Consider the following 144,179-nt stretch of genomic DNA (forward strand, 5'->3'; position numbering starts at 1 on the left):
TCATCTTTATCTGGCAACAACAGGCTGAGGAGAAAACCTCTACGAGTACCCCGTGCAAAGGTGAGACTCCTTAGGACGCAAGCTGTAACAATTTTAATAGCTGCGCCCTCGTCCCGTGGATGTCTATAATACAGCTCAAAGTGAAACAGATGGACCTGTCACTTGTTGCCCTCCCACGGATCAATAGTATAAGTGGGTGTAACGTGATTAAGTCCGTCAAAGTAAACAAGAGGCTACGTTGCTGGACGCGAAAGGCGTTCAATTCATCATCGAAGAAAAGGAGGGGAGGGGGAAAGAGAACGAGAAAAGAAAGAAAGGAAGGAAAGAAAGCTGCACTGTGTCTCACATTGCAAGCAGGCACGACCAAGCCTGGAAAGAACGTCACCTCCTGAAGACTTCCTGAAATTAATGTATGAAACGGGGACAACGGCCAACGTATGGAGCTGTATAAGAAGTGCCACGTGTCGAACGGAAAGCCCTGAGATATAAAGCGGATGGCATCAATTTTTCTCTCTTGTTGAAGTCCGAAAACAGAAAAAAAATTCAAAAATTGCGACGACGCCCGATTTATGCCGAACGGTTTTTCCATGACACTTTTATGTATAGTCCCGGGAGTGTTCCATTGTTCCGTTGCGTACGTTAGACCCGTGGGGGTCGACTCATGTTGAGGCCAGTCTGCTGGAAGCAGCGATTAATGCTCTCTTTTCACACACACACAATGATGCTTGACTTATGATGGTCAGTAGCATTAAAACTGTCAAATGCCACGTTTCTCTTTCTTTCTCAAACACACACACGATGCTTGCCTTTGTTAATACTATGCTTGAATCTTCTGTGTCAAATGAGGTCAATAACTGTAAGTGTCAAATGCCATGTTGCTCATGCGTGCGAGAGAGGGAGAGAAATCCAGCAAGCTCCTATATATATATTATTACGTGAAATTGCTCGGAGTAATTTATTAACAATTGTTCGGAGTAATTACCGCTTTACCGACAAATCATGTAAATTGTCACCCTGTTCTGGAATGTTAAAGACTCATAATACAAGCGTAGAACTATCAGTGTGTATATATATTGTGTGCGAAGCATAAAGATGGATTTAACGATGTTTATCTTTTCTCAACGCGTTTTCACTTCCTTGAGTATGGCGGTTTGAGTAAACAATGTCTACTGCTAAAAACCACACAGCTTCTTGAGTATGAAGTAAACAATGTCTACCAATGAAAATGACATACTTGCTTCACGAAAGTGAAAAAGGAAAACGTCGGATGAAGGTTTTATTACGGTTAAGTGATTTATGTCACGCCAGGTATTCCATAAAAGCCTTCTGTGCGGACTGGACGTCAGGACCCGCCGCCTCAACGATTCATTCGCATTTTTGTCCAATGACTGTCAAGCTGCACGGAGGCTAAGGAAAGGCACTCATCCTGAAAAAGATCAAGTACTTATGTGCCTTATATAAATCTCAACAAAACGTTTAAGAATTTTAGGCTTGATGAACAGTGGCCTCAGTCTGTGCGCTGTCTGATTTGCATGTCTGTGTGAGTAGGCTTGCATGCTGGGAAATTCTCCATTCCTTTCATCAGATTTCAATGTTTTGAAGTCAGTGACTTGGCCATTGACTGCCAATGTCGCATCCGCTCATCAAGCTCGCAATTTTTCTTCTTTACATTTATGAAAGAACTCCCTTACACCCTCTCCTCCTCCTGGTCTCGGTCCTGAGATCTTTGTATTCTGCGGCATTTTCAGATGTTTATTCGCTTATGTTTTGCACTTTTTGGTTTACTTGCTTTTCATTTCACATCGAGCTTAGTTAGGTAATGCAGGTGTGTCTAAATTATATGTTAATGTATGCATGTATATGAACATACCGCACATGCATCTATGTGCGCACGTTGGACCCACACAACCGCTCAACTGTCGTGTGTGTGTATATATATATATGAGTGCAAATACAAAGCAGAACATTAAGCCATTTTAATTATGTATCAATATGGCTTTCATATAAACACATAAGCCTGTAAAAAACTTGACTCAAATGTATTTTTTCTTTTTCTTTATTAAGAAGTACATCGTCTTTCACCATTGCCATGCTCACCAACAGTCAGAACAGTTACCGTCCTAGCGCACATTGACACCACCCACAAATACACCCTTGACCCGAGGACAAACCTGTCCCGTTGACTTTCACCTACTCACATGATCCATGTTTATGGCGACAGCATTTCAAAAGGCTGTGATGAGGCTTCACGCCCAACGGTCTGTACCTCCCCAATAAGTCACACTATAATGTATTCATGCACTAAACTGGTGTTTGCAATATTTCGTGTTTAAACCAAGACAAAATTTAGCATTTCACTTTTGGTAATTTTCCTGAAGTTTTTTTTAAGCACACTATGCAACATAATATATTATGCGTTTACCTAGATTCACACATCGCCCTGTTTTGACTGCACACTGCCATTATTATCATTATTACAATCATCGTCAATCAATAAAAGAATTCTAAACATAGTCATTGCCTCTGACTCACAATGGCAATAAAAACAATATCGCCATTTATAGGAGATAAAAAAATATTAAACACACACGAAAGCGTTTAGTAAAGATGTGAAGGTAAAAATATATTCGTGATGTTATCCCCGTTCTCACAGCAAGTTGCTGCGTCAGTGCCTCTGGCAAATTTTTTTCTAGCCACGCAAATCTGACAAGTTCAAAAGCAGGTAAAACCATAAGACAAAATCCAGTAGGCAAAGTTCTTAAATTATGCATTCTTTAATCGTTACACATAAAACACACGACAACGCTGTATACTGCAGCCCACAGAAACACTCTGATCATGGATGTCCCCAAAAATGCAACTCTTATAGTAGAAAACTTCAGATTTTCACTTTAAAAAAATATTAACCTAATTTAAGGATATTTGTATAGCCACACCAAAGCATGCTGGCTTTGCTAAGTTTTATTTTACTAATGGACATCACCAGCAAGAAGCCCAATGGGGAAAGAAGCTGACTGCGTGTAAAGTTGACCATGCTTTCTCCTAGATGTCATCGTTTCCGGAGTGTAGTTTTTTTTTTTTTTTTCCTTAACAAAACACTATTTTGGGATTGAAAGCAGATTTTTAAGCGATTACCATATCAACTTCGTTCATTATTTGCGACAAGCGTTGTGTGTGAATCATAAACCAGTCTGACCAGTTTGGAGTACACTCTAGGCTGTTTGATTAAGAGGTCGGGGAAAGTTCTTTCTGGGAGGATAAAGCGGGCAATGTTCTGTCGATTCTATCGCGTTCTCACCAATTTGAACACGCATCCATGAAACTCTGCGGCCATCATCAAGTGTCTGGCTTCTTGGAGCCCATGTGACCTCACTGTCGACAACGAGCAGCGTCGGCCGTCGTCAGAAAAGGAAGACCATAAGAACGTCTTTGACAATCGGAACCCGTGAAGCTGTTGGTCAGGTCAAAGGTCCTAGCAAGATGAAGACTGGTAGAGGGCAAAAACGAAAGGAATAAGGGAAAAGCCTACAGGATTCACTTCCGCACAGTTCACCACGGAAAGAGCCCGGCATTAACGAACCGAAACCTGTTGTTCAATTCAAAGGTCGTAGAAAGAAAACTAGAAGAGAAACGAAACATGGAGAAGAAAGTTTCCAAGAGATCTGTTACATCACGGAAGTAACATCATTATCAAAAATAACCAGGAAAAAACAACAAAAAACAAACCAGTGTAAAGCGTTTACACCAAATTACAAATCTGGAACGTTGGCGAGATATTCCATTTGACACTTCGCTGCATTTCATGCCCGAGCTCCTACATTCTTTAAGGTCTGACTGGTCGGACACTGTGTGTAACCTGAGGTGCTGTGTATCAGATCACATAAGTTATCTCTCGGGGATTTGCATACTATTTATTTATCAAAAGTTTTGGTGCATTTTAACAGCTGAGGGTAAACTAGGTTAACTATGGGAGATTTCCTGACGGTTTTAAAGCTTATGATCCTTCCCACAGGTTCTGGGCGAAACCGAACGCTTGGAGACTAGCAGTACCAAAGCCCTTGGCTTCAACCTAAATAAATAAAATACTAATCCTCATACTGTTTGCCGACATCATCCCTTTAACGGAGTGCATGCAAGCGCTTGCCCCATCGACATTCATCGGGAAACGCAAGCCACAGCCAACCAAACCACAAAGTTTCAATCAAATACAGTTAAGGCCGTTCTTAACCCTTACGAATGGACCAACGCTGGACACAGTGTGGCAACGTTTTCAAATAACCTCCAGAAGTTTGTTCATATTGATTCTATATTAAACGGCCTTTAAGGTTAGTTCACCTTCACATTTATTGTTTTTCATAATTTCATGTTTGGTGCTTACATCGTGATCTTGAAATACATATGTCGCCAGTAGCCAAGGAAACTCAATAAGCAAGTTATACAAATATGAACAGGAAAATGTGCTTTCACCCGCCACCTTACTTGCACAAGCTCAAGACCTGAGCCACTGCAAGCTACCAAATGTGATACTTTAATCAGAAATGTGTGACCTGAGTGGTTATGTAGCTGCTAGCAAAATTCTGTCACTCCAGACATTGAAGAGAAAAAATTGTAGTTTTAAAATATAATTATGCACTTTCCATAAATCTCCCACAAAAGAAAAACGGGGTCACATGCATGAATAAGAGTTCAGGGTGTATGCAGCAAAAACGGGTCGTCAGATCTTGTGTACGTAAACCAGGTGTCGCCAAGGACACAAACACTGGAGCAACAGGTCGGACATTAAAGTTTTCCTCCGCGTTCTCTCTGGGGTGTACGGCTGAGACCAGCAGCTCAGTCAGTCGTCCTTTCCTTCACGTCGCATTTACAGCCCCACCCCACCCTTTCACCAACTCTCTTTGTATCCAGCCACGGGCCTGCGGAAGATTTCCACTTGAGTTTTGTTCCGGCAAAGCACAACCGTCTTTCCGCACCCAACTGTCTAGTGAATACAGCTCCCTTACGACTGCTCTATACTGTTGAGAGAGAAAAAAAAAGTCAGGTCTCGGCTTTGTGGAGTCGCCCCTCGATTTATAGAATAACCACCCCAACACCATACCCCGTTCACATCAAAGCAATAGCTATGAGGTCAATGCAGAAACGATCCTGCTGAAAATTGGCACTGCATATAAGGCTAGGTCAACTGCTAAAGGTGTCGCCGAAGACGTCAACAGTCCCTCAAAGACACTCCTACTCCAACTCATGCACGTGCATGTTGTATGCGTGCATGAATGTGTGTCAGCAAGGATTTTTTCGAATAAAGACAACTCTCATACATTTCTGATCGCAGGCTTGTCTTGCCTAATTTGAAACGGTTACACCACATCTTACATCACGTTTATGCACTCAAATATCAACCGGTTCTGTATACATGTCCGTGACAAAACGCCCCAGCGTCAGTTTAACAACAGTGAAACGTAAATAAACTTATTTGTGACTCCAAACATTTCAAATCGTTTTTCAAGTGATCGCAATTCACCTAAGCCATATATTACCCCCGAGTTTGTAGTCTTCAACACAAAGGACGATATTTTCGCTGAGTGAAACTGCTGCTAGTCTGGTTCAACCAAACTTGACCCTCAGTCTTCTCATATCGCTGCTTTAAACCGTTAAAAAAGTCAAACTGGTCGCTAACAAACTGGCGGCACTCTTCGGCCAAGACATGAAAGGCAGGGACCAGCGGGACTCAGGAAACTCAATGCGACTATCGCCGTAAGAGGCTTTCTTGTCGCAGAAAGACTTAACGGCTTGCAACACCTGCTTGAAGTACACAACCTCGTGCACAAAGTCCGCTCCTTGCTGCCGGATTTTCTTCCAGAAACTTCTGTTGAAGTGCTCGTACAGACGTATGTCCACCTGGCACCAGTTCCGGTGGACGGACGCCTCCTCCGACGAGAGGGCCGCGACGGTGAAGTTCTTCTGGTACGAGCCGACGTTGACTGTGCGGTAGAGAATGTCTTTGGTGTCCCAGCACATCAGGCGGCGCAGGAGGACCAGCGATTCGTCGAAGTACTCCATAATCATGACGAGGGAGAACTCCGCGTCCAGGTCCTGGATGTACTGTCCAACTGCCTCGGGGTTGCCGGTGATGTTGGCCATGCCGAGAGGGAAGCCAGTGGGCATGCCCAGACAGTGCGACAGCAAGTTCTTGGTGATGGAGAAGTCGTCGGGGATGCAGTAGCGCTTGGGCGCGGCTTGCGCGCTTTTGTACACAGCATCATACTCCTCGATATGGCGGAGGTAGTCTCGAACGGCGGCAATGCCCTGTCGCACCCTGGTGTTGCTGAGGTTGAAGACGTTGAAGTAGTTGAGGACGGACACGAAGTGCTGGAAGGGCTCCCGAATCATGGTGATGAAGACCGTGTCCGGGGGCATGAGAGCGCGCATGCTACTGCTGTTGTAGATGGCGTGCTCGATAAGGGCGTTGTACCCGCGCCGCGACGGCCGGAAGTCGTCTGACGTCATGGTGTACGGCCAACCCAGGTATAGGCGTTTCCCCACCGGAAGTACAGCCGACAGGTTTCTCCGATAGGTGTAGCGCCTCAGCACGGATGCCATCGTCTCCGACGCGCATTTCATGCACTTGATGAAGACGAAGTTGGAGCGGGGTCGGCAGGTGCGGGCGCCCTGATGTGGTGGCCTACTCCAGAAGTCCGCAGGCAGATCCTCCGAGTACGATTGGCCCATGCCACTGCTCCTCGACGACCAGTGAGCTCGCAGGTAGTTGCTGTTGATGTACAAAATGCTGAGGAGGTACAGGAATGCTGCGAAGAACACGGTCCGCATCAAGCTCGGACGGCCACGACAAACAGTCCTGAAACGCGCCATCTGGTGGCAATAGTCCAACTTTCCCCCCTCTCTCCCAGACTGGCCACCATACACGCTTCACTTCTTATAGCATACTCTTAAGCTCTGCTAGTTCATTGTCACTTTTTGTGATCAAAAGGGGAGCACAAATGCCTGATGCGACGAAAGAGAACTTGGGTTAAATGAGTAGTCTTCATTTACACCCATGCAGCAATCTGTATTCGAGAAGAAAAAAAAAAGAAAGAAAAATCAAGAAAACCACAAAGACATTTATGAAGAAACAAATAATGGAGCGCTCGCACACATACACAGAAGAACACAAAAACAATTAAAAGCGAGCGAGCAAGAGAGAGAAAGAATCGGGAAATATAGAAGATTAAGGGCATGAAATCCGTGCCATCTGTTTCTTCTTGAAAAAAAAAGCGATCGAATGAAAAAAATCAAAAAAACCCACACAAACATACATATACATATATACACATATGCTGCACAGTAAGACGTGGTACCCGAGATTAACATTGTTCCGAAACCGTATCGCTGTCTTGGAAACAGAATCAACCGGAAAGAAAGCCGTGGGCGGTAAATCACATGGACCCACTGGTCCATGTACATGACCGACAGAAAACGGGCAGTAAAATGTCCCACACAATAAAATCCAGGTGCGAAAGTTGGATGGGGAGAGGGGAATGTGTGTGTGTGTGTGCGTCCTCTCGCGTGCGTGTAGAATCTGCGGTTTTGGAGACGGCTTGAACATCTTGCCGGACATAAAGAAATGGCGGCGAATGGATCCCATCACGACTTTAGGACGACACTTGCATCACACAGCTTGAGGCTACGTTAACGGAGGAGTAGCTTGGCCATTTGTTGCCATGGTTTGTAGAAGCATGCGGAAATCGACTTCCCGCCTAGCAGCTGTGGCGTCACCTGATGTCTGGTAACACAGCAGGCTGTCACGCGCAATTCCTTCATCTTAGTTGAAAGGTAAGGGAGGGGCGGGGAGATACTCGATAATCTAACCGCCCAGCCAGCGGGACTGAGCGTGCTACCGAAGCTGTTAACCTTCTGTTTTGACAACCGTAGGGACTCGCCATCCCCTCATCGGCGATGTTATATATTTATTATTTAATAATGTTATTTAATCACGATATTCTACACGATTCTCCTTAGTGCTAATATGTGTTGATGAGGTGCGTACAGCGTCATCGTCTCGTGATATAAACGAACGCAGCAAGGAAACACACACACACACACCTCTTACTACTATCACTGATGGCCTGGTTTACAAAGAATTCACACGACTGTCTTGTATCATCTTACGGGACAAGATATAATGACGGAAACTAATATACTGTAATCAGTTCAAAGCACTAAACGTCATCTTGGACTAGTGAAATGTTTATGAAGATAACAGTAACAACGATTGCTTCGTTAAGCTCACGCTTCGCTGAAAGAACAGGATGTAGCCTTGAGGCCCGAACAGACGAGTACACACAGGTAAACATATCACACTGAGTATTAGTCACTCATCTGACCTATAATTCTCTCTCCATACCTCGCGCGCGCACGCAAACACGTCTACACCCTCTGTACACAAAGCTGAATAGAGTACCTTACTCACACGCCAGCAGGCAAGTCAAGTGTGAACGCAACACGTGTCGTGTTATCAGCCTACTGCGCTCTGGGCATGCGCACGGGACGTTCAGAGGGTGCACGCAGTGTGTACACACCCTACCGATCCTGGCCTCCCATTGGGTGACCGTCATCTTAACCTTATATAACACGGGGTAAGTCCAAGTTCGTCACCCCTTCAGCTGATGACATAGAAACGCCGTTCGTATAACACGCGGGAGTGAAACGAAAGGAAAAAACAACAACAACAACAACAAAAAAAAAAAACAACAACAGCTGGCTGTGGAGAGGCAGGCCCGAGGCTGACTATCAAGTGGAAGATGATGCTGTCAAGTCTGCAGCAGTAGGTATCCGCTCCAGGTAGAAACCAACCGAGTGTGCAAATTATCACCGAGGGGGGTAATTCCTTAGTAATAACAAATCGATCTGGGGGACTGGCGCTCGACCAAAAGGACCGAGCCACGCGATACCACCGACAATCTCGCAAGACCAGTGCTGAAGTCCCTAGACGACAACTGCTGCCAGCCCAAAGCCGCCCCCCCTCCTCCACCACAACAACCACACACCAACCTTCTTTCGCCATCTTTGCAATACTCACTTGCAGCACTCTGAGCGTGGGCGCGACCAAACAAGCATGGCTGAACACTGCGCCCGTCACCGGCAACAACTGAAATATTGTCACGTGGCACCACTGCGCTCTCTCTCTCTCTGAGCGGGCGCATTATTGTGAAACATAGTGACAGAAGAGAAAGAACGATTTTTTAAAAGAACTGACAGGCCACGTGGCCTCAACATTAAGGTGACGAGCACAGCTCGAATAATAACATGGAGCCTAATGACGAAAGAATATCGCAATACAGTAATACACTGCACAGTACACGCTCATTACGACGTTTAATACAGTAATATCAAGATATCTAACAAAACAGTTAAGGTGCGAAAACGTCGTGAAACAAAACAAGGCCATGTTATGATCGGGTCTATAATGAATCGACCAAAAAAAAAAAAAAAATTCGAATCGCAGATCTTCTGGATGGTAGCACAGAAAAGATGTATTTCATCGTCTTGCGCTGAGTCCACTTCAAGTTCAACTCAAGCAGTCACATCATGTATCTGTACCTGAGGCTTTAGATCAAAGAGAAAGAGAGACGTTCTACTTTTTTAAAACGTAAAAGATGTCTTTCATCATCTCGCGCTAAACGGGCATTTCAAGTCCGACTTACATTATTTGAAGTAGTCGTCTGAGTGCGGAGGCAAATTTACAAAAAAAAAAAAAAAAAAAAAAAAGAGCAGAGCTTCCCTCTGTGAAAAAAGCAGCAAGACCTTACCTGTCACGTGAACGATCACGGCAGCAACCAATTTATAAAGAACCTAACAGCACGTGCGCGCACACACACATCGGCGCTCTGTCTCAGGCAGCGCCATGAATTCTCACCGCTACTTTCAACTTGTGACGACGGAAAGAAAATGTCAACCTAAAATGATTTTATAATAACTGTACAACGTGGAACTATCAGGCAAGCGATAAAAGCATTGATAAGATGCAAGAGGCTCTTTAGCACTGCGCATCAACATAATGCGCAAACAGACTGACCAGCGTTAAGACAAACCGCTTTACCACATCCTACTGCCCCTGCCTCCATTCTGACACAGCGGCCGCGGTCTTCCCAGGTGACAAAGCAACAGTCTCATGCTGAGATCTGACATCTACCTGTACACATCAGAGGAAGAGGACGGTCTAGTAGCACCACCGTCCAAAACCGAAGGCGCTCATTCTAACGGGTTTGATAACTGTGTGATGCAGTCTACTCTCCCACCCCCAATCGCCAAGTTCATCGAGCTGTAAAGAGGGTAACTGACCGTAGAAGCGTCTTCCACATCCCCAAGTTCACCCAGCTGTGAAGAGTGTCACTGACTGTAGAAGTTAGGGACTGTAAGGCAGCTAAGGTGAGGATATGCCCCTCCCCTCTCCCCCGAGATAAATCAGGGCTCTTCTGTCGAGAAAAGACTTGTTTTTACACGCACGCAGACTGCGTCCGAAGAGTAACCCCCTCCCTCCAAAAAAACAAACCCCTCTTGTATAAGACAGCCAGCAGTTAACCCACACCACCACCTCAGCGGTTCGAAGGAAGTTGTATCGATTACACTGCCATTTGACAGCTGTTTAAATCGAGGTGCTGACGTCGAACTAGTCTCTGCGACAGAGCCTGCGTCTTGTGTAATCGTGCATGTCCAGGGTGAGACACCCTCCCGCCATCATTAAGTGTCCCGCACGCAATGGCCGCCGTCTACTGCAGTGAATAAACTGTTTTCTTAGACATTGCACACTGCCGACTATGTGACGGCGTTTGGCAAACGTGTTGGCGAGACAGAGAAATTGATGGTTTTTTTTTTCCCCGGACACGAATGTGGAAATGTGGCGAGATGCGCTCTGTTGAGATAACCTGAATACCACGCTTGCAGACTCCAGTCAAACGACCACGCCTGCCATCAAGACTGTTTCGCAAGCCCCGCGTGTCTTCTCGACTTTGAACTGCGTGACACCAGGCGGGGAGAAACTGCTGAGAAATCGCTTAGTCATTAAGTTGTTCTGTTCCGATCCATGCCACGTTTTATATCAGCCTTTTTATTATTTACAATTGCCAATGGAAATACAAAACGTGTCTTACAGAACAAAGTGAACTTAAATGTGCCTACCATCCTTGGGTGTTCTCACGTGACATCCCACTGTCAGAGCGAGTTAAAGAGGCAGAAAAGAGTGAGAGAAGGGGGAGGGTGAGATGTGGTGGTGGTGGTGGTGGTGGAGGGGGACGAGCAGGCCCGTTCTTAGCCCCCGCGGGGCCCGAGGCAAAGGGCATGTGCGGGGCCCTCACGCCACGATCACACGGTTTTCCATATGCCTAGTTACCACATCAATCAAAAGCGCGGGGCCCTAGGCAGATGCCTCGTCCGCCTGCCCCTAAGCACGGCCCTGGGGACGAGTGTCTATTACTCACCGTAGGTGTTACTACCTATCCACGCTCTACTTATCATACACTGTGCTATCTTACTATAACGCGGGTAGGTGTGGAAGCGGGTTTAAGTATTGGCCATGCAGACATGTCTCGTTCGACTTCAATTAATTCTTAACAAATATCAGGGTACGTTTTTTTTCATGCTAATCTAAAATCGCCTAGTCTTCCAGAACACACAGCAGATTGCAATCTCATTCTCAATGCTCCAAAGCAGCACTTACTACATTACAAACACACGCACAACATGCTGTACAATCTAGGAGTGTTTCAGTGCAGACACTAGGAGTTGATAAATATTGTCGAAGACTTGTCTTATGAGGTTCCAGGAAAGCAATACTAAATTTCTGATCCACAGAGAACGTTCTAGTCAAAATAGTTCGGTGTTTGTGTCAAATGCTCTTACAAGGCAATAACACAGTGTAAGCGCCACCTGCTTTTTTTTAACGCCTGACACTTTGTTGAACTTACAGCTCAAATCTACTAAGCAGTGAAGAATGACAATAAAACCATAAGCCTGAACACCCCAGTATATGCTCAGCCAGAAAACCTAAAAACGCTGGCCGAATTATGTTGTATCCTGTTCGGGAAGCAAGCAGTATTTATTGCTGACCTCTGAAGCTATGCATAAGCCAGATCACTGAATATACCAGCCACAACTACATGGCATCTGCTGTGGTTACACAGCTCACTTAACATCAATCAAGTTCAGACGATGCCTTATGCAAAATGAGTAAGCATATCCTTTAGGGTGTGGCTTTTATAGCACTCTCACAGATTTGAATGGCATAATAGACAATAAATAGCGTATTGGTATGGGCCAGATTTTACATGTGAGTGTCAGATAATACAAAAGCAGAAGAGTTATGGTCACTCAGAGAGAATAACTGGATGGACAAATGAAAGTCAGATGTTGGTGTGGGTTTCTCCCTGATGCACATTTCTCAGTGAGAGACTAATGTAACTTAAAGATATAACCCACAACAGCAACTGATTTCTCCAATATTATCTAACATGATCATGCAGCAGTAGCAACACAGTGAGCAACACTCTCATGCACACTTCAGAAGTTTCCGGTGATGATAATATCAGGCTTAATATTACTGGCCACTCCAGCCAAATGATCTCAACTTAAATTCCACCAGGATTGTTCCTTGTTCCCTCTGAACAATAGGTCATTCTCTCGCTCCTTTTTTGTCACCTATCCCAGGATGACTTAAGAATAGGTCAAGCTGAATTGTGTCATATTCTACAGAATACATGTTTCATGATTCTTTTTCTTTTCAGGATTCTTCTTCTTTGAGTTAATAGCTCATGAATACTTTGACTTAGCAGCATCCAAATAATTAAAATTAACCCAGTCACAAGTATAGAGAGAGACTTAAACATCCAAGTAACAAAGAGATAATGAAACAGTAGAAAAAGAGAATGAAACTAATAACTGGATGAACATGTTGATGTGTCAAGTTTCTAACCTCTTGCTGTCAGTATAAACTACTAACGTTAAACCTCGTAAACAGTGTGTGCTCTAGTATCACCTGGATAGTGTTTCCACTATTTAATAAGGGTCATGAAAACGTAATCCTCAGTTCATAACTTGTTTGTAAATACTGTATATACTAGCTCTCCACATTCCAACACTTAACACTTACAGAAGTCAAAATGTACTGATTGAATTTTCTATGATGTATCATTACACTAGTAACTGAAATTTCACATTTTATATTTAAAAGCATATTACTACACCCAGATGCTAATTTGTTATTATAAAAAGTAGAAAGATAAATATTATTCTGTAAATGAAACTTTAGGTTTTAGATTTCATGAACTTATTAGAACAACAGTCACTCTGTATCTTAGCATCACACTAGTACATACACTGGCAGCAAACTTCCTCATTCTACTCTGTCTACAATTCTTTCTCAATTATGTACATTCTACCTTGCAAGACATCATTTGTTCAAAAAGAAAAGGAAAACTTTACTTGTTTAGGAAAACATATATAAATGAACCAAAATGAATGAAAAATAAAATAAATAAGCAACTAAATAAAACTAGAATACTGACTATACTTACCTCCAAAAGTGAGCGTTTTAAGGGAGATGAAGGTGAAAGCTGGCAATGATCTGATTGCTTGGCAACTGATAGAGCAAGGCCCAAATCACTGACTGTTAACCCCAATGGAAATTTCATGCAAGTGTCTTCCTCGTCTGATGAGCTGAGTGACTGGGAGACCTTTGCGAATCACCATGTTCTGAACTGAAGAAGTCTAAGAAGGAAAGACAAATCTTGACTGTTTTTTTCGGTTTGTCAAAGTCATGATATTTGAATTTAAAATATGAAAATATCTGTGTTGCCCATGTCCAAGATCTGTACATTTAAAACTGTTAAAGTTAGAATGCTGGTAAAAATTAACGAAAGCAATGAAATCTTTAATATTCTACACATACCCTAACTAAATAAAATGTTTGTCTAGCTCATCAACAAGACAAATAAGTCATGCAACAAAAGAGAAGCATTTTTTCACAAGAATGTTAAACTGTTCAGATACTGTTTCTACATGCATTTCCTTGGTAGCTTCCTGTTAGTGTATGCATAGCTTTTGTTTCTAATTCCCTCAGAATTTTCTCTACTTTATTCAAATGTAATAGTCCATTTTTCTGGTAACAGAATGATGCATGAAATATTATACACTTATCTTTTACTGTACTTTGTAGACAAATTTAGCTGCTTTCTAAACACTGTAAAATTGTTTCAATCGCTCTAATCATTAGAGGGACACTGTACCACTAATCTAAAGCAAAACTGCCATACATGCAACAATGTTATGGGTCACAAAGCAATGCTTTAAACACCTGCATTGAAGATAGCATGCTGATCTTGCTCTTGTTCTGTTGTTAATTTTTCAGGTCCAAACTCTTGCAAGAGGGACAACAAGGCCTCCTTGAAATCTTCAAAGTACACCTTTGATAAATAAAATACAGTGAAGGAACTTTGTTAACTGCCCAAGTATTGATATATTTTACAATGGCTTGCAACCAAATGTATCATTGATGATTTCTGATAAATCATGAATTATTAAGATGCCTGTGGTAGAGTATGTACAATCAGTACTATTTCTATAATAATCATTAGGATGTTAGCACAGTGCAGAACCCTAACATGTGGCGGATCACAAGGTACAGAGTGGAGTTATTTTACAGGTAATACTCTTCTAAATACTGAGTTGCAATGCACTCTCTGACATGGCAACACAACAAATGATAAATAATGCATGTAGTAATTTTTCCGCATTATTTTGAACATGATTACATGGATATTTGTAATTTGCACCCTGCTCCCAATTGTTCCCTCCCTTAGATATACAGCAATGAGTTTTGAGGACAAGTACAAAACTAGATCAGATGAAGCAAACAACTGCTACATTATCAGTCTGCAAGAAGAAGCTCTGCAGTCTTCAATGCACTGCACCTCAGATTACTGTCTAAGACTACTTATGCCATAGTGAGCATGGTTACATCATGTCCATCACACTGACCACCTAAGATAAAGGTAAAGGCTGTCCCAAGACTTTTTCAGCTCATTAGGGAGTGAAGTGTTAAAAAGATCTCACTTTTCTCAAGGCAAACTTAACATGAGGGCAGTGTCCATTTCCTCTCCTTAACAGCCTTACCTTCCCCAACACTCTTGGGAGTCAGGTAGCAAGCCCGCCAGCTGGGTCAACTATAGAAAGTGAGCTACACTATACAGGTATTGAACTGACATGCCTCAGATTGGATGCCAGCACTCTTAAAAAATCAGCTATCCTCTTCCATCAGGCCCTGAGAAAAGTGAGGTCTCTAACACCTCACTCCCTAATGACCTGAAAAAGTTCATGGGATGCCTAAGACTACAGTGCTAATAGCATACTGGTGCCGAGTGGGAAATATACTTGCACACTGACACACATTTGTCAATGCACATGCAGATGCATTTGCAAATTTCCAGGTATATTGCCCTTTCTATGGCTTCTTGCCTATTTACTCTGTCAACATTTATTTTATGAAATGACACCAGTTTGGTTTATCAGTAAACAATTTGCTGAAACAAATGTTTAAACACCAGAACAGACCATGTTTTCTTTTAATCTTAAACCCCTCTTAAAAATTGTTAACCCCACCAAAATGAAAATATTTGTAAAGACCTTTGCAGAGGAAGATTCAATGCTGCCACAAATTACACTGAAAAGATGTTCATTGTGATGTTGCAGATGCAGCTGAGAACAAAGATATTTGAATTCTGCTTGTATTAGGTAACCTTTGTTGCCATGGTCACAGGACTGGAAAATCCTCACAAGCTTTTTTTGATATTCCTCAACATCTCCTCTTTCATTCATAGTCTGCTGAATCAACTCAGCCTTGAAGAAAAAGAAAAAAAAAATGCTTAGATGGACAGAAAAGAAAAATCATAGGGTAAGTGCTGTAAACAGGTCAAGGCACATAAATGTATTTTTTATGAAAGAATTAAAGGTCTACACAGAGAAAAAAAGAAAGTGAGATTGTTTAATACCTCACATATTCATTTAAATCCAAAGTACAGAACTGATTTTAAAATCTGTGGACTCTATCTGTACCACACTAATATCAAAGTCATAATCTGTAACATGTCATTATTTATCTGGAGTGCTGGGGTCTTTTATGATATATAATGTCCCAAGCACTACAGAAAACAATTCTTTCACTTACTATGCAAAATTATGTATTCACGTACAACTACAAGTTACTGTAGTTCTAATTTAAATTTGAAACTGTACTTCTGTTTTTAGTTTTGCTGGTGCATCGATCATTTGTACATATATGACTAGAAAAGCATGGAAGAAAATTTGATTGAAAAATAAGTTCTTGTCATTTTTAATTTTATTAGATTGTAGTTTGTAACTTATAGAAATTATCGAAGCATTAATATTAGGCAAAAACTAGATTATACGCTTTGTCAATAATGGGTGAAAGTTATTAAGAATTACATGGTGATGAGTAATTTACAAATTAACCATTAAATGGCTGGATTTTTTTTTGTTTTGTTTTATTCTTTTATGAGAATTATTAAAACCAGGAAATTTTTAGCTTTTGATACAACAACAAACATAGTAAAATGGAAAAGAAATCAATTAAAGAATAACCAATGGACAGTTTAATAAGCTGATGTATAAGGGCCAACATAGTCGCCTGCTCTACGTGGTAGTATTCAAAGCCACATGTGAAGCAAAACTGTTGACAGGGTTCATAGACCTCCAATACTGCCTTACTGACACTAACTGCATTTAGTTGATCCCTCTTACTTTTTATTTTTATGACACAACCATAAATGATTCTCCATTAACTACTAATTAAATTAGGAATAGCCTTGTAGCCTTTAACCCGCACTGTATGTATAGGACTGAAATGTAGTGGACTGTGAAAAACGTGAACCACGGCAAGGTAACTGTAACATTTAATCAAACCTATGTCAACTGGCTTGTTTAAGAAATAAAAAAAAACCCCAAAAAAATTCACATTACCTTATTACAAGCGACACACATAACAGAAACACAGACTTCTCACAAATGACATGTCACAGTACCTGAGACCTGGGCTGGTGTCGACTGCTTACATCGATTTATGATCAGTGTGAGCGTACTGGGCCGATGCACCTGTCACCATGATTACAGAATACTTTACCATAAAAATCATTATCGTTCTGAACAATTTTATCGTGCCTGCATTCAATCCATCATCTAATCGTGAATTAAAAGGTGCGGTACAGACGACCATACGTCACGGCCGCTGCTTGTAGCTTTGTTTGTGTCGCCGACCTGCACCGGAAGTACAATCTCCGGGGGCAGGGGTTATGACCTGCGCACTTGTGTGATAGTTGGATCATCAACGATGACAGATGACACGATACTGGGATCCAGGTCCTTCTTGTCTGTTTATTTTTGTCGTTTTAAGATAATTGCCGTCGCAAAGAAGATTTTTAAACCGCTTGTGATGACATGTAGTTATAAATCGGCCACCATACGTGCAGCAGCAGACTATGACGTATAGTTTCAAACATCTTCACTTGTCACATTGTTTCGATTTGATTGATATTATTCGGTCCCACCTAAAAAGAATGTGCTTCAGAGCTTAAAAATAGACAAAGATCGACTACACAATAATGTATTTTCTTTTTGAGAAATGAAAATGAGCAAGTAGCACAATCTCGTGTCTGCTCTTGTTCACCGCTGTCAACGCCCATATAAAGGGAAGCAATCCTTATGTATACTTCACCAACGGCTTGTGTACAAATACCCCCCTTCTCCTGCTACCTGGGTTCAGGAATTGCCCCACGTTTTAGGCTACAATTTCTGCTTATCGAAAAATCTGTAGCTGTATGGTTGGAGCATTTGATGTGGAGAAGAAGGCATCGTTTTGAAAATAGCCAAGGCCATGCAGCGACTTGAAACCTTACCCAGCCCCACCCCAGCCACGATTTATTGGCGAAAGTGAGAAGAAAAAAATTTTCTAGCTAGGATTAGGACTCCGCCTTCCACGTGCTGTCCTTCGGGCAAGGTGAACCACTTTCCTTGATTCATTGCCACAGCGGCCTCAGTGCGACATTTGCTTTGAGGTTTGTTTAATGTGATGCGGTGCTGGAGAAACACACCACCCGTACTTTAAAATAATAATAAATCAGATTTAGTAATGCAGATAAGCTAAGGCTAGTGGTATAGGAACCAGGGGAACAAGGGAGGCAGCCACTCCTTCAGAAAAAGATATGGAGGGGGCAAGAATGCGAATGCCGATTACTGTCAGCATGGAATTCCCCTCCTCCCTTCAAAAAGCTGAGCATCTTCCTATGCCAATGAAAGCTCTTTTAAAACTTAGTATTGTCATTCTCTTTTACAGCAGACACACACGCACACGTGACATGACAGTATGTTGTGAGAATGGCCGCGCTGCTACTGCAAGAGCTTTATCCGGAACGATAAAGTTCTTAACGCCCCTTTGCTGCCCTAAATTTCTAGCTTTGTCCGTCTGTACGTCTATCCGTCCGTCTGTATATCCATGTCCTAACTCATCAATTTATCACATATATGTGAGTTTTCCTTTTTTTATAGACTTAATACTACAGTTTGTTTGCTCCGCTGAGTTTGCTCCACTGAGTTTAACTTAGCTTCTTGAAATTTTCATTTTGATATTCCAATTCTCAGCAGTAACGGGAGATGCAAACGAGGAACATGTATATAAATTAAGTGAATAACATTACTTACCAATGTCCTCCAATGAATATATATGTATGTATATAAGCTAACTTGTTGCAGCTACAAGCGTAACGAAATCACCTGCAGAAGCAAACAGGTGATCAGAAATCTAGGTGGGCTTTTATGGAAATATTTTCATCAAATAATCGTCGAAGCGTTTTATGCAGAAATGCTTACATGTTACTTGTGGGGGAAGCTCCCCTCAGAAAAAGGATGTGTGAGAAGGTTCTATGTATAAATGTTTTATAATGTAAAACTGACAGGTTTTAACTATAAGCTGTCAAAACATTTAAATAAGGTAAGCTCAAATTTTGCTAGTTTTTCTCCTGAGAATTATTTGCATATTTTACTATTATTCCAACTAAAAATATTTGTACTGTAAGAATTACTTGTTGCGAACTTTAAAATGAAATTTCAAAACCAAAAAATATGAAGTAGGATTTTATGTGAATAAGTATTTAAACCTGGGGTAAGTATCTATTTCAAGCTTTTTACAAACCTTTCTGTACATAGTGTTATAAATACGACTTTGTGGGGCTGCATCTTACGACGCGTTTAGAAATTCAAAGACTGCATTGGACGGTCCACTGACCATGGTTGAAGATGAAAAAGAAAAAGTCTACAGTTTACAGAGGACAAAAGCTAGTATATAAAATACTCAATAAGCTGCATTATGGCTATCGGTCACAAATTCTCCCCATGCATAAAACACAAAATGGAGAATTAATGAAAATCTCATACCCCTAACCCTCCCACCCATCACACACACACAGAGCGCGAGACAGAGAGAGGGGGAAGGAAAGGGTAAAGTCAGAGTAACTACTTTCAGAACACCCAAAGAAAACTTGCTCTTATATATGTAGCTGATGCAAATATACCACTCTAGAGTGGAGGAGGTGGTGACCTATCCACGTAGGTCTCTCAAGCTTTATGGCTATCAAGTGTCTGGCTTGTTGGAGCCCATGTGACCTCACTGTCCAGAACGAGAAGCGTCGGCCGTCGTCAGAAAAGGGAAGACCATAAGAACGTCTTTGACGATCGGAACCCGTGAAGCTGTTGGTCAGCTCAAAGGTCCTAGCAAGATGAAGACTGGTGGAGGACAAAAAGGAAAGGAATAAGAGAAAAGCCTACAGGATTCACTTCCGCACAGTTTACCACGGAAAGAGCCCGACATTAACGAACCGAAACCTGTTGTTCAAGTCAAAGGTCGTAGAAAGAAAGAAAACTGGAAGAGAAACGAAACACGGAGAAGAAAGTTTCCAAGAGATCTGTTACATCACGGAAATAACATCGTTATCAAAAATAACCAGAAAAAAAAACCAGTGTAAAGCGTTTACACCAAATTACAAATCTGGAACGTTGGCGAGATATTCCATTTGATACTTCGCTGCATTTTATGCCCGAGCTCCTACATTCTTGAAGGTCTGACTGGTCGGACACTGTGTGTAACCTGAGGTGCTGTGTATCAGATCACATAAGTTATATCGCGGGGACTTGCATACTATTTATTTATCAAAAGTTTTGGTGTGACACCACAGGCGTTTTAGACATTTCCTTCTCCCTTCAATAGCTGAGGGTAAACTAGGTTAACTATGGGAGATTTCCTGACGGTTTTAAAGCTTATGATCCTTCCCACAGGTTCTGGGCGAAACCGAACGCTGGGAGACTAGCAGTACCAAGGCCCTTGGCTTCAACCTAAAATAAATAAAGTACTAATCCTCATACTGTTTGCCGACATCATACCTTTAAAGGAGTTGTCGGGAAACGGGAAACGGGAAACGCAAGCCACAGCCAACCAAACCACAAAGTTTCAATCAAATACAGTTAAGGCCGTTCTTAACCCTTACGAATGGACCAACGCTGGACACAGTGTGGCAACGTTTTCAAATAACCTCCAGAAGTTCGTTCATATTGATCTTGTTATGAACGGCTTTAAGGTTAATTCACCGGCACATTCATCGTTTTTCATAATTCATGTTTGGTGCTTACATCGTGATCTTGAAAAACATATGTCGCAATGTAGCCAAGGAAACTCAATAAGCAAGTTATAAAAATATGAACAGGAAAATGTGCTTTCACCCGCCACCTTACTTGCACAAGCTCAAGACATGCGATCTGCAAGCTACCAAATGTGATACTTTAATCAGAAGTGTGTGACCTGAGTGGTTATGTAGCTGCTAGCAAAATTCTGGCAAGTTTTAATCCGGCAAGGTCGACAAACCATTTAAGTCCTTTTTCAAGTGATCGCGATTCACCTAAGCCAGACATTACCAACGAGTTTGCAGCCTTCAACACAAAGGAAAATATTTTCGCTGAGTGAAATGGCTGCTAGTCTGATTCAACCGAACTTGACCCTCAGTCTTCTCATATCGCCGCTTTAAACTGACCAATAAGTCATGCGGGTCGCAAAAAATCTGGCGGCACTCCTCGGCCGAGACATGAAAGGCAGGAGACCAGCGGGACTCAGGAAACTCAATGGGAGAGGCTTTCTTGTCGCAGAAAGACTTAACGGCTTGCAACACCTGCTTGAAGTACACAACCTCTTGCACAAAGTCCGCTCCTTGCTGCCGGATTTTCTTCCAGAAACTTCTGTTGAAGTGCTCGTACAGACGTATGTCCACCTGGCACCAGTTCCGGTGGACGGACGCCTCCTCCGACGAGAGGTCCGCGACGGTGAAGTTCTTCTGGTACGAGCCGACGTTGGCTGTGTGGTAGAGAATGTCTTTGGTGTCCCAGCACATCAGGCGGCGCAGGAGGACCAGCGACTCGTCAAAGTACTCCATAATCATGACGAGGGAGAACTCCGCGTCCAGGTCCTGGATGTACTGCTCAACTGCCTCGGAGTTGCCGGTGATGTTGGCCATGCCGAGAGGGAAGCCAGTGGGCATGCCCAGACAGTGCGACAGCAAGTTCTTGGTGATGGAGAAGTCGTCGGGGATGCAAATGCGGTCGGGCGCGGCTTGCGCGCTTTTGTACACAGCATCATACTCCTCGATATGGCGGAGGTAGTCTCGCACGGCGGCAATGCCCTGTTGCACCCTGGTGTTGCTGATGCTGAAGACGTCGAAGTAGTTGAGGACGGACACGAAATGCTTGAAGGGCTCCCGAATCATGGTGATGAAGACTGTGTCCGGGGGCATGAGGGCGCGCATGCTACTGCTGTTGTAGATGGCGTGGTCGATAAGGGTGTTGTACCCGCGCCGCGACGGCCGGAAGTCGTCTGACGTCATGGGGTACGGCCAACCCAAGTACAGGCGCCACTTCACCGGAAGTACAGCCGACAGGTTTCTCTGATAGGTGTAGCGCCTCAGCACGGATGCCATCGTCTCCGTCGCGCATTTCATGCACTTGATGAAGACGAAGTTGGAGCGGGGTCGGCAGGTGCGGGCGCCCTGATGTGGTGGCCTACTCCTGAAGTCCGCAGGCAGATCCTCCGAGTACGATTCTGGGCCCATGCCACTGCTCCTCGACGACCAGTGAGCTCGCAGGTAGTTGCTGTTGATGTACAAAATGCTGAGGAATGCTGCGAAGAACACGGTCCGCATCAAGCTCGAACGGCTACGACAAACAGATCCTGTCTTGAAGAGCGCCATCTGGTGGCAATAGTCCCCTCTCTCCCAGACTGGCCACTATACACGCTTCACTTCTTATAGCATACTCTTAAGCTCTGCTAGTTCATTGTCACTTTTTGTGATCAAAAGGGAAGCACAAATGCCTGATGCGACGAAAGAAAACTTGGGTTAAATGAGTAGTCTTCATTTACACCCATGCAGCAATCTGTATTCGAGAAAAAAAAAATGAGAGAGAAAATCAAGAAAACCACAAAGACATTTATGAAAAAACAAATAATGGAGCGCTCGCACACATACACAGAAGAACACAAAAACAATTAAAAGCGAGAGAGCAAGAGAGAGAAAGAATGGGGAAATATAGAAGATTAAGGGCATGAAGTCCGTGCCATCTGTTTCTTCTTGGAAAAGAAGCGATCGAATAAAAATAACACACAAACTTAGCTATACATAGTTCAACCTGTTTATAAAATTCCAGACAAATTTCCAAATCATCAATGATGTTTGCCAGTCCTTGGCAAATGACTAGTGCTTGACACCAGAGGACAGAGCATTTTTTAGTCATGGTTACAGTGAGTAGCAAACATGGATTCTTACATATATATATACATCTAAAATTATACACACATCCATAACATCGTAAGTCACCACTCTATATAGAGTGATAGCATTTACACCTACACACTTCTGGCGGATGCTGAAAAAAGAGGATCAGTCTATTCACATGATCAGCAAATTATGGTGACACACAAATGCAGGAATGGTGTCCACACTGGGTAATAGATAACACTGGATAAAGAAAGTTATACATTAAAGACAAATGCAAGAGACATGTACACCACTGCAATACATTTATATGAGGCAAAGCAAATTATATAAGATGGTGACACAAATTCTAGGAAATGTACTACTATGCAATATACACAAGCAAAACAAATTATATACGCTACTAACAAATGTAATCAATTAGGTACATTCTACCTTGCGAGCCAACATGAATTAAAAAAAAAAATTCAGTAACTAAATAAAACTAGAATACTGACTATACTTACCTCCAAAAGTGAGTGTTTTAAGAGAGATGAAGGTGAAAGCTGGCAATGATCTGATTGCTTGGCAACTGATAGAGCAAGGCCCAAATCACTGACTGTTCACCCCAATGGAAATTTCATGCAAGTGTCTTCCTCGTCTGATGAGCTATGACTGGGAGACCTTTGCAATCACCATGTTCCGAACTGAAGAAGTCTAAGAAGGAAAGACAAATCTTGACTTTTTTTGTTTTTGTTTTGGTTTGTCAAAGTCATGATATTTAAATTTAAAGGGATTCTAAAGGCTTGTGATAGGCTGTGGCGACGGTCAAACGTTTCAAAAATATATTTAGTTACAATTACTGAGCACGAGAGCAAAACAGGAGAAATAAATGATTCGTTTCTCACTTAATTACCCTTATTAGCACTATTTCGGTTGCCGATGTTTATAAAAATTGAAAAAAGTCCAGTGAAATCGACCCTTGTGTCCTTCCGCCGAGTAACCACGATAGCTTCCCGAGATGGTCAAGCAGACGAGTCTTAGTGTGATGTCAGAGTCTTATTGTGACGTCATTCTCTGACAGGAAGTGTCATTGCGAAGATTTGACGTCGTTGTTTATTCGTATGACGCACTCTGTGTGTAAGGCTTGTAAGGCTCTGTCTTTCGGAAACTGATGAAAAGAAAATTTTGAATCTTTTCCCATCTTTTCGTGGCAATCGGGTGCAGACATTCTCGAGGCATGGTTCTCACTATGGAAACCACACGTCATAGGGTCACGTGACGGAGAACGAGACTTCGTGGAAGCAAAAAAAGAGTCCCGTGTCATTTCTCTTATTAAACACAACATTCTGCTAAAAACCTTCAACGTTTTCCACATGAACACACATATAAATAGACGAGATTCAAATGTATCCTACTCTTTACGCGATTCTAAGCAGTTTTATTTTGCCTTTAGAATCCCTTTAAAATATGAAAATATCTGTGCTGCCCATGTCCAAGATCTGTACCTTAAAACCGTTCAGTTAAAATGCTGGTGAAAATTAATGAAAGCAATGAAATCGTCAAGATTCTACACATACGCTAAATAAATAAAATGTTTGTCTAGCTCAGCAACAAGACAAATAAGTCATGCAACAAAAGAGAAGCATTTTTTAAAAAAATATTAAACTGCTCACGATACTGTTTGTCGCGTGTGGCCTGCTCCTTGGGAGGACTGTCGTCACTGGTAGTGACGTAAAATATGGAGGCGGGGGGGATGACGTAAGAAGAGCGGGAAATCCAGGAAAGACTTGGACGATAATTGTGTTGAAGGTCTCGTCGACGCTGAAGCGAGGATATGCTCATGCGTAGAAACTATGGATCTTCTATTGTTGCTGAATGGACTAGCAGACATTATCGTGATATTTTTTTTAACCAAAAACAATAATAAAGCGTGAGTTGTATGTGTTTAGCTTTTTCATGTTATTTTTATTTAAATTTGACGTGAACTCGAGCAGCGATATCAAACGAAAATAGTCCACTATCCACATCTCTTTGCAAGCTGTACTAATTTGAAGCTAAAAGCTTCATTTGTTTCTCAACTGTTAAATTTAATTTTGTAGTTTTTTTTTTTCTTGTATGGTTCAGTAACGCATCACGAGCCGAATTGGATGAGTAAATAGAACTTTTCCTGTCGCCTTTTTGCAGGCCAATAGCTGATCAGTGCGCAGGTATGCTGGGTGCGTGAGCGACTGTAGCTGAGAGATCTCTGTATAGGTGTATGTGGAGCGGGGGGAGACTTATGTGTTGAGTTTATGTCATGGGCAATTTTTATTTGTGTAATAATGACATGTGTTTAGCGACCAAGATTGTATTCGGGGAATTTTCTCTGTGTAGATAGGGTTTCACGTCTGTCGTAGCAGACGACGCTGTTGATGAAATGTTACAGGAGACACGCTTGAGAGGCCAGCTTTGTGATTATGTATGTGTATGGGAGAAAAATGTGTTGTTCATGTGCATCGCTTTACACAGGCTCAGAAGGATCTGCTTGGATCATCGACCAGCGGCCCAAACTCAAGTCGCCAGCACCGGGTTTTAGGCTACAAATCCTATTTATCGAAAGATCTGTAACTGTATGGTTGGAGCATTTGATGTGGAGACGAAGGCATTGTTTTGAAAATAGCTCAGGCCATGCAGCGACTGGAAACCTTACCCAGCCCCACCCCAGCTGCGATTTTTTAGGGACAGTGAAAAGAAAAAAACTTTTGCTAAGGATTAGGACTCCGCCTTCCACGTGCTGTCCTCTGGGCAAGGTGAACCACTTACATAACTTACATAAATCACACTTCTTAACATATCTGACAAAAACTGGTGTCATGAAGTCACATTTTTTTTTACTTTGACTATTGTGGCAACAAACGCTGGAAATCTTCTCAATAAAATGTTACAGATGTTATTTAATGAAATGCTTGATTTGTACTAGATTTTGACCAAACTGTCTCAAAAAGTGAAAACTTCGATTGATATAGATGGTATAGCCTCAGATCGAGGCTTTGTGCATCCTACGTCTTTTAATTGCCTACCCAACTTATCTTTTAATTGACGTTTGTTCTCCTGAAGAGTGAAGCACACAGGCGCACAGTGACTACTTGTCTGGTTTGCAGTTTGCCTAAGCAAAATGTAGTGTTACATGCCTGACATCCACAAAACAAGGAGAGTATGTAGGCTTGAAAATTGTAAATCCATTGAGTGATAATTTCTAGGGTATTGTCTGGTGTACTCATATGTATGTATGTGTTTTCTGCTGAACTTACACGGCAGTTTGAGTAACAATCAAAAGGGAGAAGGGGAAGAAAGGTAGGTTATTTATTTCTGTCTCTTCGAACTTTGACCACCTCCCCCACCACCATCTTGTGCGTGTCACGTAGTACAGTTTTTACTAGACTGATGAATAGTAAACGTATCTATCTGAAAATGCACCGCTATACTCTCTGTATTTTTACTATTTTGTGCACATTCAGATGCCATATACACACACATTTTCGTGTAGACCTATTTACATAAGAAAGAGCTCAGTGGTTATTAAAGAACAAGTCACTATTTTATTCTCAAAACGATTCTTATCGCTAGCGTACAGTTGTGCCTTGGCTCAGTCGTGGGTAGAAGACTGAGAAGGAACCAGACTACAGAAAGACATCCATGAGAAGCATCACCCCGATGCCTAGATACAACAGACCGGCCACCACTGTCAGAGCGAAGGACCAGCCGAGGTCTGGATGCGGGAACAGTGGAATCGCCACTTCGTTCTTCTTGGCCGCGCAGATAATCACGCCGATCAACAGGAGGAATGCTGAAATAACATACAGTGCAATTTTGGCCTTTTTTAATACATCATGTAGTGAGACTTCTTTTATAATAAGCAGAGAGACAGAGAAAGCAAGAAACATTGTTGGACGCTGCAGACAAACAAGTCGAATAAAATTGTGCTGTGAAAATAATCATAGTGTTCTACATCGTGTTGCGCCTTCCAAGAGATACCGGCATTAAAGTTGTGCGCAGATTTACTACAAAGCTGATTTATGGCATCTAAATGTTTTTTGTCGCTGGATATTATGGATGTCGCTGTCACGTTTTGTGTCAGTAACAGCTAGTTTCAACTGGATTGGGTAAACTTATAAGGAAAGCTGTAATCAACATTTGTCCGATAGACGTTAAAGGTCTAGTAGAGCGCATTTTTTTTTTCAAAAAAAAAAAGGATTGGGTAACGGCTCAGCGCAATACACTGTTTCCACAAATCTAGGTAACTACTCATGTCTCAGACAGAGAATATAGAACTAACGAAACAAGATGGCCACACTCGTAGGACACCAGGAATCTTACTGTCAACACTATGGTATCATCTAATGGCAAAGCTGAGACCATACAGGTGGTAAATGTACAAACGGGACGTCACGAGTTTGACCTCTTCAGTGCATGGGGATGTCTGTATGTTTGAATCTCGAAGATAATAGCTGGGGGAGAGATTTTAAGAAGTAGGATCTTGCATTAAGCTTTACCTAACTATTAGGGGAAAAATTGCACCCACCATGCCTTTAAGAATTTAAGATGATTACACAGCTGGTAATGTAATTGTACGAGTACTAATTTGAAAACAAGTAGAAGTAGTCTGGATAGTTTCTATTCATACAAAGCGTTATGTGTGACAAGCACAACTTGTAGCATCCATTGACCTGCACACAATGACATTCATAAATGCCTCGCGTAAGAAGGAGTTTTAGCGTTGTCATGGAAATCTTGTTTGTTCCGAAAGCCTTCACAAACACAGCAACAATTAGAACAAATGTTCCTAGAGGAGACGCCAATGGGGACAAACAACGAACAGCACAGTTATAATTGCATTTGCGTCCTCAGTGCAGTAATTACCGTTGACATGGCTCTCAGACACCTGACAGGAGAAATCACTGGGTTAACAAATTAGCCACCGTGTGTAGAAATGTGTAGACAAATGCCGACAAAAAGTCATTAATGTGTTTGTTAATCTACCAAGGCAGCTAGAGATAACACTAAAAATTATTGATCTTTCGTCATTTTAAAATATCTTAAATGACATTTTATTTGATGTTTACATGGTTAAATTTACAGAGCACTGTTGCCATAAATTTCTAGCTTTGTCAGTCTGTACGTCCATCCGTCCGTCTGTATATCCATGTCCTAACTCATCAATTTATCACATATCTGTGAGTTTCCTTTTTTATGGACTTTATACTACAGTTTGTTTGCTCTACTGGACTGAGTTTAACTTAGCTGAAAGCAGCCAGGTTTCTGTGTAAAACCATACCTTGATCAGGCAATTATCATAAGAGGCAAACCTAATCTTTTAAAACTAAGCTGAAGACAAGCCTGATCAATACAAAGACTTAGTAGCAAAGCAATAATATAATTACAAATCAAAGGTTTAATTATTTTTCTCACCAGGTCGAGGTTCTGAAGTAACCTCGTGAGTCTGACATGAGGGGTATAACGATCAACTAGGATGGAGCAAAGTTCAGACAACACGCTTGTTAATCATTGCTATACATTTCTTATACAATAACCAACACAATTCAGCAAAAAATATACAAAATAAGGAAATAGCTGGTTAAAAGTTGAAGGAGGTGTAAATAAATAAAATAAAATACAGCAGCAGATGGCTTTATTACCAAAAAAATGCAAGACAAGTTTGATGTGTGCTTTGCTAACCTGCACCATAAGTCAGGCACAGAGTAACCATCCTGGTCCACTTTTTACCGGAAGTAGCAGCACAGAAGATGTACAAGGTGATGAAAATTAAGGATGCGGCGGCGAACAAGATTCCAAAGAGTTCCATGACCAGCATCGCCATATACCAGTCTGGAATTGCTGAGAAAAAAGCAACCAAAGCTTTGTCATTTTGAGACTTCTCTGTTGGACTTATTTCGCTACGTGTGCTCGTACACAGCGACAAGACCATAAAGGAGACACAAATAGGGGGCAGCCCTAAAAAATGGTGTCAGCCTTAAGTGGTGAGAGATAGGGATCACAGTGTTTTCACAGAAGGCTGGAGGTCATGTTCATCATACATAGAAATTAATATTAGCAACTGAGTTAATTGTTTTAAGACAGCTGGGTAGTAACAGCAAACATAACAAAAGTTATGAATAAGAAATTGAGTTAATAAAATGCAGCACAACAGCGCTTGCATTCTCTGCCTCATTCGTTCAGTCTTTCTTTCTGGGTCCAACAATAAACCCGTCGGTCAGAACATGTGGACTATGCACTATGGTCCACTGAAGAGGAAAAGACAGACTCACAAAACGAAATAAGATAAACAGACATAACGTACAAGCACAATACAGTAAATCTACTTGAGCACAATAGAAATGCTGTCAAAAACACAGGAAACATTTCAAGCTATTGAAGATTATTCCATCACCAAAATTAAAATATAAAACCAACTAAAGCTAAAATAGAAATTTAAAAAAAAACACTGACAATGAGACACGCGCTTACCCGATGTACTCCCACTGCCACCAGATGAACATCCGGTGGACGTGCACACATAGACGAGACCCATGCGATAGTCGATCTTGGAAATAACCATCCAGTTGGGCGTGAAGACGCCGACGGCAGTTATAACAAAGGCGAAGACGGAGATGAAGAATGCGATTTTCACCAGCGATGTTGACGATCGAAATGTCATTGCGAACCTTCTCCACAGGTCTGGACAGTTTCACAAGTGCCTTTTAAGAACTGAGCGGGTTGCAGCTACTAGTTTAGAAGGTATTGCACTTTAAAAAAAATCGGTCGTTTAGTGTAATGAAGAGACCGGGGACGAAAAAGGGAGGGGACCATTTTAATATTTTAATATTTTTCTTTTTTCCCGCCTTACGCTACTTTCTTTTGGCTTTTTGTTAAATACGTTGAGCTAATGAAAGCTTCTTAAAATTTTCATTTTGATATTCCAATTCTGAGCAGTAACGGGAGATGCAAACGAGGAACATGTATATAAATTAAGTGAGTAACATTACTTACCAATGTCCTCCAATGAATATATATGTATATAACCTAACTTGTTGCAGCTACAAGAAATCACCTGCAGACAGCAAACAGGTGATCAGAAGTCTAGGCGGGCTTTTACGGCAATGTTTTCATCAAATCATCAATACACGAGTGAACCTATGCTGTGAGGGCAACGACTGGTCTACGAATGGTCGAGAACTTCGCTTTTGAACTTGCGTCAAAGATGGCGTGGGATTTGTTTAGTTGTCATAGAAACGATCGTGCGCTTTACATTTACTCCTCTGGGCAAACAATGTAGACTTTCTGCTTTCCGGAATTGTCACCATCAAAAGGGGGAAAAAAAAGAAATACATAATGACATAACTAGCTCTATCTCTAATAACCATCTCTCAACGGTCAGATATTAATTAACGAGTACAGTATGATACTTCAAGGTTTTAAAGATTTATTGTGGCAGCTTGTTACACAAAAGTACCGGAAAGAAAGAGCTATTGGAATAAACGAGATTCGGAGGATACATGCGTTATTCGTGCTGAAGGCTGGCCTGACAGTAGAGCTAAGTGCTAGATAAGATAAAAGACATAAACACAAATTTCAAATTAGCATTGACATTCACAATTTCTTTTAGCTCAACAGCCCTTGGCGTGAATACAAATACATGTTTACTGCTTGAAGATAACGACAACTCTGATAATCTCTTAAAACATTTAAACAAGGAAAGCTCAAATTTTTCTAGTTTTTCTCCTGAGAATTATTTGCATCTTTTACTATTATTCCAACTAAAAATATTTATACTGTAAGAATTACTTGTTCCAGAGTTTCAAAGCTGATTATTGTCTTCTGAATTTTGATGACTATTAATGTTTGATACTGTAGGAAACAGAATTCTTTGATTCTAAAACCCTTTCATCACGGTAGGTCACATCCGACAATCAAGATAAAGAAAAGAAAATCTGCAGAAACGCGTGTATAATTCTTTTTGATGTTGATGTTTTCAAGTGACTGTTTCCATGGTAAATTTCATGTTGAAAGAAGAGCGTGGCCAGCAGCTCCGACAAGATCAATAAAATCGACAAACATTTATGAACAGGACAGCTACTTCAAGCAGCTATCAAAATTCTACAAAAGCACCGAGTACTTCCTTGTCCTCTGCAATGCGGATTGGCTAAAATGATGACTTTACACACTCATCACTGCAAAACAAACATAATGAGAATTAATAGTAGCTTCTGTCTAAATATCATTTAGAGCATTTCATACAAGTAGAAATCTGAGCACGGCATACAACGAAATTATTAGTTTCTTCTACGTAAATCAGTTTCTCAAACACCTTATGATTAGTTTATTTTTAACAAAATCTCTGTTGCCTCTGTTAGGATAAAGCGAGTCAATCGGGTAACTGGCAGTACAGTCCGTTTGATATAAACATCGGTGTGGTTCAGTGTACAGCAAAATCAGTTATGTATTTACATTTTCAGAAAACACGGAACAACACTCCTCAGCTGAGGTGACCTGGTTCAAAACGGTCTTGGTTAGACTAGTTTTGCGAGTTCTTTTGAACCATTTATATTTTCTTGAAGTGAAGCGCACACACCCAACAGATGACATTCCTGGAGCGTCCCAAGACAAAGGACCAGGTCGGCAGGGTTCAGCCTCCAAACCATCCGACACCAGTCATTTCAAGCATCGAGGTAAGAGTGGCTCGTTGATGAGCTGACAACTTTGCAAGCATGCTGGCATCCATCTTGCCAACTATCTACTCAGTTAACGATAACAGCTATCGTGCCACATTGTCTCTAAAAAAAAAAAAAACAAGCTTTGAGTAAGAAATTGAGAGAGCAGATGATGATTCCAGACTTTTGACTCACATTCATATCTTCAACAATATTAAGTAACACACACACACACGCGCACACGTGCACACACAGAGCTCAGTGAAAGTGATATAACATATAAATCTTTCTTCAGGATGCTATCAGTGAAATATCAAGAAAACATTCAAGACATGAGAAAATGATAAAGACAAGGTTGTTGTTGCTGTTGATGATGATGATTAACAGACATATAAATTCTTTCTTTCTTCTACTTAGACTGGAGAGATACAACAATATGGATATCGAGGGTGACAGCCAGTTACAATGGCTGGAGTTGGCTTTCTGTTTGTTTTTTCAGAGAGTGCAGAAAGTGTCACAGACACATTTCGCTGGTCACGATCCCTAACCAGTGGCGGAGGTCACGACGACGTGGCGTTTACGTGACGTAGTTTTGAGGTCACAGCGTCAATGCCCAGCACGAGAGGCAACACACAGAAACACGCCTCCGCCAACAGCAACCAAAATAAAGGACAAAGATAGACCGTAGAACTCTCGAGGATACTTCTCCTCACTGCAAACGTAGTAGAGAACTAGAGAAGTCACTATCGATGCTCCTGAAACAGAAAGTTGAAAAGTTGAAAGAGCAATGTCATCAAGCCATAACATTGACGATGTTGCTATTTATCACGTGGACAGAAGTAGGACAAATGACAAAACATTACTTACGAAGGTAACAGAAGACGTAAAGGTTATGAGATTTTTTTTAAACTTCTAGCCCTCGATCTAAGGAAAAACAAATTGAAAGCTTTACATAAGTATAATTCAAAAGGCACTACAATAGAACAAGTGGAAATAAAACCGAAGACGGGAACTAGTGAGGACAAGATCACAGAGATGGAAGGAATTCAGAAATTGCAAACCGCTCACATTTCAAATTTCTGTGAATCGCAGCTGAAGGACGATAAAAGAATTCTCTGATAAAAATCGAACGCAGCTGTACTTCTACAGACTTGAAGTTTTCTATGGTTTTACAATAAACAGAGGCAGAAACCAATCAAAGGCACGTTGGTGGTGGTGGTGGTGGTAGGGAGGGGGAGTAGTTCACCTGTAAACAGGCTGGTGGCAATGGTACCGTATCTGGCTGCGGACAGCGTATTCTCCCGTGATGCCCGCACCATGATGGCCGACACGCCCAGCGCCATCAGTGACGTCAGCAGTGCTGATATGGTCAAAGCCTGGCACGCTGACAGCCAGTCGCCTGCTGCAAAAACAGTTGTGGGAAATTGTAACAGTATAAGGAACAAGTTATTAGTAAAAAATTATCGGAAGTTTTTACAAACAATAGACGTTAATAAGATTTGCCAGCTTTAAATAGAAATTTTAAATACAAAAAAATGCCAAGTATGATTTTATGTGAATACATGTGTTTAAGCCCTGGGGTAAGTATCTATTTCAAGCTTTTTACGAACCTTAATTTAAATAGTGTTATAAGTACGACTTTGTGGGGTTGCGTCTTACGATGCGTTTAGAAATTCATAGACTGCATTGGATGGTCCACTGACCATGATTGAAGATGAAAAAGAAAAACTCTGCAATTACAGAGGGGACAGCTTGCATATAAAATACTCAATAAGTGGCATTATGGCTCGGTCAGAAATTCTCACCATAAGCAAAAAACAAATGGAGAATTATTGAAAATCTCATACCCCTGACCCTTCCGCCCATCACACACACAGAGCGCGAGCCAGAGAGAGGGAAGGAAAGGGTAAAGTCAGAGTAACTACTTTCAGAAGCGCTTCGTCTCTAGCCCAGAACACCCAAGGAAAACTTGCTCTTATATATGTAGCTGATGCAAATATACCACTCTAGAGTGGAGGAGGTGGTGACCTATCCACGTAGGTCTCTCAAGCTTTATGGCTATCACTGCCGCCTCGTCATTTCACTAAGAGATGGCAGAGAAAGGTCAAGAACATTTTCTGCCCTTGTACTCCCAGGGGTCGTGACAGAAAGGAACAAAGGTTTGGCTGTTGGTCAAACAGGCGTTCTGAGGAGACCTTCGAGGCCACAGCAGGGTAAACTTCTTTCTGTTCCCACAGGTTGTATGTTAGAGCTATGCTGACGGCCTCGTCCACAACACCCAGGTATAGGAATGTACTCCGTGCTTACGGAATAAGAATCATAAAACAAATCACCAAAAAGATGTTTTCTAAAATTAAATGAATCATCAGAGCAAAAAAGAGAAACAAATCATGGAACAAAGATTAGAGTAAGTTGTACATCAAGGTAAAGGATAAAAAAAAATCACACAATAATCCATGATAAAATAATTACAATGAAATTCGTGTTATTCTCCTGTAAAAGTAATCTTTTGGCTTAAATGCGACATCCAGAAACTGTCTACAGAGGACTAGTTCCCCAAGTGAAAATAAGAACATCCCCCCCCCCCAAACAAGAAACCAACAAATTATTTCTACTCTAATATTTGTTTTTAATTAGTGCACAGGTGGCTTGTTAAACTCGAATTCCTGGCGGCTAATGTAAAGATCGCACAAGTCTCTAAGATGCAAAATTGAAATGATCATGCAGAAATAGAACGTTTCAGTTGTTTAAAAGAAGTGCAGTCAACCTGCAAAAGCTGGTTAGGAAATACACAGTACCGATGTAAAACTTTAACAAATGTTTCTGACCGCTGTTTCCTGTCCTGTGGATCTAAGTAACCACCACCACCACCATACCTCCCATCTCCACAACCTAGAGCTGGGGAAGCACGCGAAAGGTGGTGTTCAGGTGAGAAAGAAAAAGCGTGATGCAAACAAGGCGCAGGTGTACCTGGCCAGACCGCACGACACCTACCTGTTACTCCCCCTCTCTCTCAGTCGTGGCTACCACAGCACGTGCGGCCTACTTCACTGGGCAAGCGCCGAGGTCACACACCCGTGTAGTTCAGGCATGAAGTCGACTAATTTCCACCAAGCTTTCTTTGATCGCAAGTTTTTAAAGTAACCGAAAGGAGTTTCTCCAGATACTTAACATAACACTATTATGAAGATGATCATCCTTAACTTTCTGATTAAGATGTTTTAAGAGACGATGAGTTCCTGATGAAAAATCCCATGAAACAGTTTATAATTGTACTTTTATTGTGTACGCTTATCTCCATAAATATATTAAAAAATTTGTAAATCGTTATCCACCCCACCTCACACAATCTATATTACTCTGCTCGTCTTTAGTCCTGTATCTATCATGAATTACGGATCTCTCTGAACAGGGGTCTCAAACACGCGCCCGGCCGAATGCGGCCCGCGAAACACACGCGCGGTGTATATGTATGTGATTAACTTGACAGAGACAACGTCAACTATTTTAATAAACTAAACTGCGCTGTGCAGTAAATGTAATTAATAATTATAAAAACTTTATTTTAGCATTTCTGCAGTGACAGTAGTGTTCGTAAAATTTAATGAAAAAACATTTTCTTTTCGTGGTGCGGCCCGCTGACTGGCTGTTACTTTCCACTGCGGCCCACAGGCTAATATGAGTTTGAGGCCCCTGTCTTTGAAGATCCCCTAATGATCTCTGCTGTCTGCACTCAGCGAAACGATAGATAACGGTGTTGCACGAGATAAAGGTGTTGCACGAGCGCAGCAGCCAGGTGTGAAGGGAGTGTGAGCGTTGCTGCCACTCAGCCCATGTTGTGCTCTAGTTCACCCTTACGGCACTGTAAGTTTACGTGATCCCCACGGAATAAAACGTAAATAGTCTTGGAAAAGAACTTCAATGCCGTGGAACTTGGACTAAAGTGATATATAACAACATACAGGTCTTTCATTATGCGTGGGTTGTCTTTTTTCGTCTGTGTGTGTCTGTGCGTGCGTTCGTGTGTCAAAAGAATTACTTGTTGCGTATAACTAGTACCTGCATCCCAATTCTACGGATTCTTTCAGATCTCAAGTGGTTGATTTTTACTGTGAAACAACAACCTTAATACACGTGAGTGTTAGGTGAGAAGTGGCATACTTAACTTACTTTCACCATTCAGCGTCGAGGCACAATGCGATCCGATGCAGTTTTGCCACAAGCCAGCGGTGATCTCAATGTGCCGACCCTTGAGCCACCAGGGAGTGCAAAGCCTACTATGTAGCACACAAACGCCGACAGCAACAGCAGTGCTGAGAATCGAACCACAAGCAGGTATCTTGCTTCCATTGATTTTCTGACAAATATCCAGGTTTAAACTATATTTTCTAACCACACTTTGGTCGGTGTAGAACAAAGTAGTAAGATCCCTTTATCGGCTTTCCTCTTCTGTCGTTAGTATTCTGGCAGGCTTGCTGTAGCGTCCTCTTGTTAGTAGACAGACAGTTGAGTAAATCTGGATTATCCTGCACTATGGTTGCTGCCAATCTTTTGAACATTCATGTTTTTAATTTATGACACACTTTTCACACGTTTGACCCTGCAGGCAGTCAACTTTTTTAGTAACAAGCTATCACGCCAATACAAACTTCAAAATGCAGATCTTGAGATATTTCTTCACCCGCAGTTCCACACACGGCAGAGGTCATAGGTCAGAGAGACACGATCAGTGTAAGTGTTGATTGATGAAGGAGAGAATCTGAGAATAAGGAACTGTCTCATGTGAAAACAAGGAACTGGCTCAGGTGAATATAATTTACGTTGTACAAACGTTTGTCTGCTACAAAATTTCCTGACAGAAAACTTTAACTTTCTTTTAGTGATCAGTGGGTTATCACCTAGTCCAAGCAGCTGGCCCGAGGCGGCTCAGCTCAGCTGACATTGCTGCAGTAAGAACAAGAACTGGCCGCACAAGATCAAGATTCGAGTGTGTTGTGACGGGGTCTCCAGGTAAAATGACAGGCCAGCTTGCCAGTGACGTAGGACTTCACTAAACAGCCTTTAGGCGTCTCACTTTGAACCTTCCACTCTCTTTCTCTTACACACACAGCCACCTGGGTGCTGTCTTGGCTTCCATTGAAGCACCTCTCTTTCTGTAAGCAAATCAAGTCCACCCATCCACCCACCCGAATGGCGGAGGACACACGCAGCGGCATCAGTCCTTACAAGGAAGCCTTCACTTTGCACCAGCAGTCGACAGTGCAGCAGATAGGCAGGGGTGGCTGAGTGGTACTCTCATCCCCTTCACCTCATAATCACTGTTACAACAGGTCTCATCCTACTAGTCCTCTAGTTTGCTCAGCGTTTCTCTGTAACAAATAATTTAGCGGAACGGAGCGAATAAGAGATAAAATAAAAATAATTCTGTATGAATTGTACTTCAGTACGTATACCCACACCGACTAGAACAGAGTAACTTTATATAAAGCCGTATCGGCTCATTACTTCAAACACATCTTTATATGTTTCATCTCATACAGTGACAGTTTAAGTAGTTATTAGCATAGGCTATTGAAAGAATCATATTACAGTTACATTATTCCCTTTGTTACAGTGACGAAAATTGATAGCTCTAAATATCTTTTAATGTTTTTAGTCTTTCATGGGAATGTGAGCGTTGTAATGTCGAGTAGTGACCAGAACTGGCAGAACAGTACAGTCCTGGTAGTCCCGGTGTAGCTGTAGCTCTCTAAGTGGTCAGAAAAAGACTAATTTATCTCACCAAAAACATAAAAATCTGCAAGTTGTCAACAACCTTAGATGCAAAATGATGCTGGAGCGAGCTAATATACTTTAATTTCGCCTTTTTTTCATTTTTCTTCCATGACTCATGAAATAACATACAAATGCGCGCGCGCGCACGCACGCACACAGACACACATCATAAGAGTATAATATATATTATACATGTTTTTACAGGATAGTTCTTTCAGACCAGACTTGCCAGCGACGTGGTCTTCTTCACTGGAGTTTCATACTTGTGCGATACAACACGCATGGGTGTAACTATTAAAAGTTAAAAAAGCTACATTTCATTTGAGTAATAATCAGCAAAAATTCTTTTCTTGTTATTCAAATAAAAATCAAAAAAGCTCCATGTAAAGTTAGCAACACCTCAATCAAAAAGTCAATCCGATAACTGAACTCACAATTACATGCAAAACATTACTTTTGCAGACTTGCGTACCGGTTGTGTACCTGTTGATCGCCTACGGAACTATCATGCACCCGTTGCTTCGAATATTTACGCTTATATCACTCGCATTTTCGCATTTAAACGTATTCAGACTTTACCAATGTTCAAATCTGTTTTGTGATAATTTTTGCATCTCTTTTAACAAGATTAGATATATTTATTCTTTAACCCTTTAAGAAGCATTGATATTTTGAGATCGTAAATTCATTGTGATAGAAACATACAATCTAAATTACATACAATACCTATAATATAGATACATACCCAAGGGAATATCATTTAAACTATATTCCTCTCGCTTCAGAAACAACAATACTTAGCTTACTCGTATCTTACTGGCTTATAGCTACACTCTGATGACCTGGATCAAAATATATAAATAGATGGCTAAATTAAGACCCCTTATTGTCCGTTTAAGGTTACTAACTGAAGAAAAGACCAATGCCTAATATTATATACATGTGTTTATATAAGTGTACAAAATCAAGAAAGAGTAATTCTGCAGGATTCAAGCAAAGTTTTACTTTGTTTTGAAATTCTTTGATTGTTCCTTTCGCCTTTTGAGAGGAGCTGTCGCAATGACAGAGCAAGGTAAAAATTCTCAATTTAACAGTCTGTCATGACTGTTAAGTCGTGAAAATTCAGCAAGACAGCCCCTGATTCTGAGGCTAGAGGATGTACCTGGCCTTCCTCCCATTCCCAGCGGATTCTGTCGTTTGGAGTCTGTCAAAAAATATTTGTCAACGGAGCAAAGCAGGACGCACCCCTCACCCTGCACTCAGTCCAATTAGTGGGCTACACTCAGTCACACCAGAAAGCAGGTCAGGATGAACTGGCCCTAGGCATTATGGTCTGAGGAGCCCCACATTCTGCCTTTTCCTGCTACAAAAGCAGACGGTGGTCAAGCCCTGGTTTGTTAAAGGGTTCCTCGAGTAGCGAAGGGGATAGAGGCCTCCTTAAGGTAACGAAATGTCAAAGATCCTAATTGGTTGTCTCATGTTATCTGTTTTCTCTTGGATCACTGTCACCACAAATCAACTTCCCACTTTGTAAGCAACCTCCTAATATACTCAGTAATACTAATAGCTTAGAGTATGTCTAGCTCTCTGTCATAATTGCTAATTAAAATGCTTCACACACATTTAATTATATACATGTTTCTTTATTACTTCATTCCTTCAGACTAAACATGGAGGTAGAGGAGTACGGTATATTAACGTGTTCTGTGAGGCCTTAAATGCAGGATATGTCATTTCTAATTTTCCTGACCATGCATATTAATTTGAACATCATTAACTGAATATATGGCTTGCATGAATGAATGTGAAAGATGTTTACCGACGCATTTGTTGTCCTTAACTGTCTTAAGTTGTTCAACTGTGTATCTATTTTTAGAAAGTTTTCTTCATTTCAGATTTCATTATCGTCACAATAAATAAAAGAAAATCAATAAAATATTGATGAGAGGTGTTTCACTTCTTCAGCAGAAATGGTCCCATCTAAGCATCGATGATGGTAATCATGTTAAAAACAGTGTCACTGGCGGTCTTAAGAACGTATGAATTATTTACTATAAAACACTGCTCGAGAATTTACATGTTACATTTTCTGACACGTCTGGAAGAGGTGAAAATGGAGGATAGAGCAAAACGAACAATTCTGCTATTACACTCAATTGATCTTTTAATTACAACTTCTTGGTCTGTGTTCGTGATTGTCAAAAGATCAATAATCTATCGGAATGGAAAGCTACTTTTGCGCAAGATTACAGCCGATCTTGAACCATTTTATTCGAGTGAAGCACAAATAAAGCGGAACGTGGGATAAAGAACGGTTCAGGTTTTGTCTCAATTGTATATACAAGTCTACCCCACCCTTTGCTATCTACACAACGGTCAGCGTTTCCACTCCCTGTTTCTAGGTTTAAGAAAATGAAGGCAATTTCGAAGATAGGTGCCAAGGCACGACAAACTTTCGACAGTTTGATGATATATAGAGGACGGGTGTTGATGATGTCCCCTCACATCACTCAAACATCCTGGTCAGCATCCTGGTTTACGCAGATCTTAGGTGAGCGCAAATGATGCTCTCAAAAATGAAAAATAGCATTGAGAAAGTCTTGGAGATAAAAGTTTCCAAGTGCTGAGATCACGGGAACGTGCAGAGACTGGTTCTTTTCAAAGGCTGTCCCGTCTGGATGTAGCTTAAAGCACGCTGGAGATGCCAATAGATAAAAGAGTGTGCAAAAAGTACCTATTTCGTGTCCCTTTATTTTTTCCCCAATTTATTTGCTGTCTCTTTAGAAAACACAAACACACACACATACACGCACACACCACAGACACGCTCGTCCGCACATACCATGAGTACTTTCGGTAAAGTTTAACTCCCATGGGGCCCTTACCCGACTTTTGTCCTGAATGCGAGCTCCCTCCCTGTGCTGTGCAGACAGATTTGAAGTGGGAGGGCGGAACCATGTCTATTGTCCAAGACAACGAAGCCAAACTGACAAAGACGTCATTTACACCTTTGCACACACACACGTGCTTATGTCCCTACTCTGAGCTGTCGACCCGACTTGACAACAGTTTAGCACCTTTCTGACATTAGGGAGCTCTGCTTAAAATTGTAACGACTGAAACTGGAGTAAACCAACATCACGTCCAAAGCCTCCGTTAAAATGTGGTTTGTATCTCTCTGTTAGTGTCACAAAAATAATCATGATGATGCGCGTATAGCGCCGAATCCTCGCTTTCAAATTACCAAAGTAAACATAAGTATTTTTACAATAATAGTAATATAAAATTGACAAGGAATGTTTGAAAACTAGAGGTGAATGTAACCAACACACAAACACACACAAATCACACTTAAGATTGCAATGGGAAAGGACTTGCATCAAGAGATATTTCCTTAACAAGAAAGTCTTGAACACTTTACTAGTATGTCAGAGTAAAGTGCCAACAAGTATGATATGTCGATGAACAGTGAATTTATAAAAATACAAACACCAGAAAGACAGAAAAAGAAAAGGGAGAGAGAAAAAGGTTGTCCGCTGACCTTTTTTGTCTGCTGTCGATGAGCAGTTTTTGTGAGGGAGATGGCCACTCCTATCCCGCCAGCCTTACCTTCCCCAACCCCCTATGGAGTCAGTAACCCATTCCTGACAGCTGTACTGCACGGGGATCGAACCCTAGGTTCACAAGATTCAGAAGCCAGTACTCTTTGTACTTTGCTCTCTGTTTCTAAGAGAGAGGGAGAGAATGAGCAAACCCTAGTTTTTTCGTAAGACAGGCCATCATTAACACAAGAGCAGGGGGATTTAGGTGTTGTATCACTCAAACTAAAGCAGTCTCCGAATAAAGACCTGTTAGCAAAAATCTTACGCATATCCTCAACTTTACCTATTAGTCACGTGATCAAGGCAGTAGTCATATGTTGATTTTGTTGTACAACATAGTTATTCATATACAGTTTTATCATTTGAGATGTCCTCGCTGACTTGCTAATATGTAAGACAGTCAAGTTACCTCACTGCTGTTGCAGTGTTGTCCATAGGAATGGGAACATGGGAAACGTCATGGATATGGGACGGACAGCACACACTTGTATTTCCCATGGTAGTCGATACCAAAATAAATTACTGTTATTTCATTCATCAAGGATTTTCTTCCTCTGAATCATCTATTGTATGTGAAGTAGCAGGAATTATAAAGCGAAAAGTTTTCAGTGTTGTCCATCCCATGGGAAACGTCCCGTGGGATGGACGGGATGGGACAGGCATAAATTGCCATGGACGGGATGACGGGATAGAAAAATATGTCCCATGGACAACCCTGCACATGTTCTCACCTCCATAGGAAAGACGGTCGTCAGAGCAGCTTACAGAAATATGATAGGTCCATTTGTGTTTAATTTCACGTTTGTTTCCAACTGCACGGTGTCCTCACAATTACCGAGTAACTAGGCCTGAGCTAGTTAGAAGCACACGCTGGGGCTCGTTAACAACCATAATCATATTTGATGTGCTTCCAAAACAAATTTGTCTACGACCGCAACACGATGTTTGGTAAATTAATCACCACACGGAAAGCAGATACAACCATTTGCACTCTCGTTCATAAAAAGACGAAATAAGTCGGGGCCTAAAGAATAAATATGCTCGGGGTGAAATGTCAAACCTGCATCAAACTGACCGAATCTCCAATGATTTGCACTTCCGCTGAAAGTAGTTCCTCTAAGTGCATCCAACGTTTGTTTTTAAGAATTTTTTTTCACATTAGAATGGTTTCACATTAGTCTCTCTACATTTGTACTACCCGTAGGATTTATATTTGTAGCTACTTGTTTATTATTCTATTATTTCTCGGGCTGTTTATATTTTTAGCTCTAAACCAAGGCGTTTGAGCGGGACGTGACGAGAAGAAAGGCGAGAAATAGAGGAATGGAATGCGATGGGAAACTCAAGCTTAAATAGTCAATCTGTAATGACACTTCATTAATAGCCTTGATTTTCTGGCCACCACGCTCACGATGGAAGCAGTGTCTACTCTTGGATGGGATCACTCACTAAAAAAAGAAAGTAAAATAATGTGTATTTATTAAATGTGCAAAAGAAAGGTGACGAAATATCAATAAAAAAAATTACTTCTAAAGGAGGAAACGCAACAGAATTTAGGTAACCTATAGCGTTTGTTATCTACCGATATTAATAGTCGGCTGCTGTCACTTAAAATATTTATAGCTTCTGACAACAAAGTTTTCTTGCCTTAGTCACTATGTCAGCAGATCTTATTCCTTGGACCATGCTGCTGTTATTAGTTATTACACAAAGGATCATATCAACAAACCTTGATTTTTGCTATTTTAAAAATTATTATTTTAATTATTTTACAATCTTTATTCATCCACCTACATTATATAGCACATTTTCTTTGATCATCGTCTTACTGGCTTTTTTTTTTAAACATAGACGCACACAGCGCTTAAGGGAGCTAACTACAGAGTTAAAAAATACAAAGTTTGCAAGGTTATATCCCTTAGATTGAAGTAATTCATGGTAGCGACGAGAACATGGTAGGTATACGCAAAAATGTGGGCTGCTTTGACTCAACGTTTGACTAAGCAGCAGCTTACACTAGCATCACTTTTTTCCAGAAGATATCATCCTCGTTGTAGACGCTGTCGTAGTAGTAGTACTGTCAACGGTGAAAAAAGAAAAACCCTCGCCAACAGGGAAAGAAGCGGTCCCTGCAGAGCAAACAATCACAGAAACAGAGAATACAGGGGACTTGAAACGTATCCTTAATAATCACAAAAGAGATAACCGGCGCCAGCAAATGATAGTCCGAAATGGCAATAACAGGTAAAGCAGCACCCAAAACGTGAAATCGAGTACTGAACCCGTGAAAGTTTGCATGGTTGCTATTAACAGTCATACACACTTTCTGCAAGTGAAGTAGCGGCAACAACATTGGTAGCAGCATCAACGCTGTCAGTAGAACGACATAAGTGGCAGGAAGGAGATCGACAGAACATCGATGATGACAGCAGGAGGAGATGGCAACAGAGCTGAAGTAGAGGCCTACACAGCAGAGGATCACTGCGAGAGGAAAAATTTCCTCCAAGCACCCATTCTCTACTGAGTTTCACTTCTGACCCTTTCATCTTTCTGGGACACAGACATGGGAAGAACCAGGAAGATAACTCCCGCCAGAAGTTTTCTTCACAAAAAAGATTTAATTTAGATAATTCCTACTTCTACTGCTAAAGAAAATGCGCCCCTTGTGACTCTAGCCGTTGGCATTAGCAGCGGTTCTCTTTCTTGAGAAGGCAGATGAGAGATCCAGGCCGGATCTTTACTAGCACAAGAAGCATGTTTCAAGCTATGTGTTGTGATAGGCTGCATTATGCTGTTATGCATGTATTCGTGCAGCAATTCTTATAATGCCATTTACTGAATGCGTGTTGCCTCATGTGCTTATACTAGTCTAAAATGTGTGTTAGAGAAAGTTTAATTCTGGCGCTAGACGCCCCACTATCTGTAGTAATATGTAGTAGTTTGGTGCCAGACGCCGGGATCATGACTTACAAGGGGCTGACTGTGCCATGCACAGGTAACAACTTCATTTTTAACTTTGCAGTTCATTACCAACAACACTAACATTACAGACTGACAATGTTACACACGTTTTGGTGGCAGAGGCTCTGTTTTTGCGGAGATTTCAAATGTGAGTAAATATATCAATGTCTTTATTACTTCACATTTGCTACGAAATCAGGATCACTTGCTATAATTAACCGATGAAATTATTAAAATTTAAAGTCTTGCTAGGGTACTTTTTATTTCAGTGACTGTGTTGAGTTCACGTGTTGAGTTCACGTGTACCGCGAATGTTCGGGGACTTAATTGACAACGGAAAAATTGTAGTCCAGCAGACACACGGTACCTTGCGCTGAGCTTGCCCCAGTCAGTGAAAAAAGAAATATAAAATCTGGTAAAACGATAAAAAGAAAAAAACACGTCAAGAATTATTCGATGGGAAACACCTCCGACGCAGAAACCACCCGCTCAATCAACCCATCCTCCCATACATATGTATACACATAGTTTTCAGCACTTATTAGCAGACCCTCCCAGTTACATGTACACAGCTATGCTGACTGCGCCTATAACGTTGAATACCTTGCTCCTGTTGGAGAAAACACGCTGATGTTGTGGAGTTGCAGCAGTTCTTTTCTTTTTTAAACTCTTGCATCTAGGAATTTCCCTATGCGCTATCATTGGTATAGTTTCCCATGCAGATTATTACGGTATTTCTGTGTGAGAGAGAGAGATAGAGAGAAAGTTGCACAAGCACATGGAATAAGTTAAAACGTTAAAATTGTTTGTATTCCTGTTTGAAAATAAGAGTGACATAGAAGGTCTGTAAGTGAAGTGAAATATACATGTATCTTTAAAAAAAAAGAAAAAAAACCCCCCAGCACAATCCTAAGTGGCTCTCTTTGTGAGAGAAGACGACAAGCCGCACAATTAACGTGTTTTTCCAAGGGTAATATATGGACCCTACATAAATTTTGATAGGCCTTAGGACCAGATTCTTTTATTTTTCAGGTAAAGAATGAAAAGCCTTCTTTAACAGAACAATCAAGCCAGTTCACGTGCTAAGAGCTTTAAATGAGGTGGGTCTTCGAGACAAAACTTATCACTACATAATTCTGAAACTAGTTAAGCACAAAATATTTCCCATTCTGCACTATTTGTTTGCAAGGAGAGGAGAAATGCATGATGAAAGTAAAATGAAGGAAACTTGGAGGTAAAATTTGTTCTGTCTTATCCTAAGTAACTTCAGACAGGACTCACGGACGCCTTGCTTATTTTAAGCAATTAAAATCACTTTTACCAAACTAAAAATCCTTTTCCATATGTTGTTGAAAGAAAGAGATATGAAAGTATCACAGCAAGAGTGTCAGTATGTGATGAACGACAGAACCAAGAGAAAATTGCAAATTGGTACAATTGATAGAAAGTTCGTGATGTCGTAGCATCGTATTCCCTGAAGAGCAACCTCCTACGAGGAAGCTACTTTTTGTAATCCAGAACACCGTCGAAGTTTCTCATCCATCTGGGCTCAACATGTCTACAACATAGGCAAATATGTGCTGTTCTCATTACTGCCTCAAAAGCAAGATACATTTCTGTTCTCGGGAAAGCCTTGTCATTGTAGTTCTGTCACACAACACCATTTTCTCTCTCCCCGTGCCAAAAACGATTGGTTTTTAACAGGCACTTGTGCTTAGAGATGACAACTTTCCTTTGAAGCTTCATGCCAGACATTGTGTTGATATTCTGGGAGAGATCTTTAAAAACACTGCTACGTCTCAAAAACTCTTGTTACTGTTACGTAAAGATAAGACAGACTGAAATGCAACTAATCAAGTACCCTATTCTTAGGCTTTTTCTGGGAGACTTTAAACACGCTGTGCTGGTATTTAGAGAATATCGTAATGATAACCATTGATGACTTCTACCCAAAATGGGACTGTATGTTATCCACCAATTAGTATATGTGCAAAAGACCAAGAGAAAGTCTTTACTGGACTGTCTGCCAGTACCTCTCCATTATTTTCTGGCGAGTACTAAAGCTGCTGACCTGTTTTCATGTAGGAAAGTTCATGTTTGCGATACTATCTACACAAACGTCAGGGCCTGTTATTTCGACTAAAGGTGAACCACGCATCTAAAGACAAAAAGTAGGAACAGGTGGTGAAGGAAGATCAACAGAAAGAAGTCAATGTTTTTGAAAGCAATAAAGAAATCCTCTGTTTTCCGTTTTGGGGGTGAGAGGGGGGAGACACAGGGACTTATCTGCACTCCTCGCCTTACCAGGAGTCGCGGTGAGTCTTTTATCAGTGTCTGATGGCAACCAAAGGTGTGATGACCATTATTCTTGGCCTCCCCCTTGTAGTGATAATCGGCTCCTGGCTGTCCCCTGTGTGATGACAATTGGCTCCTGGTTTTTCCCCTTTTGGCGACAGTCAAACTGCTCTGCTGGTCCTCTTTTTTGACCATTGTTTATTTCTTGACATTTTGGAAAATATCTCAGACCAATAATGTAGTAGATGGCGTTCTCGTTGTTTACTGTCTTTTTCCACGCTGTAACGTTTTGTGAACAAGAAAATGAGAGTTCAGTTTTCTGCTCGAAAGTTCCACGCCAGAGGCTAATACAGCAAAACGTCTGGAACGTTTGCTGGGAGGCCACATGACCTGCGTTACTGTCATGGACGTCCCGCTCTGAGAAGATTTCAAAGTGACACCAAAGGAAGTCTACACTAGATGCCGATAAGCAGCAGCCCCTCCGGTGCTGATTCGTGTTGGAAGTGCATCTCCACATGAAGCGCTTGCTCGCAGACCCGGGCTGCAACACTTTCTCAAAGCGCATATCGGACTTAAACCGCCTGACCTTCAGCCGACCCCCATCTGTAGGACGAGCGGTTATCTGTGCAACCCCGAGGTTAAGTCCATCAAAAGCGTGCGTTTCCGACGGCACAGTGTCTATCATGTTTCTGATAAAGACTGTAAAAACATACCGCGATAGGTGGGCTCTTCTCGCAGCAGATACCGGTGGCACTTTAAGCATCGCAGCTTGCAGAAGTAGGCGATGTCAGGAAGCACAGCAATCTTTACGGACACAGGAGAAAAAAATCCTAGAGACAGACTGAGAGGGAGGGACAACATAACCATCAAATATGGAAATAATTGGACCGTCACAAACTGCCCCACTGGAAGTAGTTGCTTGACGCTAGCATATTTTGTTGCAATCTGACAGATGAGTGAAACTATAGTGCTTCTGGCTTTAGACTAGAGTGACCATCTATTCGAGGGCAAACTGGGATTTAAAGGTGTTCTCCCTTTTTATGTCTGTGGTTCTTTTGTCTCTTTTACCTGGGAAAAAGGGATATGTGAGATAAAGGGACGCGAAAAAAAAATCTTTTCCCTTGGGAGACCACTTCAAGCTGGACGAACGTTTACGATCAGCAACCAAGAAATGCGATGCTTTTTATTAAAATGGCCTTGAGTCGAGGTCAGATCGGGGTCAGTGAAACGCTGATGGTTGAGAGTTTGTCTTCACCTGCAGCGCCTTAGGGCTGGGGAAAAAAATGCGGTTTGCTTTGATTCCACAAACACCAAGTACAGCTGTCCAAAGATCAAGCCGAACGGGTCTGTTGCATAACCACCAGACTTCGTGATCACATAAAAACCTGCCTGCACGACCGACAGCCCCTCCCTCTTCTCTGGACTCAGTACTGAAGGGCGTTACGAACTGTCATCAGCAGCGGACGAAAGGTAACTACACTCCAAGGGTAAAATAACACCCGTGGGATCTGGACGCCGCTTACAACTTCGAAAACAAGAGGCTTGTTCTCGACTTCCCCGCACTCCCACAGGGTAGAGACTTACCCTCGCTTCATACCTACGGCTCCTGCTGGTTAGGGACCAGGAACTAAAGCGATCATAAAAATGTAAATAAAGCGTTCAGCTCCTTGCAATGCGAATAAGTGACAATTTCATCACTTAAGGAGGAAACAAGAACTAAAGGAAACCATAGCAGATTCACTCTGTTGTCATCAGTCTAGATCCATGTACTGTATTAGGACATTCAATACTTTGCACCTCATACTTTCCCAATGTGTTTTTTTTTCTTTCTAGCACTTAACTTTCAGAACTCTTGCTACAAGTTTTAAACTGATAGAAGAAGAAAACATTTATGGAAGTTCTGCTTCCGGACAAGACTAATGCTAGTCTAATGCTGATGTAAGTGGAGAAAATACGCTAGAGAAGCAAAAGTGCGATAATACAATTATCAGGAAAGCGCGCGGACGCACACACAAACAGAAGCACACACACACAGAAGCATACACACACACAAACAGGATCGAGAGGGAGAGAGAAAGAGCGAAAGAAGAAGAACGATTAGTAAAATAGACACAACGTTTAAAACTTTCTTCAAGAGACTCTCGAGGAAGTTTAATTTTACGAGTGACAGCAGAGTCCCCATAGCTCAGTAAAAATAACATTTCAGCCAATAATTAATAATTACTGTAGCGGAACGCCTTCGGCGCTACACTCGTTTTCGAGACTGAGTGCTTACAGCAGTGTTATCTCTCTAGGTTCACACACCTGGCTGTACCAGGTACACACATCCACACAGAGATAGCGCACAATTTGTGTGTGTGTCCGCGATGCTCAGCCATCCTCCTGCAGGCTGACCCCAGGCGCGATCAGTTCTGGAACAAGATAGGCATGATTTGTTTGTCTTAGAATTCACGGCCTCACGTGCCAGAAACTGTGATTATTCGTACAGAACACAGTGAAACGAAATTTCTGAAGCCATAAAATATTTTAGAACGTCCCTGAGGACAAGCTGTACATTATGTCTGTGGCCGAAATACCTTAATGTACTTTCAGACGTAGAAATGCTGAACAAATTACAACTGGCGATTTTTTTTTAAAGTACTGGCTACAAAGCGGGATTCTCAGAGTGAGGGTAAACGTGCCACGTACGATTTGTCTCCCTTAGAGCGAGTAGTCTCCGCTGTCTTCTCGGGATCCCGTCCTTGAACCGACGAACTTTGGACGGGAAAGTACCTGCCAAGTCCACCATCAATAAGACAAAGAGATTCCTAACACAGTGGGGAGGGGTGGGGGAAGGGTCATCATCGATCATCGTCACGCTCAGGGTGGCGACAAAACCTCATATGCTCCACGACTGGCAGCAGCATGTGACTAAATGTGATAAACATACAAAGCTACAAAGCTATAAAGAAATCCATGGTAACTTTCAAAGTTTCTTGTAATCTAACCCTGAACAACCAACACATCTCTTCATATCCTCCTGGCAGCGTGACAAGCAGAAGTGCCTAGCTCGAGGCAGAAGACATAGCAAACCCAACATGTCGAATGATACTTTTCGGGGAATCTTTTTTTTTTTTTTGTTTTTTTCTTCTTTTTTTTTTCCTTTTTGTTTTGTTTTTGTCTTGTGAGCGGACGAGGATTGCGGCACTATTATAGGAAAGGTAGATAGAAAGTCTGGGACTTGAACCTTATTTTTTTTTTCTTTCTTGTCTTGGCCCGGAATTTCCTGCGTAATATGCTGAACACGCCGCGAAACAAGAGGAGAATAGCACTAAAGATGAGTCAGAAGGCAATGTAACAGCTAACAGTGACTAGACCCCTGCCAGAACAGGTCGGTGGAAGTGCAAAAACGAGAGTGAGAACACACATGGTTGAGATGGCTTTTCCATCACTGCGGTATCGCTCTCTCTTTTTATATTTATTTTAATTTTTGTTAAACATCAGCAACGTTCAGCCCAGTGCAATGAGTTAAGGTCACGGTGAGGTCAGAGGTGGCACTGCGTGTCTTGTCTTTCCTTGTTTTGTTTTCTTTTACTTTGGGATGGGGTGGGGAGCTGCTTCCCCATTTGAAATTCAAGAGTAGTCTGTAGGATGAGAAAAAGCGTGGAAACTTTTTCCAGCTCTTGCCTTCCGTCCATACTACAAGATACAAAACATTCTGAGTCAGGAAAGATGTTCTCAAGCAAAGCTCAAGTTACTGGTAATATTGTATAAAGAAACGAATTGTAAGCATTGGTGGAACGGGCAATTTAAACAACAGAATCGACAGAAATCTATCACAAAAAGAAGGATCAAAACAGAAGACCGTGAAGGAAACGAGAAAGAACAAGGCGAGAAGACCTCGTGTGTTCATAAAAAGTGAATAAATTTCTCAAAACGTCTTCCAAACTCAGAACTTCATAAATCTCAGGAATCAACCTGATATCATCCTCTATTTTCAATATTTTTAGTTCAGTTCTCTGTTGCTTTTTTTTAACTTGTGTCATTTAAAGCAGCTGATTTGTTTCCACTGAAATTCTTCTCCTTTCATTTTTCTTTGTCTTCGAGTAACGGTGTTTTACTGAGGTTGGCATCATTGCAGGATGACACACTTTCAAGTTCTCAGTTGTTTTGCTCCACTCGGCTGCCCTGTGCCCGTCTCCCCGCTCTGTTTCTTCTCAAGCCTTACAGCTCTGGAACTCCACTGTCTGCTGCTCTTTGAGGTCTGCGGTTTTCGACATAAATGGATGGCTTCACGGCCGCTGCTGTAGGATCACGTGTCTGAGAACTAAAGAACTAAGGAAAGCAGCTAAAGAAGTAAGGGCAGCGGAAGCTGACTGATTACTTGTTTTGCTCGTAATTCATTTCCCGGCATTCAATCTTGATATGAAGCTGATATTTGATTGGAGAAAGACCGCGCGAGGAAGGTGGGAAGGATAGCCAAGACGGCGTACTCACTCATTCCATCACTTTGTCAACTTAGTGAGGGGGAAGAGGTAGGGGTGAATGGAATATGTCTACAAGAGAAAAGGGAAGAGAAGTCTGGCGTACCACTTGAAAATCGTCGGACTGTTAAAAGTACTTTCTGCGATCTTTTTATCGAAACTCTGGCGTTAATGATAACTGTAAAGAAGAGCGATGCATCGCGAGATACTGGCGATAAGTATTACACGTCTCACTTTACATAACAATCGAGGAAACTCTCTAGCATCCACGCCAAGAAACTTTCCCCCGACCACCACCAACCAATGATTTACGCTAAAAACTAGGTGATCCTAACCAGCATGTCGAGGAGTAATCTCTACAGACAACTTTAAGGAGTCTTTCGCAGGCTGCGCACAAAAAGAATTTCGGACAGTTTCTTCGTTCTATTTCTATCTCTTCGCATTTCCGACTTCCTTTGATCACTAGTAGAGAATTCGCAGTCTGTGGCAGTTTCTACGCTTTGCCGACCCGACAATCTGATCTCCTGTTTTGAGTTCCGATTCCTCCGAAAGCGCTGGTGCGTCGGCCTTACGCAGTGCACGCTAACAGACAGCTGGAGATGCCAACACGCATTTCTGGTTCTCCTGTCGGAAGAGCTGAACTGCCGGGTCACCACACAGAGAGCAATATTTGCTCGTTTAAAAAAGAGCGAAAAAAAAAACTTTCTCTCTCCCTCCTTCTCCTCTGAGTGTATTTTGGAGAGGATTTGGCGGGAAGAAACCAGGTACTGGCTCAAGGTGAGACGCGAGTGTGTTGTGTTTGGGTTTAAGAAGCTCTCAAGCTGTTTGTCACAATAAGAGAACATGGCAGAGCGTGTGCTTGCCGTCTTGTCTTCGCCGTGTGCTTGACAGCAAGCAGTTCACACACGGGTCGAGCGGGTGGCACAGGGAGGATTTGGGTAAATGGGTGGCGGGTGGCGGGTAGGGGGGAAAGGCTGCTGGTGAGGCGAGTTTTTGAGGTTTGACGTAGGAAACCTGGAGGTGTTGAGATGACAGGGAGAAAAAGCGGCAGGTGTTAAATTGGAAAAGAAAGCGCCCCCACGCAAAGTAAGAACAATAACCACGGCATCGAAACACCCAGAAGTGACTTTGGGTGTAGAGTTCTTACACACTTCCTATATGGTCGAACGGCAAGCACACAAGGGAAATGAACGATACTTTTACTGGTAATTTTTAATTAACAGTATCATATATCTGCACATGCCCGTGCGTACCCTGTAAGTGCGTGTGTCAGAGCGTACGTGTAAGAGTGGGTGTGTGTCTGTGTCCGTCTGTGGGTCTGTCGATCTACTCATCTATTTCGTTATGGATTCTCCTGTTTGCAGTCAGTGTTTATATATGTAGGCCCATTTCACCAGCTGAACGACCTCGTACTCAAGATGGCTGAATATTAAAATCAATGAAAACACGTACACGCCCTATGCTCGCTGAGGAGTAACAGGGAATCAGCACAGGTAGACTCCTCCATATAGCGAACTCATTTGGACTAGAGAAACAAATTCATTATGAAAGATAATTTGTTACATCTAGTTCCTCAAAATTTAATGACTAAGTCGGTAAGTTTTAAAAGTAATCAGCTGTCATCAGTGCATCATCGAGATTACAAAGGTACTGATTCATGTCATCAGTCATTACACTAGAACAAAGAAACTGGTTACAAGTCTATTGCTTTCGCCGAAATTCTCCGCCTATCATGGACAAGGGGTCAGCCAGCTGAGGATGGCTTGAAAGTCCCTTTTACCGAGAGACACTGCAAGCTCTAGAGCTTTTTTCTTACAGAATTGTTCAGTGATCTCATGTCTTGAAACTATGTGAAAAGAGTATTTTCAAGATCTTCAAGCAGGGAAGGCATCTTAACTTGAGGCCCATGCTGCTGTCCAGTCAGTTTGCTTCAAGAAACTTGTAATTCTGAGTATCACCGTGCATGACTTTGTTTCAGATTTTTTTTTTTTTAAAGGTAACACTTTGCAACCTTCGGCTAAATGGTTGAAAACAAATCTTAACAGACGTTTTCAAAGCGTTTTGATTGGTTCATTTTTCTTTCCGTTTGTAAAACAAAAGAATTGCGCCTGCCAAGTAAAACCAGTTTGGAGTGAATGCGAGCCGAAACAGAGACAGCTGTTTAGAGGAGCATTTCTTTTCACGGTCTTTGAAAATCGTGGACAGGTTGGAGCGCGTAATGCCAACTTCGTCAGTCATGTTTTTCTTTCCCTCATAAATTGCATCGAAGATCTGAGCTTTCTCGCTCCCTCCATCTTCACCAGTTGCTAAGATGACTTTTCTGTCCTAGCTTAATACTTCGATGACGTCGAGCGCTGAAATTTACCTGTGGTATGGAAGTTTACCTTTGGCGTGCAGGCCTAACATTGCACATTGCACATCGCACGATCTCAAACATGGCACGGCACGTTCCACACTGAACAACTCCATGTTAGCGCCGAGTAACATTCTTTATCTATTCTACGACACATCAGAAAGAATCTTGAGAGTAGCACTACACCTTTACTGCATTTGATAGTGATAAGTCTCACACATTCTTTGCTAACCAGAAATTCCACGTCGACTTTTTAAGACTGTGGCACATCCTAACCTTAACAAGTGATAAACAGGCAGAGTTTGCAATAAGCATTTTTAAAGAGAAGTTTTGTGAAGGATGCTGCATTGCTGCGCGGTGGGGGTGATCATACAAAGAAGATAAATATCTGTCTGGAAGCGCGCCACGCGGCCTGTGTTCGCTGCTCAGCGTGCAGTTGCTGTAGCCTGGGGCAAGAATTCATCTGACTCAACGTTCTTGCAATTTGCAAGGCTGCTCCTTTCCGTTCTTAGTTTAAGAGAGGATCACAAAATGGCTAAATACTTGTCTATCTTTGCGATACTTTGCCATTTGGTCACTGTGTTCCTCTTAATCACACGAGCACATAGACTATACTCTGTCACACATACTCTCTCTCACAGAAGGTCTCTCTCTAAACACACACACACACACACAGATATTCAAATAGACTTCACAAAGAAAAAGAAAAGGAAAAGGTAAAGCAAACGAAAAGATTATAAAAAAAAAAAATTAGGCAAAATCCCCAAAAGCACGCCCACTTTCTAGCACCCACCCACTAACGAAAAAAAAATAAATAAATAATGCGAACACGTTTGAAACCTGTAACTAAATTCTTCATAGGCGTTTTTGGTTTTTGGTTCTGTAAAAAAGGGTAAAAGTAGTTCAGTCATATTTCACTCGCTGTAAAGTGAGGTGTTAGAAGCCCTACCTATCCTGGGGCCAGAGTTTTTGTGACAACAATACCCAGCTCCTCTCTATCGTTGCCTTATCCTCCCCAATCCTCCAAGGATGTCAGCTACCAATTCCACAGCTAAGTCAACAGAAGGAAATGCGTTGCACCATGCGGGTATCGAACCGGCTAGCACGTGTAGGCAGTATTCTAACTTCTAGGCTGATTCCTCTTTTGGTTCTTGTTGCCATATTAATTCTGCTACGTCTGGAGGGGCCACTTGTCTGCGCAAGAGGAAAGAAATCACAGAGCCATGTTACATGTCAAGGTGTCAGCGGTTGGAATCTAGCTAAAGATTTTGATTCACCAGTTGTCAGCTTAATTTCATGTTATACTTGAGTCCGCCATTAACGATGTTATGAAGAGGTTAAAGAAACAGAGAGGAGGCGGGGATAATGCTGAAGTTTGAGGAGTGTGCTATGAGCTAAAGAAAATCAACTTGTTTAGACAAAACTGCATAAAGTAGACGAGTTTGACATGTCTAACTGATCTCATGCTGTGTTACCGGCATGTTAGAGTTGACACTCCACTCTGGCTGAATTCTCTTTTACTGAGATAGATAGAGATAGACAATCAGGATCCGTAGCTGCTTTTCCTAGTTCTAACTTAAGTTTCCTAAAGAGGAAAACTTCTACAAAAAAAAACAAAGAGGTTGCGAACAGGCTGCTGCAGTGTTTCTTAAGATACGTCGGTTACTGGCACTTTATTTGCCGTGTCAGCGTATCGGTGGGCGTATCGATATCACAGGGGTACATACCCCGTCTATCGGAACCCGGGGAGTGGCAACTGTCAAACAGTACAGCCCCATGCAGACCTGGCGGCTTGTTGTGGGCGCCATTAATAGGCTCTAATTACTGCATGGCAGCTCGCGTACATGCGCATACATCGTCTGTTTTAATGTAGACTTGAACAGACTGAGGGAAGGGAAGAATGCAGGCAGCTTGTCCCACAGTCAGACAGGAATAATGGAACGACTGAAGGTGAAGTGAAGTGGCGATGGGATCGTTTCATGGTTTTGCATTCATTCTTATATCGAAGAGAAAAATCAGAAATAATAGGAGCTTACTCTTTAATATCAAGCAATCTCGTAAGTCCTTATACCTTCTTTCGATAAAGTGTACGGCGATAACATCAAAGTGATTCAGCAAAAACTAAGCTGGTATATGATAAAAGAGGTTCCATGTTGCATCAATTAGTGCAGTTAGTGTTCTTAACTTAAATAGCAATACTTGTCTAGAAAATGGATCTTGCTATTGGTACTAGAAAAAACTGCCTTATCTTTCTTATGTCAGACATAGGATCAACTGTAGCCTTTTGTAGTATTCCCTGCAAGTGTCGGTGTAGGACACACGAGGTATTCGCTGTGCGAACTATTTTTGATCTTGATTTCTGATTCTACTGAAGTATGAATGTCCAACAATGAGCATCGGATACTTACTGTTTCGAACTTCTGAAAACGGTCACTTAGTTTCATCACGGACACATTAATCCAAGTTCGTGGTTTCCAGAATAATCCCAGAGCGGCGTTCACACTGTCGTCTGATCTATGGCAAGTGACGATAAGAGTTACTTCCCTTTAATCATTAAAAAAAAACCGGTGTCAACAGCTTCGGTATTTGTTTATAAGCAAACACAATGCATGTCGCAATATTAAGACGTAAATATATAGAGAAAATATTTTAAATACTATTTTAATAGTGTTATCGTGGTCATTATTGTATTTATAATGTGCTGACGACCTTATATGCCGCCATTACGTGTCGCCCCTGGCAGACAGATCGACTGATGGTAACAAAGTTTATGTTTTTTTTCGCCCTTGCCACTGCATGCACTGAATAACTACAAAGCACACAGACATGATGACATAGATTTCACTGCAAAAAGTACAGACGAAATGCAAACATCTTCTACGCTAGCAGAGATAATAAACATTGCGTACACTTAGTGTAGGCTGCATGTGTTCTATATTTAGTTGTCGAAATATTAAACATAGGAAACAGGAGAGAGAGAGGGCATGTGTTATTTTTGTTTCTTCCTGTGCTTCCCTTTGCAATCTACCTTGACCTCTACCACCCACTACCTTGCAAACTCCTCAGTGAAAATCCTTGCGCCTTATTAGACTTGCTACTGTCACACGCATCCTTCCAGCACCTCAGAGATTACACGCATCGTTAAAAGCAGTTTCTCACGTGAAGGCATTTGAAATCTGCTATTGACATAATTTATTCTGATGAGTCGCATGGCAAAGAATGAAGACAAATAATTACAACTTATCACCGCATTCAGCGAAAAATCGTCAAACGAAAGGCATATTCTGAATAACAAAAGTACAAAGGCATACCTAAATAAAATAAATATATCGCTCAGCACCAAGAACTCACTTTTCGCTGAGGGATAGTTTCACAAACTAAAGCATGCTTAACATTATACAAGAATCAGACGGTATTGTAGACAGCAGGCTGACCAGAATGATAACATTGCTACTGTATGCAGGGACAACATGAGCTCTGTAGACGGCAAATATCTGAAGTAAACATCCTTAAAACACGCTTCTTCTCAAAAACTTGCGGAACACTGTGGATCACATTTTATTTGTGCCCTGTATGGTGTGTCCAGTATTTATAACGGAGACTTTCATACACTGTGCTTTCGGATGTTTGGCAGGTTTAGTTATTCTCGATATAAAGCAAAATATTCATTAAATCACAGTTAATAATGAGCGTTCACGGTTACTGTCTGAAATCCAGGCGAAACGTATAACGGTGAAGGGGAGAACTTTACAGATTTTCATCATGATTAAACTCCAAACTAACTTTTGCTGTAACAATAGTGACTTTAAAAAAAAAGATGCCTTCAAAAAAGTTTCTGGCTTAAAAAATGGGTAAAACTTAAGAGATCACCTAAAATAAAGTGGTGCAGATAAAATGGCCATGAGGCTACGAAAGCACAGGATCGGATACAAAAGTGTCAATACTTTTCCGATTGAAGTGACAATGATCATGAGTGACAATGAGTAAAGAATCTGGTGAGTTCATTATAAATCCCTTCCTCCAAAAAGTAGAAATTGCTCTGGGCGATGACGATGTGTCAGGAGGAAAGGCATGTGTAAAATGTCGTGTGATGAAATGTTTAGGAACTAAATTAAACAAGAAGAACGAAAACCCAGGCAAAAAACATAGTGTAGATAGGACAAGTTGATCAGTGAACATAGGAGATGTAAACTATTTGATGTCTTACCGTGATAAGATGCGAAGAAATGAAATTCGACGAGTTAACGAGGAGATGAAAGATATTGGGGTGTCGGGAAAAGATGATGTACAGAAGCGAGCTGGAGGAAGGGGAAGGGTGAGGAGAAGCGTGAGGAGGTCGGGAGAACAGATGATGTGCTGAAGCAAGCTGTGGATGAAAGATGGTAAGACGGTATGGAAAGAATTATTAAGCCGAATGCGGGACAGGCGGAGTGCGGAGGCACCCTTTTTGTTTAGGGAAGACTGGGAAGAAATAAGGTAAGATGCTGTTGACGAGTCCTGTGCTTCAGCGTTCAAGGGTTTGGTTGAAAAGATTTAGGGGCGAACCAGAGAAGGCATCAGGGTAGAAAAATTTGCCAGATTGTCAGATTGTTTTAAACTCTCAGGGAACACTAGGAAGTGGAATTTCCACGGAAATACTATATCTGACACTTTTCTTAATCTTGTACAAGCTGATTTGTTCACCTATTGAACTCTTGACTCGTAACCATCAACCTAAATGTGTCTGACTATATTTGGTTCAAAGGTCGTCATTCTTTAAACATGAACAACAGTGGGATACTGATCACGCTGGCAGCGCTTACTAAACAAATACTGTTTAATATTCAAACCGCTGTCACAAGCAAGTTAACGGGTAAATCATGAGACGTTTGTTACAGAACACACCTGTCTTACGGGCGCAGGGAACGGTAGAAATGAATGACAGAGCTGCGGGGAGCGGAGAGACTTGAAAGAATAAAACCTAGTGCAAAAAGTGGATCAAGCAGGACAGGAGTAAGGGCTATTCAAACACTGGGTAGGGGTAGCTTGGGTAGTGGTTGGGGTGAGGGTGAGTGTTTTATGTACACCACCCGAAACAGTGCTGTTCGTTTAGACAAGTTTTTCAGACGGAAACAGAGTGGCATGTCTACTATATACCCGTTGAAAAGATAATAATAAAAAAAATCTATAGAGGACAAACAGAAGGAATCGATAATTAAAATGTGGAACATCTCATTTTGTATGCAAATACTTTGCCACGAAAATTACAAATTATTCAGATTTTTTAGTTTTATGGAAAAAGTTAACCAATAAAAATATTTTATATTCTTGTATAAAGCACTAATTAAAAGTTAAAGTAGTTCCAGAAATATAGAGAAATTCACATCTGGTTTTTTTTCTTATTTTTAATGTCACTGATCTTAGAAAAGCAGGAAAAGCTGTGCAATATGTATGATTTACGGTAGTTTTATGCAGGTAATGGCATGGGAGGGTATAGGTTGAGTATTAAACTTTGCAACACCAAAGTTATCTGTTGCGTACCGAACATTGTTTTGAACTATCGCTAATAATTCAGTAATTCAGGAAAGAACTAAAAGCAACCATCAGTTCAAGAGTTTCTTCGATGTTGTTCTTCAGTTGATCACAGCAGCTACACTACTAGCAAAGGCTACTCGGGTCATCTTTATACACATAGCTGTCAGAGAAGGCTGTCTTGCTCTTCACACACACTTAATCGTCGTAGCGCCTCAAGCTACAGGAAACCAGATGTAGAAATGCCAGCAACAGTCCCCAAGGGTGCAAGGACGGGTATGGACAACACATTATAATGACAGTAGGGTAGAACACGAACCGTTGCTTTCGTTCGAAATGTGAAAGTCGTATTTGTATCTTCAGCTTCACTCTTAACTTTAGAAGCATAAACCATTTTCACTTTCTATCATTGGGAACTGTACGTTCGTTAATTAGAGTATTAAAAAGAGTATTGACTGAGCATTATAGCAAGGAAAAATGTTATCCACCTGAACAAAACGCTAATACTGTAAGAGATGCAAACGCGGCAAAGAAAGAGTGGCATCATCTTACATCGCATCAACCTATACAGAAATGAACTCTGCGGGGTCAGATCGGCAGTGAACTACGCTAGTAATGTAAACAATTGATCATTCTGAAAAGGATGAACCTATAAGGTGGAATTTCCCAATTAAAAACTCAGAAATTAAAACCTAAGTAAGACAGCAGACAGAGAGAAGGAGGTATGTAATCGACATTAAAAATACAGCAAAGAGAACAAGTGAGGGAGTGGTGGAGGCACAGAAGACAAGCTTCAATAAAAACCAAGCTTATTTTGTAAGGATCTTTTTGTTCGTTCTTTTGTTTTTGAAGTCCTCGCCTTCGCTAAATCTTTGCTTTCCCGTTGATGTAACAAACCCGTAAGAGATAAACCACCTCATGCCCAATATGAAGCAGGTGAAAACAGTTTTGATATGCGCGTAGGAAGACTCTAGTCTACTAACTAGAGCAGATGTGTGTTTTGATGATATGAAAATTATCACTGACCGATACAACCAAAAAGCGATGCGCTGTTGGCAAAGTGTTAATACTCCGATTCCCGCTGAGGTACTCTGAGAATTATTGCCCCTAAGCTTAAGATCTACATCAGTAAAATTAAAACTTTTTGTCCGAGAATAAAACAAATTCATCGAAACACATGAACATAAATCTTGAAAGTTATTAGATGCAATATTCTGCTGACAATATATATATACACCCGTGACACGTTCAGTGCTATGTATCGGTACATCTAGGAACAAACACACAAGACGTGTATACCTCTGAGTAGCCAGTCTAGAATATATAGAAACATTTGGACCTAGCATGGACATATATGGTCAACGTAAAAATATCACACAACACATCGTTCCAAGTCGCAGTCAACGCATCAAATGGCATCCTGCAGGTTTGAATCACCTGAACTCAGTGTTCCGCTCGTTTGCACTCCTAACACACATCGTCAGCTCGTGGAACCAACCGGCTCGGATTGAAGAATAAATAGACTTGTGTATAAGGCAAAGCTGCACATCACTGCACAGTTTGGAGACTTCGATGACGATGTTTCAGTCAGCATTATCTGTAGCACTTGTATTATTGAACAGCCTGAGTCAGTCAGCGCCATTCCGAAAAAGAAACAGACTGACGAGCCGCTATTGTTGCAGACTATATACAAAAATATTACAACAGGTTTCAAAACAAATTCACATTGGCAAACACTTTTTAGTCACTAAAATTTAAATAATGTAACATCATTTCGTAATCTTTGTGAACTCATTAAAAGTCTTTCAACACTTTCCACCCGTGATCTTGCAGCTTAACCGGCCTGCGACACCCTGAGCCACCCTTCTAGGGGTAGTCGTGCACCTCATCGTTACCACCATGTTGACTTGCCAGTTTGCCAGTTTGCCAGTCAGTTGACATTAAGGATGCATTCTATTCGCCTCATGCTGGCAAATAATCAGTCCGCGCGAATCGTGAAGTTTGTGTAGATCATCAAAACTTTTATCGGCTGGGGTCTTTGAACTTGGCCAATCACGTGAAGTCTGCGTATATACGCATTATGCGTGCTACACGTGAGAAGAACTCTGGGTGTTATCAGACGGTCCCCAGAGTTGGATCCTTAGCATGAGTCTGGCATGATAGGGATGTATGCCAAGATTTTGCAGAAAAGTCACTATGGAAAGCACGCTAAAAAGAAGAAAAAAAAAATAGAAGACCACTCTGATACGAATGAGAGGCTGGACAGAAGGATGCAGAAACCCCGTTTGGGGTCCGAACAGTGCAGTGGTCATCACATGCACTCTATTCACCAAAAGAAATAGCTTGGGTTATTTTTTGTGGGCAGGAGGTTCAAGAAGGCTTTAACAGAGATTCTGGCCGGTTATTTGCCCTCAAACTCTGAGCAACACCGTAAAAATTCAAGAAAAGAGTAATTTTTGTTGTTGTTGTGGTGGAGATCTAGATTAATGAAAGCAAAAATTCTGCAATGAAGACAAAGAAAACTATGATATTACCGGTAAACGGCAATCCCTCACCCCCTAGGATATTTCATTAGGGAGAAAGGCAACATACAGTGAACTCCAGTTCTTTTCCTTTTAATAAATATATTGACCAACTTAATCTGTTCTTTCTTTCCACCTCTCCTGTTTAACTGTGTCTTTCTCGTGTAAATACGCTAAATATTTTCTGCTTCCCGAGAGACCTTTGCTGGAAGGTTAAAACGCGGATGAAATGTTTTCCAAACTGGCTGTGTCACTGCTTTCGGGTAGAACGATTCCAAAAATGTTTCCGAGTGTGTCTTGCTTGCAGCTTCCGTCGTACCCAGGAACACGTGGCTTGCTGAATATCTTTTGTCTTCTGAGCAGACATGAAGGCAATTTCCGAGGCAGTGCCTCGATGCCAGACATTAATTCTACCGTTGACACAGGAACCAAAGCCCGTTTGGTACGTCAGTCTCGAAGTTTACCATAGAACGTTTCTGAAATGTTCATGCGGCATTTGGTCTTCTACGATTTTAATACAGTTATTTTTTGTTCCTGATAAACTTTCTTGATGATAGTACTCAGTTAATTGCCGTTGGGACTGACAGACGACAAGCTGTTAATGTGACGTTTGACGCCTTCTGAAGGTAATTTATTAGTCGTGGCTGTACACTATGCAAATGTCAAGGTTTCGCAAAGTTCGTGGTCAAGCGGTCTGTCCTGCTCATTCCGTAATGCGCTCGAGTATACACACAATAAGGTGTGCAAATCCCAAACATAAAGATGTACGAAACAAAGAGAATGTGTAACTCTTCTCTGTTATCACGAGCACACTAAACGGTCGTTGGAGTAAATTCAGATACCTTTGCCCCAAGATAGTACTTCCGGGGATTTCAATCAGCGTAGTAGGTCTTTTTTTTTTTTTTTGGAGCAGGATAAAATTCTGTACGATTTCGTTCAATGGTATCAATAAAGCAACACTTGAAGTTGTGTTTCAGGCCAGTCACCACTTACGTTGTTTCACACTGTAAATAGAAAGTTTTCGGTAACGGCAGGGCAGGAGTGAAAGCTTGACCATCGTTGAAGCTGGCAAGCAAGGCAACTTTAATACTCTAAAGTTTATGGAAAAAGCTCTATCACGAGTGAGTGCCAGTGTAAAAGAGTTTTCCGCACACTTTCAAAATAAATAACTCACAAGCGCAGCCCAGGTGTCAGTTTATGTCAGTGTTCGTGCCCCTTGCCGCATTTCAGTCTCGGTTACAATCCTTGAATAAATGTCAAGTCCTATAAACTTTCTCCACTGAAAACAAAAACCAGCCATTCCTGTTTTTCTATTATCACTTGAGGTACATTAGGTCCCGGCGGGTGGAGAATTACAGCACAACCTCAACAAAACAATATTCATCTCTTGTTCCTGATGTCTCCCTGCCGGTCCCTACCACCAATGACGTATTCTTCCTTTGTTTATACTCCTAAGGGGCTGGAGTCACTCTCACTGGGTCGCATTAAGCGTTCCGTGGATTTCTGGTGAATGCACACATCAATCGTCATGGGAAGTCTCCGTATAGGTGGACCTTGTCGGAGGAAACTGGGGGGCGCTGCAGACGCCGCGGCCGAAGCTGAAGACCCGGATCCAGACGAGGAAGCCGATGCAGTCTGTACTGCCGAGGGCGAAGGACACAGCTCGCCAGAGAACATCTCTGGAACCGTGGGATTGGAGGACGATTCGGAGGCAGACAACGGGACGTCGATGTCCTCCAGAACGAGGTAGTCTCTGTCCTCAGACATAAGCTCTTCCAGTTGCTCACGAAGTTCCGTGAAGGAGGGGCGGTCCAGAGGCTCTTCCATCCAGCAGCTTCGCATCATGGCGTACCTATGGAAAAGCGAAAGAGAGAAGTCGGGGTTAGAGTGGTTTCTGGCACAGCAAGCTGTTTGCTTGATCAACGATTCTTTATCAGCAACTGCCCTTTCAAGCAAGAAAGTGGATAACACTCTTCCTTCTTGGAACCAGGGTCACAACATGTCTTCCGTTGCTAGACGGTTGGATTATCTCTAGAAGTCAGTGACAATAATCATCAAATATAAGTTCAGTTGTCCGGCTTAAAAGCGTGTCCTGCACCAGACCCCATCATCTGCTGTCAAAACAAGCTCTTGTCTTCTATTTTTTGAAAATAAACCCTTTCCTCCGAATATATAGGACATGCACTACTCTTTGAAAAAAATCATAGTTTGCCTGAATCTGGGAATGTTTGACAATTATCAAGCATATTATCACATTAGTAAGAAAAAATATAGAAAAACTTACAGTTCATTAGAGCAATTGCTGGGCTTGTCCATCCTGTAGTTGTTTGACAATACGTAATACAGGTCTGCAAGAGCTATGTTAGGGTACGGGGAAGCTCCTAAAAGAAAAAATATGAAGAAATACATCAGATTATGTAATAAACGGAAAGAAGAAAAATCTTTCCTCTTGTCAAAGTTTTCGGAAGGCAAGCTTTCCATTAGAAAAATATTTACTCAGAATAATTTTATCTGACTTAAAATTCATAGAGAAAGTGGTGTACAAGAACACCCATAGTAACACTATCCCACAGAAGAATATTGTAAAAGAACATACCCATAGTCACAATCTCCCACAGGAGAATACCAAACGACCACACATCGGACTGAGTGGTGAACACGCGGTCTCTCAGGGACTCTATGGCCATCCACTTGAGCGGCAGCTTGCCGTTGGTCAGCTTCTTGTACTGGTTATCGTTAAAGATGTCACGTGACAGGCCGAAGTCGCACACCTTGACCACCTTGTTGTAGTGCAGCAACACGTTGCGCGCCGCCAAGTCGCGATGCACGTACTTCTTCTCTGCCAGGTATTCCTGCACAGTGAGGACAGAACTACATGAACACCTGTGTGACATATTGCTGCACAGTGAGGACAGAACTACATGAACACCTGTGTGACATATTGCTGCACAGTGAGGACAGAACTACATGAACACCTGTGTGACATATTGCTGCACAGTGAGGACAGAACTACATGAACACCTGTGTGACATAGTGCACAGTGAGGACAGAACTACATGAACACCTGTGTGACATATTCCTGCACAGTCTACATGAACACCTGTGTGACAACAGTCAGAACTACATGAACACCTGTGTGACAGATTCCTGCACAGTGAGGACAGAACTACATGAACACCTGTGTGACAGATTCCTGCACATGGTGCAGTTACTACAGGTGGATCCCTGAGGTTTTGCGACATAACGCGGTGTGTAGCGATGACATAAGTGCGTGGGTGCTCGTGCGAGGTGCTCCATGATGAAATATACCATATGTAACATTCATTATTCAAAAAAAAAAACTTCCCTGTCAATACGATAACAGCTATCTTTGTACATGTAATCTAATTTTATCACTGTAATTTCTTTTTTTGCGGTAATGAAGATCGAGGGCTGCATGCATCAAAGCAATACCTTTGTTTATTCTATTACCCTCGTAAATAAAGGTTTTGCCATTTGTTGCCCTCTCCCTTTTATACCTCCTAGTCTATCCCGCAGACATCCATTTGCTGATTATTTTTCGTCGTGTTATCGCTGTACCTTCTTCTCTATTTTTTAGAATTCATCCTCATTGTTTCCCGTCTTTCTGTTCTTTCATATCGTAGAGATTAATCTAGTAATCTAGTTTTTGTATCAAGCACTGAGCATTCTCTTTTTTATATTTTTATTATTATTATTATTATTATTATTATTATTATTATTATTATTATTATTATTATTATTAAGCAGCTCGGCTAATTCGACGAATCCATTAAAACACTTTCTTCATAGAAGACACTTTAATTCTAGAAATTTGCTGTCAAAATCTTTCACGCTGCTTCATGAGCGTATTTTTATATTTTTACATTTTGTTTTCCCGTTAGACTCAAGGGAACTCTTTCATTTCCGACTCACGTGGTGGCGCGAAAGCCAAAATAGAGCGACGCACCCAACTCGTCATTACAGGTACGAACACCTGCGAGCCTCCCACCTGGCATCGTCTCTAAAGTTCCGATAACTCTCCCTGCTTCCTGTCAGCCTCTACCGCCAGTCAGCCTCAAATAATTAAACGGCATAAATATATTGCAGAACAGCACGCGGATAATTGGCGGCCCAGGTAAGCGGTGTAATTGTAAGGGCTTGTAACAGCTGGTTACCTGTCAGAAGGAATAAAGAAGCTGCTCTCTCAGACCGGTCTTCATGTCCATTAGTACTCATGGCCGGGGGACGTCCATGTGGCTGAGATGGGGGTCAAGCTGGGTGCTAGTCTTCGATTATGTTGTTAATTAACGACTACGTCCATTGCTGATGACTTTATGGTGTTTATGTGTACATTATTAGTGGAAGCAAGAGAGACATGATTCGGAGAACGTTGATGCTTCACGCTGCTTTATCTTCCTGTCTTGTAATTGTAATGGGAGAACCTTTTCTTTTCATACCCCACCCATGGACACGTCACTGTCTTAATGTAAGAGCGTGCCTCAGACCTTTCCTCCTGATTTGGAAGTTGGCTAAGGCAGTTGTATTTTCCCTCCATGCTTTAATAAATGTGCTTTTTTAAAAAAAAATAACTGTTCCTCTGCTCGCTGATTAGGGCTCTGCTCCTTTTGCTGTTAAGGCCGTCTGAATATATATATATGATTACATAGACCTGTGTCTAATGTCAGGTCTGCTTAAAAAGACCAACTCGATGAGTCATATGATTGAAAGGAGAAGCTGCAAGCGGTCAAAGGTCACATCAAAAGAAAGAAAAGCTTGTGGGGAACTTCAGTAAGGTCACGTAATGCCTGCTACACTTGTAGTTACGAGTCTAACATCACCAACAACATCCACTACTTTTTCTCACACCATCAACACCAAAGAAGGCAACGGCAACGTTTGTGACGTACGAAACCGTAGCAGCGCAATCAGCTTCTGTCGCCATTTCGCCAGACTTGGGGTTGGGTGGGGATGGAGAGGTGGGTAGGGAGCCTGGAGGGGGAGCTGGGTGGTCAGGCACCGCCTCTGACGCAAAATGGCAACATGGCCTGAAAGCGAGGGTGAAATATGCGCGCCCCGACTTTGCAGGCTGTAAATCTCACCTTGCGGCTCGTAGGCACTCAGTCCTTCCTCCGCACTCGTGTTCCTCCGCCACGTGTAGTGGCGTCGCCAGTGACACACCATCAAACATCGCACCAACTCACCTTCAGATCAAAACTGCCAGCCAACCGAGTGCGGTCACGTGTCTCTCACGTGACGATGACACGTGACGACGCTCGTAAAATATTAAAGGGCGGAGGGAGAGAGAAACGCAGAAACGAATACGGAAGGTAGGAAGAAAAGTGAGGAGGTGTGGTGGCTGGGGCGGGGAAATAAGGAAGAAATATTTTCACACAACGAAGAGAGTCCAGGTGACATGGCTGATAAATGTACCCGAGTCCAAACTTAGCTGATGACACTTTGAAAAAAGGAATTTCGTGCCTTATTCTGATCTTTCCAGTTTCGGAACTATAACTCAAGGTCTTGAAATGAGGGGCTGCTTCGAGAGCCTTGAGCCATATGGAGATGGCTTCCAGCCTTACCATCCTCCCATCCATCCTCCCCAATGCCTAGATAGGATCTCGTTTTCCGACATGACAGACGCAAACAAAAAGATGGGACAAACTGATTAAGATGCAGCGCTGCTTGTGTTGTACAGGACAGATGCAGTCATGTCAGGCATGATTATTCTGTATGCACAACACCCCCCACTCCACCTCATATCCCCCACATAGGATGGTGGTGGTGGATCTGTACCCTTCGTCCACCTCATTTCAACTCTGAAGATTTCTTTTTTGTACAATTGCTACCAATGTTCTACCAAATGCTGTTACCTCCTGATTCGTTTCTCATGTTAATGATTCTGAATAATTTTTTTCAGTCATGAATCTGACCTTATACCACTTGCTTCTTCACTTTCAATCTGATTAAGCTGATTTCTTCACTTTCTCTCGACGTACACTCTTTCTTCTTCATTTTCATCTGCTTATATTGGATTCTTCACACTCCGGTAATCTTGTGAAACTCCAAAACTAGTTTGTGATTACGTTTCTCTGATAACACCCATCGACACGATCATCCTACATAAAATCCTATTTTATCAATTTTCATTTCTCAAATCTCTCTCTAATACCTGTAATCATCGCATGTAATGTAGATTTCTCCATTTTCCATAATAAAATTTCACTCTCTAAAAAGGAGGCTATCAAGTGAAATTTGTTTTGCTTTCTTTGATCTGTTTATATTTTCTTAACAGGAAAAATAAGGAATGTAGATTTTTATCCAGCTTTGACGCCTAGCGGAGAGGGCTTCAGGCTTCTAACAAGCAGTGAGCAGCTCGAATGAGCAGTGAACAAAAATAGGACGAACACGAAGGAAGAGGCGATAATGTTGATGGTGTTTGCGAAGTCGGTCGGAATGCAACATTACGAGGAGTGAGTGGCAGAGAAAAGTGTGCGGCAAGTCTATACATCACGCGCGGTGCACGCACCTTTGTGGCCATGCACGTGTTGTCTGTCTCACGCACGTGCAGTTCATCAGGTGTAAGCATCTGCACAAAACCGTGCACCACGTGCTCACGCACACACGTGTACCCAGTCTACAATACCCGCCAGCAGTTTATCTGTAGTATCGCCTGCACCCCGAGTATAATACCCTCGTGCACGAAGTCCATGATACCTGTGTGCCCTAGTTTGAAATACTTGCCAGCACCCAGCATACACTTGCCAGTACTTTATGTAATACCCTCTCACACCATAATTGTCACAGGAGGGTATGTGTCCATGTACAGGTACGAAGGTGGCTTTAATAAAACAGCACGGCAGTTAAAGACTATGTTCTCTATATGACTTCACATCACACTGAGTGGCTGCTAGCTGTCCCAAATCGCATCGGGGGACCTTTGAGGTCCACAAGCAAGACCAAGCAAATTCTGAAGATCATTCCAGTGTTTTCATAGTCTCAGAAATGTGGTTGGGCATCTAACTCTTTTTGCCTGTTGCTTTAGGTCTTTACCTGGGTTGGTACCAGACCAAGACAGGCAGGTACCAAAACTGTTCATCTGGCCATTCCTCCGTCGTACACAGGTGGCTCCCGTCACCTGCGCCACCTCTTGAGGGTTAATTTTCATGTCAAAGAGCCACTTATTTTCCCAGAAATTCGAGGAAAGCCAAACGACACTAAACGAGAAAGGTTTCAGAGATTGGTGACAAACCAAAGAAACAAAAGAAGTGTTTCGACTGAATCGTAGCCTGAACGCTTCTATTTCACTCGATGGAAGGCCTACGCGCTTTGGATACGACACAAACAGAAAGATGCAAGACCAATACCATCAAATAGTTCCAGCTCATATGGAATAGAGACCAGCACCGAGAACATCGAAGTCATCGACAACATCGAAGCCCTTCATGGTACTCTGAAGGAAGGTCGACGTCGCAGGGACCAGAGGAAGAACGTAGAACGTGAAGACGTGGACTTGTCGTCCCATGAACCTGTTCACCGTTCATCGAAAAGTAAACCTCTCTCAGAGCGAGTGAGGCGATGAGAGAGAGAGAGTGAAACGAGGAGAAAAAGAAAGAGAGCGAGTGAAAAGACGAGAGAAAGAGAGCGAGTGAAGGAGAATAAATATTTTCTTCCTCTACAAGCACCAAAAATTACAAACCCGAAACATCACGAAACCTGGCCAGATTTGAGTTAGACAGTCTGTTTTTTCTGTATGTGATCACGTCAAGCCACTCTACTCAGGAGCACGTGCCTACATGCGATAGCGAGCGCATTTGCAGCTGCTGGTGCATTGAGTTACTCAATCCACATCTGCGCATGCGCGCTCGCAACTGCTGTCGGCAAAAACTTCGCGGGTTGCACAGTGTGTAACGACAACTGTTAGCTAACAACAACAACACAAAACAAATATGACCGCCTTCTCTTCTGATCGCCAGGAACATGGGACAAGGAACAAGAGACTTTTTTTTTTTTCTTCTCTGTCTTCATCCTTTTATTTCGTTCTTGGGTTTTTTTTTTTCTTAAATGGTGAACTGGAACTCTTCGAGTGAAATATGTTAGTAAGAATATGATATATATATATGTCTGACAGACGAGATATCCGAGATATTAGTTGCTTTAGCCCTTGTCATTCACGCACTGCATCGAAACATTCATATGTACAGAAATAGGGAAATTGGTTTCCTGCTTAACAGTTTTGCTTTTCTGAAATAATTCTGCTATTAAAAATAACCTGAAATTAAGTTTACGACTATAGTAGTTCACAAGAGACACAGTTAACCCGAAATAGTTAATTGAAATAATTAAGCAATTACTATTCTGGTCGACATTTGGTTGCAAACAGAAGCAATGACACACGTACTTATCCTGATATCTGCCACCTGTAGGTAAGGTCGACCAATGATGTGTAAACCCTCCAGCCCCCTAAGGCATAGTAAGTGAAAGCTGGCAGACAGACAGGGGTGCGTCTGAGGGTGCCAGTCAAGTCCTAGTGCTCCTACAAATGCCATCAGACCCCCAGGCCAGGACTATGTGCAAGCAACACAACTGCTGTACCAAACACTAAGACAGTGCCAACAATGCCACTTTTTTCTTCACACAATCACCACCATTTGTGAGTGAGATCAGCACGGGTCACGCAGCGGTCGTACTAAAGACGAGCAAACCAAACATACATCAGTAGGGTTCGGATTTCTCCCTTACTCTGTCTTTGCCACAGCGCCAAAAATTAAAAAAAAAAATATTAAAAAAATTCTACTACCTCTCTCTTTTTATACCTCCACACCTCTTTCTTCCGAGTTCTAGATCGAAGAACTCTCTAATGCTACAAAACCATTATGTTTCCGAGGTCCCATCATTCCTAAGGAAAATCGTCTTTTAAAAATAACGGTCGAAGATCAGTCGTCCCTTGGTGACGTGGAAGGAAAATAACCCGCTGAGAATAATAAGGTAAATCTTTGAGCACAGGAAAACTTCGTCACGAAATGCCATTAAGTTCGCTACACAGACACGATCGGTTAATCTTCAAAAATGTCTTTCTGAGAAAAAAAAAAATAAAATAAAAAAAAGCTTAACGTTTGCTGTCTAGACGGAACAGGTAGTTGAATACCCGCACCCAACGTTGTACAACAAAACGTAAAGTCTTCTGAGGGTTTTTCTTTATAATCTAGAATTTTTTTTTTCTGGTTTGAGCATCAAGATTCCAAACAGGTGAGTAAAGAGTCCCAGGAACTGTGGGCCTGAAGCTGCTGGCTGCTTGTGTTGGCGGAGGTGCCAGTAAAAAGTTCTCCGCTTGCAGGCTACGAGCTCCACTGTACAACTGCTCAGGGTGCGCACTGACAGACACTCGCTCCTCCGACATCTCTGCGAGACGAACTGTTTGTTAATTAAATCAACAACTTTGCTTTCTACCTGTGTGCGCGCTCGTGTACGCATGAATATACCTGTGACTTACTTTTTACTCTAGAGCCCGAGTCCCTCCCGTTTCATTTTTGTTAACAGACGAAATAAAATGTGAAATTATAAAATGTTGTTTATATCGTCAACACTTCCCACCTGCAGAAAATAATTTTTTTATCGCTGTTATTTGTCTGGACTGGGGTATTTTCGGGAAGCTTCGCCTGTTTATTCCGCTGTGCCGCCAACTTTTCTCCGCCCCTCGCAAGGCAGGTACGAGCAGCTTTCGCAATTCTTCCCCGGCTCGCTGTTCCTAACGGTCTTCACTAACCTCCCTTGCAACGCTTTCACGATCACAATAATTACTTGTGCCTAGGTCGTAATTGACTTGCTGCACCATTAAACAGACTGCACATCTACAAATGCCATTGCCCCTGTCAGTGATGTTAAGAATGTCCTCTGTCAGCGATGTTAAGAAAAGAAATAATCACCAACCGACGCGGATTGATATCGTGAAGACCATCTGCACATCTGAAGGCGGAGAAGTCTTCAGAGTTTTGTGGGAGTTGGCAACTGTAACTGGCGATAATAAAGTAAATCTTAACTTTTTTTTACGAAACTCTGTCTTGCCCTGTCTGATTTCATTGAATGCTCCTTTGCTGACTTTTCCGTTGCAGGTGTTGACGTTGTGTCCAGAAACACAGGGAATTCTACCTTGAACATACTTCTCGGCATTGACCACAATCGTTCTGGAAAGCTGGCAGAGAGCTGAGGACTTATTCTACAATAAATAATGTAATCAATAGCTGACTACTTTGTATTATTATTATTATTTTGCAGTACGGTAAATGTGAAAAGATTGACTTTGTCTCCCGTTATCTGTTTTTCATTTATTCGCACCAATGTACAACACTTCACAGGACTGGTTTTTATCTGCTTGAAATCGGTACAAAATGCTCTCCCTGTTGTTGTTTGTTATTGTTCTTGTTGTTGTTGAAATCTGTCTAACCTTTTGAAATTATTCACAAGTCACAACTAAAGAGCAGTTGTTATTGCTATTTGTACACAGGAGGGTACACGGGTCTGTCAGCCTGACCGTGACACCGCAGGACGGCGCGCACCCCGAAGGACCCGCCGCCAAACATCTGTCTCCTCCATCACCGGGGCTGCCATCAAAGCCCCGGGAACCTTAGGGTCGCGGGTGGCGGAGAAATTCTGCGACCCGCGGTTTAATCCAAGAACCAGAAAAAGTTTACGTCCACGGAGGGACTGGCTTGAAGAGCTAGCCTTGAAGGGCTAACCTTAAAAGGAAGGGAGCTTGACCTATCAGCACCTCTTCTGGCAAAGTAACCGCTGATCAAGGATAGCAGGCCTGACGGAACAGCTGCACGTCCTGGCTGACAGACTGACGAGGCACAGCTTCCAGTCGTTCCGTGGGACCCGAAAAAAGTAATGATTATGAGGGTGGGGTGACGGGTGGGGTACGTACTGCTGCGATCCCTCCTTTACCTTACCGACACACCACTCCACCCCTAAACCCACCCCGTCTTTTCTAGTTACTCTCCTACATTTTTCGCTTCCTCCGTCGCTTGCCATGAAAAGCAGTGGGGGGAATATTTCTTCTGTCCATGGCTTCGAGAGTAACTTCCACACAGGTGTCGAAGCGAGGATGGTTATCAATTTTATCTACAAAAACCTTTTTTCAAAAAAAAAAAAAAAAAAAAAGACGGGCTGTTTTGTCTCTTTCCGTCTCTGATTCTCTCTCTTTCCTATTTTCTTTATTCTCCCTTCCAGTCGGCTCTGAAAGTTGAGTATTTTTGCTTCACGCTGAGCAGAGTTCAATCGTCACCAGTCCTATAATGTTTATGTTGAGTGCTGGCACTATGAACATTTATGGCAGCTCCCAACTCCTGCCCTGCACACGGTAAACCGCTCTCTAATTCCTCTTCCTTCTCCCCCCTTCCCTGCTTTTTAAAAGGTGTAATGAATCACAGATAGTCTAAATGTGGTTTGTCAGAGCGAAGAGAGCAGAGAAATGCTGGAATAGATAAAAGTTTTGATATAAATATCAAATCTGATAACTACAGTGTTTGATGTCTACCATTTGCCGACGCTGTTTCCAGCTCCCCTGGACAGTTGAGATTAGATATCAACATAAAATTGATGCCTTTGTATTTAAGGGTGATGGCTTTCTAATACTCTGCTGGGTTGGAAATGAATTTCTTATCTGTTTTCGAAAATCCTTAAAACCTTTGCTGTATTAAATCAAACTTTTAATTCGGATAAGTTTTCCTACTTCGCGACTTCAGTCGTTGGTCTCCTTCAATTATCTTTAATTCAATCAACACGCTTGCTCAGTTCTCGCCTGCACCGGAAGCATGTTAAAAACATCGTAAAAATTGTTGTTTTTTTACATGTTGTGCTAACTTTTCTTTACACATTTCTGTTTATTACTTTCGTTTTAAAGCATCCAAACTTCCTCTCTTTTACATCTAATCTAAATTTTATTTTCACACTTCATGTTCTTGTTGTCATGGGAGCCCATGCAGCCCACCATGTTTTGTTTCCTAGAATTTTATAGCATGTGAATACAAGTATCTCTTCTTTGTTAAATGTGCATTCATTCATCTGAAAGTTTTCAATCCGATTCCGTCGTCAGCAACAGTTTGATAGGTCCGACTTTGTTAGTACTTTCGTGTCGCTAAGCAACCAAGTGAGGGTCAAAGTGCTGCTAAACTCTGGTGCTGATTATTTTAAAATTTGAGATCAGTGTTTGCCAACAACGGCAAGTCATCAGGTGTAGACATTTATTACATTAATTACCTCCTAGTTCTAGCCTGGACATGTTGTGAGCCGTTTTTAATTCAACGAATGACAGACAAGGAGAGAAGAATAAAGAGACAGTGGACAACCTGGATAAGGAGACACATGCATGTGCGCACACGTTCACACGCTCACACGCGCACACACACACACACACACGCAACACACACACACACAGAGATGCCATGAGCACAAATCCAGGACTGTGAACTGACCATTGCCATGGCAACCTGGCGTGCGAAGGACAGCATGTCGGTTGGTGTGATGACGCCGTTCTCGATGCCGCCGCAGTCTTGCAGCATGGAGTACTGGATTTCACTGGGCCCATCAGGACGCTTGTGAAGATCTCCTTCTAGCCTGCACTTCCTGTAGATAACAGAAACAAACCTTACAATCTTGTAAAGTGCTGCCACCCTAGCGTGTCTACCGGCTACACCTGGCTCCTCTCTCTTCACATCAGTCATCTGTCTGCATTGTCTTCTGACACGACGGACGCCAGTTACTCGCGTATGTTTTAATCTGACTTTATATATATATATCTTTTCATCGACACAGCTAAGGTGACATAAAATACATCAATGCATAAGCAAACACGCGTTTTAAAGATTAATTTCTGGCACGAGTGTCTGCCAGACTATTTTACCTGTTTCTCTCGTCCTCATCCCTCTCCACGCCCCATCTCTAGTTCTCGACAGGTAAAAAGGCTCGGTAGTTTTGATGTATGTATGTATGCAGCAAAGAATTTTTTTTTATGTATTTCGACTACATGCATTTGAAAATTCAACACGGATGCACAGCACACAAGCACTTTCTCAAATCACATTTTTGTTGTTGCTGCACGCCCCACTTTAAGAAATGCTTGAAAGGAGAAACAGCTGCACGTGAGTAATGACACCCTGCAGGCTTCCAGACTGTACACAACCGGCTAACACCTCCCTTTCTAGGGGTGTTCCATAAAACAGTTCATCTCAGACCCTACAATTGGCCACAATCGGAACAAAAAGTCATCAGAAGTAATTAATATACAAAATATTGCCATGCTATCCAACCGTTTGATTTATGGCGCCGCTAATAAATCCTGCCACTAACTGTAATTCCCTCTGACAACAAACGGTTTTGTCTCAAGTGTCTCAGTATGTTAAAGAGGACCTAGATCATCGTAATCGACTGTATCCTGGCAACGAAGCCTCAACATCGTCTGCGTCACAAAAACACACATTACCGTCTAACGTCTAAGGATTCAAATAAAATGTGGGTAACTGATTATATATATATATTTTTTAGCTTTTTTTTTTTACACACACTTCACACCTAGTTTTACATTTACAAACACGTGCCCGCCTTCTATCTCTTCACCTCCCTTCCCCACCCCCTGTTCTCTCGAGATGTTGAGTTGAGAGAGTTAAGTAGCAGGGAGCTGTATAACATTTGCTGAATGATAGATGGAACAAGGAGTTTCCACAAGAACAAACTTCTTTGGAACCTCGTTGAAAAACACGTTTTTAAAAAAAGCTCAGCTCAAGTAATTAGAAAAAATTGTATGACTAGTCACAAATGTCTGACACACTCGGCATTACAACACGTGCATGATGCTCTGAAACGGAAAAACCCGGGTTTACATTGTCACCGTGAGAGTAAAAGAAAACGACAAAATAAAAGGTAATAACGGAGCTCAGATTTTTTTCTTCCACCCTCCAAGCTAGTTAGTTATGTGAATAATTTCTAAATTCACTGGCAAAAAAAACGGAAAGAGTTTGTTGCACCACTTATCCGGCTGCTGTGATCCCCGCCCGTCAAGAAGTCAAGACGAAGAATGTAGAAAGACGTTTCAACAGATTTTTCTTTAACGATAAGGATGAGTGCATTCTCGTGTCACTGCTTCTTTCTCCACTCATGGATATCATATCTCTCTCTTTCTTTCTCCTCTTCTCTTGTCTTTCGCCTACAAACATGCACCCGCAGACGTAGTCACAGCCGCGTGCCAGACGCGCGTGCGCAAGACCAGGGAGGGAGGTAGGTTGTGGTGTGGTGTATGTGTGTGATGGAGGGAGAGGGGAAGGGAGGTACACAACTAGTGGGAGGGGTGTCCGTGCATGCTGCCGAGCGCCCCTTCGCTTTCCAATGACAGCAATATTTACTCGAGGACCGAGTTCACACTAGTCTCTCCTATTACTGAAATGTGTATGATACCCACACTCGCCCACCCCTTTCACTTATAAATATTTGCCGATTGTGCATGAAGCGCTGTTTGTGGTTACACCATCTCGCCTCAGATCGGCTTGTAGGACAGCAAACAGGGGCCTGGCATGTTTAAAGGTCGCACGGGTTTGCCGTCAGCGGCACGGGGCGAGAAGCCAGTACGCACTCCGCATGTACGGGACGGCTACGTGAGAGCGACGTAGTGAAGCTTCTGACACCAGCTATAGTCGCCCCGACATTTCTTCCAGACAAAACACTCGCCTCGGGTCTTTGTTTAGAGATCAGCCTTCGTCGGGGTGTGAGTCGGCCTATAGGTCTTAATTAAAATGAATCGCACCGCGGCAGTTTAATCTAAACGAGAAATTACAAAAATATTCGCTAATTACTCGGTTGAGCTAACGAAGACAGTTGAAGTCAACCTTGTGGGTCGGAATTGGAGACTGTGGCGTATGCGTGTACGGTTCAAAACCTTTTCGTGGAACAAACGAAACTTCTTTGTCATTTTTCTACTGAATGATGAGGACAAGAATGAACACTGTGCTTCAAACCGATCCACTATCAATGCAAAGAAAACAAAAATCAAACATCCTAACTCAAATCCCTAGAAAGGGGAAAGTACAACACTGGTCTTTACATCAAGGAAGTAATCATCACATTGTTCCTGTCACGCAAGTTCACATGCCGCCGTTGGATAGTGTGTATATTGTCAGTGAAGAACGTGTTTTGTAAAAAATAAGTAAAAAAAAAAAAGAAAAAAAAAAAAAAAAAAAAAAAAAAAGAAAACAACACGTGAAGTGGAGCTCATTGACTGCATTTGAAAGCAAGCAGATGCATCAAAAAATATTTCAGAGAAAGCGCTTATGTTTGCCTCCTCTCACCTCCTCCTTTCCCTTGCATGCGATGCTATCTCGACCCTATCACGACATCCGCTGTTTTTGGTCACGTGGTCTGTAACGATCTTAAGATTGGTTTCTTACAATGAAGCATGCTTGTTTTTTTGTTTGTTTTTTAGGGAAGAAGGAGGAAGATATTCGAGCTCTTCTTCTACAGTATTGTTTGCGTGAATAACTTCTATGTCCAGCCATCTGCCACCATTCGTCTACAAAGTTTTCTTGTCTCCAAGATCGGGCAAACCCCGAGCTGTGCGCACATGCGTCCTTGCTTCGAATGCAGTATCTTCTGCAAGGGTGAGAAGAGTCTGGAGTCAAGCGACAAGAAAGAAGGAAAAGAAAGAAAGAAAAAAAAAGAAAATCCAAATAATAAACAAGGAAACGACGACGCAGGACTGAATTAATGGTTTCCGATAGCATCTGGCTCTCACGTGTTCGATAAACACCTCCCACTATCGTCGGCTCCTTAAAGAATAACAACAATCTCTGGCATCGTCTTTCTAAAGCAGAAAAACAAACCTGTCTCCGAGTTTTCAATACTTGTGGAGATGACAGTAGTTAGCGGCACAACAAGCCAGCAAACTCGGTTATCTTCACTGCGCATGTCTGCGGCACTTGTAAGTGTTTGCCTAGCGAACAGTGGATATTGTTTAACAGGCAACAAGACACACCCGGCCATCGAGGACTGACTGTTATGTCCAAGTTCCGATGATGTTTGCTGGCTGGCTGCTGTGGATGGTGTAGTTGCTGACAATTTACATTCCTGTTTCTTCTGTCTTTGTGGTGAATGTTCAAGTCCCACTTGAGAGGAGGAGGGGTGGGAGAGTCAATCGGGTGGCTGTTGGTGCTACATCAGGGTGAGAAATGGTTTGCGGAAATGTAGCCCATGGCTGTAGTTTGCAAGATGAAATAAAGCCGACATGGCGAGAGGAAGAGTTAACCAACTGAATCCTCCTAAATGATGAAAGAAGAAGCTGTGAATATCTGGAAAAGAAACACGCGCAAGAAACCGATGGGAGCGCAGATAATGTAGCTTGTAAGACATCGAAAGTGAAGCGAAGTCCGATATTATTCACCTGTTCACATTCCACTACCTGAGCAATGTCGACACCTTGTAGTAACAGACACCCAGCTACAACTACACCCACTACAACTACAACTACAACTAAAACTACAACTACACAAGTCTGTCGTTAGCAATCCACAGAAGAGGAAGCCTGCTGATGAAAACCACATCCGCAACAAGAAGCTTACTTCTTCTGTTCCAGCAGCAGCAACAACAACAACAAAACAAAACTACAACAAACAAACAAAAACAAAATAATACAATTTCTATTTGTGGTAGTCCTGTCAAGTGTCCACCTAACCTTTTTTCTAGTCGCATCCATGGGAAACAGGGGCATATTTCCATTAACTATCACCAAGACTTTCGTTGCTGTTTCTTCTTTTTTTTCCTCTCTGTTTAAACTATCTCTACTTAGAATAAAAATACACAACACTTTTCTCTCTCGGATGATGTAAGTAAGAATTTATAAAAATGAGAAAAGAACGCCCATGCTTTGTCAGATTCGAACTGAGCAGATACGGAGGGCAGCAAAAGGAAGGTACTGGAGAATTTAGATAATCTGTACACAGTGTGTGTTCTGTGGACAGTGAGAATAAACAACTTTTCGCCGAGGGATAAACAGGATATATTATCTTTCGAAAGATATTCAAAAATAGTCAGCTGCTGTAAGATACGCAGATATGGAGCAGTTTTAAGATAAATGAAAGGAACATGTTATACAACAAATGTGTTTAGAAGATTCTAAATATATCCGGGTATTTGGCATTGAATTGTTCCACCCAAAAGCTGAAGAGACTATATTTAGACTACGTTGACGACATTTTCAAGATCATGTGGACGACCCAGTGTAGGTGATTGATGGCAGCACTGACATGTCACAGTATGCGGAGAAGTTGCTGGTTGTTGAAAGGCAACACACTTCTCTCTCTCGACTTTGATGAAAATAAAAATCCTTGGAGGGCTACAGTAGAAATGTGTGTTTAGACACCACAAGGACAACTGCGATATACTTGATAGCATGTAGGGGGATGTTAAAAAATATAATCATCACTGGAAAAGTTGGCCAGTCCAAAAGCACATCCATCTTGTGGCTCCAGGCGGCTCCATGGTGGCCTCGAACCATACCACCGCGGCGCATTTTTCAGGGTTTTGTGCGGGTCCTTATCTCGAGTACTTGATGAGTACCTCGTGGTCCAGTCTTTCCTTGCCTTCGTTGGCACCTCGCAGAATTTTGTTTTGTCGTCGCTCTTTCGCCATTATCACCTCAACATTGGCCGCCATCTGCTGCTCCACGTCCGTCCTCGCTAATACTTTCGCTGCGGCTAGCTTCGGTGAACACGTCTCTCCAACGCCGAGTCATTACCCTCTAACCCTTCACCCCAGCCCGTGAACCCTCGCTTAGCTGCTGTCCTTGTGTTTGTGGTATTTTTAATACATGCTTGACTATATCTCTGACCTGTCCTATACCCAGGTTTAACCATTTCAAGGCTGCAGAAATAACTTTTGCATGTTTGATGCCAAACCCGTTCTTCATTGGATAAATGTGGATGAAGAAGGATAGGGAACAAGAAACATTCAAGGCTCAACCGTTGTTCTTTAACGTGATTACCTTCGAGAAAACATTTGCAACACCTGGACTGGGGAGCAGCCTCTTGGCGGCCGAGCGCTGTGTGGATCTTCAACAAGCAAAAATCAAGAACCAAAGCTAAACGGGACTTTTTCTTACCTCCATTACAACTTGTTTATCTCAGCTGTTTCTCCCCTTGTCTCTACAAGATGTTTTAAAAGGAGTTCCGGAACAATTTTGGATGTCTACACTCTGTACCCAACACTTTAAAAAAAAAAAATGTGAGCGCGCGGGGCCCTAAATTAGTACAAAGAATGTTGTGTATGGGTCTTTGTTTTCCACTCCGTGTTTAGACAGCTCGACCTGTCTTTCATCAGGCCTGAGGGTAACACCAGTGTTTTAAACTTATCACTCCCGTGCACACAATCACGGCTCCTTCAGGCAGCTAGCTTACTTTCGTTGAATAAGCTGATAGGGACCAAGGGAAACGATGGGGGGAGCTTCTCTGGCGAACCAGCAATCCATTGTTCCAAACTTATCTGCTTACAGCAGAAGAAGCTACTGACTTTTTTCAAAGTCGCCATCTTTATCAGTGTTGTTTAACAGGCGCAAGAGACAGCAAACAATAGTGGGATGCTACAAGCACAGAATACACTCACAACTGATTTTTTTTTAAACATTTGTTTAGAGAATGAAGCTCAAGTTACTTTATTGGCGTGCCTAGAATAATCCTGTTGATAATAAGTAAAAAGAAACCTTTTCTTGTTAATCGTTTTTGAAACGTGGGTTGGAAAGTGCAGGTGGTTGCGGCAACACAATTGTCAGCAGTGATTAGATGGCAATTAAAGATAAAAGTACACAAGGGTTAAAATGCAGGTAAGAAAACTCACACAAATAAATTCATTAACTTTTAAAAATTGTCTCGGGTTTGGGGATTAACAACAGTGTTTGTTGTCATATAGTAAATAAACTTTTTGTTGATTACGGTGAACACGAAGATTAGTTTTGGCAAAGTGTAGTATACTATTGTTTTCCCCGATACTTACTTGAGAAAGTTTTGAAGGTTGCCATGGGGAACGTACTCCATAATCAAGGCAATGGGCTCGGCCATGGTGCAGGCCCCGATCAGACACACGATGTTGGGATGCGTTCCTAGGCGCTTCATCAAGTTGATTTCAGCAACCAGATCCTCCTTGTAGGACATGGGTGCTCCTTCTGCAAACACAATCAGCCGACAACACATACATTGACAGGGTTTGAGGATATAAACTTTACGCTGAAGATAGCAAGTAAGATAATAAACAAGACGAAATGAACGTGAGCCGGTGTGCGTGTCCGTGTGTGTGCATGCAAAAAAAAAGAGAGAAAGACACAGAAACAAAATATCCAAATATGTCCAAAATATGAAAATCCAGAGCAATTCGTTGCTTTAAATACAATGTAGATAATGGTACATTCTTTCAAATGAAATATCCTAGCTCATCTAGAATCACACACTTGCAAACGCACAGACAATTCAGAAAGTTTTGCGTCGATAAAGCATTCAGCTTAGTAGTAAGAAATATTTCCATGGTGGCCTCCACTATCACTGGCACGATTTTACTGAAAAGACTGAAAGCACAGACCGAGTCCAAAAATCTTTCTTGACACAATGTAAAAACATTTCGATGGCGATAAGTGATCTCCTCTTGCTAAAAATATTCCCCTTATCAACATTTAAAACTGTAAAAAGTTGCTTTCTAGGTGTTAGGGAAGATGGTTTAGCTGTGTGCATGGTGGACAGTTGAAGATGTGCGATAGTGTACACGTGGTACCCGTCCAAGTCATGTCAAAATGCCACCGAAAATAGCCGAGAGAGCGACATGACCGTAAACATCTGACTTTCTTGTGTAATCCCAATGGCTGCAAGATGAAGTCAACTCTCGTGTGGAAATAGGAGAAAAATCGGTGACGAGATATTCAAGAATCAGTCAAGCAAGATGTAGAGACAACAGCTCTTCCTGCTTTCTGCAGACCCTGAGCTGCTTTCTTGTTTTCCTAACCGGCGATGAATACCACCTGAAGTCTTCCTGACATCATCGGAAAACACCAACAGAAAGCGATCGCTTTTTTATGAAAACTAATTATTCGCTTCTGTTTGTATTTCTATGGTCACACCCTTTTATGTAACCATATGTGAAAGTGTGGCATTAAAGTTAAGTAAGTAAATGTAGCAACGTGCAAACAAAAGTTAATTAAATTAAAATATTATGTCAAAAAAAATATTAATCAGTATTCAAGAGTCGTTTTAGAAAGAACAGATAACTACAGATCAAACATTTGGCAAAAGGTAAAATAAAAATAAACAATATAAAATAAAAACTAAAAATAAAAACTAAAAATAAAAAAAATAAAATAAAAAACTAAAAATAAAAATAGAAAATAGAAAAAAAAATAAAAAATAAAAATAAATAAAAACTAAAAATAAAAACTAAAAATAAAAATAAAACTAAAAAATAAAAATAAAAATAAAAAATAAAAATAAGATCAGAGTGACTCAATGCTTCAGACGTTGCCAAACGACAGAGGTTTAAGCAAGACTTCGCGATAACAGTTGCAGGTAGACGACATTTTTCTGAGGGCGGTCAGACTTTTTGATGTGTTACATACATCGCAAGCATGTTTATGTTTATTGTATACAACATTGTTATGTCCGGGGACGTACGGCTTAACTTTAGCACGATGCCAGACAAGAGTGAGAGGTGCAGTCACTGCCACGGACTTAGTAGCAAGTGCAGCTGGTTTCTGTTAGCTGTGCCTCAAACCAGCTGTCTTTCAGGGATGTTTGCTTGCGTGTTCTTTCCGTACATTTCCCCATGTCTGCTTGTCGAGCCAGGGGCCCAACAGACCCAAACGGCGTTTTCCCCGAGTCGAGTCGGGTGCCGAGGATGCCTGCAGGTGGGAGCCATCTTGCCAGACTTGTCTACCTGAGCCCTCGGCTCTTCAGCGTGTTGTCTGAGACAACATGGCCGCTGTTTTCATCTAGTCGGATGCCGGCACCATCAAGTGACGAGCTACCAACGGCCGGACAAGACAAGATAGATACTGGGGGATCTTTGCCCTCCCTACTCCCGTTCTCTTGTTGTCGATGAGGTCTGTGGATCCACTGCGCCGCCGCTTCTGTTTGATGTCGGTGCCAAGAGCTACTCTCGCTTGGCTGGCGGCACGAGATCACAACAGACTGCCCCCACTCACTTATATCCGCTCGAGAAACTCACCTGAACTAAGCCCCTCTGCCAGCCCCTGCTTCTGTCAACTCGCCATCGTTCGTCGTTCTACATTAACGGTTCAAGTCCCGGGTCTCACAGCAGCATCCATCATAAATAATGAAATCTGACGATTACAGCCAATGAAGGAACACGACACTGAGCAAATAACATAATAACATTATGTCTTTTTTCCTGCACCAGAAATAATTGGTTTTCGTGTTGGTGGTTAAGAGGATATCTTTCCATCGTGGTCTGAGTTGCTCCTTGTGAAAACAAACGAAAGCAGTGACCTTACAGCTGATTGTTACCACAATGAGCACTTGACCTCGGAAAGGTTAGATTATATCTTAATGTCTAAATGTGTTGGTATTATTGTTTTTTTCCATTCTGGCACGAGAAGTATCTACACCTGCAATAAACAGACAAAATGGACGGTCTAGGTATGTAAAAGGGTTTGCGGTGAAAAGAAGTTGTCTTTGTCAGTTCTGATGGCTTCATTTTCGGATGGCACTGCGCAACATTTTTTTTTTTTTTTTGTTTAAAGCAAAAAGACGAACTTGGTCTGCTCAGTGACCCTTAGGTCAGTTGTAAAGAATGGAGCTAAAGTACGCAGCTGAAGGAAACAACAGGTAAACTCTGAAAACAATTAAGTAATCCTTCCTCTATGTCTACGTAACAGTTTCTCAAAAACTGATTTATTTCACTTAACTCCCAAAATTAAGATGTTTACTCATGAGTGGATCAACGAGGACATTTTCGTTGTTTATAAATATTTCAGCAGTCAAATGATGACACCTGCATTCACTTCCACGATCCACCCGCCTTCATACTCTCTCTCCTCTCTCGTTTCCTCTTCCGTCAACACGATCAGGTGCCATTACATAAGAGCTCATCCTATTGGAAATGACAACTGAAAAAATACCCGGGGTAAACTATCTTTTATCTGGTAGTAAAGTCACAGTGTATTTGTGTCTCATTTATAACAGCCTTACTCCAACGACCAAGTCGAATGAGATGCACCGAGCACAGTATATTACGAGGGGATGAGCATCGTCTGTGACTAACATTTGGTGAACAGGTCTCCCTCGTCACATCTGGCTCGCCGCTGATTTTTCTTTTATGCTCGTCATCACAAAGGCTGGGTGCGTGCGGTACCGAGGGTGGGTAGAGGTGGCGATGAGTCGGCGGAATGAGGGTGGGGTGGCAAAGCAGCGCCCCGGGTCCAACATGCTGTCTTCACCGCACTGAAGATGCAGTGGATGCACCGCGCAGCACGAGGCATGTACGGCCACCCGAATATGCCAAAGTCAACAATAATCCTCCCGCGAGGTAAAGGCCCTCGCGTGCAAAACACTCGATCTGTGTAAACAAGAAAGCAAGTGATGAAAACATGAAGTGAAAGGTGTTCACTCTACCTTTGACGAGCTTTATTGCCACTTTGCGATCACAGTAGTATCCCGTCACCACTTTACCGAAGGCGCCCTGGCCAAGTGGGGTACTGAACTTGAGCTCTCGGGGATCCAGCTCCCACTCGTCTCCGAAGACCATCAGTTGATTGGAGTAGTCAGCCTTCCCTGTTGTGCAATTAAGATAAATGTTAGTAAATTACCTTAACTACAGACACTAGCAAGACAGGAAAAATGCAAAAATACAAAAAGTTGTTTATACTCGTATTATATTCAGACTAACATGTTGTATTGCTTTTGTCATAAAGAAAAGATATTAAAGCCATATTGGGGCGTGCCATTCCTCGTGGCCTTATGAGATGAAATTTGCCCCTGTGGTAAACATTTAAACTAGAGCTTGCTCACCTCCTACACTTGATTTGTAGCTGTTACTTTTGGCAACGGTTGTCTTGGGGATGATGATGCCCTTGAAGCTTTGTCTCTTCTTGTACAGAATGAGGACCACGAAGGCTCCTATGACCAGGACACCAGCGCAGCAGGCTCCAATGATGACACTGTTGACCGCCTTCAGATGTTTCTCTGTTGAAACACAAATTGTTTTCTACTGAGACACAAACTATTTTCGGCTAAAACAGAAATTATTTTTATTGAAACACAAATTATTCTTTCATGAAATACAGCTTTTTTCCAATAACGGAAAAAATCTCGTGAATAGTGAGGATCGGCTGTCTGATTTCGTTTTTATGTCTGTTGTAACATTTTTGTGACATAAACATTTAGGAGCGTAGCTCGATAATAGCACAGTGTTACTGGATCGGAGCAAACAAACAGTCAAAAAAAAAGGTGAATTCGTGTCACATAAAACACTACAAAAAGGCTTTTATCTTGTTTACAGCACTAACAGGTGAACACGAAGAAACTTCCACCGACACGGGTATCAACAACAGCAGCAGCAGCACAACAACGATATAAACTGTGATTGTGTCTGGTAAATGATGGGGAACACTGAGACAGAATGAAGAGGAGAGCAGGTGGAGTCGTTGGTTGGAAGTGATGATGAGGGAGTTGCTGATGGTTGTTGACAAAAAAAGTGGCAAAAACACCAACAAGAAGCGAGCAGCAGAACAGGAGGAAGATTCATCAGCAAAGACAACAGCAATGGCAGTGTTACAGATTGTCTTACTGGTCATTCGGTCGTCTGGCAACTCCTTAATGGCGAACTGGAGCTCGGAGGTGTTAAAAGATATTCTTCGTTGACTTTCATCGAAAAACTCCTTCTCGTTTTTCTCAGTTGTCGCGAAAACCTCAATCTGCAAAAGAGTGGGGTCAGAGGTCATACACTGCGTGGGTTTAGACCGGCTACACTTGAGATACTACATCCACCATTCCTCAAGCTCAATCGTTTATAGTTTTTGTGTTTCACTTCACACTGATCTACCCACTGTTGTATAATCTTCAAAAACCACAAAAAGTTCTCTCTCACCGACTGACACACACACACACAGGATAGGGTACAGACATGGGAAAAAATCAAACCAGACAAACAACTCCAAAGATTGGTCATCAAGAACAGGATGAGACAGAAGGTAGGTTCTACATATATATCTCAATGTGACATCAACTATACTGACCACTACTTTGTAAACGGTGCTGTCTAACAGCTCAACTACTACGTAAGTTCCGGGCACATCGTCTTTGTACACCAGAAGGCCGCCAGCATCGTCCTCTAGCATGATGGCGATGCTAAAGTTGACTTTTGAGGGTCTGAGAGAAAAGTCCACGAGATGTTGACGAGAACTGTGTTGGGTCGGTTTCTCTGCGGCAGGAGCGTCACTGTGACGTTGCGGATCAGTTCCGACAGGGACTCGTCTGTCGGACAAACACACAACATTCAATGGTTTATTTCTTAATTGTGCAAGACTGTGAGAAATTAAAATGGACTAAATTCTTCAGGTTACAGTTGTTTTTTAGTTGCTGACGTAGCATGTAAACGAACTGTCGCAACCGATGTCACATTTTAACAGCTGTCACATTCCCGCAGGATCTTAAAGGCACAGTACAGTAGGTAACAATATTGCATCTTCTTCATGAGTAGACCATGTGACACTGTAACCGTACTAAGCACTGAACAGTGCTCACTGATACTGCTGAACTGACAAACCAATCGCAGCCTACCTGGCTCCTCAGGTGCAAGGTCTGGTGTTTCCATTGAAGACCTTTCGGTTTCGTCGTAGCATTCTTTGAAAATTTTTGCTTGGTTCCCGGCACGGAGTAGTCCACACAGAGGTCACGGCCAGGTCCCTCGAGTTCAACACGATCAGAACAACATACTCCGTGTTGTATAACAAATTGCGAATTGTATACTGGGGCTGCAAAACAGAACCGCGGAGGAAGCCAACGTTAGTGGAAAGCATCATCATGAAAATTATGTATATTTTAAGGAATGATTGATGACTGATGATGATTAAGTAGAGCGCTTTTATTTTTCAATAAACTCTATTAACTTTCTCTTTATATCTCTCTATATCTATCTCTTTGCGACATATGCATTAAATAGTATCAGACACACGGGTACCTTTTCCGAAACGAGCACGGGTACCGTGGACGTGTACTGGTCGGAGGGATGGGGACATCCGGGCATTTCCTCGTAAACGCCACACTTCTTAAGGATATAGGTGACTTTGTAGTACAGTGTCTCCTTGTTTGTAGACTCCAGGTCTTTGGGGTGATCCCAGGTCAGCTTGACCGTCAGCCCGCTGTTGACATCCGGGCTCCTCTCCATCGTGTAGTTGAGGAGGACCACGTTGCTGCTCGCTCTTAACGAACTCTTTGTGTCCGGCAGCATGATCTCATCTGAGAAAGGGCGAAGAGCGAGAAAAACATTTTAGGTAAGACAGCAACTATGATTAATTCTTTCAAGGGACAAGGAGGCTATATTCCTTCTGACATAATTGTTTACTGTTTGGGAAACGCAGAAAACAAGAAAAGGTTGTATGCATATTTACAAATCTTCCTTCGCATCGTTCTAACACGTGACTTGGAGCAAATAGTTTGAGGACTGGAAAGGTAAATGGGATAAAGGAGGACAGGTGAGGGTGCACAGACAGCAAGACAGGTGCAAAGATAAACAATGATTTATTGCCGTGGAAACGACGTCAGCGCTGTAAAGACAAGGAAGTATGTGAGCGGTGTGAGGAGCCGCGGCAGGGAATTTTTGACCGAGTCAGCAGCTAAGACTTTTATCGTGGCAAAGCAAACGGCCCTGTAAACAGGTGCCACATTCAGAAAAAGAACAGCGTGTCCGAGGCGAGGTGTGAATGACAGTTAGCCACTCGTTACTGTACTCGTGACAGGCGCTGACCGCTGCGCCACCGGGATGCCCAAGTCGATGGAGGAAGACAGAAGTTTGGATGAAGAAGCGTCGGTTTATTTTCTGAAGAGATTTTTTCTTTACAAACTTTATTTATTAAAATATCCGACAGAAAACAGCTCTCATCACCGAAAATTTTTACACGGCGTACACTAGCTCTCTTCAAACTACACGTGTAAATTATGTTTTTAAAATATAACATCAGAAAAATGGCGACACAAAAAAGATGTGGGTATGGAGTGAGTATGGAAAATGCAGACGACTTCTTGACACTCTTATAGTCAAGAGAATTTTCTCGTGAATTGTACAAACCAGCTTGCTAAAGTGCTGCTAAACTGTTTTTTTAACATAGTCAAGGGAGTTAAGACAAAAGTGTTCTCACCTGCAAAAATCATCTTAGTCACGTGGAATATACTTTCGGCCACCACACCAGTCTCATCAATGGCCTGGATCAAAAACTCAGGAACGTATGGAACTTTCTGGGTGTACATGGCATATTTTGTCTTTGGGGTCTGAAAAACGAATGTTACAGAAAACTGGTCACAGGGGATATAATCACTCTTTGATATTGTATAAATTACACTGTGAAGATTTTCAGTAACAGGGTCAAACAGCCTGAGGCTACCAAAGAATTGCTTACCGCAGTGAGAATGTTACTGATTGATAATAAAAAAAAAATAACAGAAATATTGACCTCCGATACAGCGACATTTGGCTTATCTTGAAATATCGGAATCAGAAATAAAATACAATGTAATAGTTTTATTCTTTATCTACATATTTTTGTAGCATACTGAAGGTATTTGAGATCAGCTCATGTCACTCGTCATAACGGACTGAATGAACATTAATAAACAATAAAACTGACCATGAATATTCTCCTCGATCTTTCCGAGCAGAAATTTGTTAAGCAGTCAGCCTCTGATTATCTGAGACCTTATAATTGTTTGACAGTTTTATATTTTATTCTGGTGTAGTACAATATAAACAAAACGCGCTGAAAACAAACATGCTTAAATTTAATTCAGAAAAAACTGAACTCTTTGTGAGAACATGCACGTTGAAGGCATGAAAGTCTTAGACTGCCATTATTCTGAAGTCCAAAGTTGTCCTCCTTTAAGACCAATAAGTCTGAGAACCCGTGACATGCACGAGTTCTGTGCAGTAAATTCTGTCATATCTAAGAATCGGAAAGATCAGACAAATTCAACCAATCAACAACTGTAGCACCGTCCTCGAGAACCTTCCATCGACCTTATCGACTGCACCATCCTATGAGTCAGCGAAAGGCTTGATGGACATGAAATGCTGGCCAGCGCAGGTGAGATTCCCTCCCGACGGCCGCGGTGTAGGAAACAAAGGTGTGTCACGTGCTTGGGGAATCTCAACCGTGCTGAGTGTAGTATGGTGGTAGTTGGGGTGGTGGTGGTGGGGAGGGCGGGGGAATGTGTTGTGCCAGGACCTCGCCAGCCATAAACACAGGAGCACGATGCGGCCTTTCAACTTGTTCGTGCTCGGGAGGCGAGGCGCAGGGTCAACGAGCACGAGCTGCTCTGCTCACGAGGACGGAGGTATGTACTCATGATAGCAGCACCCAGCTATGTGCCAGAAAGAAAATCAATTGTAGCTCTTGGAATGCCAGATGCCGACATTGGTCTCAAGCCTACCGAAGGGTTCAAGAGAAGAAAGCTGTAGGGGAGAGCACTCGCCTGATACCACTTCCTTCCCCTGCCAGGCGGTGACAAGTGGAATGGGAGACATCAATGGCCGGAGGGCAGATGACATGAGGAGCAGAGTATCTGACTGATGAGTTCAGACACTCTTGCTGCCTCTGAATCTCTTCAGCAAGACTGTCACCGATTTATTACCGTTTATCAGGTATTTAAAAAAAGTAAAAACAAAGAATCTGAAGAATTTCAAGAGCAGAGCACTTCATATCACTCCTCTACAAAAGATAGCTTTGGAGTGATAGTCCATGTTGTTGACTAAACAATATCGAGTGGCCACAACATTTCGCAATAAAATCTTTCTCTTTCTCTCTTGGAGGGGTTTACAGAAAAAGCACGGTTCCAATCAAAGACAAGACATTAATAATCTGAGGGGTAAACTACTTCTCGAGGACACAATATGCTCAGAAGGTGTGTTCGTGATTTACACACAGGACAGAGCTGTGTGTTTACTGTTGAGGTCTGGCGCTGCAAACACCTTGTGATGGTGTGCTCACCTGTGCTCAGAAGGTAGGTAGACTCCCAGTCACGTGGTTTGAATACCGTACTATCGCTCTGTGGACGCTATTAATGGTCAGTGTGAAGGGTTTGAGAAGTTTAGCTGTCAGAATTGTACCAGCGAGTCCATAAATGTTTGAGTCACCCAGGAGGTTTTAAATGTGCTGGTACTAGGTGTTCCTGAAGGTAGTTCCGGGAAGTGCGTTGTTTTTAATAAAAACATACCTGCGAATGTCACTCCGACTGAGCTGTATAAAATTTCGTTGACTCTGTTCTTCCAAATAAAACGCAAAAATCTTACCACTGTCACGTGACTCATGAGTAACTGCAATGGAAGAATCCAGCATAGGTTTTTAAAAAAAGAAAATAAATTAAAAATCTGTGTCACTTAATGAGTCACTTAATTTCTGACTGAACTAGAAGACTCGTCTCAAACAAAACACTCTGGCAAAAATAGCTTTTATGTTTTGTGGACTTGAAGCGTGCTTTGAAAATGAGTCGACAAGAGAAAGGAAGCCAGGCCCAGGGCAGTAAGAACACGGAACTACGTTGGAGCAATTATCTCCCCTTCCTGCACGTGCCTGTCACGTACTCTACAGCACAAAGCCAGTGTGCTACACGACACTCTCGTAATTAATTCTCATGCTTGATTTCAAACAAAGTTCCAGCCAAGTGCCGTGGCTGCGGTTCGGTGGCTCGTGACAGGGAGGATCACGTGTCCACAAAGGCACACGGTTCGTTCTCTTGCAGGTGGCGCCTGTGTAGCAGGCCTGCTTCCTTCGTTCGTGGGCGGCGCGTGAAACGTTCAATCCATCCACACACTGAACCCTGTGCTTCTCTCTTTGCCGTAGGAAACTATAAAACAGGTTTAAGTGTCTAGCATGGACTTCAGCTGCCCAGCAAAATAAATGTTCTAGATAACTTCACACTCGCAGCCACTGCCATCTATATATAAACATTATACAAAGGCTAGGAAGGCTGACGCCAATGACTAATCATTTCTATAAAGAAATCTTGGGCGACAAGAAGTCTCATTTTTTGTCTCACAAGGGTAAAAAGTTATTATATATATATCAAAATGTGGGTTTAAGTTTTATATATATAGGAGGGGTGGGCGTAAACAAACCTTCCCCATAAGAAAAACTCAGTTGCGTAAAGTTTGACACAGAAAACCCGTCTGCTTCCAAAATAAGAAAAACGGGGTTACTCCATGACCTTTGCCAGGTCGTTAGGAGCCATCTTTACTTGAGGGCGGTGCCCATCTCATTTCCCTTGCTTTCTTACCTATCCCAAACCCTCTTGGAGTAAGGTACCCATTCCCACCAGCTGGGTCGACTGGGGCAAGTGAGCTGCGCTACACGGGTACCGAACCGGCGTGCCTGTCAGTTTGAACGCCAGCCTCTCAACTTCTCGGCTTTCCGTTCCACTAACCAGAGCCTTCATCGAGCAGTTAATGTGCACATTTCCTTGACTGCCACTAAGTTGCTGTTGAAAGTTACTCACGTTTCTCTCAACGCCTACCGATGTCTCTGGAGAGCATTAGAGAGCTCGGCCGTTTACTCCCCCTCCCCCTGCTGGATCCATCCATCCTCCTGGTCCCACCCTACACGAGACACGGTCAGGCCGGCGTTATCTGACAACCTCCTTTCACTCCACAGCAGGACCACAGAGTCGATAGAAGTACAGACAAGCAGCCACTCAGCGCCTGCTGCTATCTTAATAGCGGTTATGTTTTCAAACAGTGTAATGGGAAGGTAAGGGAGTGGGGAGGAGGGGAGGAGATTGGACACGAAAACTCATCACCCGAGTGGGCGAGGTACTGCTGGAGTAAATACACCTGTTTCGTGCTGCAAGGCTGGCGTCAGCGAGGGCAGCCAGGGAAGCCTGGACGGTGTAGGAGGGGAGGAGGAGTGAGGCAGGGGCCGCCAGCACGACCTGCAGGACTTGCACGACGGTAGGCACAGACTTATTTATGTGACGGGCCCCAGCTGTTCACCTCCCGTTCCTCTCCTACGTCACGCGGCCCTCCCTGGCCGCACCTGAGGTCAGCGGCGCGTTGGTATTTCACAATCGAAATGAAAGATAAAACACGGCTGACCTTGCAATTCTTTCAACAGCAACACCCACAAGTCCTTTTCCTCCCCTCCCTCTATCTCTCTCTCACACACAAACATCTAGTCACTCACATATTACGCCGTGTTTTTGTTTATACTTTGCCATTTCTCTCAGTTTACTTGTTTATGTTTGTGGGGAAGGGAGGATGGTAGTAAACATTCAACGCTAAGTGCGATAGCAATCAATAACAAAACTAACAGCTTGAATGTATTGATACTTTACTTGAACTTCCACTGACCTTATTATTTATAAACTCTTTTCCTACCTGTTTATTATTTTTATAAGTTTTTAAAAAATATATTATTTGAAACGGTTGTATGCACCAATTAACAATGCCATGATAATCATCGTATTTGATTTCCCAGGTTTTCACAACTACGATGTAAGCCCTGCTCACCGATGCCTGAACCTTCTCGCTGCTCAGGCGCTGAGGGTGATTGCCCCTGACGCGCTCAAGGGCCGAGGAGGTAAAGTTTTGCCCTCCCGAGCATCCTTCGCACGTGCGCTGGCCGACTACGAGCGTTGTCGAACAATGCATGGAGTGGGAATATTTTCCGATGCGGAGGAGATGCTGTGCACATGACGGTAAACAGACAATAACCACTTGACCCCAGTTCCATACCCAAACATTTTACAGGCAGAGTTATCTGCTGTGTACATGGCCGCAGACTGAACCAACACATCATGGCCTCCACAGCTAAGCATAGTTTCTTCTCCACCCGCCATCACTTTGCCCACCCCTTCTCTACCATCCACCCCGGGGTTTGTTTGTTTGTTTATTGGTGTTTTATGCCATGCCAGCAACTAAGGCTATATCATGGCAATAAAAAAGTTTTTATGTTTAAAAGTTTCAGGGTAAATTTTCTCCAGTTATTTAACTTAAAATCAGACCACGGTAATAAGTTAACTAGATGTTAAAGAACAAATATGGTGTAAAATGGGTGGTGGAGCCCAAAAAGGCCGCCAAAACAGAAATTACATAAGATATATTAGACTTAGATTTGGTGTAAAAGTCCTATTCTTTTTAAAAACCAAAAATAGCTGCCGATGGATGGACCTAAATAAAACATACAATGAATCCACTGTATAAAATTTTGACGAATGGTCTGAAGCCCCGGACAGTTCATGAGAAAGTGTACTACGTCAAGATGTCCCCCACACCAGGGGCAACCTGGTGGTTGTTCCCTCGCAAGAGGTATCCTTGCGTGGCATATGTGTGTCCTGTCTTTAGTCTTGTTAGGACTAACCTCCTCCCGCCTTGTGGTATGGCACAAAGGTGGGCGGTCAGAAAGACAGGGAAGAGTGGCGAATAATTTATTCTGACAGAGGGTGTTCCAGAGGTTTTGCCATAAAGTCAGTATGTAGGTTGTAAGTACAGTTTTACAGTCAGATGAAATAAGGAACTGTATTTTACCAGGGGACTGACATGCAGCCTTAGCAGCCTGGTCTGCTCGGACATTGCCTGGAATGCCAGAATGGCCAGGGGCCCAAATAAAGACAATGTCCTTATTTCGTTGGATAAGTGCTGCATGAATTTTATGAATCTTGACCACAAGGGGGTGATCAGATTCATTTGAAATAAGAGCTTGGAGAGCAGAAAGAGAGTCTGAGATTATCAGAAAGTTGTGCTCCGAAGAGCGGTGAGCATGCTGCAAGGCAAGTATGATAGCATAAAGTTCTGCTGTAAAGATAGAACTTTCGTCTGCCAATCGGACTGAAGCAGCCCGTTGTGGTTGGCAGGATGGAACTGCAGCCGCAGCGACTGGGCCACCACTTGGGATTTTGGAGCCATCTGTATAGATTGAACAGAATTGAGGATAATCAGAAATAAGTTTACGAAAGTGTTGAAGATAGATGGGGTCACTAGTGTCCCCTTTTTTGAAAGTTGTAAGATCAAAGCGAATCTCAGGAACAGGGAGAATCCAAGGAGGAGTTGTTTGTAGAGGTAAAGGCTCTACCTGCTTGATATCTACTCCGGCAGCTTGAAGATGAGGTGCTACTCGGAGTGAAAGAGGCTTTTGCTCCTTGGTACGAATGGCATACAGGGCAGCACGCTGAGGTCTGAAGACAGCACGATACGCAGGATTCCCAGGATGGGATTTTAAGCGACAGGCATACGATAGCATGAGTTTCAAACGACGGAGAGAAAGTGGAGGCTCACCAGCTTCTGCGTACAAACTTTGTACAGGAGTGGTGCGAAAGGCACCCAGACAGATGCGGAGCCCTTGATGATGAATTGGATCAAGAGTTTTAAGGTAGGACTCTCGAGCAGAGCCATAGATAATGGATCCGTAGTCTAGCTTTGAGCGGATCAGGGCACGGTAGAGACGTAGCAGAACCGTGCGATCCGCTCCCAGCTGACATGGCCAACTACTCTAAGAATGTCCAAGGCTTTCTGACAAGATAGGCGTAGAGATTTGATATGAGGTAGAAAAGACAGTTTACGGTCAAAGATGACCCCAAGAAATTTAACCTCTTGGACCACCTTGAGTATCGTGCCTTTGACAGTGATAGAAGGGTTTGGAAACATACCTCTCAGTTTGCAAAAGTGGATGCATACTGACTTCGTAGGAGAGAAATTGAAGCCGTTTCTGTCACCCACTTTTGTACTGCATTTACGCATAGCTGAAGCCGGCGTTCGAGGCATGGAAGGGAGCGGCCTCGTATGCAGATAGCAAAGTCATCTACATACAAAGAGGCCTCTAAACCTGGACAGACTGATTTCAAGATTGAGTCGATTTTGATGTTGAAAAAGAGTTGGAGAAAGAATGCTGCCCTGAGGGACGCCCATTTCCTGTTCCTGAGGATCAGACAGTATAGACCCTACTCTGACTTGAAAATGGCGGTTTGAAAGAAAATTCTCAATGAAGAGTGGCATACGACCCCGGAAGCCCAGGGCATGGAGGTCTAACAGAATACCCCGCTTCCAGGTAGTGTCGTATGCCTTCTCTAAATCAAAAAACACCCCTAGAACATGTTCTTTGCCGACAAAAGCGTCCCTGACAAAGGTTTCAAAACGGACCAAATGGTCCAGGGTGCTGCGGCGTTTTCTGAAGCCACACTGCAGGTTGGAGAGGAGACTCTGAGATTCGAGGTACCAGGTAAGGCGAGCATTTACCATGCGTTCTAGAGTTTTACATAAACAACTAGTGAGAGCGATAGGGCGGTAAGAATTTGGATCAGAGGTATCCTTACCAGGTTTTGGAATGGGTATAACTACTGCCTCTCTCCACGAGGGGGGAAAACAGCCGGATACCCAAATAAAGTTGAAGATATCTAGAAGGAGAAGGAGAGAAGACTGTGGGAGATGTTTTAGTATCTGATAGGAAATATTGTCAGGACCCGGTGCAGAATCCTTGCACTTTTGAAGGGCCTGTTGTAGTTCGGAAAGAGAAAAAGGTAGGTTGTACTTTTCGGAGTTGTCTGAAGAAAAGTCACAACCCGATGATTCTTGGACAGATTTTAAGCGTTGAAAATCTGAAGAGTAGTGTGAAGAGGAAGAATTATGAGCAAAGGTGGATGCTAAAGAATTTGCGACATCCTGTACCTCTGTGAGAATAGAGTCTCCAACCCGCAGATGGCCTATTGACTCAGCCTGAAATCTTCCCTTTATCTTCCTTATGGCCGCCCACACCGCTTGAGAAGTGGTACGGGAGGATAATGAGGACACAAATCTCTGCCACGCAAGTTTCCTTGACTGTTTAAAAATATAACGGGTATGAGCTCGGGTACGTTTAAAATTTATTACATTTTCAGGAGTGGGTTGACGAAAGGCAAGACGCTGGGCTTTTTTCCGCGCGCGCTGAGCTACCCTACACTCCTCTGAAAACCAAGGCACCCTTGGTCGGTTATTACGGTGCCTTAGTACCGGAATCGTTTCTAATGCAATTTTATTTAAACTTGTAGTGAAAACTTTAGCAGGGTGTAACGTCGGGTCTTTTCTAATGTTTTCAATCTCAAAATTAAAAAACGGGTTTCTGGTAAGGTGGGTGGAGCAGAGGGTCTGAAATTCAAGCCAGTCTGCCTTAGTTAAATTCCACCCGCCTTTGTGAAGGTTATCGTCCCGCTCCAGACCATTTGTAAAATGTAAAACAAGGGGAAAATGATCGCTGCCGCACAGGTCATCATGTACAGCCCAGTTAAAATCTAATAAAAGTGCTGGGCTGACCACTGACAAATCAATTGCTGACTCTGTGCTGTTGTGTGGACGGCAAAAGGTGTTTGAACCGTCATTCAGTATACAGAGATCATTTCCATAAAAAATGATCCCAACAACTCTCCTCTGGTGTCAGTCGAGGCCCGCCCCACATGGGGTGGTGTCCATTAAAGTCACCCAAAAGAAGGACGGGAGTAGGAAGTTGGGTTAAAAGACTCTCAAGGTCTGTCGGGATATCCGAGCTGGTGGAGGTAGATAAGACTGCATATAGTGATAGTTTTGCCCAGAGAAACTCGGGCAGCAACAGCTTGAAGATTAGTATTTAATGGAACTGGCTATATAAAAGGTTTGAACGAATAAAAGAGCAGTCCCTCCTGAAGGTACGTCATTTGGTGAGTCTTGACGTAGAACTCGATAGCCTTTGAAGGAAAAAGAGTTTGTTTGAAGAAGATGAGTCTCTTGCAGAGCTATTACATCAAGAGAAAAGCGAGATGTTAGGCATCGGAGTTCTTCAAAGTTTGCTCGGATTCCTCGACAGTTCCATTGAAGGATTATAGACATGTGTTATCTGTGAGAAAGGGACGTAGATCGCCCCAAAGTAACTGAAGGAGAAGATCCAGGAGAGGGCAGGGGACGGCGGGAAGGAGAAGGCGACATTAAGCGTCGCTCATCCATATCCATCCCCTGCTCGCCAAGAGGAGTGAAGCGATTAAGAACTGGTATAGGTGCTGCTGTGATGGTCCCGGGTGTAGTGGATTTTTCAGGTGATTTTTGTTTTGTTTTGGTATTCTTGTCTGTCTGTGGTGTGATATTCTTGTTTTTTGGTTGTTTTGAATTGCGCGTTTGCTGTCTGACGGTGTTTCTGTTTGGTGAGGTGGAAGGCTTTGACTGTGATGCTTGTGTAGCTTGGGATGCTTGAGTTTTCTGTGTAGACTGGGCGCCACCACAACTTGCAGGAGGAGGAGGAGGAGGAGGAGGAGGAGGAGGAGGCATAGATTGAGTTATAGGAACAGGGCCTTCTGAGGAGACCCAAGTCATGTCAGTCTGTATGGACACAGAGGTGGAGGGTCGCTTTATGACTGCTGCTGAATAAGATATGGAATTTGAAGTAGAAGGTGTTCCTGAGGAGCCACCACTACGCGACGGCGGGCTTCAGCGTACGAGACGCCAGATCCGCACGTACGCGTTGAATGGCTGCCTCTTCCTTCCACTTCGGGCAGTCTTTAGATGATGCGACGTGTGCTCCATCACAGTTTGCACATTTTGCGCTTGAAGAGCAATCAGCTGCCGCATGGCCGGTACCGCCGCAGCGAAAGCAGCGGGCCTGGACCTGCAGAAGCTCGCCCCATGACCATAACGCTGGCAGTTGAAACAGCGCAAGGGAGATGGAATGAAGATTGAAACTTTTACCCGTAAGTACCCGACCTCAATGAAGTCGGGTATTTTGGGTAGACAGAAGGTTAGAAATAAGGTGTTTGTGGGAATAGATTTCCCATCCCTCTTTAGTGTGACTCGTTGTACTGCTGAGACCCCTGAGATGCCAATTCTGACCTGATGTCAGTCTCAGTCATCCCAGCAAGGTCGGGCAACGAATGACCCCTTTCGAAGAGTTGAGGGATCGATGTGATGTAACTTTTATGGGGCGATCGACGAACTGTTTACCATCCCATCGCGTAGGCTTCAGAAGCTTTGATTTGCGCACTGAACAAGGAATTGTCCAGAGCGCAAACGTCTTATAGTAGAAAAATTGTTGGAAATGTTTTTAAAACCTTTCGCTATGGCAAAAGGTGATAGAGACGAGAGAGGTCGGTCCTGCTCTGCGCCTTCTACCACCAAAAAACGGGGCCAGGCCCCCTCAATACTTTCTCTCACTTCCTCTTCACTATCAGAGGAATCATCTTCACGTATGCGTTTCCCCAGGTTAGATAATTTTTTGGCCATGATAAAAGGATTAACGTTTCGTTCCTTGTGCTCCCCACCCACCACGGAGTCCAACTAGGGGATGCGACCGAGCGGTACCACTTGGGTATTTCCAGCAGGGTCACACCAGGGCTACACAAGGAATATACTCTGGCCTTCCAGAAGCAAGACCAGATTGACCCCGGCCGCAGCCTTCTAGCAAAGCTAGGGCAATTCACGACCAGCCGCTTGATTGGTGTGGGCCACACCAACCCCCCGTCTAGGGGAAGTCCGGGCCAAAGAGGTGTGTTGGTATGATGGGCCGCAGCCCATCAGGGACCTCAACCTCCAGGATCCCATTCTCCCCCGACACGGGTCGCCCTGCACGGCAAACGCAGGGGACCTAAAGAAGGCCGCAGACAGGAAATGATGTTCAAAGAAAGATGTAATGGGAGAAGGAAAAACAGAAGAAGGGCCGGTGAAGTCAGAAGAAAGGAAGGGTAAAACTGTAGTATATGAGGGAGATGTTTACTTTGAAAAAGAATAGAGATGAAAGGGCTAATGAAGCAAGAAAAAGAAAAGCCTAAGGAAAAGGGGTGGGCCAGCTTTGTCACCCAGCCAGAGAAAGGCTGGGTGTTCGCCCCCGGCACTAGAAGCCGGGCCCTTGGGGGCCCACCCCGGGGTAAGGGTATCAGACTTTTCTGAACACTGAAGGCTTCTCGTCTTTGCAAACTCAGAAGGGTCTACAGGCTCATGATTAATTTCAGAACAAACATTCTCACGAAATTTAACTTCTCGTCTGAGTAATCAATTTTTCTGAGAGACCTAATGAAAGAAAAACAAGGCAGACAAGGTCACAGCCGGTCACTAAGTCAACTTAACAGCCATGATTCAAAAATACAGTTGGACAGAATTGGTGTAAAAAAAAAAAACTTAGGGATCCGAGTACCCCAAAGCGGCAAGAAAATGTCTGGTTCAGCTGGCGGTTAGTTGTAGTTCTGTTGTTGTCTCCACAACGCGAATGTTGGATGAAAATTAACGGAACCTCAAATTCAAATATTTATTTTAAAAAGTTGTCTCATCGTAGCGATTATCTGAGATCGTCGTTTATCGTCATCACTCGTCAGTACAAACAAGCTTCAGACATAAGCAATGCGTTCTCATAGCCTGCGATAGAGGAAAGAAACTCAAGAAATAAACAAAAACAAACAAGCAAAAGAAAGAAGCAAATTCATGTATAAACAAACGCCAAGATTCCTCTATGTACAACAAACGAAGCTGTCAATGTCCCGTATGTTGAAAACTTATGGCGGCTGTAACATCCTGTAAAGAAAGCCACAGTTGCAGGTGACGCACAGGTGAAGTGAGCAGCATCCCAACTGCTGGATGATCCCCGACCTAATCCAAAATAAATATAAAATGCATTATGCACACGAGCCTTGACCGTGTCGCCATGACAACAACTAAAATATTCATACTCCACTGCAATTTCCTCTTGCTTTTAAGTCTTGGTGAGCTGTACAGGCCACGGCAGCTCCAGACTAGTGTGTCGGGTGGCACGTATAAACGGGAGATGGAGAGAACGGGGGAAACTCTTGACCAGAAAAACGAAGTGAATGATGGATAGATAGAAGTGCGCTGGTGATAGGAATACTCGTTAAACGACAGTGTAAAGATGCGTTTCCGTAACAGATATGAATGTGTATGTGTTCATATTTATGGATGTGAGTGTGAGTGTATTCGCCAGAAATGAAGGAAGAGAGAGAGAGAGGAAACAACTGACAATCCAGAGAAGAAAGAACGGAAATTATTTGAGGTGAAGGGAATAGGCCAGCGAGACGTTTGACACCAATCAGCAGGTGAAGAGCTGAGGAGAGACCATCCATCATGCCTCGCGTAGTTTCTTCCACAAGGACGCAGGCTCCTCCGCCTTTCTGCCTCTCACCTTCCTCCTCTGTCCCTGTCCATCTCTCTACCTTACATGCACATACATGCACGCGCATACCAGCAGGCGTTCTCTTGTCTCGCCGTCTATCCAAATATGCGAAAAATAGAAAAAAAAGCAGACAGTGCCATAGACATTCCTTTTGTACTCGACGATGGAGAAAGAAGGAAGTCCTGGAACAGTATTACTTCCGTCTCGTTTGGTTTAATTGTTTCGTTAATTTTTGTTGTTGTTGTTGTTGTTGTTGTTGTGTTTTTTTGTTCGTTGAAATTTTTTAATTGTTTGCTTTTTGTTTTATGTTTGTTAGATGTTGTTGCTTATTTTTTCTTATGGCCGTACGCATCTAGATTTGAGCCCGGTGTTTACAATACATAATAATTATGCACGACCATATCTACCCGGGACGCGCCTCGCTCCTGACTGTCATGTGCTTATTGATGCCCACGAGGCTGACTCTCCTCGTCCCACAGCTAAAACTAACATCACAGCTGCTGAGCCCATCCATCTTGACTCGTGTGGGACGAGCAGAAGTCGGGTGGAGAGCAAAGCTGCCCCCAAAATGGGAATGATTCGTAACCGTGTGCTCGTGCGATGGCAGGAAAGAAAGGCAATATCGTAAAAATAAGATGGAGGGTACGCGAAGAAACGGAAGGATGAGCGACAATATGGACAAAGTGTCAAAGACATATTGCGAAAACACAGAGACAACAGGAAAACAGAAACGATATTCCATGTGAGGTCGACATACGCTCGGTAAATTAAATAAGTCTGCAGACGTATGTCAGCAATAAGTAAAATATTAAACTCAACAAAACTCAAAGAAGTAAGAGTGAAACCGTCAATAGATAAACTAGCATAATGCGGTGTTGCATTGAGGGGTGATACTCATGGAAGAGTTCAATACCAAACTGCTCCGACACTTGCAACATGGACAACATTCAGACGTTGGTATGAAATTCATCCGACACCTACTTTAGGGGCAGCATGCAACCACTCGTAACACTTACTTACCCGCCACCATTCAGTCCACCAAACCAGACTTACCTGGTCTATGAGCTCCCAGTCGTCATTGTTCTCTCGCATGAGCAGTGTATAGACGATGGGATGCGGCTCCATCACCTGCACGCTGGGAACAGGTGGCTCCCACTTCATGTCGATCTGTAGGAAGTCCGTGTCGGTGCGCACCTTCTCTACAAACTTCCAGGTGACTGTGATGTTGGGTGCTGCACAGAACACAGACCGTTACGTCAACGGCTAGCCACGGTACTCATGTACTTCTGTCAAGGAGTTTGCTGTATTCAGTTCACATAAAGCTATGCCCCAATGTGAATAGCCCCCCGCCAACTAGAAAGGTACCATTCACTGTTACTTTCACGAAGCAGGTCTGTTTACAAACCCAAAAAAAACTGATACAAATTTCTCAAAAAGGAAGGAGGGGCAATGTCTTGGGGAAAGGACAAGCAAACTTAGAAATACCTCGATCGCCGGTTAAAGTAACAAGAAGTTGAGAGAAGCGCTGGGCAGCAGACGACACAAAGTCTTCAAGGAACGAGACTTGTGTCCAGCAGCCGATGGAGATACGAAAGGAGGAACAAAACACAGGAAATCCTAGTTCGTCTCCTGACTGTGGCTTACCTCTATGATTGCTTGTCCGGAATTCACACGCCGTCTGGCAGCCCTCTTGCTGAAAATGAAAACATCAGCTCACTCTTCATGCCACAGCAAGCTGCAAGTCTTCGTAACTATCAGTTACCATGGAAATATGGACAAAACATTCTTCTTTGTTTTTAGAGCTTATCGCTCATCACGGTTGAAATATTTGTATTGAACTATTCTCTTAAAAACTTATTTCTTCTTTTTTCTAAATCAGTATTATCAGTGTGGTCTACACCCAGGACTGAGGTGTGCAATAAACTACTTACACACACATCTCGCCCGTTGCAGATGGGACTAAACACGTCGAAGCTTCTGAAGATGTTTTCGCAAAATTTCCAGCACTGAAACAACAAAGGCATCTGATAACATACCTTTCTAAAGACACAGTATCACACTAGTAAGACAATGGTGTACGAGTTTTTATTTACAGAAGGTAAAGAATGGTTTGATAAAGAACCGAGACTATAAGAACAGTTTCATCATGTCTGAGATAGCCGAGGATTGCTCAGAGCGGACATGTATGACTTTGATAGGATGCTAATAATCATACCACTGCCTGCTGCTGAGAGGAAGATGTGTGACTGTGTGCGTGATCATGACAATGAGTGTGAGGACATAATGTATGGTAGACTGGAATGTGCATACCACATGCACATAACAAACTTACTAGCAAGACTAACGATGTCGACACTAGTCGCTCAAAGAGAAAACAAAACAAATTAAAAACATCTAAACAATAAAGTGGCAAGTCCTGTCAGATTTACTTCGAAAATTTCTGAAATATAAGAACAACTTACACTCAGTCGACCTAAAATGTGGTAGAAAATAAAAACATCGAAAACAATAAACCTGGCTTAAAAACTTAACCCGGCAAAGTGCAAAACACAGGTTCAATAATCAGTTATTTCAAGCAACACAAGCATTGATGGTTTCAGTTTTCCTGAGCCTGCACACACACAAAAATAAGAGAAGACATGTAACACACTGATGTATGGCGGCGCTGACACGTCATCGTTGTATGTTGCTGGAGAAGCAAAGAAAGAAGCTTAAAGTTCGCACAAAGGACTGTGCCCTCTTACCTCGTCTCTCTCTCGCTGCATGTTCTTGTTGTCGGGCTTGCTTTTACCCTTCACTCTGTCCAGAGGAAACTGAAAGATAGGAAAAGCCAAGAATATGTGTGTCGTCAGAGAAAAATACAAAGAACTGCTGGAAAGGATATGTTATCTTTTTTATGGTAAGTTGGCACAAAGACATCCCAGTTTTAGTTTGGACAGCTTTCTGTTTTATAGATGTAAAACATTTTATGGGAAAGATGCTGGCCTGGGAGGAATCAACAGTGAATAAATATATAAACTTTCTGTATTTATATAGCGAAGAAAACGTGTATGTTAGGTTCATCAATCTTTGATGTCACGAGGGTGCTGTTGTGGATTTATGTGCATGGAAAAATTACTGGACTTGTTAGTCGATGTTTTTGTTTAGGTGGGATAAGCTTAGGGTAAAGCCTAGGATGTGTTTTGGCCTTCAGTCTTATTATTACCTGGCTGTAACAGCCACCGGTTTACTGTTGGTAAATAAAACTCATGATGCACGCAGAGTGGTTTGCGAGAACAAAATTCAAAAGAACGGTTCTCGTTTTTTTCTTTTTACGGTGGTGGTTGTGGCCGGGGTGGTTCCAGTCCCATCTATCGACACAACAGTGAAGGTAAAAACAACCGCCTTTTCCTCTAAGCGTGGAGAAAGAAAAGGTGGAAAGTTTAGAAGAAACTCCAACTCATCAACTGATCGACTGTTTCAAAACCGGCTGTTCGAGTTTAAATCTTTTTTTTCCCGATGTTTTTCAGTTCCTCCTTTACGCTTTAAGCATCCATTCTGAGGCTTCATTTTTTTTTTTACTCTTTCGAGAACTCGCAGTAACAAGTGCAACCACTGAACAGGGTTGTTAAATAATATACATGTATTTGTTATACGTGGACACTGTGTGTGTGTGTGAGACTGTGTAAGTGTGTGAGAGTAGAGTGTGAGTGAGTGAGAAGATTGGGGAAATGGAGAAGTAATATTAGTGGAATTTTCACCGTATCTTGGATAATGGTTTATGACTAAATTGTTTGTAAAAGATTTTACCATTAGCTGCAGTCATAAAGTTAGTTTTTCACATGAAACTAAAATTACCGGAGAAAGAGTTGGTATACCTCCTAAGATTTCACGCATAGTGTTTTTGCCACAGATGGTTTGCTTCAGGGTTACTCGAGCACTTAATACTGTACACTTAGTTGGCCTGACAGTACTGCATGGGCACTGAGATGTTTTACAGATAAAATATACACAAGCAGGGATACATAAAGTGACTGTGCACGGATTAGGAACGTTGCCGCTTATATGAAATGGTTTACTCGTGATGTACAGAGTTCAACACACTTCTAAGTTGATATTCTTAAGAAATGAGCCTTTGGAACAGAATTGCTACCCTCTTTCTTTTTAGTCAGTATTACTTTTATCTTTATTGCTTCCTGAGGCTGTTATTAACGATCCGCAGCCTGCGTCAAATCTTTTTCCTGTTTACAGACCACGTGGGCGATGCTCCACGCGCTGAAAAACGTGCCGGCAATGTCTGTTCATAATATGGACAGGTCTTGAAACCAATCAACTAACCAACCACCAACCAACCCAACAACCAACCAACAACCAACCCAACCCAACCCAACCCAAACCAAACCAAACCAACCAACCAGTCTCTCGCTTGCTTAAAATACTTGACCCAAAAGTCAGATGTGTTTGATTGTTATGTCTCATAAAACGCACAACGAACACAAGAACGAACGAGCAATCAAAAGAACGTGCAAACTAGCCAACCAACGTATAAACGAACGAACAAACCAACAAGACTAGTTGCAAACCGAGGTCAAGTAATAATGGCAGTATATCCACTTTCACACTGCACCTCACTGCAGCCAACAAAAGTTTAAGATGTCTTGATCCAAAAGCAAATTATCAACTCCGATACCTTAGCACCTGCGCTTTTCCGTTAACAACCCAGGTCTGGAGTTTGTCAGGTAAGAATTCAGCTTCCACTATTAGCTCATTCGCCTGCTCTCAGTAGAGAACCGACTAGTCTAGACCGCAGCTTTACAACGACGAAATGATCCCACGAGATAGTTTCGAGTAGATAGAATCTGTCTTTGTTTATTTTCCTCTCTTCCCTCTCTCCGCCTGCCGTTGTTTCAAGACTGCGTGCAGTCCATTTTCTCCCATTCCAAGTCAGCAAAATTGTTTTTTCCCCTGCCAGACCGAGTGGACACTGAAGCGAGAAACTTGGCCCGCGTTTGTTTGTAAACAACATGCCGTCCCTCGCTGGTCTCCTCAACCTGCGTTTGATGTTAAAGCCATCTGTCGAGGACATGTACAGAGAGGTGACCTCCTGCTTAAGCTTGGCCTCCTATCAAAATACATAGAAATTCTTGCCTGACCCATGCGATGAGTCTCTCCACTTTTTTTTTCTTCTTCTCTGCCCATGTTTGTGTGTTTGTGTGTGTGCGTGCGTGCGCAAGTGAGATGGTTCGATGCATGTGACGTATGTTCATTTCAGGATGAATAACTACAGTTTCTTTGGTACAGACATTGGGAGTTTACATTGCACACAAAATAAACCAACAACTACTTCAATTTCTGACTCATTTTCGCCAACCTTTCCTCCATCTTATTTATTTTGAAATGTTTAGCTTCAGTGGCAAAATTTCAACTTGTAGTAAAAAGGCATTTTTAACGCTTTACCTTGGGTATATATATATAAACAAGCAAGCACAGTTTTGATCAGTCTGCTTTTTAACAAAATATGCCCACCCTGTTACTCACAGTATGCTAAAATGTCTTATATCAAATGTTTATGCTTGAAATTCAATATATTTGTGAATTTTAGCAAGTACATACATCAAAACAGCTTTGTCGTTTCCTCTCTTCTCAAAGTAATGCCACACTGAAGACGATTTAAAACTTTTCATAAACTGATCATCTTCGTTGCATCTGAGCATCTGATATCATCAAAGTTATTCTTTGGTCATTTCTTGTCCACTGATTACTGTCACCTTGATGAGTCTGGGTAATTAACCACAATGGCGGGAGGTGGGACACGAAGCTGACCATGCACTTATCTGACAGAAGCGCAACACAAACATGGTGATAGTTAACTATTAATTAGTATTCATTGCTGCAGAAGAAAGCAGCTTATTTCCCCCTGCAGTAAAATAACGACAGGATGTGAAGTCCTCTGGCAGCTTCACATTAACACAGCACTTCCGGTGATATGCCAAAATAGCTTCCTCTCGGCTACCTCAAGGGAATACCTGCATGAAAAAGAAGTGTGCGAAGAGATATGGTAGTCAGGCTTATTTCACAACATACCCAGAAACGGCTAATCAACAGATTAAAATAGTCTGTGTGCGTGTGTGTGTGTGTGTGTGTCCGCGCGCGCGCTCGTGTTAAAGTTTGGATGATTTTGGGTGATCATGAGGAATTTTGGGTAATGAGATTCATTTGTGTGCTCATGACAGGTACGAGAAAGTGTCTGTGTTATTTGTTTAAATGAATGCACATTACGCCTGCTTGAACATCAACCACTGGAAAACTTGCAGGAGAATATCAAGCACATTGAATCTGCTGTTTCTAATTTTGAACTGGTGATGTGAAACAGTTAACTTTCATGGGGTTCTTATACAGTCTGGAGGTTACAGTTGTGTTTACACCACATGTGTTTGTTGATTGAAGATCTGGCAAGCAACTGATGCCGCTCCACAAATAACAGAGTTTCGTCCTGTTGTTATGCGAGTTTCCAGAATCGAAACCTTATAGACTGGATTTTGGGTCTTCACAGTACAGTTGTCCAAGATGGACAAATTAGTTGAATTTCGCCTGTTACAAACTAATTTCTGTTAGTAGACAATACATCTGTTTCTACACTTTTGAGGAAGAGAAAGCTTAGTGGACAAGATGCTCCCTTTCTGCACTTGTGACTAGACGAGCTCTGAACCAGGACCATTTACCATCACGACAAGCACATTACCACTGCGCCATCGAGCCCCCTCCCTACCACATGCAAGTCGGGAGGAGGACCCGTGATGTGAGAAAGTCCCTCCCATCCTCTCTAAGTGCCGGAACAAAACATAAATACGGTAAATAGCTGCGTATACTTCCTATAGACCTCTGCCCGCACATCCCTGCCAAGGTTGACATCTTCTGCGAAGACTTTCTGTGAAATGTTTGCATCATCACGCCGGGGCGCATGCACACACCGCTTAACGCCCACGCGCTTGAAGCCCTCGCAGCATCCACACTTGCCAAAACAGTTATCACCCTCCTGGAACTGGCTATCAACAGTGTGTGCACATTTTCGCCGGCAGTCGCAAGGCCTGCAGACACTTGCGTATCATAACATGTTGCGTGTGTGCTGCAGGCTTGCAACGTCTGATAAACTGACATCGGCTGAAGCGGGCCCACCCCCCTCAAAAACAGGGGGTGGGGTAGATGGAGGTGGGTGGGGTGGACCTGTGCAGCAAGTGGAAGGCACCGTGGGCGACGATAACATCGAAGTAGCCTGCAGGACTGTGTGAAGACTGCATGCGTGCATGTGTGCGCGATCATGCGTGCGTCACGTGCGGGAGACTGTCAGTATTCATTTCAGACAGCAGTTCCCTCCGTGCGTTCAGAGTGTGTGGTACTGGTAGCATGGGAGCTGGGGGAGGGGCTGCTTGGGGGAGAGCGGCGGTGGCGAGCTGCGATGTACGGAAACGAAGTTCGCGCCAGAGTGGGTTAACGTATGATTACCTTTGTGAACAGGTTGCTTTGTCCATTTTTATTTTACTCATTTCTGTATATTTGTAACTTTGATGAGTTAGAGTATTGGCGAATACAGAAAGAAAGGAGTGACGTCTTGATATTTCCAGAGCAGACAAAATATCGATGAGATATTCGTTTTTTTTAAATCCTCCTGATGGATTTTTTTAAAATGTGATTCTTAATTGCTATAAGAGCCTGAGAAAGACAAATACCAGCATCTACATCATTGCCCACATATCCACAGGGATATAATTCCGCACACGGCGACACCACAGCTTTCAGACAGGCTACTGCAGGTGGGCATCCTACAAAGCCCATTAACTCCAACATTTACTTTCCTGAGCACCTGGGGAAATTCTAATGGCGTTTCGATGTTTTCCGACTCCAGTGTCGTGCATTTCTAAACTACGGATATCTCAGAGGTTTTAGCATCCGCTAGACAGTTTCATTAGTCCTCTCTTTAGGAAAACAAACTTATTTTTGATCTTGTCAACAGACGCTCGTCTTGCTCTACATAAAACACAACAATCACGAAAAAAACAAAGTTTTTGTGTGATCTTTAAATGTGATATATACAGTTTGTTTTCGATTGACTTGGTAAAAGTTCTGTGCAATCTAGGTGAAAGCCCCATTTCCGAGATAAACGCAATACTCTATGCGCGTGCAAGCACCAAACAGAAAAATAGAAAAAGCAGAGTTAGAACACAGGTAAGCTCGACTTGCAGAAGAAAGGTGTGTGATTAATTCACACCTACCCAACCCTCGACCTATGTTTACAGACAGAACGCTGACTGTCGGAAGCACGTGACAGACCGTGCTCACTGCAGCGTGGCCAGCAACGGTTCCGCTCCGCGTGCGGCTGCTGCAGCAGGCCAAGGTCTGCTGAGTCCAGACACCTCTGCAACAGGTCGCACTGCGTTGTTTACTCGTCACACAGGAATGTATTTGAAGCGATCCCTTCTGGCGATTTGCCTTCCCCGTTACTATTTTCAGACACTGGCGGAGAAGAGGCTGGGCGAGTTGATGCTTAAAAGTGCAGGCCGACTCGGAACAGTGCGCCTGTCTGGGTGATTCCTGCATCCTGGAGCTTTCTTTCGAGGAGTGCACAAGTCTTTGGATTCTCTGTTCCTCCCTTTACTTCATCTCCCCCATCTCCCAGCAATCTTAATGAAGATGACGACGAACAACTTGCGAGTGGCTCTGTGTGTGAAGAATTTTCGAAATGAATCCTTATTTTTTGATGGAGACTAGACTCAGCACAAATCTGCCTTACTTACTCATTTATTCACTCGCTAGCCTCGCATGCACGACACAAAACTCTCGTGCTGTTGTTACCACCCATACTCTGGAGAAAGAGATAGGTTAGGAAGCTAGAACTCCTAAGCTGACAGACGAAAAACAGCGCTGGAAGGTTAAAAGTCATAAAAATAACAGTTAATTATGATGATAATTATAAAGAGATTACTGATTCATTCCTGTCAATAATCGTTCGAGATATAGAAGAGTGAATTATCGGCTCTGTATTATTATCGGTCACATGGGATAGAAAGCAATACCTTTTATTGACTATATCTGTATTGTGTATTTCGACTTAAGTAATCTGAAAAATGAGTGGATATCATGGTTGGTTGTCTGGTGACTAGACGACTATCTGGTTTTTAAGTGGGTCTGTGACTACAGTCGTGTTTCTAGACCACTGCGACCTACATTTCTGACTTCTCGGTCACAGTCGAGTATCTGTAGCGAGCAAGAGGTTCGTTGCTAGGGCTGTGTGTGGCATGATAACATCGCCACAGTTATCAATGGCGGCCTGCTACCTTGTATACAGAGAAAGACACACGGCCCATGATGCCAGAGGGTCCGTGCGCCTCGCGTGGCCTTATCATATCTGCTTACCGTGTCTCTGGAAGACGAAAATGCTAGACGGCAAGGAGGCATCCACAGACACAGAGTAACCTTAAGCAGTCCTGGGTATTAATATGTAGACATGCACCTACAGATAATGTGAAGCTTTGTACCACTGGTCCAGAAATTATGAATATACCCCTGGCTGACTTTGCTTGAAAGTCGAGGAGCTACCATCTTATCTCCTCAGGTGATGCTCTCACAGTGTTGGCAATGCCCTGCCACTGCTTTTTCTGATTGTCAGAAATTACTAGCGTTGAATGCAGTTTGTTTTCTTGGGCTGCTGAGGCTCTTTGACTTCAGTCTCAGGAATGTCAATCTGTTCTTGCTCTGGAGCTGCCCAAGTTCTTTGACTTCAGTCTCAGGCAGTAGGTTTCAATGTGTTCTTGTTCCTGGCTGGTTGCTAAGACTACGAGTGCTGAGGTAGCTGGGTACAAGCATCTTCAATATGATCTTTCACAGCACGAGCAGGGCTTTTCCAGTAATTTTAGGTCAGTGGATAGTATATTAAGCTCGATAGGTATAATAAACTGGAGACAAAAAAGAAAGATTAAAATACGGTATTATTTGAAAAAGTTTTCTAATTTGGAGCGTGCGAAATTACATTATGTAAGGAGGGTCATTGACTCTGTTGTCTGCTGTGACGACTGCCAAGATAACAGCCATGAAGATAGTTGTGACGATATTCTAAATGTAGGGCCCGCTACTGAAACAGATGCGACCAGCAGGAACCGATGTCAAAAGGAAATGCCGTTGGAATAAAAGAAAAACCTGGATAAGATTTGTCATGAAAGCGAATGAAAGCAAAAGAAAAGGTTTGTCGAGAGACATTGATTAAGATAAGACACTGACTGTGTCAGATAGCTTAATATACTGACTAGTTGATATATTTGAAGACAAGACCAACAGAACTGAAAGTTAAAAATTTTGAAATTATTAACACCTCTGATGCGGTCGTATAATTCTTGATTCAATTGATGATATAACATCTACTCAAGACGCAGGAATTCACAAAATTAGCCGTTATACAAAAAAGTAAGCAAAATTTTAGAGAAAACATATCAAAACTCGCAAAAGTTAATTTCCCAGACAGCGACTGCACACGATAAAAGAATGCCAGAACACTTTTTAGGATTTACAGAAAAATTAAAATAATGAGTTCTTACGTACAAGAGTAGGCAGCTATGTTTCTGAGAGGATATATGAAGCGAAAGTTCAGGTGCCAAGATTGGGAGGTGTGCTTCTACTGCATGCCAGCAAGATGGAACAGAGCACCGAGCACCCGCACGTTACAGGTCGGGTACCGCAAGACTTCTGTGAACCGGCCACCAACACCTTGACCCACCTGCACTGGCCTCTCGACCACAGGTTCCTCAATGGGACATTAACCACTTCTTCCATTAACCGCTACTTCTTTACGACCCGTCTATCAAGCCCTGATTTTATCGTTCCTTTTAACGGCCAAAATGCTGACGAAACTACCGTATTTGTTTGTACCAAATTAATTATCTTCATTTAAAGCATTCGTGTCATGGTGCGTGCAGTAAGTGCCTGTATAGCAACTCTCCTGTAATGTTGTCTGTAGGAAAAAGTACAAACTCATTTCATCTCACACTTATGCTATCAGAAACAGTGCACGGTCCTCAGTGACGGTTACAAACGTCAGCAGAGTGAAGACAATGTGGCGTGCAACGAGCATAAATCACGTGACTTGTGGCTAGGAGAACGAATGTGAATTCAACGAGCGTGCGCGGTGTGACGTGCAACGAGCAGGAATGATGTGACGTACAACGACGATAATGGTGTGACGTACGACGACGATAGTCGTGTAACGTACAAGGAGTGAAGCCCAATCTGAATGCTCGTAACCTGATCCCCACAGCTCCGCTCTTCATGGTCGCAGTTATGGATCTGGCTGTAAACTCGAGCCCTGGGTTATCTGCCACCTCCGATGTCTGCTTCCTTTTGCGTTTATAGCAGTCTCCCACAAAAGCTTTTACTTCTGGTCCACAGCTGACACAGCTCTGCTAACGGTTTTTAGAAGAGACACAGAAGCCCCATGGAAGCTGAGTAGAGTTACGAAGCATGCATGAATGAAGCTGGATACCTTCGGTATACTTATAGATATTATTTATAAAGCTAGAAACTGTTCGTATACTTTTACAAGCACTATGAAGCTGGGTTTTGTTAGTAAAATTATCCAAGTGTTACAACAACAAAAAAATATGGCGATCCTTCTTTGTACCTTCTGTGGCTAATGTCGTCAAATGTTTGTCGAAGTTTGGTTTTAAGTTGTTTATGAGTGTCACAGGAAATCAGCGAACGTTCGGGACTTTTAAGGCTTGATCAATAAGCCGTTTAGACTTTTTTAACCAAGATATTGTCAATACACGAGTATTTAGAGCAAATGAAAGTTTAAGGCTTCGGTACTTTGCTTGGTTAAGAACATCCTGGAGACAAGAGTGTCACACGAAGAACTATTGTTCCAGTAGTTTCTGAATACTAAGATAAGGTGTGATTTCAATGACGATGATGAAAACCATTATAAATCGAAAGTAAATATAAAAAAAACTCCGACATAAAACTAACGTTTCGATGAAGGGACCTTGGTCAAACAATCAAGGAACCTTTTCACAAGCCAGGCTTACAGTCGAAGAACGTCACGTCCAAACTGTTGATTAATTTGAGCAGGGTGGTGACCGATCAATTCTACTGGAAGTAAGTTCCATCAACTTCCTCCTCCTGGTTTCTAGTTATCTTCAATATAAAAACTCCTTGAGCCGTAATTATAAAGCGAGAGAAAATCGTTTCCCCAGGGCAAAATTGAGAACTCCAGAAAAATTGTCTTGTTTCCGAAGCTATAAAGCAGTGTCCAGACCCTGCAGACACTACTTTATGTTCATTTACCCCAAGGCACCTTTCCCACCACTTTATAACTACTTTATAACTTCTTTTGGTAAAACATCATCTGCGAAGACACCGCTTTACAACTTGGGAGATAAGATGCTTGTCCTTGAGTTCCTCCGTGTTGCCCAGGGGCAAAGACTTATCCTCATTTCGTAACTAAGGCCCCATGTCGGTCTCTGGCAACTTTGGTGTTCGAAATACGTGCTAAAGGTTATAATAGGAGATCGCAAACAGGTGAGCATGTGTTTCTATTACGAGATTGAACAAGCCAAACCAACCGCCTGTCGGAAATGCTCAAGTCCGACTCGCTGTCTGAATCCAGACGATCTTCTTGTAGGCTGGGAGGAAATCACCGAGGTTCGGGGAAAGGAGGGCCAAGATTAGAAGGATTTGCCAGGTCGGGAATCATCTTTCTTCATCCTCGCCTTCTCTCCCACCTTTGTTGCTCACCCGTGGGTTATTTTTGTTTTCTTGTTTAAATTAGCGCACATTACGTCACACAGGTAGCAGCATGTCTTCTCTTTACTATCCTCACCAGAGGGTCTATCATCGAATGCTTATGTTAAGGTATATTTGAATTGTACTTTTGACAACTCACCTGTCACCTGAGTAAGCGAGGGAGTAGATTCTAGTAAGCGTGCCTCCAGAGGAAACAAAACAACGCATAATCCTCCAGCCAAAGGTCAAGACGGTGCTGCCCTTAAAATCGATGACGAGCAAATAGCTGAAACCGCGAAATTTCCTTGAAGGTATTTGTTGAAGCTTTAGAATCCTTTCTTCGTCTCTCTTTTCTTTTTCTTTTTTTTTATTTCTCTCTTACCTCTTTTTCTCTTCGTTCACCCATCTCCCGCTTATTCGCACTCACGCACACAGTGAGTACTTTGTCTCAATTTCTTCAATCCCTTTCTATCTCTGTCTCCCCTGTCAAAACGTGACACTTGAGCCGACAGTGAGACTCGAGACCCGGGGTGGGTTGCATTTGCTGCTCCATTTATAAATGTTTCTAGACATATCAGAGGTTGACAGGCCCTACAGGCACTTACATCGAGTCTGCACAAAGCAGATACCAACATGAATGTATCCCAGTCCCCGTCTATTCGCAGATGTTTTTCAGTCGATCTTCGATGTTAATAAATACTGCTGTTTTCTCTCCCAAATCCTGAGGTATACTGACAAACAGCCGTGAAACGCTCAGAGTAACAGTGAACATGGACGTTAAATTGTTGCTCCTTACGTTAATCTAGTTATGAAAACTTTTTGTTCTTGATAGTCCAGACTGAAGCGTCTTTCTCGGTATTAAAAAATACTTTGATGGTAAAGGTAAAGGTGGTCTCCTAACCTAGTCGGTGTGGAATAAGGTGTTAGAGACCTCACTTTTCTCGGAGCCAGCTTCGATGACAGATCTATGATGAATGAAAGCGCTCTGAACAAATCGGAAAAGCGCTAAATAAATCTTCATTATTATTTTTTAATCTCCTCGTAACTAAAGATGTTTTGTAAAAGATATTTTCTTTTTATTTGTCAGCTTTAATTGATTTTTTTTAATATCACCGTTTCCAAATAAATTAGAAAAGTATCTGCATCTAACTTCTTTTCATTAAGGTAATCAGAATATTTAGGTTATCTTCCCATTTGCAGCATTCGTAACTCACGATTGGCGAGAGCTTTGCGCGCCACAGAGCATGGATAAGTAACACCATGCTATTGCATTGCCAGACAGAGCACTAAAAATGCATGAGTTGCCTTCTGTACTCAAGTCTGCATCCAAATGTCGGCTGCTACGCGTCTGCTTTCTAAACTTTTGGTGAGTACAGTTAAGAAGCATAATCAACACACAAAAGGTAACATTTCCTAGAAAGACCACAGCAAAGTTCCTGGTACAAAAGTTGCTGTAATATAAATACTTCATTTTCGTTTATTCATTCTTGTTGAATTCAAAATTACCAAGTTAGGGTTAAGCCTGCAATTCGCCTTCTATGATCGCCAGTTGATATCTATGTCTTCTTTTGAACTGCTACAGAAAACAATATTTTCCTAACGTCCCTGGAGCAATATTTAATAAGTTGCCTAATAGGAAGAAGTTCTCGATAACCTAAAATAATTTGAAACTGTATTAATTTGTGTGTGCGCGCGCCTGCGTGTGTGTCAGGGTGCGTGAAGGTCACACAAAACTAATATTTGTGTGACAAAGATTTGGACTCTGAAATTTTAGTCAACATGTTGTCACTTTGTTTGGCAATGCTTTGTCAATACACTGTGACTCCCCCGTTTGAAGCTTCGGCACTTTTTCCAGTTAAAAACTGCCTTAAGAGTATCTCTGCTGTAAGAAGCGATAGAATCATTACTTCTGGCGGTCTCCCATTTTGTTATTGTTTTTATTGGTTATTTATGCGTCTTAATATTTTTTTTAACTGGTTTATAATGAATATTCATGAAAGAGTAAACAGACCCTTGTATTATGGTAATGCAGCTGTCACCACATCGATATCCTTTTCCAGTTTAAATTCGTCTTTGGAGAGAAGGTGTCTTAGAGGGAAAATGGTTGTCCGGTTCAGTATTTTTAGGAAACTATTGTGCAGTCAAGCTTGCAAGCAGTCAAACAGGAAGAAAGAGGAGAACAAAGATAAGATTGGCAGTGTAGCCAAACGAAGTAGAAACATACGGCTCGTGTAAACCAGGAAAAAACGACAATCTATAAACAAAAACTTTAGAGAATAAAGACTTGGCTTCTCAACATCACTAAATTTTTCAACTACCACACCAAGAAACTGCCTGCAACAAAGCACGAGGTAAATTAATGGCATCAAACAGCACGATACTCTTAGAGCCAGTTTTCAGTCCGGTCCAAACTTTTTTTTTTTAAACAACCGCCTGACCTCCGTTCATACATACACTTATCAGAAGTGTACTGTGTAGAGGCTTTCTCCTGGACCTCCTGTTTCTCGATGTTGGATAGCAAAGACTTATCTGCGCTTTTATCAACAGGACCGTTAGGACTGGAAGACGCACTGGGATGAGGATCATTGTGGGGAAGGGAGGTGCAGCAGAGCTTCAAATGGGTTGAAAGATTCGCTGGGTATGATGCATCTGTCGCTGTTAAGGTAGATTTAGTTTTTTGTGCCATTGTCAAAAGTACGACTGATCAATCGAGTCCAGATGATCTTGTCCTTTTACTTTTAATATTTTCAGCTGTATTTTCCTTCTTACTCTCGTGGTAAAAGTTACAAAATTAACACAACCCAAAACTTTAGCAAGTAACCTCCAATGCCAAACACAAAGTATCCGCAACGTTTGCTTTCTTAGTGGCTGCCTCTTGACGACTGGGATACTGGATGTTGGCATTCCCTCACTAACAGCAGCATCCTCCCTTGAACAACCACAGTGTATTTTGCACAAACTTTGACCCTTCCCAAACCTCCCTCTTGTGGAATCTGACATCCTCCGTTTTATCACTCTTCCTCAGCTGCTTTATCTTTTCCTCCGAGTAGCTGTGTCACATGTAGATAAAACCAAACCTTATTTCTAAAATTAACCTTGAACCGAATCCTGCAGCGACCGGGTGTCACGCCACTGATGGGTTATATAAGAGTTATTGTCAGGCTTGGGTGCCTAAGTGCAAGTTCAAACTCAAGATAAGGGGTTTAAACTTTTTATGTTTGTGTCTAAACTAGTTTTCTGGCGAGAGAAGCTTAAATGTCGGCACCTGTTTGACTGTACAAATGAATCTCAAGACACAAATTCACGAAGGGAGGAAACGGTGGTAAGACTTCAGTAACGACTGGCAACTTTCGCCTGAAAATTTATTTACCAGCTTATCGCGAACTGCATCTTGGGATACGACCAAAAAAAAAAAAAACCACGAGACAACAAGAGTACACGAAAATTCGTGCTCATACAGAAACTGTGTTAGGGTGGGTGTCTGGGATCCAAACATTTTTTCGCAATAGGTTTTGAATGAGAGTAATATAATGCTTGTGGTAAAATCAGTTTTATGCTCAAGACGGTGTTGAAGTCTTCAGAGAATACTTTTGACATTTCCGTTTTACATGCGGGCACCGATAGATCGACGAACATGCCGTATCCCGCGTACACGCATGTCTGATAGAAAATATGTGAGCGGAATGTTTCTTAGTGTCTAATTTTTTCTACGTCCTTATCGTCAACATTACTTCATTTCATTTCATAAAAGAAAATATTGTCTCGGAAACTGCTAATATTCGATCACATCCACCCCTTGACTGTCCGGACGAAAAGGGTGGGCCTCCCGAACTTTACCTGGGAAAGAATTGCACCATAAGACCTGTGCATCAGCAAGCCATGCCTTCCATAATGAGAGTTATTCTTGTGCATCCGGTCTGCAGTGATCGTTCGATACCCGATGGACAGCCGCTGAATTAAGTAGGCAGTGAAGCCTTCGATTCTTTTACCGCAGCTACCGCAACTGGCGCAGCCATGAAGAATAACACATCAATACGCTTCATTTTGACAGAACTTTATCAGATTAACTAGTCCCAATGTTCGGCTTATGTATGGACAACCTTAGAATTTAATGTCAGCCATTTTGCCGCACGGCCTGAAGATCTTGTATACACCAGTTAACAGAAAAGGGAATGATTCAAAGTACAGCCACACATTCTGTTCTCTACTATCTTACCCTCCAAGTCCCCCACCTCTCCATGATTTGTCTTTTTTGTGTGGTAGTGTTGTGGAGGGAGGGTGCGTATGTGCGGTCTAATAATAGAACCGGGTGGACCACACACACCCCGTCTTTTGATTTATAAATACCGGTCAGACTGGACACCATGACCAGTCTCTAATAACGTCTACAGTTTGAGTTACTCGAAATGCATTACTCAAGTGTGGTTACCTTCTCATGAAGTACACGACATAAGAAAGTAGTTTAAAATCTGAGTAATACCAGTGTAGCAGCCACTTGAAAGCAAGTCCCTTGGATATATTCTAAAAACCCATCCTAATCCTCTCACGAAACCTCACTTAGAGATTCTCATCAGCAACAATTCTTTCCTACATTCTTACGGCTCATGACCAAGGTAGTTGAATAAAAGAACTGATCGATAGACGAAAAGAAAGACTATTCTTTCTGCTCCCAACACAAAAATGTCAGGTGATAACAAGGCCCAATTGATTCCGTGTAAAAGAGAGCCTAATGATGGCAACTCGAGAGGTTCTGTGAAGGGAAGTGAGACATCGAGTAGTTCCATGAAAACGGAGTTCTACGGTCATTTGTCTCCATTACCCGCTCAGCGCTGCCATTCTACAGAGTAGTAGCGAGAATTGACGCATGCGCAGAAACAAAGGGCCGAGTTTTTCCTGTCCAGAGGAAGTGTGAATGTCAGGGCAACAGTTGAATGTGTTAAGATTCAAGAGGAATGCTGCGGTGTGTGATTTTTACGGTCAGCCTGAAAGCATCCGGTCATTTGTTTTGGAAATGATATGCATTAAGGAAACAGAGAGCAGTGCGACTCTCATTGATGATAGTGATATTGCATTAATCATGTCGACGTCGATTAAAGATTATCGCTTTAAGTCTTTTTTTTTTCACTTGAGAAAGTGAGAATAAAAAAGGCTGGAGAGACAGAAATTTGCCAGTTCTTTCGTCACCACAGGTAACACTCACTCACCCCTATACACATATATCTATAAGTATGTGCGCGAACGCACGCACGCACACACACAATGCATGAATACATAAATTATGCGAGAGCTTGCGTGCGTAATGCGCGCGTGCCTGAGCGCAAATCGCGCGACACCTGCTCTCGGCTGCAGCTTAGCACCGAGGAGCATAAAACGTACCTTCTGCATTTTCATTTTTCCTTTTCTTCAACCAAAAGACAGCTGCCACTAGGTAAAGCCATGTTTTGATTAAACAAATGCAGCCAACACCGCACCGTTCCATTCAAGAACAATAAGTTCGCCTTTATTTTTTCATTTTATTTTATTTTATTTTTATTTTTTTTACTGTGGAGTTTCACTCATCCTCAGCTTAGTGTATATTGACTGTTACTTTTACCCGAAGGCTGAAGTTCCCCTTCCCTTACACACCCATCGAATTCCTCCCGCGTCAAGACTACGGCAGGTGTGTGTTGGAGTGGCCTGCGTGTGGCTACGGGGATGACTGTGAGGGTGGGACTGATGGCGCGTGCAGTACGTTGGTGCTGTAGTGAAGTCGACCGTTCCAAGGAGATTCGATCTCCACCGTTTGCGAAGATGTCTTGGACTGGTCTCGTGTGAGAATCGTGTTGTTCTGCGGGTCAATTGAGTTCGAGCACTCCAGAAAAAGACTGCTGAGCTCATATATATCGATGACCTGCCGGTTCCCTTCCCTACCTCGTGGTGGTGGTGGTGTAGGGGCCGGTTTTGTGCGTGCGTGCGTGCGTGCTTCTCTTCCTTTTTCTCGCTCCCCCTCTGGATTTTTTCTTCTTACTCTATTTAGGATTTTCCGTTTACTTCTTTTTTTACGGGTCTTTTTCTTTGCCGTTGTACTGCATAATGGTTGTTTGTAATTGATATGATCTACTGTGACATATCTGCCTGTCTTGTAGTGAATCTTTAACGTCAGCCAGTAAATTGTGATATTTGCACTGATGCTCACGATACACTTGTACGGCACTAAAGTTTGTGTCTGATTGTTTTTAACATCGGTGCCTTTTACTCTCATGTGCTATAAGAAGAAATATGTCAGACATGATGCCAACAGATACGAAAATGTGTCAAGCGGCAGGTTCACCAAAGGGACGAACTCTAGGTCGTCGTAATACTTGGATGGCTCTCTGCCCGAAAAGCACCTGAAGCCCGCTTTACGTCTCAGTGTACAGCGTGATCTGCTGCTTCACGCGCTAGAGACACCGTGACCGTTGTTAGAGCTCCTCCATATCTTTTGCAGCTGACTTCTGGATCAGATAGCTGTCACCCCCATTTATTTCTCCCTCCCTAGCTCTCTGCGTGCGTGCGTACATGAGGGGTGGATATGAAATATGAACGTGAGGATGTAAATGTCTGTCTGTGTGTGTGTGTAAACCCATGCTTACCCGTGTGCACGATGTGATTTGAAGTTATTCGTGTTTCTTCTAGTGGGTTAATTTTAATTCTATTCCCTATTCTTCGGCCTTTGCTGCGACTGGGCATGCTTCAGATGCTAATTATGAGATTGTAATGTTTCCTCTAACCCCTAGACTCTTATAACATTGATAAAATTATGCATTTGAAAATAATTAAGCTTCCATGACTTGATTGACAGTTAACACAAGATTTGGGTCACATTGTGGCACATCGTACATCAGACGACACTCAGCCTCTCAACATTAACTCACCTTTTTCAAGCACTCAACGCGGCACCTGCCGATGGCCACGAATGGAGCGCCGAGTCCGGGATGCGAGTTCACAGTCCCTTCAATCGGGGATCCCTGGCTGCCGATGACCAGGTAAACCAGACCGACCGTCACTAGGCAGGTAGGAAACACACGTCTCTTTCGTCTCATTACTGTTTCAAAATTTATTTTCTTCATGTCTTCTCTGTACTTCTCCTCATTTCACGACGCGATTACGCGAGCTGACTCCAGAATTTCTTTACACGCCCTCCACAGATTTTCTAGCATTAATATGAATCCTCCAGGTAAAAGGGTGCTCTAGCATCTTAGCTTTGTCAATCAGCGTCAGCTCTATTTTCTTTAAGAACTTCCTTTCGTATTATTCATATCACCACAGAATGAACGAACACACACAATTTAGTTTAAGCGTAATTTCTTGAAGATCATGTCCGTTATTGCGAATCACAATCACATCTTCACACCTCCGGTCACTGCTGCGCTGCATACAATCGTTCCTTACTCAGCTGGACTTTAGAACAGGTAAATCGTAGACCTGATAGGCACGAGGCGAAAAGCTCGCCAATTCACGAGGGGCTTTTTTTTGTTTTAAAAAAATCATCAACAACGCAACACAAGTATTTACATCCCAGGCAAGCGGCTGAGCTTTGCGGAGGCTTACACGACTCTTCTCTCGCCTTACGCTCTAATCCAGGTACCCTTCACAAGAGGCGTTGCTTGCGTTGCAGGGTTCGGCAGGCGAACGCCATAGAGTTTTGCTCAGCAAGCTGCTCGTGGCCACTGTTTCTCATCATCTTGGACGGTGCGCAAGGCCAAAGCAAGCTCGACGACGATTGGCTGGCGTTCGCGCGCGAGCGTCACTCAAGCGAGTTCACCTCGAGCGGTGACGTCAATTGATTGACGGACATGCTGTCGGAGTGAGGTTTCTTTTTTTTTTCTTTTTTTGTTTCCTTTTTGTTAGCATGCGTGCGCGTGTCCTATGTGTTACACGAGCGGCGAGAGCACGTGCGTGCATGCGTCGTCCCTCGTAGTAGCGAAACGCGCCGCCGCAGTCTGGCTCCGCGGTAGCGCTGCAATGTTTTGATGTGTCAGTATGGCATGCTGCGTGCACCTTGGTCAGCAAGCTTGTTATTTGAAGTATCGATACTCCTGTCGCCACGTCTTTTCGCGTCTTTCCGAGATTTTATAGTGTTTGAAATCTTTTGAAGGCATTCCCATGGCTAGAACGAAAAAAAATTGTGAGAAAAATATACTAATAACAACAGCAGGACGCAAGTGGAACACACACATGCGAAGGGAGAGGGAGGGGGTAGATAGAGAGAGGTGTCTAAGTGCGCGTGCGTGCAGCGGTGTGTGTGTGTGCCCGCGTGCCAGGTTTAGCTGACATTTGAACTGACTCCAGCTACAGCTGGCACAACCTGCAGTTCGTATTTGTTTCTTCTGCTGCTCTCTGGGGGACATTGAGTTTGTCTTCACTGACGTCAGCTTATGCCAAATAGTACGGTAAAAAACTGTTACAAACTTCGAGAAAACATTGTGGCTAAAAAAAAAAGGTTGATATGCTGCCAAAGTCTTCTGGATTACAACGCTAGTCTTGAAAGTTTAAAGAGTAGTTTCATGGTAGTTAACATGTATTTCACAAGTGTCGAACGTTATCCGTTCTGAAGGATTTTCTCGAGATGGCACCGGAGTCTTGAAGCAGCGACCTTTTCGCTAACTAGTTTTCAGCGCGTGACTAGAACGCATCACTGAGCATACTTCTACGTGCCACAATTTATTTACAATGATAAAAGTACACAGGAACCACCCTCCGATCTCGAATTCTTGTAACACACTTTTATACATTTGTAACAGCCTACGCCTGTGAACTGACCCATTCGCAATATGTGACGTAACACATTTGTAACAGCTTGTTTTGTGCTGTGCCTGGGCGACAAATCTCAGATATAGTACCAGGTGGTCTTTGGGACCTTGAAAAAAAAAGGGAGTCTTAGGGGCAAAGATTTTCTTTTTTGCAGTAAAAACTGTTATCGCCGAGAAGACTTCACTTCATAAACTTTTTAACCCCGAGTGTGCCTCGTAGCTCCAACGATAACGGCTGTGCGTGACGTGGAGGTCAAGGGTTAGAAGGTGATGCACGGTAGCAAACGTGGATTTGCAGGAGAGGACTGCGAAAGCCAAGAGCGAAGGTAATCTCTGGAAGGCCGGAAAAAGAGTGATGCGTCTCTCTATGATTTCCATCTTCACAAAGTGAGCGTGGAAAAAAATATCTGAATATTAAGTCATACAGGCGTCACTTGTTGCTATCAGTTGCTGTATACCCAAATCATGCAGGCTGGAATAACAATCAAGATTAGAAACAAAGAAAGTATCATTTCGGACCCTTATATCTTCAGCCTCCATCTGGTGTAGACATATATTTGACTCACTATGCTCTTTTCATCTTGTCTGCATTTGGAATCGTCAGGCTCATCAAGGATTTCCTCTGATATCTTTCGGTTATCTTTTAAAAAAAATATGGTTGTGCCTGCAGACACTCTCCGTGACACACATGCTTCCAAACATACTTATCGCTCCGATCTCTAGCAAGCGAGTGTTGCTGGGGTGTTTCCGTATCCTGTTGCCAGCAGCACTGGCTGCATAGCACTTTGTGTGACACAGGTACCTTCCGTAGTGTTGGTGGTCGCTTTGCCGGGGCAAAGACCCACGTTCCTTCGTCTGAGATCAGTCTGGAGATTAACCCCCCTCCCATGGTTCGATTCTTTAACCCTCACCCCCAATCCCTCCCATACCATCACCTCTCAGTCGTAGAAACCAGGCTGTTTATAGACAGGGTTCAGACCTGACTGGTTTGCATGGTATAGCAGAACATTATCTTATCACCTTATCTTCGCGATACTCGTAGGCGGCCTCTGGGCCCCTGAACCAGAATCCAAAGGCACAGACGACCAATTTTAAGTTAGCGCAGCCACAAAAAGTCTCACGGCCTCGGTTCTGAAACACCATTTACAAATGAAAACCCTTTTTGCTTACTGTAAAAGATAATGGTGCTTTGGTAGGTAATACCCCGATGATATCTAGTAAACTACTTTGAAATTTGATTATACACAATCAGCTAGCTGTGTGCATGAACAGTCGATTCTAGTAAAGTCTTAGTCGCCTTTCCTTCTTAAGAATCCTTTCCTGCCCTTCTATCTATTCTGTGTTAATGTTTTTTCGTGTCTCTGCCTCTTGCTTCTTATTCTGGGGGAGGGGAAAGTGTGCGTGCGTGCATAGAAAGTGTGAAACATATGAAGAAAGACAGAAGCAGGTAAGAACAAATAGACACTGCACTCATTCGTCTTTGTGTGTCGGTGTGCCTGTGAGCGCGTTAATTATCACTTTTAGTGAAATCTTCACTTCGTTTTGCGAAAGTTCAGGGCATGCTGTGAGAAGTTCCCTTGCTTGTTATGACCAGTTATGACATTAAACGCCTTAGATAAAGCATTAATTGGAAGCGGCCAGAGTAAAAATGTTTTTATCTGCCCCTGTTCTGAGCTGGTAGTCTTCCAGATTTACCCGTGATTGACTCTTCCTCTTCCTTGGATATCGGTGAGAAGTTGTTCCACTCACAACACGTTTCGGCAACAGGCCATATTGTCAGCCTCATTCTCATCCGATGCAACCCCACGCAGGGCAGTCCTAGACGGATGGTTAGCGATAAGAGTCTCTATCAAGATGAGTCTCCAGTTCTGACAGTCATGGCAGACAGGGTGATGTTGAACATTTGGAGATATTATACTTTATTTCTAGTTTGTGGTAATCAGGTCCTGTGAACTCTGCCCTACGCTTATCTAACGGTGGATCAATGATGAGGTGAAGTGATATGAAATTAAACATTAGCATATAGGTACTTTAATAAATGTCCATAAGACCAACAGCTATGTGCTTTATCATTTGATTTACCATTTAAATTTCTAACAATAAGTTTCCGCTGAAGCCGATGGTTTCTCATACAAACTCTTGCAACCAATAAGCAATGTTTCTTTGAATTTATCAAAATTCAAGTCAATACTGTTTGTTACCTCGGGTCTTAGTAAATGAAATCGCTAAATCACGTGTCTGTGAACAGATGTGGCGTTTTTAGAATGAAAACAGCTTTCTATCAACCACTGAACCACTGACACGGAACTAACAAGGCTGAGAGGCGAGAGAAAGATAAGGCTGGCACCAGACGTCTGTAAATAGCCGGGCCAGGGGTACGTAGGTCGGTATCAACGAGAGATTTCTCGAACTCCCTTTACCCGTAACACGGTCTGCGATCACCAGCACCCGACTCCCTGGGCAAGGTACATAAACCATGCCAAGAGCCCCGCGAGAGTAAAAGACCGCCATTGGGTGCATGGTGGCACAGCGATGAGGAGTTGTCTCCCATGCTGAGGAGTTGTCTCCCATGTCGACCTCATTGCTCCACGTACAAGTCACGTAGGTCTTGATTTCCCTTGATTCTGCAAGCACGCATGTGTATATTCTGCATACACACCGGCATAATCTCGCTTGCTTTTACACGCACATATATGTATACTATAAATAAATTATAAAAATAAACACATAAATAAATGTGTACGCTTGACAATAAAGCAGGCAGTCTTGTAGCAGCCAGATACTGTAATCTGCGATTGGTTTTAAATCAGAGCAAAGAATAAAGACGGCTGACAACGATTGGGGATGTCCTTTGTTGAGAATGTGTTAAGACTGACAGATGTTACTAAAACGATAATGTTCCACTTCTTTAGGTAGCCAGTAACGAGTCCGTGTCAGGTGCCGACAAGATGGCGAGCTACAAGTCGGGCATGAAGGACTAAGGGACTGGAATACTTGATGACGCATTAAGATCAGTGTCAGAATATTTTTAGAATTGCGAAGGTAATCATAAATCATGTCTAGCCAGCATTTGCAGAAAGATTTCGTTGCGTTGCTCATAGTAAAGTCTCCGTCACACTAGGAGATGATTAAGAACTGAATCAGTTCCAATACGGGAGTTCTGAGACAGCGGTAATGATATGTAATAGTAATACTCAACAAATGCATTACAAAATGGCAGCACAGACGAATTGTGAGTTCTAGTGCGAGAATGTTTGAGTCTGTTAATAACAAAACCCTGAATTGTTTTTGAGACAGCGATTATCGTAATCACAGCTAAAATGTTTGAGGAAGTTTTGTGATGGAAGTCTAAGAATCCCTAAAAACTGCATCGACGCTTACTAGGTGAAAGTGCATAGGGTTGATCGACAGTTGGCACTAAGATAAATAGTGGTTGGGATGGTCACCCCCTGTGAAAGTTCTAGTTTCTGTCTGAAAATGGATGACCGACACAGCGAAATTAAGGAACAGGTGTCCGCGATAGAAGATAAGCATTATCACAAGAAGTCCGACTTGCTCAGGACGTATAACAAGAGAACTTCTTGACAAAACACACCTGGAACTATTGACGACTGCGGTGTATAAGCGGTAAGAGCGTTCCACAAACTTAAAATAAAAGAAATAACCGGCATTGCACTGTCGTCAGATTATATTGTCATTTCCCTCTTCGTTCTCTTATTTTCTTTTTCTATTTTTTGTGCTGTAAAGGCGCAAGATGGACTCTGCCTGCGTCATTAAAGTTGAATTTTCTCGCGACTTTATAGTCAACCCAACGCAGTAATTTTTGATGTGTATTTTCTTGTTTATTTTCATTTTGTATCGAAGGCTTTTTTTATCATCCTGAAAAATATGCTGACAAGAGAAAGTCACAAATTATGAGTTTTCTTATACTAATCAAGAAAAGAAATGAAACTTGAGAGCATGTCAAATTACGACTGTGATAGGGGACATTAGGAAGTTTTGCAGTTAGACAATCTAAATTTCAATAACTTTGTGAGCTTTTCCATAGAATAAAAACTAATATCTGCGAACAAAATCTTGAAGCTTTCTTGTATGGAAATGTAATAAAAACTAATTGAAGATTGAGGTGTACAGAGAGAGAGAGATAATGAAATGTCTTTTTATGATATTGTTGAAAACAAAATTGTTCCCGGTCCGGAGTACTGTACGGAATTGACAATGCTAACTAAGATTCCGGATACTCCTGTTTCCTCACACATGTTCTGGGTCATTGTTAAGAAGTTTAGTTATTTTTTTGTGACCAGAAATGTACCACAGAAACTTAACTCTTGTTTACCTATCACTTACGCAGTATTAACAGTGCCATTATATGCCGGTTTCCAAAAACATATAGACGACAGATATATGATATATCAATCTATCGAGAGACAGACACGCATGCAGAGTGCCTGACAGACAGAAAAGATAAACGGGAAGAACATCAAACCATGAAAGATACAGATTAAAATTACAGGTGAATTAATTTCAAACGGCCTGTGAATTTTAAATGTTATTTACACTTATGAAAGTATCAGGCTATCGCAAGACATACTGAATCTGTTAATTCTAGCTCAAGTTAACGAACCCCATTTTAAAATCCACAAACTCGTCTGGAAAAAATTTAGGCAAAGATTTTACTTGAAGAGTACAGCACACCGAACAGCATTCAGGTTTATCACAGAGAAAAACGACATTTGTGAGTGCATCTTCGTGTGTATAATTTCTTTCCGAGTAGTCTATGCAAAACCTACTGATAGACAGGTAGACAATACTCTTGCCAGTAGGCATGACCTCTGTTCGATGTATGCAGCGTGAGAAATGCTCTGAATGTGAGTATACGATGATGCGCAACACCTAATTCTTGCTGTCAGCTTAATATGCAGGCTTGTGTGTAGCATTCTGTGATGTAGAATGCATGCAATAGGTAATGTGTCATACATACTAAAACTCTGTGCCTTTTGTTCTACATTTTGCCTGGCAGGAGATGAATTGCACGGTTTTTTAATGGGAGGCTTCTTTATGCACCGTAAGCAAAAAAAGTTGCCTGTGTCGTGCTCCAAACTTGTCGTAATCCATTCTTGTGTTGCCCCAACAGAAAGAAGCAGTTATGATTTGTGTCGAGTGTCAAACTGACGCCTGATGGTTTCTGTATTTCATCTCCTACTCTTTCCTGTCTCCCAACATAAAGAAAAAAAGTCAAGTGGAGAAATGGGTTTCTCCAGGAGAATGAGAGTTGTATCCCTTTGCCTAGAAATTATGGGGAGACCAGGTCTCCGCAGTCTTGTTTTTTCTCAAAATTTTAATGACATCGTATTTACCTTCACTTTTTGATGGCGTCTTCGATAACGATCGGTATTGTGCTGGATTGTTTACTTGTCTGTGAGCTTTTATTGTTCTACTAATTTCAGCTTAATTCGGCCATGTTGATGCGATTTCTCTGTTTGGTGATTATGTGGATGCTAGCAAATTCCTGACTGTTTTATCTATGTTCTTTATTATTGATTGGTCTCGTCTGCTTTCGTCAAATAACTGTGGGATCTGTAGATCTAAGACTGTGACCCTTCGCCATCTTTAGTGTATCGTCTTCAGAACAACAACCCTGGCATTCCATAAACTTATTTAGCGAATAGAATTCTTTGTAAAGCGCCATTATGACGACGATGACGAAGAAGATGGTGATGATAAAAATACTATTAACATATAAATATATGCTGGCTAAAAGATTGAAGTCAATTATATAAGGTAAAATTTTACCATTTTCTCTGGAAAATTCATTTAAGTTTAAGAAAGGTCTCTTGTTTACATTTTTGTCATCAGATTAAAGCTGAAACTGTAAATATTTTTATTTCAAAATCAACTATTTTTGATTTATTATTATTTTATTATTGTTATTTTTATTTTTTTATTTATTTATTTTTTTTTTTGCACTGTGAGTGTTAAAAGTTTACATACGAAGTTGGCTGTCACTTTATGTCTAAGTACAAAGAAATCTTACTGACTTTGTATAACTTAACTTTGTGTAACTTTCAGACCAGCTTTGGAAAACTGAAATTTTTATAGGTCAGGTTCAGGGATTGTTTTCAACTATTTCTTTAAAAGTTCTTTTGAATGTGGGGTGGGTGGGGGAGATGTCTGTGTATATGCCTTTTTCCTGTAATTAATGTGTATCTAGCGTTCTAGTTTAGAAAACCAAAGCTCTTTTAAATGATATCGAAAAATATTTCTTACATTATTTTGTTCATTATAGATACAGATTCATTCAGGGATATATATTCTCTCTCTCTCTTTCTCAATTCTGGCCCACTAAAAACTGCTCAATTTTTTAAACTCCATTTAGACAAGAAGGCCAGCAACGCATTTCCGACATTTGTAATTCTAATTACATTTCTGATAAAATGCTTTATGCCATAATTGGAAAACATTCAACTATACGAAATTGCATAAAATTACATCTAACCGACGTCGAACACCACACAGTAACACAATCTTGAAAACAAGTCAAGGTTTGAAGCCTTTTTCGTGGACAAGAACAATATGAAGACAAATGTGCTCAGGTGGACACGGATGGTACATGTATGCCAACGCCAGATAAGACTGGAACTTTTCCCCAAGTCATCTAATGAGCCCAGTCGGAGCGCCTGTCTCTTCTGTCACTCGTTAGAGTTCGTGCTTACAGACAAGCGTAGTGTATGGCGAGAGTTAAGACAAGAGTGGCGTGCCAAGAGATATTTCAGAATGTTGTAAGCGGCGCCCGAACAGGAAATCTGGTTACTGAGAAAAAAATGTCTGTGTGTAATGAATTTACGGACAAACTCTATTGTAGGACTCAGTCGGATACCGTGCCAACGTGGCTGTTATGGGCTGAAAATAGCATAGTGTACTTGGATCATATATCAAAACTTAAAAAAAAAACATACCAGAATCTGGCCCCTTAGCCATTGTGGCTCCACATTTTCGTGGTCTTATAAACCATTTCAAGACTGAGAGCACGAGTAGACTGTAAGTTGCAAGCACGTGACTTGACCACACAGCCGCAATAGACAGAAACTTGATATAATCATCGTTTCTGAACACGTAACAAGACTGCAGAGGACTTAGAAAGTACTTTATATTTCCAACTAAAGTGTTCCTTACTTATAATATTTACAGATGACTTAATATTTATTTAACTTTGTCTTACTTATTATGTACGACATATTTACAGAGTATGGCCATTAAGCCGCGGTGGTTGGGGTCCAAACTTAGGCTGAATGTACATGATTTCGTTACAACTGGTTGCACCTTTACCAAAAAAAGAAAGCAAAATACAAACAAACAAACAAACAATTTAAAAACAAAATAGTCCAACCAGTTTTCCTTCCTACAATGGAGAGAAGTAGCAACGAAAATATTCGTCAGTAATGAAGATTTTATCCAATATCTACCAAGCTTTATTTGTTTGTTTGATGAGCACGGTCAGGCTGTGCCTTTTATCTTACAGGAAGCGCGTGACCCGCCATTAGTACACACACCCTGACTCACGTGCGTTAGCTCACGGTCACTGGCTGTCACGCGACCTCCATGCCACGTGACAGCTTTATCCTAAGGGAAGCAGACAGCAGAAGGCGCGCTGTTCGCAGTATAACTAATTAATGAGCGAAGCAGAATGAAAAACTCGGTCTCATCAAAAAGTCATTATGAATGTTTCCTCGTGCGGCTTGTTCGCCGGTATTGACGTCACTGTTCAAAATTTGGCACTACACGGTTTCCCTTGCTTGTAACAATATACCCAGACATCGACCCATCGATCCAGCCGATCGTTGTTCATATCAAGTGTGCTGGAACGTGGGCCCAGGAGCTGCGCAGAATCTTTGTTCCCTGTTCATCCAGTATGCAGACTTTCTAGATATTACAGGTCATCGTGATTATTAATGTATGCAGGTGTGTATAGAACGAGACTGTTGTTGTCAACAAGAAACCGCTACACGAAAGTCCTTCTACGTCTTGACAGGGGCAACTTCTCTGCGAAAAGAAACAATTTGTTTACGCCGAGAAAAGTCTGTCCATGTTAAAAATAAAGTAATGTTTGCGCACACGCACACATCATCATCATCGTCGGCGTCGTCGTCGTCGTCGTCGTCGTGATCACGTAAGTTTTGAGTGACACTCAAGGATTGTCAATTTCGTGATAGATGGGACACGTACGAGTACAAGACGGGATAGATATGTATGCTTCTCGTGGGCTGCCTGCGGCCCATGTGCATGATTTTGGAGAACTATGCATGCATATCACATTCACTCCAAACTGGGGGGTAGACCACTTCCGGTTCGATGTCAGATGTTGATACGCACAGTGTTCTTCGACTCATGTCGGCTCATACAACAAGAAAAATGATCGTTGGCATTGCTGTGTACCTTCGTCTACAGTTTAGGAATAGACGTGTTCAACATTATCCTTGGGCGAATTTCCAAATGATTAGGAACCGGAAAAGCTTTGGCTGGTTAAAAATTCCTTAGAGTTTGTAAATGCCATGAACTCTACCAGGAGATATGTTGTATGTCACTTACAACTCTACGGCTATGTTCAAATGAGATGAAAAAATACGCCAACAACTCTCTGGATTTTAATAAATAAATAAAATGTTAGAAAATTAATCAACAAATAAAATAATTAACGAAATTCACATCACATTAAAACACACATCCTTTTCACGATAAGTCTTTGATTAAAGTTCATTTTGTAGCGAGTCTGTTTTTGAAGCCTCCGCCCTCAGGTTCGCAGCTCCAACAAAGAAAACCAATATACAAAGTCGTTTTCCAGTTGCCGTCCTTCTTAAAGTCCATTAGACCCGGCGCACCCGGCAACGACGAACACAATTAAAGAAAGATAAAAAATAAAAACCTGGGCACAAAAATGAATTCCTAGAAAATGGGATAATATTGATAATAATTGAAAATGTAATAAATGAGATAATAGTACAATCAAAAACTTATATAGAAAAAGTTTGAAAAAAACAAAAACAGGCACACTCCTCGCAACATGTTTCACGCGAATAATTGGCACTTCTACTGAATCTTGTCGGGACTTTACACAAAGCACTGGAGAAAATGACCAGATTCTTATCCCGTCCCAGTCAAGGACATCCGACAGGCAGCAAAAATCAGTCTTCGTCTCCTTCAATCCTAATCTTCATCATTTACACGAGTGCAGCCCTCGGTGACGCCGTACATCAAACAAAAAACTGCCGTCATTAGACTTTCGCAACCACGCACGTCCACATAAAACACTCGCCATCCACCCACGTTTCCCGCCCTCATTCAAACAACAACAACAACCTCAACAAAATGAGTAAACATCAGGTTTGTGACACTGTACTAATTAAACATTATTGTGGTTGTTGTTGTTATTGCGTACCTAATTACAAGAATACGAACCAACCGAAAGGCAATGAAACTCTGCAAACAAACACGAAGGTGACACACGCATGCGCTCGCACATACATAATACAAACAATACAGAATATCTTTATTAATCTTTTTCAGGAAATTATTTTGTCTGCCAACGGTAACAAGACAACATCACTTTACACAAAACATTAGCACATACACAAGCACGTAGTATAAACATCATCATGACTTCTGGAGATGACACACGATTGCGCACGCGTTCACCTTAACACACGTACCTACATATGTGTCTCTGCGATTCTCGAATTCTCCTGTACTTTTTATGGTTTTTTTCCGTTCATCTGGGGCAAGAGGAGAGTACTCGGTTGCCACTGATCAGACAGCCGCAGACAGTGTATTTACTTGCTGCTGTGATAAGTACATCCCGAAAAACAGACAGAAAGTTTATCAGGGAAGTGCTTTGAGTATATGTAAACATTAGTAAACAGGCTCTGCTTGATCCTGGGTATTCTCAGACACGTGTTTGAATTGTCCGATAAAGGCGATTAGATTGTTCTCTCTCTGATGGTCTACTTCCTAAGTAAAAGCTGAACACCCATCTTGTTTGCATCCATACCTTGAACACAATATTTATTGCAAACAGCTTTTATTTCTGAAACCCTTGTCAAAACAAATTCGAGTAAAATAGCCTCCTGTTGTTACTCCAGAGGTAGAATAAACCACCACCAGAGCGTTTGTGACATTTTAGTATACTGGTATGAATTTGATGTGATGATGCACGCACAATATCCTGGATAAAGTTTTACCTGAAAGTAAAAGAAAAAAGGGTCCGGTTGATCTGTGTATTTATGCGCGTGGATTGTATCAACTTTTCGATTTCGTTTGCTGGGTTTGTTTTTCTGAAGAGTCTGTGTCTACACCAACTGTGTGACATTAATGCCTAAAAGCGGTGAACAGTGTGTGCTCTGACCGTTTTGAAGTCTGTTTTGCATGAACAAATATCTGAACCTAACTACACAGTCCACACACACACAGCCTAACTCCTGTTTCTGAGACCACACAGGTGGTGCACATCTCTTTTTATGCAGTTTTTTTTTCTCTGCATTTTTTAGAGTGTGTGTGTGTGTGAGTTCGCCACCGCATGCGTGAATGTTTTCTCACTACCTACGTCAGTACAAGTTGGCGGAACTGTTGCAGTCTATAACTATCAATCAGACATGGTGAGGTAGTATGCAAAGGATACTCAGCTTGTTTACTACAAGCTCCATTACAGCCTTACTGGATGCACGAACGTTGTTTCAGATTGAGTGAACGCTGTTTTTATAAGATTCGAGTGAACGCTGGGGTTTGTTTTTTTTTTTTTTTTTTTTTTGTTTCTTTGGTTTTTTTTTTTTTAAATTTTGTTTTTTTTTTAAGGTTAACGTGAACGTGGCTTCACGAGGCTGGAGTGAAGGTTTGTGTCTACTCAACCTGCGCACTTTACAGAGACGATCCCCACGTCCCCATCAGCTTTGCCTCAGGTGCTGTGCTTGTTTCCATTATCTTCTTCCTGTTTGGATTTTTATCTCGTATTTTAATAACATTTAAACTTTTCCATTTTACATTTAAGATCACCTGCAGCCATCTGCTCTATGAAACATTGTGCGTCCTTGGGGACTACTGTGTGTAATTATTTATTGCGTACATGCGTGGGAGCACCTGCACGTGTAGCGATGTGTGTGTGTGGTGGGGTGAGGGCAGTAGTGCGCAGTGTAGTTTTAATGTTCTGTACTCTCATAGGCGGTCCAGTGGCGCAACGGTTAGCGCCTGCCACCAACGCAGTGAGCACTGGCTGTCCTGGGTTCAGATCTAGTCTCAGGCACGCACTCTTCTTTCTTGTATGTGGTATGTTTACTTGGCCATCTGCTTTGCCGTGATGTAGCTTTAGTTGCTGGCTCGGCATAACATAGCAATGTCCCCAACCCTGTTTTCTGATTGAAGACAACCACTGAACACGTTATTACAGATGAAGTCTTCAGCGGGTTTTTGTTTTTAAGCATTTGTTATTCTTCCATGTTTTAAGCGCGTGTTTTGTCTTCACTATACTAATCGCTAAACCTTAAGTTTTGCACTTAATTTTCTTCGATTTGATTGGTTTAACAATTTTGTTCAACTTTTTTCTTCTTTACCGGCCTTCAACTTCGCAACATTTTCCCTGCTGCTTTAGATTCCTGATATATGCGAGTCAGCAAGTGTGGACGTGATCATGTGATCCGTTCTGCCTCCTACTGGTCTCTTCTTGTTTTTCGCTTTTTTTTTCGCTTTTTTTCACTTTTTTTCGCGCTTTTTTTCTTCTTTTTGAGCGCCAAAAGTGGACAATTATTTGTTGCTGCCACCACCAACCCCAACTACAAATACAACTACTTGTCTTTCCCACAAAAGCTTCGGATAATATTTCCTCAAATCTGGGTAAATACCCAACCTACTTGCAACTTTAATTCTGGAGATACGCACCTTGAATGAGTACCATAACGAGGTCCTAAATGAAGATGTTAGTATTGTGCTTCGATCCTTAATGGAGCCGTATGCTATTTTGGCATGTCATGTTCTCAGTATTATACTTCATCATATGTTCCAGCTTCAGTTTAAGGATAAAACTATACAGGAGTATCTTAAAGAAAGTGATATCCTGTGAAGAATACACAGCTATCCCTGAGAAGTAGACAGTCTGTAGCTAAAGATACCCTTTGCTGCAATGCTTTTCAAATTTCAGACTCACTTTAAAAAAAAAAAATAAAAAAAGAGAAAGAATCTCTGAATTTGTCAACGTAATCATGATTAATACATCAGTCTCACTCAAGGAAAATTCAAGCAGATTTATGCAACTTAAACTTGAGCGCGAACTCATGCACGCACTTGCTCCACCGAATGCCAGGGGTGCTTTGTCGGCCGTAGTTGCAGAAGAGTGCCGTGTGCAGAGCAGCAAGGGACACGAATCTTCGACCTGCTGGCAGAGACTCAACTCGGTGAGTCTGGGGCGGAATGCTATCGTACGCGCGTCTAGTCTCTTAAATATGACTGATACGATAGAAGAAAAACTGTTTAAAGTCAGAAACCTCACCAACGCTCGGTTTTCATTTTGGAAGGTGGCATAGCAAGACTGATAGTCAAGTTTCCTCACGTGTCCCTTATCGGACCACAACAAGTTTTGTATACCAGTCATCACCGTATGGGTGTTTTCCTACGCCAAATCTGTCTGTCTGTCTGTCTGTCTCTCTGTCTGTCCTCTTTCTCATTATGTCATAAGAACTGGCGAGGCACTCTCCAAAATTTGTAATAGCAATCGAAAAGTTATCAAATTCTTTTGTCTTCAACCCTACTCTGCTTCTCACTCTCTCTATGTCTCGCTCTCCCTAGCTTTTTCTTTTTTTCCCCCATGACCTTTCTCGTTACTGTGATTGTTTTGTTAGTTCCGCATCGTCTGCGATACGTTTAAGAAGCGTTGGCGAAATGGCGTGATTATCTCGACATGACATTAGTCCTTCTGTTGTGACGGCAAACATCTCGTCAGGTCGGCTCATAGAATTATGCTCATCGGTGATTCTAAACACTTTGCCATCACCTGACCCTGATTGATCATAACCTTTCGAGGCTTGCCAGCTTGGAGGGAGCTAACCTATATCAAGGGAGCTAACATCCAGAGCGGAGCGGGCAATCTGGTCCAGACGAAAGCTTTTGATTTACGACAGCGATTTCTGGCAAGCGGCATTAAGGTGGAAAGCACGTGTTATCGCGTCCTGACGTGCACACCAGGACACGTAAAACCGAACCAGTGGCAGGGATGGGGGATGTGGAAGCGAGCCAGAGGAGAAAGAGACCTGATGATTTGATAATTATGACGATAACATATAGGAGGTCATTTCACTTGAACGCTCTGCAATCTGTAGTACAGAAAGATAGAAACAAAAGGTTTGTGAACAAAAACGGTAGCATGTAACTGACAGATATGTATGAACACACACACACACACACACACACACACACAGAGAAAAAACAGTCTATTTTTGGACATCAACACTCAATTATTTCCTTTTATTTCGATGCCTGATAAACATCATCATACTTCAGTTTCTCGTAATGTTTTTTCTTTAAAAGTACGGATTAACACTTGAATACTTGAGCACTTTGACTACCTATAGCACGAGAACATAAAATTAAATAGACAAAAGACGGGTATAAAAACAGTAGCCGAGAGACAGAGATTGCGAAACCTTTCTTCCAATGACGATGATGGTTTAAAATTATAATTTTAATCCAGAAATCATTTGGTATCGAAGCTTTGCAATACAACTTTGCGCTGCAAACGCGACAATATAGACAAGTACATGATCATTTAGTTTTGGAAGGTTGCTAACAGGAATGTTTCTTTTTAAGTTGCCAAAAACTGCTAAAAAAAGAAAAACCACTGAAAAAGAACTTGGCCCTATACGACTGTTTATGATCGACAACATCTTAATCGAGGTTGATGTTGTAATTGCTGTTGATGATGTATTTGTTGGAGTTGTTGTGGTTGTTGTTGTCGTCGTCGTTTGCTATATTCACACTTGGTTGTCAGCTTTCGAGATGAAACTGGTAGTCATCTACAGAACATCCACATGTCTGTACAGCTTGATATTGAGGGGCACAGATGTAAGCCAGATCGTTGCTGACTGACTCGTCTGTGTAAGCCCGTAACCATGGTTCTTAAAGACTTTTCTTCTAACACAGCCAGTGATCATGTTTTCTTCCTTATGTCGAGGTGTTCATCATTAGCTGTGAAATGGGAAACGTGTACAGATGGCAAAGCGGTCATGTGTCTCTTCCCGGAATGAGGATCGAGGGGAATCTGATTCTTTACTCTTGTAGGATATAGTTTCTGGTATTGTCTCTACGATGCCTTTGTCTCTTTTACAAAGCTTGATCTTTTGAGCCTGCCTAGAGATAGTCTGGTTGCACTCATTAGATGGTCTGTGTTGTGCTTGTACTAGTGCCTTGCACTCCCTTCTCCTGCCAAGAGGGGGGATTGCTATTATCTGCCACATCTCTGTGTTGGCCTCATGCAGCTAGTGATTATTCTTAGTTCGGCAACAGCATCAGCAGTTAAAGGCTTGCTGGTCGAATTAAGGGATGTGATGGTAGTTGCTGTTCAGGAATAATAATAATAGCAGTTACAGAACGCATTTCCTCACAATGAGCGTTTATAGCAATGGAAACAGCATTTAGATCACGGGAAGATAACAGCGGAGAAAAGTACGAATATTATTACAATCAAGATGATTACTCCTACTACTACTACGACGACGACGATGATGACGATGACGATGACGATCACGATGATAATTACGTAAAGCCTTTTTTTAAAAAAAAACAAAACAATAGGCAGCTCAGACCACACTCGAAGCTCGTCGGAAAACGGGAATGCGTGAGGACATTCATCAAACCATCCCGCTGTCTAAAGCACGTAAGTGGCTGGTGCTGGCAGATTTGTTTCTCCAAAGTTTGTGACTTGCGAAGACGTGATGTGCAGCTATTTGGTATGTTCATGGTGGTGCCTAGAGTCTGGAGTGGATGGGCTGCCCGACACCGTCTAGCGGATAAAGTCCCTTTTGTGTGCCATTCCATCCTGCGAGCATCAGGCGACCCTCAACAAAGGAGAGTAGAGGCCCCCCGGTCACGGCGTGCACAAACATCGTCCTGATAATCGCCCGAGTCGCTAGCGCTGATAAGAATCCGAGGAATTTATGAACGCATCTTACCTCTTGATCGCTGCATCTCTACTTGTTTCAGTCACAAGATGTCGTGCGCCTGCAGGTTCAGTGAGGATACAGGGAGGAATGTGCTTACGAACAGTAGTTGCTTACTCTCTGTGCTGCATTCGGATGGGCTGGATGCGTTGAAATTAGTCCGGAAAGTAGATAACAGTGGGGAAATCCTGTTATAAAAGATAGGCCTGAGGAACTGGGATTGACTAGAGCCCGTGTGCATAACTGGTCACTAAGCACTAGCAGCATGATTATTGCTAAGCAGTCAGCAATAAGCAATGCAGCTACATCTGGCCTCAGATTACAGCTCTCTCTCTCACACACACACACCGACACACAAGCATATATAAATAATAACATAGCAGTACTAAAGTTCACATTAAAATAGCAAATATTTTGTAGTATGTTTAAACTTATATATATGCGCAAATAATTGTTAAAAATGCTTTGAAAAAATATTAAAAGGGAAATGAAAGGTAAGAGTCAAGGGACAATAAGTTCTTAAAAAGCATGACTGGAAAGATACATTTTTTTAAATAGACTATCGAACGATAAACAAGTTTCAAAATAGGGTAACAGTAAATAACATCCGAAATTGGGTGACTTGAATGATAAATGACATTCAAAATAGTTAACATGAAAGATAAAGAAGTTTTCAAAATACTGCGGCGAACGATGTGACATACAAAAATTATCACCTACTATTCCTCGACATGTGGTTCATCTTTGTTATTAACAGCATAATAAAGGTCAATCAATGTAGCCAATTATATTGCTTATATTATTTTTAATTTTCGAATCACGCATATTGTTAGAATTTTGCGTTAAGCTGCTGTAGGCTTAGTCTCTTGTATCTACCCGTCTATGTTTTGCTTGCATTTTGCATTTATTGATGCTTCTTCTGATGATCTGAGGTAACGATTTCTATGAGCTGCTGATGTCGACCCATACATCCTAGTATTTCGCAATTTTGTATCTTTCCCTTTAACATAAGTCGGTGGCCTTTTCAATAAAACATTCAAAATACATACCACATGTTGCTAGTGCTAAAATAAAAAAAAAAACCAAAAAACAATCAATTCAGACATCAACCACCATGTTAGTACAAATCATAATTTCGCTATGTTTTATTGCCTTGTTTTGAATTAATGTAATGCTTTTATTTCTACTACTTAGTCCGAGGGCTAGATGTAAAAAAGCGTAACTTTTTTCTTCCTGTGTTACCCTCCTAAAGACTTACCATTCGCCATATGTCTATCTCCCCATCTCTCGCACTTCTGTCAGGCCAGAAACTGATATCTTCATCTTGTCTTCCTAAAAGATGCAGAGTGTAGTTTGATTTCCAAAGTTGTTCATAAATGGGGCTCTTTTCTCTGAATTCTAGTTCACCTCCGACTATAAAACCAGTCATGTAAGTAAGAAGACTTCTTTCCAACTGATAATTGGGCTTGTGAGATTGTGTCTGTTACATCTGACTGGTAAGAAAAGAAGCTTAGAGGAGGTTTTATCTAATCACAGCGACATTCAAGAAATAGTACCGAGCGTAGCATTTCGTCAAAGACTGAAAACCACACTGTACGCGCGCCTTGATTGGCTGTGACGGACGATAAGTGATGATTAACCACTCGAGACAGGCTGTTTGCTGATGCGCTGCAGCGGACAAAGTTTCAAGAAAATGTCTAACCATCACCCATGGCCTTTGGCTACTTGTATATAGAATAACGAATCGATCATGCTATGAAGTCATCATAATACCCAGGAAACCTGTGATACCATCTTTCTAACAGATCTTTAACTGGACACACAAATATATGACAGTGTGTGATGATAATTATGTACGTAACTCCTATATATAACTCAGGTATTAGGCGATGTGTGAATAAAGCCTTTTGAAGTGTAAACATGTCGAATTGAAGGAGGAAAATAAAAGCGATAAATAAAACAGCACTAAGATTAGTATAAAAGGTACACTAGGTTTTAAAGGAATATTTTTATGTTCATGTTCAAATCCAGTCGAATTTTAGGAAAAAGAGTAAAATAATAGATATTTATTTTGCTGTTTATTCCTGAATGCTAAATATCCTAGTTAATACTGTCTGGTTCATGCGACCTAAACCTAATAAAAAATCGTTTTCTGGAAACGTTTGCTGTTAGTGAGGAGTACCTACATTCTTATGTACCTGTGAGTCTTCTGAAAATAGAGATTGATATTCAAGGCAGAGAGGGGAAATAGTCTTTATTCAGGTCTCTGCCTGTAGACAGATTGGAAGAATCATTGTTCTTCTTGCAGTTCATTGGTCCCCTAAATTTTAAAGAAAACTGTAAATGTATATGACCATCTCAGTAGCTACCACTTAAGAAAAAGAAAAGAAAAAGAAAAAGGTTTTGAGATTCAATCATATTAATCCATATTCCATTTTTTTTTTAGTCTGAAGACATGGAGGACCAGCGGCTGGCACTACGTTAATGTCGTTGTATATTCAGTTTATTAAACGGCCCTTTCATTCAAATTAAGTGTCCATAACCAGTGTATAATTACGTCATGTACAACGGTTGAGTAGTGTTGTGGGAAGATTGTGCCTGCGCACGCAAACATTCACACACCTACTCGCACAAGCGCGCGCGCGCGCGCACACACACACACGCACACACTCGCACACACACGCACTCGTGGAGAGAGTAAGAAAGAGAGATGTCGAGGGGAGGGAATCGGGTTATAAGATTGCATGTTATGTCGCTGGCTCCATCTATCGGTGTTTTCTATCGTAAATGCACCCGCGCTCAGGGGCTGAGCTTGCAAAATGGTTTCTGTTTTGGGATTCAGCTAGGATTTAAGAGATATACCAGAGTCGTAATGTCTTGCGTGGTATTAAACGCCGATCTAGATTAAGGGAATCAGACATGATAACGCCCTTTAATATGTCGTTCAGAGAGTAAAGCTTATGTGGACATGTTACAGGTTTAGAAAGCATATAAAATGAGACTCCTAGCTCTTCTAGGTGTAAAAATGGAAAGGTTTTGCCCCCTCCCTCCTCCAGAAAAAAGCTGTCCAGAAATCTGTTTTATAAACAAGGCGAAGATCTTCGAAACAGTGGCTGCTACAGAGTTTCAGCAAAGGGCTACGAAGAACACGTGCTGTAGTAGCTGAATTGTTGTGCTTTTGTCTGAAACTTAGCATAGTTTTAATTCATTTTATTTTTAAAAAATCTTTAAGACCGTCCTCGAAATAACTACCTGCAGAAGACGAGTTACGATTCTAAGTATGCAACCACCTTCATTATTGTTCCTATCTAAACACATATCTAAGGTGTCAGTCGTTGGACGACTTCACTCGTGGTTACACAGCAATCCTTTCATTAAATCACTATTTTATCTTTAGCAATGACATTCTCTTTTGTGCTTCTTTAATTTGGATTTCTGTATATGATTCTGTATAAGTATTATGTATCTATTATGTATATATATATATGAAATCGTTTGGCTGAACCTTTGGAAGTGTTGAGGGCTGAACCCGTGTGCGTCAGATGTGGCGTGGTTGAAACGTAGATAAGGCCAGCTGTTACTGATACGCAGACGGTGGACGGCCTGCTGAGTGGAGGGACTACTATCATTTAACAGAAGCGCACTGGGTCCTGGGAACACGAATCTCTTACAGCCATTTGAGATGTCTACACTGTTACTTACCAGACCCTACAGTCCACATCGATGGTGTTACTACTTTATTGAGCTTTTGTGAGTTGTCTATAGTATAAAGGTACAGATGACTGATTATGCTGCTTCATCTCTCTTCGACAGTTGGTAGACAGAAGTCAGATTCATTAAAGGACTAGTGGAGTGCAAAAGGGTTTTGTCTAATAATTGGGTAAATCTGTGAAAGGTACTATTTCCCAAAATCTGTTTGAATACCCGACTGCTGCTCTCAAGATATACAACTAAAAACAACTATACAACTATTCACAGAAAAAATGGTTAAAAGCGTGACCTTTACGATAGGTCTGATTCCCAGGTCTCCCACTGGTTGAGCCCTTCACAACTTAAGTATATCCACACACCATCATGACGGCTGTGTTGTTGGCCTGGACCTGATTATAGTGATAGCTGTAGGTATGTATCTCGAGAACAGAAGTCGGGTATGCACCCAGACTTATGAAAACAGTACTTGCCTTGTTTTAGCCAGTAGTAAGAAAAATAAATTGGAACCTACTAGCCTTTTTAAGAAACCGCATAGACGATGTGTAAATCAGGGCTTCTGCTTACGCAAAAAATTGCGTACAGTACGCATTAAACGTTCGGAGGACCCCTTCAATTTTCGTCAATGGGGTCCCATTCAAATTTGGACGAAGAACAGGGACCCCTTAAAAATCTGAAGAAGGGGTCCCTGGGACCCCAAAGAATTTAGCCTTAGCAGAAGCCCTGTAAATGAATATATTTGTCGTCAGGAGCACACAGTCTCAAACACATTAGTGTTATAGGTATTTTAATATCACCTCAGTTAATTCTTAACAAGTTCTCTAGGATAACTGTAAATACATCATTTTTTAACATGGATGTTTAGCCGTTAACATTATCATACAACTCTTTTGTTTCAATCACGATGCATTAACGTAGCTCTGAGCTGTTTGTTTTCCTTTGTTTTGTTTTGTTTTTGTAACCAGTCTTTCAAAGTTTACACTACTGTCAGCATAAATCACTTAGAGACACTACTAAGACAAGAAGAAGAACTATATTCACGTTAGCAAAGTAGAACAAAAGAATCAATATATATATATCGTTCGTATGTAGGCACACACACACACACACGCACGTACATGGATACATACACAGATATTCACACACACATTCATTTACACAAAAGCACACGTAAACACATACAGAACGTATCTTGCTTAGCTCAACAAGCATAATAACTTATAGTAGTAATAAAGAATTCTGATCTCGTTCAAGAGCTCTCCTGCTCATCAAGGTCTTGCAGCGTCTTCCGCGGATCATCGTAAGCGGCTGTTCTGGGGTCATTGGGGACACAACCGGAGGAGCGAAAGTGATAGGCGTGAGTGACGATGGGAGCAGTCCATGCTCAAGACATGTCACCTCTTCTTTGAGGGCATCCAGGTAGGCACGTAGACAGAATTCATATCTCGCTTGTTGGCACCAGGTCCAGGACTCCATCCAGTCAGGGAAAACAAAGGGCGGCAATGGAAGAGCTTCTGGCGATAAGGCGCAAGGCTGGAGAATGCCCCGTGTAAACAACACACAGAGCGAGGAATTCTAGGGGCCCCTGTCTTGATTTCTGTTTTGATAACGTCAGTAACGGCTGCAAAAGCTGCTGAAATACTGACTGGCATGACAATTTCTCCGTGGCGCTTGCGTACGCACGCGCGCGCGAGAGAGAGAGTGAAGGGTCGAAAGTTATTTACAGCTGGAGATAAATGAAGATGCATGCACAAACTATAGCTATATGTTCTGTTTCTATATTTATACTTTGCCTTTTTTCTCGTCTCTCCGGGATCTGCCTTCTTGCCTCTTTTCTATCTCAGTCGAGTTTATTTTTGTATATTTTGTTATGACTCATTCGAGAGTTCTCGATTTCTTCAATTTTTTCACTCCAAGACGTTTTAAGAGATGGGTTTTATTACAGTAATAATATATCGCAGTTTTATGGTGAGGGTGAGTTTGTGTTCTTATTGTTTTAGCTGCAATCCTCTGTCGTCCTCTCTATCCATCTATCCATCTCTCTCTCACACACAGTCCACACAAAGCTTCTAAACCACTTCCAGAAGTGCATGTTGGTGGTTGCCTTCCCTTTGCTTCCATAAGCTGGATGGTTCATATGAAGTCTAAATTACTCGCTATCCATCCAAGTTAAGACAAAAGGCCACTGTGTTCGGACCCTGCCACTGGTCGCGCCTTGCCAGGCGATGATGTGATGTGTTTCATCATCAGAGTCTCTCACGATTGACAGTCAGCGGGACTAGAGGGATGCGCAGAGAGTTTAGCGCTCGATAACACGCTTATCTCGATAACACGCTTATCTGGCTCTGTGTGTACCAAAACTGTTTGCAGGAAGCGAAAACACCACCAGACGGACACAACGTTCTCCTTGTGAGAACGGAACAGGGGAGGCAGCTATTCATGAAAGGGAGGTAATCTTTTAAGAGGCAGGGGCAGATAAACCGCGTCGGTCTTGCCAGGTCTAAAACGTAGAGACACTAAAAGGGTATCGTGTTGCCGACGATAGCGAGGGCGCAGTGGCACCCGGTCACAGGCGCAGAGGTGACGTGAGGGGCTGTGTGAAGGACGCGACGGATGTGTGAGAACGCACATCGAGAGGAAGCCTGTACGTAACACCCTCCCACCTTTTGATAACATGAAGACGCCTGAGTGTTCGAGCCTTGGAAACATAAATAAATAATTAAATAAATAAATAAGCATCACGGGTCTTTTTATATGATTGACAAGCGTTCAGATGGGGTTTTTTTTTTCAATTGCATGATGTTTACAATGGCGGTGCTTAACATTTCCCAAATTTGGGCATCAGCTACTGTGACAGTTTAAAGTCGATTGCTTGTCTGTTGTCATACTACTGACACAAATGACGCAACAATGTCTTCAAAGTCTCATACTACAACTAGAGGTATACAGGGTCATCATATATCCTGCTTCATTGTTTGTAACGAAAAACTTGTGGTTGTTTCACTTTGCTCATTACTCCCTTTTGGTCCACTTTCCTTCCTTTTCATTCATTGCTTGCTTTTCAGAAGGTAGCTAGTATTTTCATTTTACAAAGTGACTAAGTTTGTCAAACCGAACCTTAGGCGATAACCTCTAGCAGTGAGGACGTCTACAAAGAGTTGTCTGCCGGTACAAGCGGTATTGCTATGCCGATTCCTTTACGCTTGTTATAACACAAGATAAAGAACTCTGTGTACGGATCGCCCTTACTTTTTACCATAACTTGAAGAGCCTTTCTCGTTAAATTAGGAGGAAAGGTGGGGGGAAATGAGTGAAATGAGAGATGCTAAGCGGCATGTAGAGAGGGTAGAGGGTCTGAAACACGAAGAGCTTCCCACAGCCGTTGACATATTCTCCACCACACTGTCAGAGACACTCAGCAACCACAGAGATTATGCTCTTCTCTTTTTCTCAAGCTTGAAATAGACGAGTGAGAGAAAACACAGCGCGAAGCATGAGAGCAGGTATCTGTTTTTATATGTTTCTCGAATGTAAGGTGAGTATGTTGGCGCTGCGTTTCTTATTGGAGATTTTAAAATAGATTGGAATGATTGCTTTCTTTTCTTAATGTGAATCGCAAGCTTTTATTTAGAAAAATAAAGTACATAGAGCAAAAGACGTCATTGCTTCATTATTTATCTCTTTTACCTTTCTTTCCTCGTTGGTCAATGACACTCTGTCTTCTGCTATTACCTGTGAAATTGCCCACTGACGCGTTTTTAGTACTGAAAAAAGTGAAAAGTATTTGTGACTACATCGATAATTATAAAAATGGTGTACACAGAATTTCACCTGTGTTAGGAAAGCAGGGAATAAATAGGAGAAAAGCCAGAGAACTGTTCGCGGTGTTTAGTAGAGTTGTGATCGTGACAGTTCATGTACTTACTGCTGTTTCCCTACATGTCTCCATATACCGTTATCTGGGTACGCGATTATCTGGACTAGATTGGCAGAATTCATTCCTCTTGGCCAGGCTGAATTACTTTTATCAAAGAAAGTTTAAAACTACAATACCATGTAAGTGGTCCATGGGTCCAGTATTTCACTGATATGTTAGTGTGAGCGTGATGGGTTTTTTTTTCAGTTAGAAGTAGCATTGTGCGTTTTCATTGCCAGCATTTTCCACATAGAGTGCTGCCTGTTTTGTGGTTTAAAAATAAATTCATAGCTTGAACTTCACATTCTTCTAAAGCTCACTTTCGTCTTCGACAAAAAATAGTGGTAAGATAAAAGTGTCTCACGCTTCTTTGAAAGACAGAATGCAGTCGTCTTACGCCATTTTCTTCAAGAGAAATTTACGCAAATAAAAACGAACTTCAAAAACAAACCGCCCAGTATACACTGTATCGTAAATGAAAAACATCCCTGACACAGGTAAAACAAATAT

At 42.2% G+C, this 144,179-nt stretch overlaps 5 protein-coding genes and 2 long non-coding RNA genes across 13 annotated transcripts; all 7 read right to left on the reverse strand.

The window, feature by feature from the left end:
- Positions 1-2,042: 2,042 nt before the first annotated feature.
- Positions 2,043-13,698, reverse strand: LOC112570144 (galactosylceramide sulfotransferase-like). 5 transcript variants are annotated; one of them, XR_003100592.1, is made up of 2 exons: positions 13,560-13,696; positions 2,043-3,487 (listed from the first exon to the last, which is right to left on the reverse strand). XR_003100592.1 is itself a non-coding variant. In XM_025248428.1 (2 exons), exon 2 carries the CDS (start codon positions 6,862-6,864, stop codon positions 5,638-5,640), a length of 1,227 nt encoding a protein of 408 aa, XP_025104213.1. In that variant the 5' UTR covers positions 6,865-7,058; positions 13,560-13,698; the 3' UTR covers positions 3,494-5,637. The 5 variants fall into 5 exon arrangements, 4 of the variants coding, with proteins under 4 accessions (XP_025104213.1, XP_025104214.1, XP_025104216.1 ...); XM_025248428.1 differs by lacking the exon at positions 2,043-3,487 and adding an exon at positions 3,494-7,058 and having other exon boundaries at positions 13,560-13,698; XM_025248429.1 differs by lacking the exons at positions 2,043-3,487; positions 13,560-13,696 and adding exons at positions 3,494-7,058; positions 9,071-9,753.
- Positions 13,699-20,860: 7,162 nt separating this feature from the next.
- Positions 20,861-24,601, reverse strand: LOC112570142 (galactosylceramide sulfotransferase-like). 2 transcript variants are annotated; one of them, XM_025248424.1, is made up of 3 exons: positions 24,515-24,601; positions 23,366-23,555; positions 20,861-22,459 (listed from the first exon to the last, which is right to left on the reverse strand). In XM_025248424.1, exon 3 carries the CDS (start codon positions 22,335-22,337, stop codon positions 21,033-21,035), a length of 1,305 nt encoding a protein of 434 aa, XP_025104209.1. In that variant the 5' UTR covers positions 22,338-22,459; positions 23,366-23,555; positions 24,515-24,601; the 3' UTR covers positions 20,861-21,032. The 2 variants fall into 2 exon arrangements, with proteins under 2 accessions (XP_025104209.1, XP_025104208.1); XM_025248423.1 differs by having other exon boundaries at positions 20,861-22,521.
- Positions 24,602-26,420: 1,819 nt separating this feature from the next.
- LOC112571015 lies at positions 26,421-29,556 on the reverse strand. Its single transcript, XM_025249791.1, has 3 exons — positions 29,346-29,556; positions 28,557-28,715; positions 26,421-26,667 (listed from the first exon to the last, which is right to left on the reverse strand). The coding sequence occupies exons 1-3, from the start codon at positions 29,533-29,535 to the stop codon at positions 26,501-26,503; spliced, it is 516 nt and encodes a 171-aa protein (XP_025105576.1). The 5' UTR covers positions 29,536-29,556; the 3' UTR covers positions 26,421-26,500.
- Positions 29,557-31,698: 2,142 nt separating this feature from the next.
- On the reverse strand, positions 31,699-55,495 carry LOC112571292. Of its 2 annotated transcripts, XR_003100788.1 has the most exons (4): positions 55,386-55,495; positions 35,699-36,897; positions 32,775-32,930; positions 31,699-32,283 (listed from the first exon to the last, which is right to left on the reverse strand). It is a non-coding gene; the product is annotated as an uncharacterized LOC112571292 (long non-coding RNA). The 2 variants fall into 2 exon arrangements; XR_003100787.1 differs by lacking the exon at positions 35,699-36,897.
- Positions 55,496-56,152: 657 nt separating this feature from the next.
- On the reverse strand, positions 56,153-85,402 carry LOC112570062 (fibroblast growth factor receptor 2-like). The gene is made up of 9 exons (XM_025248267.1): positions 85,273-85,402; positions 84,825-84,951; positions 84,047-84,220; positions 83,651-83,809; positions 80,034-80,202; positions 73,481-73,631; positions 63,607-63,862; positions 63,295-63,391; positions 56,153-62,862 (listed from the first exon to the last, which is right to left on the reverse strand). Exons 1-9 carry the CDS (start codon positions 85,372-85,374, stop codon positions 62,454-62,456), a joined length of 1,644 nt encoding a protein of 547 aa, XP_025104052.1. The 5' UTR covers positions 85,375-85,402; the 3' UTR covers positions 56,153-62,453.
- Positions 85,378-120,798, reverse strand: LOC112570064. The gene is made up of 9 exons (XM_025248268.1): positions 118,980-120,798; positions 102,087-102,155; positions 101,274-101,348; positions 100,987-101,035; positions 100,396-100,574; positions 87,394-87,523; positions 86,217-86,494; positions 85,817-86,010; positions 85,378-85,510 (listed from the first exon to the last, which is right to left on the reverse strand). Exons 1-8 carry the CDS (start codon positions 119,172-119,174, stop codon positions 85,825-85,827), a joined length of 1,161 nt encoding a protein of 386 aa, XP_025104053.1. The 5' UTR covers positions 119,175-120,798; the 3' UTR covers positions 85,378-85,510; positions 85,817-85,824.
- A 13,996-nt stretch (positions 120,799-134,794) lies between these two features.
- LOC112570067 lies at positions 134,795-137,451 on the reverse strand. The gene is made up of 3 exons (XR_003100583.1): positions 137,304-137,451; positions 136,058-136,233; positions 134,795-135,443 (listed from the first exon to the last, which is right to left on the reverse strand). It is a non-coding gene; the product is annotated as an uncharacterized LOC112570067 (long non-coding RNA).
- Between the last annotated feature and the right edge of the window lie 6,728 nt (positions 137,452-144,179).

The sequence above is a fragment of the Pomacea canaliculata genome, linkage group LG8 (assembly GCF_003073045.1).
Source record: "Pomacea canaliculata isolate SZHN2017 linkage group LG8, ASM307304v1, whole genome shotgun sequence".
Taxonomy (NCBI): domain Eukaryota; kingdom Metazoa; phylum Mollusca; class Gastropoda; order Architaenioglossa; family Ampullariidae; genus Pomacea; species Pomacea canaliculata.

Coding starts and splice junctions, on each gene's coding strand:
- LOC112570144 (XM_025248428.1), bottom strand. CDS start 6,864: ATGGCGCGTTTCAGGACTGTTTGTCGTGGCCGTCCGAGCTTGATGCGG.
- LOC112570142 (XM_025248424.1), bottom strand. CDS start 22,337: ATGGCGCTCTTCAAGACAGGATCTGTTTGTCGTAGCCGTTCGAGCTTG.
- LOC112571015 (XM_025249791.1), bottom strand. CDS start 29,535: ATGACATTTCGATCGTCAACATCGCTGGTGAAAATCGCATTCTTCATC. Junction 28,716..29,345: donor TGGCAGTGGGAGTACATCGG/GTAAGCGCGTGT, acceptor CTTTTTTCTCAG/CAATTCCAGACTGGTATATG. Junction 26,668..28,556: donor GTGCCTGACTTATGGTGCAG/GTTAGCAAAGCA, acceptor ATGTTATTTCAG/CATTCCTCCTGTTGATCGGC.
- LOC112570062 (XM_025248267.1), bottom strand. CDS start 85,374: ATGCTAGAGGACGATGCTGGCGGCCTTCTGGTGTACAAAGACGATGTG. Junction 84,221..84,824: donor GCCAGACGACCGAATGACCA/GTAAGACAATCT, acceptor GTGTTTCAACAG/AGAAACATCTGAAGGCGGTC. Junction 63,863..73,480: donor GCCAGGTTGCCATGGCAATG/GTCAGTTCACAG, acceptor CTCACTGTGCAG/GAATACCTGGCAGAGAAGAA.
- LOC112570064 (XM_025248268.1), bottom strand. CDS start 119,174: ATGAAGAAAATAAATTTTGAAACAGTAATGAGACGAAAGAGACGTGTG. Junction 101,036..101,273: donor GCAACGGGCGAGATGTGTGT/GTAAGTAGTTTA, acceptor TTTCATTTTCAG/CAAGAGGGCTGCCAGACGGC. Junction 100,575..100,986: donor CCGGACAAGCAATCATAGAG/GTAAGCCACAGT, acceptor TGTTCTGTGCAG/CACCCAACATCACAGTCACC.